The sequence below is a fragment of the Ursus arctos genome, unplaced genomic scaffold, assembly GCF_023065955.2.
Source record: "Ursus arctos isolate Adak ecotype North America unplaced genomic scaffold, UrsArc2.0 scaffold_28, whole genome shotgun sequence".
In the NCBI taxonomy this organism is placed as follows: Eukaryota; Metazoa; Chordata; class Mammalia; order Carnivora; family Ursidae; genus Ursus; species Ursus arctos.
In genome coordinates this window covers 12,570,338-12,714,516 of record NW_026622963.1, presented here as the reverse complement: position 1 = coordinate 12,714,516, position 144,179 = coordinate 12,570,338, and the positions used below count along the sequence as shown (strand labels likewise).

The 144,179-nt window shown below is 41.4% G+C and overlaps 1 protein-coding gene across 3 annotated transcripts; it reads right to left on the bottom strand.

Annotated features, from left to right (window-relative positions):
- Positions 1-46,460: 46,460 nt before the first annotated feature.
- Positions 46,461-127,393, bottom strand: TUBGCP5 (tubulin gamma complex associated protein 5). 3 transcript variants are annotated; one of them, XM_026489468.4, is made up of 23 exons: positions 127,193-127,393; positions 124,791-124,844; positions 124,559-124,667; positions 112,269-112,365; positions 111,808-111,887; positions 110,822-110,957; positions 86,192-86,309; positions 85,396-85,485; positions 78,383-78,476; positions 77,646-77,892; positions 70,343-70,545; positions 68,996-69,111; positions 67,153-67,421; positions 66,261-66,459; positions 65,445-65,633; positions 64,462-64,644; positions 59,361-59,445; positions 59,137-59,257; positions 58,478-58,656; positions 57,217-57,342; positions 56,535-56,623; positions 48,251-48,351; positions 46,461-46,723 (listed from the first exon to the last, which is right to left on the bottom strand). In XM_026489468.4, the coding sequence occupies exons 1-23, from the start codon at positions 127,336-127,338 to the stop codon at positions 46,677-46,679; spliced, it is 3,078 nt and encodes a 1,025-aa protein (XP_026345253.2). In that variant the 5' UTR covers positions 127,339-127,393; the 3' UTR covers positions 46,461-46,676. The 3 variants fall into 3 exon arrangements, with proteins under 3 accessions (XP_026345253.2, XP_026345252.2, XP_048077343.1); XM_026489467.4 differs by having other exon boundaries at positions 86,192-86,306; XM_048221386.1 differs by lacking the exons at positions 46,461-46,723; positions 56,535-56,623 and having other exon boundaries at positions 127,193-127,375.
- Positions 127,394-144,179: the final 16,786 nt, after the last annotated feature.

Sequence of the window (144,179 nt, the reverse complement as noted above, 5' to 3'; positions counted from 1 at the left end):
TATGTGCACTTGATCGCAATCACAAATAACTGAAGCAGAAGATGAAAGTGGAAAATCTTTGGCTTGTCCTAATTTTGAAATTGTGGTCTAGAGGCACTTCCAAAAGCTTGGGTGGTTGTCTATACAGCTGGCATACTTCGGAGCTTTGTCAAGGAAGGAATCAAACTGTGTTGGGTTTTGGTTTTGGGGGGTTTTGTTTTGTTTTGTTTTGTTTTTGGTTGCTATTTATTTGCTTTTTTCTCACTTAGCAAGTCCTCTGAAAAACTAATGAATAGGGTGGAACATTATGTTCACGACCCTCTCTATTCAGTTATGTTTTTGTGCACAAGAAAGTAATCTACACTCATACGATCTATAAAACATCTGAAAATGTAATAATAGTAATACATTTAAAATATGATACATCTTGAATACACAAAAAATGATTTAGAGAGAACATGATCTATGTTTCTTAAATAAAGAAACTTACGAATTACATTTTAAATTTATCCTCTCAAAATTCGTTGTGTTAAAACTTTACCTCCTGATCATGGTATGGGAACTTCAGGTGAGCTCCGAACAGTGTCTGTTTTTCACCCAGATTGTAAGCAATTCGGTATTTAAATTGATAATTCTATGTCCATGCATGTCCACAGATAATCAGTTTGATGGCATTTCCATGATGGAACTCCCTACACCCTCCCCTCTCATGCCTCGTCTTTCCAAGAGGAAAGGTTCAATCCCCCTCCCCCGACATAACCAAAGCATTAAACTATGGCAAAGAATGCAGCCACTCATGGGCTTGGGCTTAGCTACCAATTCAGGACAAATCAGTAACAACACAACTGTGTATGCACACTTGTGACTGTCTGAGACCCTGGACTTCAGAACCACATGGACCCAGAAGTCATCTTGGCCAGTGGGGAAGAATGTGGGGATTCTCACTGGCCATTTATATGGACCCGATTTTGTCAACTAAAAAACCATCCCACGTACAGTAAGTCCCAGCCACGAAGGAGTGGCAACGATGTAGTGAATTTCTGCCTTAAAAAGAATTGTATAAGAACTGCAGGGATGCTGAAAATCTCATTCATACAGAGCATAAATGTTTGTGGAAGGGGGCCCAGCTATAGATTTAAAACATGCATCACAATGTTTTTTTTAATAATTTTTTATTATGTTATGTTAGTCACCATACAGTATATCCTTAGTTTTTGATGTAGTGTTCCATGATTCTTTATTTGCGTTTAACACCCAGTGCACCATGCAATATGTGCCCTCCTTAATACCTATCACTGGCCTATCCCAATCCCCCACCACCCTACCCTCTGAAGCCCTCAGTTTGTTTCCCAGAGACCATAGTCTCTCATGGTTCATTCCCCCTTCTGTTTGCGGCCCCCCTTCATTCTTCCCTTCCTTCTCCTACCGATTGTCCTGCTATTTCTTATGTTCCATAAATGAGTGAAACCATATGATATTTCTCTTTCTCAGCTTGACTTATTTCACTTAGCATAATCTCCCCCAGTCCCTCCATGTTGCTGCAAATGTTGGGTAATCATTCTTTCTGATGGCTGAGTAATATGCCATTGTATATATGGACCACATCTTTATCCATTCGTCTCTTGATGGGCATCTTGGCTACAAACCCAAAAGACTCCACACCCAAATTACTAGAACTTATAAAGCAATTCAGTAATGTGCCGGGATACAAAATCAATGCTCAGAAATCAGTTGCATTTCCATACACGAACAATGAGACTGAAGAAAGAGAAATTAGGGAATCCATTCCATTTACAATAGCACCAAAAATCATACGTTATCTCAGAATTAACTTAACCAGAGACATAAAGGATCTGTAATCTAGAAACTACAAATCACTCTTGAAAGACACTGAAGAAGACACAAAAAGATGGAAAAATATTCCATGCTCATGGATCAGAAGAATAAACATAGTTAAAATGTCTATGCTAACCAGAGCAATCTATACTTTCAATGCTATCCCGATCAAAATACCAATGACATCTTTCAAAGACTGGAACAAACAGCCCTTAAATTTCTGTGGAACCAGAAAAGGCCCCGAATCGCCAAGGAAGTGTTGAAAAGGAAAAACAAAGCTGGGGGCATCATGTTGCCGGATTTCAAGCTATACTACAAAGCTGTGATCACAAAGACAGCATGGTACTGGCACAAAAACAGACACATAGACCAATGGAACAGAACAGAGAACCAAGAAATGCACCCTCGGCTCTTTGGGCAACTAATCCTTGACAAAGCAAGATAAAACATCCAGTGGAAAAAAGACAGTCTCTTCAATAAATGTTGTTGGGAAAATTGGACAACTACATGCAAAAGAATGAAACTGGACCACTCTCTCACACCATACACAAAGATAAACTCCAAGTGGATGAAAGACCTCGATGTGAGACAGGAATCCATCAAAATCCTAGAGGAGAAAATAGGCTGCAACCTCTTTGACATCGGTCACAGCAACTTTTTTCATGACACATCTCCAAAGGCAAGAAAAACAAAAGAAAAAATGAACTTCCTCAAGATAAAAAGCTTCTGCACAGCCAAGGAAACAGTCCAAAAAACTAAGAGGCAGCCCCCGGAATGGGAGAAGATAATTGCAGATGACACTACAGATAAAAGATTAGTACCAAGATCTACAAAGAGCTTCTCAAACTCAATACACGTGAACCAAATAATCAAATCAAAAAATGGGCAGAAGATACGAACAGACATTTTTCCAATGAAGATGTTCAAATGGCTAACAGACACAGGAAAATATGTTCAAAATCATTAGCCATCAGGGAAATTCAAATCAAAACCACACTGAGATACCACCTTATGCCAGTTAGAATGGCACAAATGGACAAGGCAGGAAACAACAAATGTTGGAGAGGATGTGGAGAAAGGGGATCCCTCCTGCATTGTTGGTGGGAATGCAAGTTGGTACAGCCACTTTGGAAAACAGTGTGGAGGTCCCTTCAAAAGTTAAAAATTGAGCTACCCTATGATCCAGCCATTGCACTACTGGGTATTTACCCCAAAGATACAGACGTAGTGAAGAGAAGGGCCATATGCACCCAATGTCCATAGCAGCATTGTCCACAATAGCTAAATCGTGGAAAGAGCCGAGATGTCCTTCAACAGATGACTGGATTAAGAAGTTGTGGTCCATATATACAATGGAATATTACTCAGCTATCAGAAAGAACTAGTTCTCAACATTTGCTGCAACATGGACGAGACTGGAGGAGATCATGCTAAGCGAAATAAGTCAAGCAGAGAAAGTCAATTATCATATGGTTTCACTCATTTATGGAACATAAGAAGTAGGAAGATCAGTAAGAGAAGAAAGGGAAGAAGAAAGGGGGGGGTAAACAGAAGGGGGAATGAAGCATGAGAGACTATGGACTCTGGGAAACAAACTGAGGGCTTCAGAGAGGAAGGTGGGTGAGGGAATGGGATAGGCTGGTGATGGGTAGTAAGGAGGGCACGTATTGCATGGTGCACTGGGTGTTATATGCAAGTAATGAATCATGGAACTTTACGTCAAAAACTAGGGATGTGCTATATAGTGACTAACATAATATAATAAATAAATATTATTTAAAAAAGATTTCTTTATTCATGAAGGAATGTGAACATCTGTCCATCATTTAAATTAGCATAGGAAGTAAAAGAATCAAATAACTCTCAGGCTGTAAAAGCAACAGGACTTTAATATAATGATATTTAAATCTAGCATTTACTAAATATTGCCCCTCCAAATAGGTATATATAGGCCTTGGAGAAGTCAGGGAGATGGGTGGGATCATTGCCTCTTCCCCTAGCCTTCAGGGGACCACAGGAAGAGCCTCCCAATGGTCTCCTTCCCCTCAGAGCAGGGGTCCTGGAACCCCCAAGCATCCCAGTTGTGTCCCCACAGCTGAGGAAGAGGTTGCATTGCCAGGCTGGACACTCACTTGCCCCTGAGCTTGATGGTGGCTGGCTCTTCCTGGCCTTGACAGTTCTGCTGGCTGACTAGGAGCGGGGCTCCAGCTGGCAGGACAGGATGTAGCTACAGGACAGAGTGACACCTATGAGCCTATCAGGAGCCACAGTTAAGATGTCCTTCCCAGTGTCTGACCAGCAGCTAAAGTCCAGTTGCTCCAGGGGTCACAGTGCAACAAGGTCTGGGGCTGTCCGGAGAGCCATGGACACAGGTTCTCTGGACTGGCCACCAGGGAGAGTCCACCACTGCCCTCCCCCACCTCCGGCCTGGCGCCATCTCACCTCTCTTTCTCACTGAGCCTCTCCATGTCTCGGAACCAGGCCCCAAATTGCTCCTCGGGGTTGAGGTGGTAATTCTTTGCAGCCACCTGTAGCAGCAGGATCTCCCTCATTATTTCATATTCCTGGGGCCGGAGAGGAGGACAGGATACAGACAAGACCTCATGGGGGATGCTGGAAGGCCTCATGGGGTACGAGGAATGGGCCAGGGGATAGGTCCTAGGTCTTTGCATACGTGGGAACCTGCCTTCCCTCAATTCCATGCAGACCATGTCTGTTCTGAGACGTAGGTATAAATAGCCCGTCCTCAAGGAAGTTTGCCTTGAATCTACCCCCAACCCCGACCCCCAAACGTCAGTTGGCCGGGTATTACACTTCTCTGCTATCAAACTTGCCCAATAAACATAAAACACGCGATGGAGCCAGGGAGCAATCTGTTGGGGGTGGGGGTGGGGGTCTCTGATTTCCACTCCCCAACTTCTCCTGCAGGAGGTGTCACAGCTGCTCACCTCATTCCTTTTCCGGAGATTGAGCTCTCCCCCCTGGAAGGCAGACAATCAAAATCCATCAGAAAGAGCCCAGTAGCCATTACTAGCCCCTCTATGCCCACTTCTTCTCATGTTGCACTACCGCCAGGTCCCGCAAGGGGGCCAGACACATACAGAAAACAGGACAAGGCTCCAGCCAGGTTCTGGGCCCAAAGAAGGGGGGACATGGGGACAGAGGCTCAGAGGCTCAGGGACTTTATAGCCCAGCCCTTTCTGGTGATGATACAAGGAAGCTGAGGCCTCAGGCAGGAAGGGACTGCTCATTCACTTATGTGCTTCCTGACGTGGAGGGGGCTAGACTTCGCTCTTCCGCAAGGGGCATCATATGAGGAAAAGGCTGATTCCAGCTCTGTCAGAACCTTGTGCACTTTGCAGTCAGGCATGTCTGCTGCTTGACCAGCCTGGGGAGCCCAGACCAATGTCTTATGCGGAGTCTCCCTTCACTCACCCTTAAGATGGGCATGATTTACCAGCTCACAGGAGTGGCTATGAGGTTCTCAGGAGAGGAGGTTTGCCAAGTTCTGACAGCTCAGGTCTCAGCACAGGGGCTGTCTACTCCCAAGCCTCAGTCATGGTTCCCTGCTCAGTCCCCAGGCTAACTCACCTCCAGATATTCCTCCATTGTCAGGTGCAGCATAAGCAGGTCATTGATGAATGTTTGAAGGTAGGCGACAACACCCTGTGCCATCATAGGTAGGGGTGGGATGAGCCCCTGCTCTCAGGAGCCCCCACAGCTTTCCACAGAAAACTCCTCACCCTCAGCCTCTTGGCCCACCCCAGGGTTCCCACATGGAGCAGGCTATGTCCCTCAGCAGCCTCCCCCCAATTCCTCCTCTCCTCACCCTCCAAGACCACCAGACTCCTAATTACTTCCCAGGACCTGACTTTGGCAAATCGCAGGGTTATGTGGTCCCAGGCCCCTCCCTACCCCCAAATCCATCCTGCACCCAGCTTTACACACCATCTTCCTGGTCACTTCTAAGGAAGGATTTCAGGCGCTGTGACAAGAGGAGTCAGGGCTGGAGTAAGAAGGCCCCTCCTCTCTTGATTTGGAGGCCTCCTGCTGGAGGGGGAGCCCCTGCTCTCACCCTGGATCCCCTGCCCCACGGGCACACTTACTTTCTGCTGCTGGCTCTCCTGGGTTTCCTGGGTGTTTATGTCCTGGGTGACAAACTTGGAGGGTGCCTCCTGCCAGGGTTGAGGATGGGGTCAGTGAGGCTACACTCCCCTCACTCAAATGGTTTGAGCACTACTGGTTTTGGCCACAGGACATCTGACCTGAGTTATCTGGTACCAGTGTTATTCTATCTTCCCAGTGTGTTCTGATTCTGGATCAATCCCAGCTCCCGCACTCACTCTGTGTGTGACCTAGGGACCACAGGCTTGGCCTCCCTGAGCCTGCTCCCTCATCTGAAAAGGGTGAGAACTCCACCCCCGTCACAGGGTCTCCTGAGGACCCAATGCCATATTTCTGTCATCACTTTTCTTGCCCTCGCACATCCAGGTGGACAGAAAGATCCACACATTCCTTTCCTCCCTTGAGCCTCATCACCACTTGCTGAGGCCTGCACCACAGAATCATCATCTCCCCACTTCCCAGATGAGGAGACAGAGGCCCGAGAGAGGCAATAAGTTTTTCGGGGTCTCACAGATTGAGAGGTCACTGTTCCCTTTTAGCCAGAGACCCTGTTCTCAGCAGCTCTCACTCAGTCGAAGACCACCACTGACCAGAAATCCTTTCCTCTGGGCTCTTGAGGAATGTCCAGGCCCCTAACTGGGTCAAGCCACAGATGGAGACGGATGGGGTGTTCTCAAAGTCCGGTTAAGCAGCTCCTGCCTGCCTTAGCCCATCTGGAGTCTCTGCACCCAGACCAGAACCAAGGCAAAGCCAAATATTTCACCTCTCCCAAGCACCAGCTCCTCAGGGCATTCCTCAGCGGAGCAGTCTTTCTTCATTCACTCAGGAAGGGAACCCTGAAAGTGCTACCTCTGGCTGACAGAGAAGAGGATGACAGGACACTTTGTTTCCCCACTAACATGAAGCTGCTGAGGCCCATTCAGGAAGGATCCACTGTGAATCTATCATTGCCCCCAGACGCTCCTCATTAGCCCCTGAGGGCATATGTCGTTGTCAACTGGACACTCAGGTGAGAAGTAGCAGGTGAGTGCACAGTGTGGTGTCACAGAATGCACACATATCTGTCTCTGGCCCAGCCATTTGGACCCAAGCCCGGGAAGCCTTTTTGTCCACCGGGTCCATGGGAATCCCCTGGGAGATGCCCTCCCCTTGGAGGTGTTGCGAAAACAGAAGAACAAGCAGAATCCAGGCTTTCTGAGAGCAGGCTGGGCTGGTTTAGGAAAGAGAGGAATCCCTAACCATCCCATCCACTCAATAGCCTAGAGGAAGATTCGTGCCAGCAAGATGGGCTCTCATGGAAGCAAGAGATTTGCTAATGTTGCCAGCTGGACAGCCCAGCCGACACCGCCATACACTATGACCAGAGACCCCTGTACCTCAAAGTGCCCCCCCCACTTGGCCATAGGCCACACGGGTCCCTCTTCTTGTTAGTCCAGAAAGTCTAAAACATTAAGTGGGAAACTAACAGAACCACATCCTGCACAGTCCCCCTTCCCTCTCAGTCCTCCTCTCTTTCCAGACCCCCAGCCTCCACTCTACCCTGGTCATCAGGTCCCTGCTCAGTGCCTTGTCTTGGGTTTGCAGCTTCTTATATTTTTGGTAGTTCTTCCTGAGAGGAGAGAAAAGAAAAAAGAAAAATTTAGGAATAATGTGAGGGATCTGAGGGCAAGTCCCTTTTATTTCAGAGCCAAAAGCTTCACCTGAATGAGTGTTTTCCCTGGGTTCCTCTGTGCGCTAAGGTCTCTGTGTGACTGGGGAGGGGACCTCCCATGGTGGTCACCTGAGGCCTCTATTCGCATTTCTGTTGAGCTTCTCTGTGTTGCCTAGTTTTGGTTTTCTCTGTTGCTGTAAACACTTGAATATCTCCAACTTAAACCAACCCAGTATCTGACATATAAAGAAACTGCCTCCCGAGGCAGAACTGGTGGACTGAGGACCCAGAGAGGCTAAAGACCCCAACATCAGCCCAGTCTCTGTCTCCAGGGTTTGCTGCCTCCCAGGAGCTCCCAGCTGACTGAGGGAGCAATGGCAGATGCATGAGAGACCCCTAATCCATCCTGGTCTGACCTGTGGAGAGAGGCCTATCTACCTGGAAACTTGCTGCCATGTGTTCTTCAGACCGCAAATGGAGGTGTTCTGCAGAGCAGAGAGGATTGCATGCAAAGAGGAGTAGTTCCTCAGAATTTGGCACTCCTGGGGAGGAAAGAGGATGAGCTGTGAGGTGGGGAGCTAGAGCCTTATTTGCTCTAGCTTCAGTCCCCTCATTTTAAATCTCTCCCCCTGCCTCCCCCGCACCCCCAGATGAGACAGATACTCAGGGAGCCCTGGAAGTGCACATTTAGGGCCAGAAGAGTAACACTCACAGGGAGGAGGATTTTGTTTAATTCAAAGAAGAAGCCAGGTAGGAAGCCCACCACTGGCACATGTGAGTCAAAGTCAGTGTGCCTCTTGCAGGAAAGGCCTAGGGACCGTGGAGGGGCTCAGACCACAGAACTGAGAAGGTGAAGAGGCAGTTCCCAAGAATCCAGAGTGGGACTCCACTGGAACTCCCCAGCATACCTGCGCCACCTGGATCCAGTACTCCACTACCCTGGCCCTGTCCTGGGCAGTCATGCTCAGGTCCCTGAGGCAGGTGGTGATGACACAACTGGTTACACTTTGGTAATGGGTGATGGCAGCACGGACTGTGGGTGCCAGGTGCTCATTGCCAGGCTTGTTCCTCTTGGACCAGATGGAGCCCAGGCAATGACTGGGTACCACCTTCTTGAATAGCTCCTGGGGACCAAGGAGAGAGTCACCTGGCACTGCCACACCCCAGCTCAGTGTTCACAGTCCCCCACAGTCCCAGGCAGGAGTGACTGGTCTAGACCTGGAGCTCAGGAAGCTGAGGAAATGTCTGAGCCTTGTGGGAGTGCCTAGGTTTTGTTCTCTGTCTACTGAGGGCATACAGCATGGGATGACTGGTGGGGAAGGAAGGAGTCATTTGCATCCAGCCCATCCTCATTAACTCTACGATTCCAGAAGGTGGTTCAAGTTGGTTCTTCCCAAGGGAGCATCTTTCACCCATGCTGATCACCCTCTGCTCTTTCTATTGAGATGCCCATTCTCCTGTGACAGCTACAGCCATGGCCTTGTTTGTCCTCCTTGTAATTAAGTACACACCAGGTGCCTAATAAGTGCTGAGGCTGCTGAGCCTCCTGGGCAAATGGGTGCCAACCCATGGGCCTGGCTGCTCTATCTGTTCTACCTCATTTAATCTGCACAGTCAACCTTTGCAGCAGGTGCTATTAGTGTCCATCTGTCCTGACCAAGGTGGATAGCAAAGGCACAGGGGCTAAGAAAGTTACCCACGTCACACAAATGGCAGGTGGTGGAACTGGGTTTTGAATCCAGATCGTAAGAGTCCAGATCAGGAAAAGGCAGGTCTGGGGCAGCTGATGGCAGAGGAAATCCCCGCCCCCCTCCCAACAAGAAACCAGCTGCTCACCGCATCTATTACTGTTAATTGTTCTGCCACCAGCTGGGGAGGGAAGGCCATGAGGTCAGGCTTCTCCTCAGTTGGACTGCTCTTACTGGCCACATGCCAGGGGCAGGAGGCCTCTGAGGCTGGAGCTGGCTCTGTGTCTACTTTCAGAGGTGGAGATGAGGTTCTGAATATAGCTGAAGGTCCAGCTGACTCCGGTTCAGGGCTCGGCATTTGTGCCAGAGCTGATGTTTGCTCTTGCTCCAATACTGGAGCCCTTGATGGTGGCTCCATCACTAAAGGTGGTGGTAAAAACAGAGCTGGAACAAGCTCTAAATCCAGAGTTGGCCCTTGTTCTGACTTGGCAGTGGGCTGGGGCACTGGAGCTGGCACCGCAGAGGATAAAGAGAAAAGTTCAACAATGTACCTGAGTTTCCATGCGTCTTTCCAAAAACAGGAAGGATCCTACTGCCTTTAAGGGAATACCCAGCACATGAACCCCACCCTAGATATTTTTCCCAAACTGAAGTCCCCCTTACCCTCTTTTTCTGCCTCAATAGGCACTAGATGTTCCAAATGGACCATGGAAAGTGGGTCACGGCACTTCAGGTCTAAGCCAGGCAAGTTGGTGTGCATGTACGCCACCTTTAGTTTTAACCAAAGATGGTAGAGGGTCTGCCAGTCCTCCTGTAAGTATTGATCTGGCCAGGTGTGCAAGATGGGAGAGAGGGCCCTGGGGGAAGTCGTGTATGGAACAGAGTCAGAGGCCCATCCTTTTGTTCCACACCATGCTTCCACATCCCCCTTCCTTGTGTCTGGGCACCAAAAGATGGCCCCACCCCACTCCCAACCACTCTGTGGCCATTTTTGGAATGGAAGGCATGGTCAAGGAGCACATCTAAAAGAGATCCTTGTGAGGCTCATCTTCCCACTGACACTTGTCTCCCAAAGGGCCTGGGCATAGCCTACCCCATCTTCCATGCTCATGATCGTCAGGATTGAGGTTTATGGCATATTTGTGAGCAGGCTGCTTACCACACCTACTATTCTGGGCCCCAGTGGTAGTGGTCAGAAGAGATGGATATGGACAGGGCAGGGAGTGTAAGATCGGAGTGGGGAAACGACGAGTCTCTCAGGGGCTGACTCAGCCCAGCCTCTCCTCTGCCTCCCAGGGGGCTTAGGACCCCATCCACAGCTCTCTGACTCATTTTCTCATGCAGTGGAAGCCCTCAGACCTCAGACCTCTATGGGAATCAAACATGTGTGAGATCAGGGGACTACCAGTCCTTCCCCAGGGGCTCCCTTACTATCCCATTCTGCTTCTAGGCCCAAAGACTACTTACATTTTCAGTTGTTCTTCTGTTCCTTCGTCCACGTCCAAACATGGGAGGGTGCATCTGTATCTACAGGAGGTCACGAGGTCATCACATCTAATGTACTGAGAACACGACTGCTTATGATATCTAGTGTGACGCTCTAATTCTCAGACTAGAATTGAGGCCCAAGGATTGAGTCTGCTTCAGTCATTGAATTATCTTAGTGTCTACAAAAGTTCCTGCATGTGTTTAATATATATTGTCGAATGAATGAACCCCAACCAGAACCTCCCCAGACATCTGAGTGGGACCAGGGCTCCTCTTCCTGCCCTCAGAGAGACCTAATCTGGCTACACCAAAGCACCAGGAATAGTGGGATGGAATCTCAAAACTTCTTTGCAATTGGGAAACCGGGTTGCTTTCCATGTGCTTTTCCAAACTCACAGAGGCCACAGGCCTGGGAGGGGCAAGACAGAGAACTCCTTCACTAGGGACAGAGAAATAACAAACATGAAGATGCCCGGCACGCCCAGCAGTCCTTTCTGCAGAGCCAGGCACCAGGTAAGCACCGACCATGGGCTTATCCCACGATTTCCTACAGTGACTCTGTCCTGTTTGTTCTCTTGCCACCCTACTTTTCAGAAGAGCAAGGTGAAGTTCAGAGAGGTGTGTTGACATTCCCCAGACACACAGTTAGTAGGCAGGAGACTCGCCATAATGCTATGGAGGGAGCAGGCACTCACCTTTTAAAAAAATAATCCAGGATCTTTTGGGAGCTGGTGAAGGCCTGGTAGGGGTCCAGGAATGTAGTGAGGTAGGAGATGTTTTCACATCTTGGGTATGCTGGTACCAGGGACTCTAACATTTGAATTGTGCCTTCCTGGAGTGTCTGCATTGTGCGGGCCTCATCCAGGCACAGTGTGGACTCCTTTTCACGCTGGTGGACAAGAGGAGCATATCACTATGAGCCACCAGGAAGATCAGGGTCTGGAGCTCAGACTGGAAATTCCCACCATCTCAAGAACTTGTGCAAGAAGAGGCACCTGAGTGCCTATACCATAAAATGTTCTAGGCTTTAAAAGTACATTTCCTGTATGGTCTCACTCATATGTGGAATTTAAGAATGAAAACAGATGAACATACGGGAAAGGGGGGGTGTAAGGAAAGAGGGAAACAAACCATAAGACACTCTTAATGATAGAGAACAAACTGAGGGTTGATGGAGGGAGGTGGGGGGGATGGGCTAGGTGGGTGATGGGTATTGAAGAGGGCACTTGTGATGAGCACTGGGTGTTGTATGTAAGTGATGAATCACTGACTTCCACTGTAGAAACCAATACTGCACTGTATGTTAACTAAGTAAAATTTAAATTAAAAAAGAGAAGTTTTTAAGTAAAATAAATAGAAGTACATTTTGATTTGGGGGGAATGATGAATAATTGATACCTTCAAGGCATTTTGTTAGCTGAAAACAATAGCACCTCTCTGTATTAATAGCCCATATTAAGAGGATTATCCCAGTGAGTCATCAACAAACTTCCCCACTGTAGATATTGGGAAAGAGAGGATTAGGGATTTCGTAGGGTTGCTCAAGATCATGCACATCAGAACTGAGAGCCATCTAAAGAGTAGGCTGCATGACATTCCCACTAAATTACCTGAGGCTTGGTCAGCTCCTGACAGAGATGGGAAGGATATGGAGTAACCACATTCCTGGGATGGTGCCAGGCAGTTGTCCGATTTGAGTCTGGGTTCTGGGCCCACCCCAGTCCCGGCTGTGGTAACCTGTAACCCCCTCTGTGCCTACACTTACCCGAGCCCAATGTCGGCTCTTCTTGTTGTCCTGGTGCATCTGCCCCTTGCTTAGGGAGAAGGAGTAGCTGAACCCATCAGTCAGCTCCTCGATGATCTCCTGGTTTGAGTTCTGCAAAGACAGTGCCTAATAGCTTGGCCAGGAGGAATAAAGGACATGTCTGGACATTGCCACCGGGGGATACTCTCAAGAGAAAATCTGTTCCACAGTTGGGGCAGAGTAGGGCATCTGCAAAGAACTCTACCCAGAGAGGAAACAAGATAAAACCTGTAGGGCTCGGGATTAACATATGGGTAGAGAAATTCACCTTCTCATGCACCAGCCATGACCCAAGGTATGAACATGAAAGAACCACCAGGCTTCCAACACCTACCAACCAGCTTCTGCCCAGGAAGGACCCAACCCTGGATCCCTGCCTCCTCCATCCCCAACACACAACACACACACACACACACACACACACACACACACACACACACGTGATGAGGGACAAGAGGTGCGGGGCTGCTCAGGGGGAATCACAATTTTGTCCCAGCCTGAATTGGCCTGCCTTGGGCTCTTCTGTGTTACCTTTCGGTGCCTTCTCCATAATGACCAGATTCGTCGGGACTGATGGCTGAGCCAATGTCTACAACGACAAAAAAGATTCTCAGTCTGAGCTTTCTTGGGCCCAGATCTTCTGCTACCGGAGAGACAACATCGGAACATCTTCCTCTCCTGACTGTCTCCAGTCAAGTGAGCTGGGTAGGGGGCTATCTCTAGAATGTAGGTACTTGGTTACCAGAGTTCTAAGTTCTGTTGAGGTCTCTGACCAAACAAGTAGGTCACTTTTTGAAGATTCTGTTACCAGGGCCCCTCCTTTCAACCAGACTTACCCCCTATGGACTGCTTACTGCTCCTCCTCCTCCCTCATGCCAACTCCTTAACTGTACAAAATTAGTCAAATCATCCCTCTTCACAGATCCCTGAAAATGTCATGAAGATCCTAACTTTGAGAAGACAGAGCTGATTTGGGGCCTCCTTTTTCTTACTATTCTTTGTCCTGGCAAAATCACTGTGCCTCTCAGGTGCTCCCCAGTCACCAAACCTGCACAAAAGGGATGAGGCTAGAACCTACTTTCTAGGGACCTCATCAGTTGTATCTGAGATTATATCTATTACACCTGTGGGATGGTGTCCTATGTATCTATGGCACAATTTAGTGATTGAAGAATTACAAGAAGGGGTTGGAACACCACTCAGAGCAGACCTGCGTTCCAGCAGTGTGGTATTGGAAAAGTCACTTCCAACTTTGCCTCATTTCTAGGTCAGACCCATGGGTGGATGAAATTAATGTTAATTCAGATATTGTCATCCTCTGGCATAAAATTGTCCATTGTCTCCTGTTATATTTAGAATGAGACCCATGTACGTCATCTCAGCTTATGGGGTGGACTGCCTCCACAATGGCTTTCAGTGATCCCCTCCCCTCCCCTGGTATACACATCCCCGTGTAACCACTAACTGTTTAGAAACTGGTTCATGACCAACAGAATATAGCTAATGTGATGGGATGTCTAAATTTTAGACAAAATGTCAAAAAGGCTCTCACTTTCCTCTCACTCCGTCTCTTGCGTTTCCTCTCTCTCTCTCTCTCCCTGGCTCTCTCTCTCCCTGGCTCTCTCTCTCCCTCTGGTTTGCTCTCTCTGTCACATCCCCAGGAAATCAGGCACTGATGCTTTGAGCTGCCCCGTTAGAGTCTCACATAGAAGAGAACCAAGGGAGTGCCCAAGCTGACACATGGGAAAGATCTCGGGCTCTCTGTTGAAACTGCATTTGTGAGCCCTGTGAGTGAACTTGGGAGCAAATCCTGCACAGTCGAGCCTTAGTTGGGGCTACAGCCCCAACCTTGTGATACATCTTAAGGCAGAGACACAGCAGAGACACAGGTGGTGTCATGCCTGGACAGCTGGTGCACACAAATGGTGAGATATTAAATATTTGTGGTTTTAAAATGCAAGGTATTGGGGCAATATAGTCAGAGAGGAAATGATAACTGACACAGCCCACGAGGCCCCAGAACTTGGCCATGCCACCATTGCCCACCCCCTTCGTCCAAGGCTCCCTCCAGCCACACTGGCCACTTCTCTAACCTTTGCTGATCAAATCCACTTTTGCCTGTGAGTCTCTGTACCAGTGGTGCCTTCTCCCTGACACCCTGCTCCAAGACTTGTGCAGAGTGGCTTCCTCTCGTCATTTTGCTAACAGCAATGTCACCCCAGTGAGGCCTTGCAGACCCTCCACAGTCCTCCCTCACAGCAACCCACTTCGTTTTCGCCACAACACTTGCTGTTTCTTTTTTCACATGTCTACGCTTTTGTGCTTTCGTCCATCCCCCCCCGCCCCACCCAGACTGTGAACTCCTGGCAGGCAGGGACCACTGGGTCATTTTCTTCCCTGTTCTTAGGCGCGAGAGTGCTCCTTAGCGAAGGGAGAGTGCTTGGTGCATAGTTGCTGAAGGAATAAATGGGAAGATCTTGTACCCCTCCTTGTGCTTTTGAGCACTCAGGTAGTGGAGATGAATGCTAGTAATAGGAGATGCAAGTTTCTGGGGCGGGGGGGGACAGCCAAAAAGACCTCTGCGTGACTCTGGATGCTCCCGTAGCTCAAGAAATGTTCAGCTGGTACCGTGTAAGTTTAAGGTGTACAGCATAATTACTTGTCATACGTGTATTGTGTAATGATTACCACACTAAGTTTAGTTAACATCCACCTCCACAAATAACATATATATATATATATTTTTTTTCCCTTGTCCTGAGAAGTTTTAGGATTTATTCTCTTAGCACCTTTCAAATATACCACACGGCAGTGTTAATTTATACAGTGCTTTATGTCAAATATCTCAATAAAACTGAACACAGAAAAAACAAAAACTCAGTGGGCACCACTGACACAGGAGGCTACCTTCTTCCTGGAGGCCAGCAGCTGTACTGCACCCCACGCAGGAACACCACCAAACAAAACAGGAACGTTTATTTGAGTTTCTGCACGATAGAGGCTCTCCAGAGTCCCAGGGGTAAAGGAGCGGGACCTGCAGGCTTCCAGGGCTGTAGGAGGGACTTTGAGAGACCCCCATGCTCCCTATTTCTACCGACCTCCCCCGCCACCCAACAAGTGTCCTCTTAACTCATGAGGCATCCTTTTTTACCCAATTTTTATTTAAATTCTACTCAGTTAACATATAGTGCAATATTGTTTTCAGGAGTAGAATTTAGTGAGTCAACACTTATATTTAACACAAGTGCCCTCCTTAATACCCATCACCCATCTAGCCCATCCCCCACCCACCTCCTTCCACCAAACCTCAGTTTGTTCTCTGTCGTAAAGAGTCTCAGAAGGGGGAATGAAACATGAGAGACAATGGACTATGAGAAACAAACTGAGTGCCTCAGAGGGGAGGGGGCTGGGGGAATGGGATAGACTGGTGACGGGTAGTAAGGAGGGCACGTATTGCATGGTGCACTGGGTGTTATACACAACTAATGAATCATCGAGCCTTACATCGGAAACCGGGGATGTACTGTATGGTGACTGACTAACATAATATAATAAAAAATCATTAAAAAAAAAAGAGTCTCCTATGGTTTGTTTCCTTCTCTCTCTCTCTTTTTTCCCCTTCGCATGTGTTCATCTGTTTTCTTTCTTAAACTCCACATATGAGTGAAATCATATGGTATTTGTCTTAGTCTCCCTGTCTTATTTCACTTAACATAATACATTCTAGCTCCATCCTCGTCATTGCAAATGGCAAGATTTCATTCCTTTGATAGGTGAGTAATATTCTATTGCATATATATACACCACATCTTCTCTGTCCATTCATCAGTTGATGTACATTTGGGCTCTTTCCATAGTTTGGCTATTGTTGATAGTGCTACTATAAACATTGGGGTTCATGTATGCCTTCAAACCTGTATTTTTGTATTCTTTGGGTAAATACCTAGTAGTGCCACTGCTGGATCATAGGGTAGTCTATTTTTAACTTTTTTATTATGTTCTGTTAGCAACAGATTGCTGAGGGTAGGATTTCCAGTACTATGGTGAACAACAGTAGTGAGTGTGGACATCCCTGTCATGTTTCTGACCTTCAGGGAAAGCTCTCAGTTTTTTCCCACCGAGCATGATGTTTGCTGTGGGTTTTTCATAAATGGCTTTATGATATTGAGGTATGTTCCTTCTATCCCCACACTGCAGAGAGTTTTAAGCAAGAAAGGATGCTGTATTTTGTCAAAAGCTTTTTCTGCATTTATTGAGAGGATCATATGGTTCTTGTGCTTTCTTTTTTTAATGTGGTGTATCAAATTCATGATTCATGGATGTTGAACCACCCTTGCAGCTCAGGAATAAATTCCACTTGGTCGTGGTGAATAATGATTTTTTTAAATGATTTTTTATTATATTATGTTAGTCACCATACAGTACATCCCCAGGTTCCGATGTAAGGCTCAATGATTCATTAATTGTGTATAACACCCAGTGCACCATGCAATATGTGCCCTCCTTACTACCCATCACCAGTCTATCCCATTCCCCCACCCCCCTCCCCTCTGAGGCCCTCAGTTTGTTTCTCATAGTCCATAGTCTCTCATGGTTCATTCCCCCTTCTCATTACCCCCCCCTTTCTTTATCCCTTTCTTCCCCTACCAATCATCCTAGTTCTTATGTACCATAGATGAGAGAAATCATATGATAGTTGTCTTTCTCTGCTTGACTTATTTCACTTAGCATTATCTCCTCCAGTGCCGTCCATGTTGTAGCAAATGTTGAGAACTCGTTCTTTCTGATGGCTGAGTAATATTCCATTGTATATATGGACCACAACTTCTTAATCCAGTCATCTGTTGAAGGGCATCTCGGCTCCTTCCACGATTTAGCTATTGTGGACATTGCTGCTATGAACATTGGGGTGCATATGGCCCTTCTCTTCACTACGTCTGTATCTTTGGGGTAAACACCCAGTAGTGCAATGGCTGGATCATAGGGTAGCTCAATTTTTAACTTTTTAAGGGAACTCCACACTGTTTTCCAGAGTGGCTGTACCAACTTGCATTCCCACCAACAATGTAGGAGGGATCCCCTTTCTCCACATCCTCTCCAACAATTGTTGTTTCTTGCCTTGTCCATTTGTGCCATTCTAACTGGCGTAAGGTGGTATCTCAGTGTGGTTTTGATTTGAATTTCCCTGATGGCTAATGATTTTGAACATTTTTTCATATGCCTGTTAGCCATTTGTATGTCTTCATTGGAAAAGTGTCTGTTCATATCTTCTGCCCATTTTTTGATTTGTTTATTTGTTTCTCGTGTATTGAGTTTGAGAAGTTCTTTGTAGACCTTGGATACCAGTCTTTTATCTGTAGTGTCATTTGCAAATATATTCTCCCATTCCGTGGGCTGCCTTTTAGTTTTTCTGTTTCCTTGGCTGTGCAGAAACTTTTAATCTTGATGAAGTCCCATAAATTCATTTTATCTTTTGTTTTTCTTGCCTTTGGGGATGTATCATGAAAAAGGTTGCTTTGGCTGATGTCATAGAGGTTGCTGCCTATGTTCTCCTCTAGAATTTTGATGGATTCCTTTCTCACATCGAGGTCTTTCATCCACTTGGAGTTTATTTTTGTGTATAGTGTGAGATAGTGGTCAAGTTTCATTCTTTTGCATGTAGCTGTCCAATTTTCCCAGCACCATTTATTGAAGAGACTGTCTTTTTCCCACCGGATGTTTTTTCCTGCTTTATCAAATATTAGTTGCCCAAAGAGCAGAGGGTCCATTTCTGGGCTCCCTATTCTGTTCCATAGGTCTATGTGTCTGTTTTTGTGCCAGTACCATGCTGACTTTGTGATCACAGCTTTGTAGTACAGGTCGAAATCCGGCATTGTGATGCCCCCAGCTTTGTTTTTCCTTTTCAACAGTTCCTTGGAGATTCGGGGCCTTTTCTGGTTCCATACAAATTTAAGGACTATTTGTTCCAGTTCTTTGAAAAATGTCCTCGGTATTTTGATCGGGATAGCATTGAAAGTGTAGATTGCTCTGGGTAGCATTGAGATTTTAACTATGTTAATTCTTCCGATCCATGAGCATGGAATATCTTTCCATCTTTTTATGTCTTCCTCAATGTCTTTCAAGAGTGATTTATAGTTTCTAGAATATAGGTCCTTTACGTCTCTGGTTAAGTTAATTCCAAGGTAACGTATGGTTTTTGGTGCTATTGTAAATGGATTGGATTCCCAAATTTCTCTTTCTTCGGTCTCGTTATTCATGTATAGAAATGCAACTGATTTCTTTTTTTTTTAATAATGATTTTTTATTATATTATGTTAGTCACCATACAGTACATCCCCGGTTTTCGATGTAAGGCTCGATGATTCATTAGTTGTGTATAACACCCAGTGCACCATGCAATATGTGCCCTCCTTACTACCCATCACCGGTCTATCCCATTCCCCCACCCCCCTCCCCTCTGTAGCCCTCAGTTTGTTTCTCATAGTCCATAGTCTCTCATGTTTCATTCCCCCTTCTGATTACCCCCCCTTTCTTTATCCCTTTCTTCCCCTACTGATCATTCTAGTTCTTATGTTCCATAGATGAGAGAAATCACATGATAGTTGTCTTTCTCTGCTTGACTTATTTCACTAAGCATTATCTCCTCCAGTGCCGTCCATGTTGTAGCAAATGTTGAGAACTCGTTCTTTCTGATGGCTGAGTAATATTCCATTGTATATATGGACCACAACTTCTTAATCTAGTCATCTGTTGAAGGGCATCTCGGCTCCTTCCACGATTTAGCTATTGTGGACATTGCTGCTATGAACATTGGGGTTAGAAATGCAACTGATTTCTGAGCATTGATTTTGTATCTCGCCACGTTACTGAATTGCTCTATAACTTCTAATAGTTTGGGAGTGGCTTCTTTTGGGTTTTCCATATAGAGTATCATGTCATCTGAGAAGAGAGACATTTTGACTTCTTCTTTGCCGATTTGAATACATTTTATTCCTTTTTCTCGTCTGAATGCTGTTGCAAGGACTTCTAGTACTATGTTGAATAATAGTGGCGAGAGTGGGCATCCTTGTCGAGTTCCTGATCTTAAGGGAAAGTCTTCCAGCTTTTCCCCATTGAGAATAATATTTGCAGTAGGCTTTTCATAGATGGCTTTTATGAGATTGAGAAATGTACCTTCTATTCCTACACTCTGAAGGGTTTTAATCAGGAAAGGATGCTGTATTTTGTCAAATGCTTTTTCGGCATCAATTGAGAGGATCATATGGTTCCTGAGTCTTTTCTTGTTGATATGATGTATCACGCTGATTGATTTGCGAATATCGAACCACGCTTGCATCCCAGGTATGAATCCCACTTGATCGTGATGGATAATCCTTTTAATGTACTGTTGGATTCTATTAGCAAGTATCTTGTTGAGGATTTTGGCATCCATATTCATTAGGGAAATCGGTCTGTAATTTTCCTTTTTGTGGGGGTCTTTGCCTGGTTTGTGGATCAAGGTAATATTGGCCTCATAGAATGAGTTTGGTAGCTTTCCTTCTGTTTCTATTTTTTGAAATAGCTTTAGGAGAATAGGTATTATTTCTTCTTTGAATGTTTGGTAGAATTCCCCAGGAAAACCATCCGGGCCGGGAGTTTTGTTATTTGGAAGGTTGTTTATCACTGACTCAATTTCTTCATAATTAATTGGCCTGTTTAAGAAATCAATTTCTTCCAGTTTCAATCTTGGTAGTTTATAGGTTTCCAGGAAGGATTCCATCTCTTCCAGATTGCTTAGTTTATTGGCATATAGCTGTTGATAAAAATTTCTAATAGTCCTTCCAATTTCAATGGTGTTCGTTGTGATCTCTCATTTTCAATCATAATTTTAATAAACCGGAGCCTCTCTTTTCTTTTGGATAAGTCTTGCCTGTGGTCTGTCAATTTTATTGATTCTCTCCAAGAACCAGCTTCTAGTCCTGTTGATCTGCTCTACTGTACTTCTGGTTTCTGCTTGATTGATTTCACCTCTAATTTTGGTCAACTGCTTCCTTGTGAGTGGATTAGGCCTGTCCCTCTGTTGCTGTTCCAGCTTCTTGAGGTGAGAATATAAAAACTGCATTTTAGATTTTTCTATTCTTTTGAGTGAGTCTTGGATGGCTATGCATTTTCCCCTTAGGACTGCCTTTGCAGTATCCCATAGGTTTTGGACTGTTGTATTTTCATTCTCATTGGTCTCCATAAATTGTTTAATTTGATTTTTGATTTCCTGGTTTATCGAGTCATTCCTGAGCAGGATGGTTCTTAGTCTCCAAGTGTTTGAGTTTCTTCCAAATTTTTCCTTGTGGTTGAGTTCCAGTTTTAGAGCGTTGTGATCTGAGAATATGTAGGGGATAATTTCAGTCTTTTGGTATCGGTTGAGACCTGTTTTGTGTCCCAGAACATGGTCTATTCTTGAGAATGTTCCATGGACATTAGAATAGAATGAGTATTCTTTGGTTCTGGGGTGTAGGGTTCTATATATATCTATGAGGTCCAAGTCGTCGAGTATGGCATTCAAAGCCTTTGATTCTTTGCTTAGTTTTTGCCAAGGTGTTCTGTCTATTTCTGATAGTGGAGTGTTGAGGTCCCCTACTATTAGTATTTTTATTTATATGTCTCTTTATTCTGGTTAGGGGTTGGCTTGTGTATCTTGCTGCTCCCCTGTTGGGGGCATATATATTTATAATTGTCATATCCACTTGTTGAATACTTCCTTTAAGAATAATATAGTGCTCTTCTGCGTCTCTAACTATAGTCTGTAGTTTAAAATCCAATTTATCTGATATGAGAATTGCTACCCTAGCTTTCTTTTGAGGTCCATTTGCGTGAAAGATGGTACTCCATCCCCTTACTCTCAGTCTGAATGCATCTTTGGGTTCGAAATGAGTCTCTTGTAGACAGCAAATGGATGGGTCATTTCTTTTTATCCAATCTGCAACCCTGTGGCGTATATGGGAGCATTTAAGCCACTCACATGAAGACTGAGTACTGAGAGATATGATTTTAATGATGCCATGTTGCCAGTAAAGTCTTTGTTTGTATTGGCTGTGACTTTCTGTTCTGTATCACTCTTGGGGCCTTTTTACTTTTTTAGAACCCCCCGTAATATCTCCTGTAGGGCTGGTTTCATGGTTACGAAATTGGTTAGTGACTGGCGATTCTGAAATGTCTTTATTTCTCCATCAATTCTGAATGACAGCCTTGATGGATAAAGGATCCTTGGCTGCATGTTTTTCTCTGAAAGAGCTTTAAATATGTTCCCCCAACCCTTTCTCTCATTCCAGGTCTGTGTAGACAGGTCTGACGTAATTCTGATGCATTTGCCTTGGTACATGAGAAATTTCTTTGCCCTGGCCCTTTCAATACTGTATCCTTGGATCTCATATTTGCGAATTGCACTATGACGTGACGTGGCGTAGGTTTGTCGTGGTTGAGCTTGGGAGGGGTCCTCTCTGCCTCTTGGACACGAATGTTTGTTTCCCTCGCTAGATTAGGGAAGTTTTCAGCTACAATTTGTTCAAATATCTCTTCTAGACCTCTGTTTTCCTCCACCCCCTCGGGGATGCCGATGATTCTGACATTGGATCGTTTCATTGAGTCAGTAATCTCCTGTAACCTACATTCGTGGGCGTGGATTTTTTTAAGACCATCTTCTATTTTTATTTTTTCCTCTATTAAGCCATCCTCCAATTCACTAACCCGTTCCTCTGCTTCTGCGACCCTGGCCGTCAGAGCCTCTAGTTTTGCCTGCATTTGGCTCATAGAATTTTTAATTTCTGTCAGATTCGCTCTCATTTCTGTCCTTAGGGATTCTATATTCTCAGTAACCTTTTCGTTAATAGTTTTTTCAATTCTACTCATCATTTTGACCATCGTTACTCTGAATTCCATTTCTGATAACTTGGTTACATCCATATCCATTATTTCTGTGGCAGAGGCCACAGACTCACTGTCTTTTCTTTGTTGGTGGGGGGTCTTCTCCTTCTTGTCATTCTGATGAGGAGAGGTTGCGGGGTTTCCAGAGCCCAAATTATTGACTGGGTCCCAGGCTGTGCCCCTTGTTTTATAGGGATCTTAGGGATGTGGGCTTCTTCTTTAAAGATTTTATTTATTTATGTGGCAGCCAACCAGCGAGAGAGGGAACAGAAGCAGGGGAGTGGGAGAGGAAGAAGCAGGCTCCCAGCGGAGGAGCCCGATGAGGGACTCCTTTCCCGAACGCTGGGATCACACCCTAAGCCGAAGACAGGCGCTCAATGACTGCACCACCCAGGCGCCCAGGTTGTGGGCTTCTTGATTTTTCAGCCTGCCTTCTGGGGGAGGGGCGTGCCGCGCCGATAGTCAGGCAACCCTGTTTGGGTAGAGTCTCCGTGTCCCCTGCGAGGGGGGATGGGGATGGGCACTCTCTGAGCCGGTATTTCCAGGCTTTTGTTCTCTGGCGGCTTTCCCTGGCGGTTTGCTGTGCCTCTTCTGAGAGTCAGAGCAGCAGTGGTCTAATCTCAGTCTGTGTCACAGAACAGAGGGATTGTGGCCCGTTCTCCACTGATGTTCTGGCCACTTTAACTCTGTTTCTGTTGGTGCTGCTCAACCCTGCAGCGTCCCGGGATGTGCGTACCAACCCGGCGTCCCAGCCCTCACTTCCAGGGCCGGCACGTCTCTGTCCTTTGTGTTTCTAACGCCGCCAGCCGCCCCGCGCCCGCTCCGGAGCTCCCGGTCTCAGTCTGGATCCAGTGAGCGCACCGGGATTCCGGTGTTCCGCGAGATGCCTGGTGGCGCGCGCACCCAGCTCACGGTCTCAGTCTGCTGTTTTGCGGGTGCCGTCCGCGAGGCCCACTCGTTCTCCTGTGCAGGTGGCTACTGCTTCCCGGCACCCGAACGCGGCGGCTCCCTCCCCCTTCTGCTTATCTTCCATATCTGTGCACAGTTTCATGGATCCCCGCTTCGTACCTCAATACTCAGCGCTGGAGATGTTCATTTGTAGAGATCCAGATGCATCTTCCTGCGTCTCAGGCTGGTTCCGTGGTTGTTTAGGCTGGTCTGGTACCTATCCAGCTCGACTCGGGGGACCGGCTGAAAAAGGGGTCTCCTACTCCTCCGCCATTTTAACTCCCCTCTGAGTAATGATTTTAATGTACTATTGGATCCTATTAGCCAGTATCTTGGTGAGATTTTCTGCATCCATGTTTATCAGGGATATTGTCTGTAATTCTCTTTTTTGATGGCGTCTTTGGTTTGGGGTCAAGTTAATGCTGACCTCATAGAATGAGTTTGGAAGTTTAGCTTCCGTTTCTGTTTTTTGGAACAGCTTTAGAAGACTAGGTAAAATAGGTAGAATGGCTAAAATTAATAACTCAGGAAACAAATGATGTTGGTGAGGATGCAGAAATGGGGAACCCTCTTACGCTCCTGGTGGGAATGCAAGCTGGTACAGACATTCTGGAAAACAGTATGGAGGTTCCTCAAAAAGTTAAAAATACAACTATCCTATGACCCAGCAATTGTACTACTAGGTATATATCCAAAGGATACAAACAGTGATTTGAAGGGGCACATGCACCCCAATGTTTATAGCAGCAGTGTCCACAATAACCAATAGATGGAAAGAGCCCAGATGTCCATCGACAGATGATGGATAAGGAAGATGGATAAGGAAGAATATATATATTATATATATTCACTCAGCCATCAAAAAGAATGAAATCTTACCATTGGCATTGACATGGATGGAACTAGAGGGTATTATGCTAAGCAAAATAAGTCAGTCAGAGAAAGAAAAATATCAGATGATTTCACTCATATGCGGAATTTAAGAAACAAAACAGATGAACATAAGAAAAGGGATGGAAAAATAAAATAAGATGAAATCAGATTGGGAGACAAACCATGAGAAACTATTAACTCCAGGAAAAAAAAACTGAGCGTTGCTGGAGGGGCAGTGGGTGGGGGGATGGGGTAACTGGGTGATGGGCATTAAGGAGGGTACTTGATATAATGAGCACTGGGTATTATATGCAACTGATGAATCACTAAATCCTACTTCTGAAATTAATAATACACTGTACATTAATTAATTGATTTTAAATAAAAAATAAAATAAAAATAAAACAAAACCTAGTTTGTCTGACATGAGGATTGCTACTTCAGCTTTCTTTCAGTATCCGTTAGCATAATAAATGGTTGTCTACCCCCTCACTTTCAATCTGGAGGCTTCTTTGTGTCTAAAACGAATCTCTTGTGGGCCCTCTTGTCCCAAGCTGCTTTCAGGATTTTTCTCTTTACCCCTGATATTCGGAAGATTTGCTCTTATATGTAGTGACGTTGACCTATTTTTATTGATTTTGAGGGGGGTTCTCTCTGCCTCCTGGAATTGAATGTCTGTTTCCCTCCCCAGATCAAGGAAGTTCTCCGTTATAATTAGTTCAAATAAACCTCCTTCCCCTTCCCCCACTCTTCTTCTTCTGGGACCTTTATTATTGGAATACTATTTCACTTTATGGCACCACTGATTTCTCTAAGTCTCCCTTCATGATCCAGTAGTTTTTCTCTCTTTTTCTCAGCTTCCTTATTCTCCATTACTTAGTCTTCTATATTACTGAATCTCTCTTCTGCCTCGTTTATCCAAGCAGTTAGAGCCTCCATTTTTTACTGCATGTCAGTAATAACATTTTTAATTTCAGCCTGATTAGACTTTAATTCTTTTATTTCTACAGTAAGAGATTCTCTACTCTGTTTGTTTTTTTTCAAGTCTAGTTAGTATCTTTACAATCATTGTTTTGAATTCTAGTTCTGGCATCTTGCTTATATCCATATTGATTAACTCCCTGGCACTGAGTACTGCCTCCTGTATTTTTCCTTTTTGGATGAGCTTCTCCATCTCAACATTATGTCCAGATAAGAATAGATGATAGAGAGGGAAAAAACAAAAACAACACCACCACCACCAAACACAAACAAAACAAACCAGAAGAAAATAGAAACAAACAAAGTAAAAAAAAAAAAAATTGAACAAAAAATAAAACAGAACAAAACAATAAACTAGACAATGGGTGTATTTTGGCTTGTTTGTTAAAAGAACCTAGATCCTGGGACATCTGGGTGGCTCGGTAGGTTAAGTGTCTGCCTTCAGCTCAGGTCATGATCCCGAGGTCTTGGGATTGAGTCCCACCTCGGGCTCCTGGTTCAGGATGCAGCCTGCTTCTCCCTCTGCCTGCTGCTCCCCCTGCTTGTGCTCTTTCTCTCTGACAAATATAAAAAATCTTTTAAAAAAATAAAATCTTTGAAGAAAAAGAATCTAAATCCCAAAATAGTAAAGAAAAAAAATATATATTATAAATATACAAAATTAAAATAAAGTACAATGCAAGGAAACAAAAAATAATACATATATATTATATATATATAAAGTATATATAAAAATAAAAATTAAAAACAATTTTTAGGGCACCTAGATGGCTCAGTTGTTAGGCTTCTCCCTTCGGCTCAGGACGTGATCCCAGAGTCCTGGGATCGAGCCCCGCGTCGGGCTCCCTCCTCCACTGGGAAGCTTGCTTCTTCCTCTCCCAATTCCCCTGCTTGTGTTCCCTTTCTCGCTGACTGTCTCTCTCTCAAATAAATAAATAAAATCTTTTTTAAAAACCCCAACTTTTAGAAGTATTGATAAAATAAGAAAATAGCTGAAAAAATAAAACAAAGACAAAAGAATAATTTTAAAAAATGCTATATACTGTTTTCCCCAACAGCTAAAGTTTTGCAGTTCTCTATGATCAGTAAATTTGGTGTTGGCCGGTTGTTCCTGCTGGTCCTTTGGAGGAGGGGCCTGTGGCTCTGATTCTCAAGTGTCTTTACCCTGGTGGAATTGTGCCCAGTTGCCAGGGGGCCAGTTTCATTGTAAGCAGCTCTAGGTTGCTTGCACTTAGTGTTATTTGCTCCCTGAAGGCTTTCAACACCAATGTGGGGGATGAAAATGTTGGCATCCTGATCTCCAACCCCGGAGATGAAAGATCATGTCCCCCACTCTTCACTGAGCCCTCACAGAAAAGCAGTAAATCACTCTTGTGTAGCTGGTTTCTGTTCCTAACTCTGTGTTGGCCCAACCTGTGACGGACTGTTTTTATCCCAGGCCCACAACCCAGTTTGCAGTCTCCAAACTTTATGCTTAGCTACTGAGCCACCCAGGCATCCCAGGATCTAGGTTCTCTACTACTTTACTTTAATACTACTAGGTATTTACCCAAAGAATACAAAAATACAGGTTTGAAGGCATACATGAACCCCAATGTTTATAGTAGCATTATCAACAATAGCCAAACTATGGAAAGAGCCCAAATGTACATCAACTGATGAATGGACAGAGAAGATGTGGTGTATATATATGCAATAGAATATTACTCACCTATCAAAGGAATGAAATCTTGCCATTTGCAATGACGAGGATGGAGCTAGAATGTATTATGTTAAGTGAAATAAGACAGGGAGACTAAGACAAATACCATATGATTTCACTCATATGTGGAGTTTAAGAAAGAAAACACATGCGAAGGGGAAAAAAGAGAGAGAGAGAAGGAAACAAACCATAGGAGACTCTTTTTTTTTTAATGATTTTTTATTATATTATGTTAGTCAGTCACCATACAGTACATCCCCGGTTTCCGATGTAAGGCTCGATGATTCATTAGTTGTGTATAACACCCAGTGCACCATGCAATACGTGCCCTCCTTACTACCCATCACCGGTCTATCCCATTCCCCCACCCCCCTCCCCTCTGAGGCACTCAGTTTGTTTCTCATAGTCCATTGTCTCTCATGTTTCATTCCCCCTTCTGAGACTCTTTACGACAGAGAACAAACTGAGGTTTGGTGGAAGGAGGTGGGTGGAGGATGGGCTAGATGGGTGATGGGTATTAAGGAGGGCACTTGTGTTAAATATAAGTGTTGACTCACTAAATTCTACTCCTGAAAACAATATTGCACTATATGTTAACTGAGTAGAATTTAAATAAAAATTGGGTAAAAAAGGATGCCTCATGAGTTAAGAGGACACTTGTTGGGTGGCGGGGGAGGTCGGTAGAAATAGGGAGCATGGGGGTCTCTCAAAGTCCCTCCTACAGCCCTGGAAGCCTGCAGGTCCTGCTCCTTTACCCCTGGGACTCTGGAGAGCCTCTATCGTGCAGAAACTCAAATAAATGTTCCTGTTTTGTTTGGTAGTGCTCCTGCGTGGGGTGCAGTACAGCTGCTGGCCTCCAGGAAGAAGGTAGCCTCCTGTGTCAGTGGTGCCCACTGAGTTTTTGTTTTTTCTGTGTTCAGTTTTATTGAGATATTTGACATAAAGCACTGTATAAATTAACACTGCCGTGTGGTATATTTGAAAGGTGCTAAGAGAATAAATCCTAAAACTTCTCAGGACAAGGGAAAAAAAAAAATATATATATGTTATTTGTGGAGGTGGATGTTAACTAAACTTAGTGTGGTAATCATTACACAATACACGTATGACAAGTAATTATGCTGTACACCTTAAACTTACACGGTACCAGCTGAACATTTCTTGAGCTACGGGAGCATCCAGAGTCACGCAGAGGTCTTTTTGGCTGTCCCCCCCCTCCCGCCCCAGAAACTTGCATCTCCTATTACTAGCATTCATCTCCACTACCTGAGTGCTCAAAAGCACAAGGAGGGGTACAAGATCTTCCCATTTATTCCTTCAGCAACTATGCACCAAGCACTCTCCCTTCGCTAAGGAGCACTCTCGCGCCTAAGAACAGGGAAGAAAATGACCCAGTGGTCCCTGCCTGCCAGGAGTTCACAGTCTGGGTGGGGCGGGGGGGATGGACGAAAGCACAAAAGCGTAGACATGTGAAAAAAGAAACAGCAAGTGTTGTGGCGAAAACGAAGTGGGTTGCTGTGAGGGAGGACTGTGGAGGGTCTGCAAGGCCTCACTGGGGTGACATTGCTGTTAGCAAAATGACGAGAGGAAGCCACTCTGCACAAGTCTTGGAGCAGGGTGTCAGGGAGAAGGCACCACTGGTACAGAGACTCACAGGCAAAAGTGGATTTGATCAGCAAAGTTTAGAGAAGGGCCAGTGTGGCTGGAGGGAGCCTTGGACGAAGGGGGTGGGCAATGGTGGCATGGCCAAGTTCTGGGGCCTCGTGGGCTGTGTCAGTTATCATTTCCTCTCTGACTATATTGCCCCAATACCTTGCATTTTAAAACCACAAATATTTAATATCTCACCATTTGTGTGCACCAGCTGTCCAGGCATGACACCACCTGTGTCTCTGCTGTGTCTCTGCCTTAAGATGTATCACAAGGTTGGGGCTGTAGCCCCAACTAAGGCTCGACTGTGCAGAATTTGCTCCCAAGTTCACTCACAGGGCTCACAAATGCAGTTTCAACAGAGAGCCTGAGATCTTCCCCATGTGTCAGCTTGGGCACTCCCTTGGTTCTCTTTTATGTGAGACTCTAACGGGGCAGCTCAAAGCATCAGTGCCTGATTTCCTGGGGATGTGACAGAGAGAGCAAACCAGAGGGAGAGAGAGAGCCAGGGAGAGAGAGAGCCAGGGAGAGAGAGAGAGAGGAAACGCAAGAGATGGAGTGAGAGGAAAGTGAGAGCCTTTTTGACATTTTGTCTAAAATTTAGACATCCCATCACATTAGCTATATTCTGTTGGTCATGAACCAGTTTCTAAACAGTTAGTGGTTACATGGGGATGTGTATACCAGGGGAGGGGAGGGGATCACTGAAAGCCATTGTGGAGGCAGTCCACCCCATAAGCTGAGATGACGTACATGGGTCTCATTCTAAATATAACAGGAGACAATGGACAATTTTATGCCAGAGGATGACAATATCTGAATTAACATTAATTTCATCCACCCATGGGTCTGACCTAGAAATGAGGCAAAGTTGGAAGTGACTTTTCCAATACCACACTGCTGGAACGCAGGTCTGCTCTGAGTGGTGTTCCAACCCCTTCTTGTAATTCTTCAATCACTAAATTGTGCCATAGATACATAGGACACCATCCCACAGGTGTAATAGATATAATCTCAGATACAACTGATGAGGTCCCTAGAAAGTAGGGTCTAGCCTCATCCCTTTTGTGCAGGTTTGGTGACTGGGGAGCACCTGAGAGGCACAGTGATTTTGCCAGGACAAAGAATAGTAAGAAAAAGGAGGCCCCAAATCAGCTCTGTCTTCTCAAAGTTAGGATCTTCATGACATTTTCAGGGATCTGTGAAGAGGGATGATTTGACTAATTTTGTACAGTTAAGGAGTTGGCATGGGGGAGGAGGAGGAGCAGTAAGCAGTCCATAGGGGGTAAGTCTGGTTGAAAGAAGGGGCCCTGGTAACAGAATCTTCAAAAAGTGACCTACTTGTTTGCTCAGAGACCTCAACAGAACTTAGAACTCTGGTAACCAAGTACCTACATTCTAGAGATAGCCCCCTACCTAGCTCACTTGACTGGAGACAGTCAGGAGAGGAAGATGTTCCGATGTTGTCTCTCCGGTAGCAGAAGATCTGGGCCCAAGAAAGCTCAGACTGAGAATCTTTTTTGTCGTTGTAGACATTGGCTCAGCCATCAGTCCCGACGAATCTGGTCATTATGGAGAAGGCACCGAAAGGTAACACAGAAGAGCCCAAGGCAGGCCAATTCAGGCTGGGACAAAATTGTGATTCCCCCTGAGCAGCCCCGTACCTCTTGTCCCTCATCACGTGTGTGTGTGTGTGTGTGTGTGTGTGTGTGTGTGTTGTGTGTTGGGGATGGAGGAGGCAGGGATCCAGGGTTGGGTCCTTCCTGGGCAGAAGCTGGTTGGTAGGTGTTGGAAGCCTGGTGGTTCTTTCATGTTCATACCTTGGGTCATGGCTGGTGCATGAGAAGGTGAATTTCTCTACCCATATGTTAATCCCGAGCCCTACAGGTTTTATCTTGTTTCCTCTCTGGGTAGAGTTCTTTGCAGATGCCCTACTCTGCCCCAACTGTGGAACAGATTTTCTCTTGAGAGTATCCCCCGGTGGCAATGTCCAGACATGTCCTTTATTCCTCCTGGCCAAGCTATTAGGCACTGTCTTTGCAGAACTCAAACCAGGAGATCATCGAGGAGCTGACTGATGGGTTCAGCTACTCCTTCTCCCTAAGCAAGGGGCAGATGCACCAGGACAACAAGAAGAGCCGACATTGGGCTCGGGTAAGTGTAGGCACAGAGGGGGTTACAGGTTACCACAGCCGGGACTGGGGTGGGCCCAGAACCCAGACTCAAATCGGACAACTGCCTGGCACCATCCCAGGAATGTGGTTACTCCATATCCTTCCCATCTCTGTCAGGAGCTGACCAAGCCTCAGGTAATTTAGTGGGAATGTCATGCAGCCTACTCTTTAGATGGCTCTCAGTTCTGATGTGCATGATCTTGAGCAACCCTACGAAATCCCTAATCCTCTCTTTCCCAATATCTACAGTGGGGAAGTTTGTTGATGACTCACTGGGATAATCCTCTTAATATGGGCTATTAATACAGAGAGGTGCTATTGTTTTCAGCTAACAAAATGCCTTGAAGGTATCAATTATTCATCATTCCCCCCAAATCAAAATGTACTTCTATTTATTTTACTTAAAAACTTCTCTTTTTTAATTTAAATTTTACTTAGTTAACATACAGTGCAGTATTGGTTTCTACAGTGGAAGTCAGTGATTCATCACTTACATACAACACCCAGTGCTCATCACAAGTGCCCTCTTCAATACCCATCACCCACCTAGCCCATCCCCCCCCACCTCCCTCCATCAACCCTCAGTTTGTTCTCTATCATTAAGAGTGTCTTATGGTTTGTTTCCCTCTCTCCTTTCACCCCCCCTTTCCCGTATGTTCATCTGTTTTCATTCTTAAATTCCACATATGAGTGAGACCATACAGGAAATGTACTTTTAAAGCCTAGAACATTTTATGGTATAGGCACTCAGGTGCCTCTTCTTGCACAAGTTCTTGAGGTGGTGGGAATTTCCAGTCTGAGCTCCAGACCCTGATCTTCCTGGTGGCTCATAGTGATACGCTCCTCTTGTCCACCAGCGTGAAAAGGAGTCCACACTGTGCCTGGATGAGGCCCGCACAATGCAGACACTCCAGGAAGGCACAATTCAAATGTTAGAGTCCCTGGTACCAGCATACCCAAGATGTGAAAACATCTCCTACCTCACTACATTCCTGGACCCCTACCAGGCCTTCACCAGCTCCCAAAAGATCCTGGATTATTTTTTTAAAAGGTGAGTGCCTGCTCCCTCCATAGCATTATGGCGAGTCTCCTGCCTACTAACTGTGTGTCTGGGGAATGTCAACACACCTCTCTGAACTTCACCTTGCTCTTCTGAAAAGTAGGGTGGCAAGAGAACAAACATGACAGAGTTACTGTAGGAAATCGTGGGATAAGCCCATGGTCGGTGCTTACCTGGTGCCTGGCTCTGCAGAAAGGACCGCTGGGCGTGCCGGGCATCTTCATGTTTGTTATTTCTCTGTCCCTAGTGAAGGAGTTCTCTGTCTTGCCCCTCCCAGGCCTGTGGCCTCTGTGAGTTTGGAAAAGCACATGGAAAGCAACCCGGTTTCCCAATTGCAAAGAAGTTTTGAGATTCCATCCCACTATGCCTGGTGCTTTGGTGTAGCCAGATTAGGTCTCTCTGAGGGCAGGAAGAGGAGCCCTGGTCCCACTCAGATGTCTGGGGAGGTTCTGGTTGGGGTTCATTCATTCGACAATATATATTAAACACATGCAGGAACTTTTGTAGACACTAAGATAATTCAATGACTGAAGCAGACTCAATCCTTGGGCCTCAATTCTAGTCTGAGAATTAGAGCGTCACACTAGATATCATAAGCAGTCGTGTTCTCAGTACATTAGATGTGATGACCTCGTGACCTCCTGTAGATACAGATGCACCCTCCCATGTTTGGACGTGGATGAAGGAACAGAAGAACAACTGAAAATGTAAGTAGTCTTTGGGCCTAGAAGCAGAATGGGATAGTAAGGGAGCCCCTGGGGAAGGACTGGTAGTCCCCTGATCTCACACATGTTTGATTCCCATAGAGGTCTGAGGTCTGAGGGCTTCCACTGCATGAGAAAATGAGTCAGAGAGCTGTGGATGGGGTCCTAAGCCCCCTGGGAGGCAGAGGAGAGGCTGGGCTGAGTCAGCCCCTGAGAGACTCGTCGTTTCCCCACTCCGATCTTACACTCCCTGCCCTGTCCATATCCATCTCTTCTGACCACTACCACTGGGGCCCAGAATAGTAGGTGTGGTAAGCAGCCTGCTCACAAATATGCCATAAACCTCAATCCTGACGATCATGAGCATGGAAGATGGGGTAGGCTATGCCCAGGCCCTTTGGGAGACAAGTGTCAGTGGGAAGATGAGCCTCACAAGGATCTCTTTTAGATGTGCTCCTTGACCATGCCTTCCATTGCAAAAATGGCCACAGAGTGGTTGGGAGTGGGGTGGGGCCATCTTTTGGTGCCCAGACACAAGGAAGGGGGATGTGGAAGCATGGTGTGGAACAAAAGGATGGGCCTCTGACTCTGTTCCATACACGACTTCCCCCAGGGCCCTCTCTCCCATCTTGCACACCTGGCCAGATCAATACTTACAGGAGGACTGGCAGACCCTCTACCATCTTTGGTTAAAACTAAAGGTGGCGTACATGCACACCAACTTGCCTGGCTTAGACCTGAAGTGCCGTGACCCACTTTCCATGGTCCATTTGGAACATCTAGTGCCTATTGAGGCAGAAAAAGAGGGTAAGGGGGACTTCAGTCTGGGAAAAATATCTAGGGTGGGGTTCATGTGCTGGGTATTCCCTTAAAGGCAGTAGGATCCTTCCTGTTTTTGGAAAGACGCATGGAAACTCAGGTACATTGTTGAACTTTTCTCTTTATCCTCTGCGGTGCCAGCTCCAGTGCCCCAGCCCACTGCCAAGTCAGAACAAGGGCCAACTCTGGATTTAGAGCTTGTTCCAGCTCTGTTTTTACCACCACCTTTAGTGATGGAGCCACCATCAAGGGCTCCAGTATTGGAGCAAGAGCAAACATCAGCTCTGGCACAAATGCCGAGCCCTGAACCGGAGTCAGCTGGACCTTCAGCTATATTCAGAACCTCATCTCCACCTCTGAAAGTAGACACAGAGCCAGCTCCAGCCTCAGAGGCCTCCTGCCCCTGGCATGTGGCCAGTAAGAGCAGTCCAACTGAGGAGAAGCCTGACCTCATGGCCTTCCCTCCCCAGCTGGTGGCAGAACAATTAACAGTAATAGATGCGGTGAGCAGCTGGTTTCTTGTTGGGAGGGGGGCGGGGATTTCCTCTGCCATCAGCTGCCCCAGACCTGCCTTTTCCTGATCTGGACTCTTACGATCTGGATTCAAAACCCAGTTCCACCACCTGCCATTTGTGTGACGTGGGTAACTTTCTTAGCCCCTGTGCCTTTGCTATCCACCTTGGTCAGGACAGATGGACACTAATAGCACCTGCTGCAAAGGTTGACTGTGCAGATTAAATGAGGTAGAACAGATAGAGCAGCCAGGCCCATGGGTTGGCACCCATTTGCCCAGGAGGCTCAGCAGCCTCAGCACTTATTAGGCACCTGGTGTGTATTTAATTACAAGGAGGACAAACAAGGCCATGGCTGTAGCTGTCACAGGAGAATGGGCATCTCAATAGAAAGAGCAGAGGGTGATCAGCATGGGTGAAAGATGCTCCCTTGGGAAGAACCAACTTGAACCACCTTCTGGAATCGTAGAGTTAATGAGGATGGGCTGGATGCAAATGACTCCTTCCTTCCCCACCAGTCATCCCATGCTGTATGCCCTCAGTAGACAGAGAACAAAACCTAGGCACTCCCACAAGGCTCAGACATTTCCTCAGCTTCCTGAGCTCCAGGTCTAGACCAGTCACTCCTGCCTGGGACTGTGGGGGACTGTGAACACTGAGCTGGGGTGTGGCAGTGCCAGGTGACTCTCTCCTTGGTCCCCAGGAGCTATTCAAGAAGGTGGTACCCAGTCATTGCCTGGGCTCCATCTGGTCCAAGAGGAACAAGCCTGGCAATGAGCACCTGGCACCCACAGTCCGTGCTGCCATCACCCATTACCAAAGTGTAACCAGTTGTGTCATCACCACCTGCCTCAGGGACCTGAGCATGACTGCCCAGGACAGGGCCAGGGTAGTGGAGTACTGGATCCAGGTGGCGCAGGTATGCTGGGGAGTTCCAGTGGAGTCCCACTCTGGATTCTTGGGAACTGCCTCTTCACCTTCTCAGTTCTGTGGTCTGAGCCCCTCCACGGTCCCTAGGCCTTTCCTGCAAGAGGCACACTGACTTTGACTCACATGTGCCAGTGGTGGGCTTCCTACCTGGCTTCTTCTTTGAATTAAACAAAATCCTCCTCCCTGTGAGTGTTACTCTTCTGGCCCTAAATGTGCACTTCCAGGGCTCCCTGAGTATCTGTCTCATCTGGGGGTGCGGGGGAGGCAGGGGGAGAGATTTAAAATGAGGGGACTGAAGCTAGAGCAAATAAGGCTCTAGCTCCCCACCTCACAGCTCATCCTCTTTCCTCCCCAGGAGTGCCAAATTCTGAGGAACTACTCCTCTTTGCATGCAATCCTCTCTGCTCTGCAGAACACCTCCATTTGCGGTCTGAAGAACACATGGCAGCAAGTTTCCAGGTAGATAGGCCTCTCTCCACAGGTCAGACCAGGATGGATTAGGGGTCTCTCATGCATCTGCCATTGCTCCCTCAGTCAGCTGGGAGCTCCTGGGAGGCAGCAAACCCTGGAGACAGAGACTGGGCTGATGTTGGGGTCTTTAGCCTCTCTGGGTCCTCAGTCCACCAGTTCTGCCTCGGGAGGCAGTTTCTTTATATGTCAGATACTGGGTTGGTTTAAGTTGGAGATATTCAAGTGTTTACAGCAACAGAGAAAACCAAAACTAGGCAACACAGAGAAGCTCAACAGAAATGCGAATAGAGGCCTCAGGTGACCACCATGGGAGGTCCCCTCCCCAGTCACACAGAGACCTTAGCGCACAGAGGAACCCAGGGAAAACACTCATTCAGGTGAAGCTTTTGGCTCTGAAATAAAAGGGACTTGCCCTCAGATCCCTCACATTATTCCTAAATTTTTCTTTTTTCTTTTCTCTCCTCTCAGGAAGAACTACCAAAAATATAAGAAGCTGCAAACCCAAGACAAGGCACTGAGCAGGGACCTGATGACCAGGGTAGAGTGGAGGCTGGGGGTCTGGAAAGAGAGGAGGACTGAGAGGGAAGGGGGACTGTGCAGGATGTGGTTCTGTTAGTTTCCCACTTAATGTTTTAGACTTTCTGGACTAACAAGAAGAGGGACCCGTGTGGCCTATGGCCAAGTGGGGGGGGGGCACTTTGAGGTACAGGGGTCTCTGGTCATAGTGTATGGCGGTGTCGGCTGGGCTGTCCAGCTGGCAACATTAGCAAATCTCTTGCTTCCGTGAGAGCCCATCTTGCTGGCACGAATCTTCCTCTAGGCTATTGAGTGGATGGGATGGTTAGGGATTCCTCTCTTTCCTAAACCAGCCCAGCCTGCTCTCAGAAAGCCTGGATTCTGCTTGTTCTTCTGTTTTCGCAACACCTCCAAGGGGAGGGCATCTCCCAGGGGATTCCCATGGACCCGGTGGACAAAAAGGCTTCCCGGGCTTGGGTCCAAATGGCTGGGCCAGAGACAGATATGTGTGCATTCTGTGACACCACACTGTGCACTCACCTGCTACTTCTCACCTGAGTGTCCAGTTGACAACGACATATGCCCTCAGGGGCTAATGAGGAGCGTCTGGGGGCAATGATAGATTCACAGTGGATCCTTCCTGAATGGGCCTCAGCAGCTTCATGTTAGTGGGGAAACAAAGTGTCCTGTCATCCTCTTCTCTGTCAGCCAGAGGTAGCACTTTCAGGGTTCCCTTCCTGAGTGAATGAAGAAAGACTGCTCCGCTGAGGAATGCCCTGAGGAGCTGGTGCTTGGGAGAGGTGAAATATTTGGCTTTGCCTTGGTTCTGGTCTGGGTGCAGAGACTCCAGATGGGCTAAGGCAGGCAGGAGCTGCTTAACCGGACTTTGAGAACACCCCATCCGTCTCCATCTGTGGCTTGACCCAGTTAGGGGCCTGGACATTCCTCAAGAGCCCAGAGGAAAGGATTTCTGGTCAGTGGTGGTCTTCGACTGAGTGAGAGCTGCTGAGAACAGGGTCTCTGGCTAAAAGGGAACAGTGACCTCTCAATCTGTGAGACCCCGAAAAACTTATTGCCTCTCTCGGGCCTCTGTCTCCTCATCTGGGAAGTGGGGAGATGATGATTCTGTGGTGCAGGCCTCAGCAAGTGGTGATGAGGCTCAAGGGAGGAAAGGAATGTGTGGATCTTTCTGTCCACCTGGATGTGCGAGGGCAAGAAAAGTGATGACAGAAATATGGCATTGGGTCCTCAGGAGACCCTGTGACGGGGGTGGAGTTCTCACCCTTTTCAGATGAGGGAGCAGGCTCAGGGAGGCCAAGCCTGTGGTCCCTAGGTCACACACAGAGTGAGTGCGGGAGCTGGGATTGATCCAGAATCAGAACACACTGGGAAGATAGAATAACACTGGTACCAGATAACTCAGGTCAGATGTCCTGTGGCCAAAACCAGTAGTGCTCAAACCATTTGAGTGAGGGGAGTGTAGCCTCACTGACCCCATCCTCAACCCTGGCAGGAGGCACCCTCCAAGTTTGTCACCCAGGACATAAACACCCAGGAAACCCAGGAGAGCCAGCAGCAGAAAGTAAGTGTGCCCGTGGGGCAGGGGATCCAGGGTGAGAGCAGGGGCTCCCCCTCCAGCAGGAGGCCTCCAAATCAAGAGAGGAGGGGCCTTCTTACTCCAGCCCTGACTCCTCTTGTCACAGCGCCTGAAATCCTTCCTTAGAAGTGACCAGGAAGATGGTGTGTAAAGCTGGGTGCAGGATGGATTTGGGGGTAGGGAGGGGCCTGGGACCACATAACCCTGCGATTTGCCAAAGTCAGGTCCTGGGAAGTAATTAGGCGTCTGGTGGTCTTGGAGGGTGAGGAGAGGAGGAATTGGGGGGAGGCTGCTGAGGGACATAGCCTGCTCCATGTGGGAACTCTGGGGTGGGCCAAGAGGCTGAGGGTGAGGAGTTTTCTGTGGAAAGCTGTGGGGGCTCCTGAGAGCAGGGGCTCATCCCACCCCTACCTATGATGGCACAGGGTGTTGTCGCCTACCTTCAAACATTCATCAATGACCTGCTTATGCTGCACCTGACAATGGAGGAATATCTGGAGGTGAGTTAGCCTGGGGACTGAGCAGGGAACCATGACTGAGGCTTGGGAGTAGACAGCCCCTGTGCTGAGACCTGAGCTGTGAGAACTTGGCAAACTTCCTCTCCTGAGAACCTCATAGCCACTCCTGTGAGCTGGTAAATCATGCCCATCTTAAGGGTGAGTGAAGGGAGACTCCGCATAAGACATTGGACTGGGCTCCCCAGGCTGGTCAAGCAGCAGACATGCCTGACTGCAAAGTGCACAAGGTTCTGACAGAGCTGGAATCAGCCTTTTCCTCATATGATGCCCCTTGCGGAAGAGCGAAGTCTAGCCCCCTCCACGTCAGGAAGCACATAAGTGAATGAGCAGTCCCTTCCTGCCTGAGGCCTCAGCTTCCTCGTATCATCACCAGAAAGGGCTGGGCTATAAAGTCCCTGAGCCTCTGTCCCCATGTCCCCCCTTCTTTGGGCCCAGAACCTGGCTGGAGCCTTGTCCTGTTTTCTGTATGTGTCTGGCCCCCTTGCGGGACCTGGCGGTAGTGCAACATGAGAAGAAGTGGGCATAGAGGGGCTAGTAATGGCTACTGGGCTCTTTCTGATGGATTTTGATTGTCTGCCTTCCAGGGGGGAGAGCTCAATCTCAGGAAGAGGAATGAGGTGAGCAGCTGTGACACCTCCTGCAGGAGAAGTTGGGGAGTGGAAATCAGAGACCCCCACCCCCACCCCCAACAGATTGCTCCCTGGCTCCATCGCGTGTTTTATGTTTATTGGGCAAGTTTGATAGCAGAGAAGTGTAATACCCGGCCAACCGACGTTTGGGGGTGGGGGTTGGGGGTAGATTCAAGGCAAACTTCCTTTAGGACGGGCTATTTATACCTACTTCTCAGAACAGACATGGTCTGGATGGAATTGAGGGAAGGCAGGTTCCCATGTATGCAAAGACCTAGGACCTATCCCCTGGCCCATTCCTCATACCCCATGAGGCCTTCCAGCATCCCCCATGAGGTCTTGTCTGTATCCTGTCCTCCTCTCCGGCCCCAGGAATATGAAATAATGAGGGAGATCCTGCTGCTCCAAGTGGCTGCAAATAATTACCACCTCAACCCCGAGGAGCAATTTGGGGCCTGGTTCCGAGACATGGAGAGGCTCAGTGAGAAAGAGAGGTGAGATGGCGCCAGGCCGGAGGTGGGGGAGGGCAGTGGTGGACTCTCCCTGGTGGCCAGTCCAGAGAACCTGTGTCCATGGATCCCCAGACAGCCCCAGACCTTGCTGCACCGTGACCCCTGATAGGCTCATAGGTGTCACTCTGTCCTGTAGCTACATCCTGTCCTGCCAGCTGGAGCCCCGCTCCTAGTCAGCCAGCAGAACTGTCAAGGCCAGGAAGAGCCAGCCACCATCAAGCTCAGGGGCAAGTGAGTGTCCAGCCTGGCAATGCAACCTCTTCCTCAGCTGTGGGGACACAACTGGGATGCTTGGGGGTTCCAGGACCCCTGCTCTGAGGGGAAGGAGACCATTGGGAGGCTCTTCCTGTGGTCCCCTGAAGGCCAGGGGAAGAGGCAATGATCCCACCCATCTCCCTGACTTCTCCAAGGCCTATATATACCTATTTGGAGGGGCGATATTTAGTAAATGCTAGATTTAAATATCATTATATTAAAGTCCTGTTGTTTTTACAGCCTGAGAGTTATTTGATTCTTTTACTTCCTATGCTAATTTAAATGATGGACAGATGTTCACATTCCTTCTTGAATAAAGAAATCTTTTTAAAATAATATTTATTTATTATAATTATTTATTATTTATTTATAATAAATAATATTATTTATTTATAATAAATAATATTATTTATTATATTATGTTAGTCACTATATAGCACATCCCTAGTTTTTGATGTAAAGTTCCATGATTCATTACTTGCGTATAACACCCAGTGCACCATGCAATATGTGCCCTCCTTACTACCCATCACCAGCCTATCCCATTCCCTCACCCCCCTCTCCTCTGAAGCCCTCCGTTTGTTTCCGAGAGTCCATAGTCTCGCATGGCTCATTCCCTTCAGTTTACCCCCCCCCTTTTTCTTCCCTTTCTTCTCCTACCGATCTTCCTACTTCTTATGTTCCATAAATGAGTGAAACCATATGATAATTGTCTTTCTCTACTTGACTTACTTCGCTTAGCATGATCTCCTCCAGTCTCGTCCATGTTGCAGCAAATGTTGAGAAATCGTTCTTTTCGACGGCTGAGTAATATTCCATTGTATTATGGACCACATCTTCTTAATCCAGTCATCTGTTGAAGGGCATCTCGGCTCTTTCCACGATTTAGCTATTGTGGACAATGCTGCTATGGACATTGGGTGCACATGGCCTTTCTCTTCACTACGTCTGTATCTTTGGGGTAAATACCCAGTAGTGCAATGGCTGGATCATAGGGTAGCTCAATTTTTAACTTTTGAAGGGACCTCCACACTGTTTTCCAGAGTGGCTGTACCAACTTGCATTCCCACCAACAATGCAGGAGGGATCCCTTTTCTCCACATCCTCTCCAACATTTGTTGTTTCCTGCCTTGTCCATTTGTGCCATTCTAACCGGCATAAGGTGGTATCTCAGTGTGGTTTTGATTTGAATTTCCCTGATGGCTAATGATTTTGAACATATTTTCCTGTGTCTGTTAGCCATTTGTACGTCTTCACTGGAAAAATGTCTGTTCGTATCTTCTGCCCATTTTTTGATTTGATTATTTGTTTCATATGTATTGAGTTTGAGAAGCTCTTTGTAGATCTTGGTACTAATCTTTTATCTGTAGTGTCATTTGCAATTATCTTCTCCCATTCCGTGGGCTGCCTCTTAGTTTTTTGGACTGTTTCCTTGGCTGTGCAGAAGCTTTTTATCTTGAGGAAGTCCCACAAGTTCATTTTTTCTTTTGTTTCTCTTGCCTTTGGGGATGTGTCATGAAAAAGGTTGCTGTGACCTATGTCAAAGAGGTTGCAGCCTATGTTCTCCTCTAGGATTTTGATGGATTCCTGTCTCACATCGAGGTCTTTCATCCACTTGGAGTTTATCTTTGTGTATGGTGTGAGAGAGTGGTCAAGTTTCATTCTTTGCATGCAGCTGTCCAATTTTCCCAGCACCCTTTATTGAAGAGACTGTCTTTTTTCCACTGGATGTTTTTTTTTGCTTTGTCAAGGATTAGTTGCCCAAAGAGCCGAGGGTGCATTTCTTGGTTCTCTGTTCTGTTCCATTGGTCTATGTGTCTGTTTTTGTGCCAGTACCATGCTGGCTTTGTGATCACAGCTTTGTAGTATAGCTTGAAATCCAGCGACATGATGCCCCCAGCTTTGTTTTTCCTTTTCAACACTTCCTTGGCGATTCGGGGCCTTTTCTGGTTCCACAGAAATTTAAGGGCTGTTTGTTCCAGTTCTTTGAAAGATGTCATTGGTATTTTGATCGGGGTGGCATTGAAAGTATAGATTGCTCTGGGTAGCACTGACATTTTAACTATGTTTATTCTTCTGATCCATGAGCATGGAATATTTTTCCATCTTTTTGTGTCTTCTTCAATGTCTTTTAAGAGTGATTTGTAGTTTCTAGAAATCCTTTAGAGATCCTTTACGTCTCTGGTTAAGTTAATTCCGAGATAACGTATGATTCTTGGTGCTATTGTAAATGGAATGGGTTCCCTAATTTCTCTTTCTTCATTCTCATTGTTCGTGTATAGAAATGCAACTGATTTCTGAGCATTGATTTTGTATCCCGGCACATTACTGAATTGCTCTATAAGTTGTAGTAATTTGGGGGTGGAGTCTTTGGGGTTTGGAGCCAAGATGCCCATCAATAGACGAATGGATAAAGAAGATGTGGTCCATACATACAATGGAATATTACTCAGCCATCAGGAAGAATGATTACCCAACATTTGCAGCAACATGGACGGGACTGGAGGAGAGTATGCTAAGTGAAATAAGTCAAGTCGAGATAGACAATTATCACATGATTTCACTCATTTATGGAACATAAGTAGGAAGATCGGTAGGAGAAGAAACGGAAGAAGGAAGGGAGGGTAAAAAGACGGGGGAATGAACCATGAGAGACTATGGACTCTGGGAAACAAACTGAGGGCTTTAGAGGGGAGTGCGGTGAGGGATCGGGATAGGCTGGTGATGGCTATTAAGGAGGGCACGTATTGCACGGTGCGCTAGGTGTTACACGCAAGTAATGAATCATGGAAGCTTACATCAAAAACTTGGGATGCACTGTATGGTGACTAACATAATAAAAAATTATTTTAAAAAAATAATATGTGGTTTCGTGTTTTATGATATTCTGGAAAAGACAACATCATCGGATAGAATACAGATTAAGTTGTTGCAAGGGGCTGGTGTTCAAGGGAGAGACTGACACAAAGGGGCATGTGAGAACTGGAGATGATAAAAGTGTTCTCTATTTTGACTGGACTAATGGGTACATCAGAATTCAAAGAGCTACAGATCTAAAAAGAGCAACTTTTACCCCAAGTTTTTCCTCAATAAACTTGACTTTAAAAATAGAAAGCAGAGATACCTGTCTGGCTCAGTTGGTAGGGCATGTGACTCTTGATCTTGTGGTTGTAAGTTTGAGCCCCATGTTGGGTGTAGAGATTACTTAAATATAAAAGTTTAAAAAATAAAAAAAAGAGAAAGTCAATTTACAAACTAGTAAATGGAAAACTTAATTCAAACTGAAGTTCAATACAGTGTCCTAATTCAATGCAAAGAATCTGACCTGATTTGTAAAAGCAAAGAAACAAAAAGAGCATAACTGCACTTCTTCTCATATGCTGGAATACAACATGTAGTGCATTTTATACACTGATTCTGTTTTATATGAGGACATACAGGTTCATGACACAGATAACCCATTTTTCATTGTGCGAGGTATTTACTCTTTAAACACACACTGAGCACCTCCTGTACACCTTGCCCCATGACAGATACTGACCATAACATGGTCAGATATAGGCCTGTGCCCAAGGATTTCACAGTGCAGTGAAGAGGACAAATGAGAAACAAATACATCATAAACAAGAGCATATTTATCTTCAATAAATTAATTATACCTTGTCATTTTCACCATCAGACATAGGAATGTCCATGTTCATTATAATACATCCTAAATGGTAATTTGATTATCTGAAAGCCATCCTTTGTATATTTCCTTTGTTTATTTTAGCCAGATGTCAAATTAAAATAAAAGTCAATTTAAAAATCCTTTTGCAGAGAGGAGTTAAGATGGTGGAGGAGTGGGGGGGGGGGCGCGGGCTAAGCTTGCCTCATCCCTCAAACACAACTAGATAAATGTCAAATAATTTTGAACACCCAAGAAATTGATCTGAGGATTGAGAGAGGAAAACTCCACAAGAGGAAGCAAAAAATGACATCATGGAAGGTAGGAACGTGGAGAGTTGATTTGGGGGGAGAAAAGAACTGAGGGTGCTGTAATGGGGAGGGAGCCCTGATCATGGAGAGTGGGGAGAGAGATCGAGAGAGATAGAGAGAGAGAGAGAGAGAGAAAGACAGGGAGAGACACACACACAGTGAATCAGCATCAGCATGCAGGGCATTGCACAAGAAAAACTTCTCCAAAACCACTGCCTGGGAAAAGGAAAGGGGCTGACTACGACAAGCACTGACAAGCAGCGGAGCACAAAGTCTGAAGTTTTGGAGGTCCGTGCCATCACCAGGGTTGTGCCTGCTGGGCTCGGCAGTGCTCTGGTGGGAAAGGAGGGTAGAACAGGCAGCGTGGTCTCAGGATCTCCTTGGTTGCACGGGGAGAAGCAATTCCCCTGCCTGGAGTACATTTGGGAGAAGGGGCACAACAGCTCCAGGGACAAAGGACCTCATGGGCACCACTGAGCTGCCCTGTTCCCTTGCATAGGAACAACGATACCAGCTGAGGGCAGCAAGCCATGGTGCTGTCTTTTTGCTGATCTTTACCATAAACTTCAAACTGCTGCGCTATCACACAACTGATTTCTAGGACAAACCGGCAAATGGCAAAAGCATGGGGAGACCCTCCCCCAGAGGATCAGCATGGGTCTGCGCCCCAGGGATCTCTAAAATTTGGAGTTTTGAAACCCAGCCCCACGCACGCCTGAGATAAAACACAGGAGTACTATACCACCCAGCAGGCGGATGCAAGCAGGGTGAAGGCAGGGATCTGAAGGAAGCTGGGGACACAAGAGGGGTGATTGTTTGATCTTTTGTGAGAGCTTCCTGAAGAGAGGTAGGTGTGAACTCACTGCTCAGGGGTCTAGAGAGCAGGGCAACACCATTCCCCCTACTGTCCCCCCTCCGTCCCCACCCATCAGCAATGAATTGGTATCTTTCAATCATCACTCCAAATGTAAAATGGACTAACTGCTCCAATCAAAAGACATAGGGTATCAGAATGAATAAAAAACAAGATCCATCTATATGCTGCCTAGAAGAGATTCATTTTAGACCTAAGACACCTCCAGATTGAAAGTGAGGGGGCAGAGAACCATTTATCCTGCTAATGGACATCAAAGAAAGTCAGAGTAGCCATACTTATAACAGACAGACTACATTTTAAACCAAAGACTGTAATAAGAGATGAAGAAGGGCACTATATTATAATTCAGGGTTCTATCCAACAAGAAGATCTAGTAATTGTAAATATTTATGCCCCCAACTTGGGAGCACCCAAATATATAAATCAATTAATAACAAACATAAAGAAACTCATTGATAATAATACAGTAATAGTAGAGGATTTTAACACCCTACTCACAGCAATAGACAGATCATCTAGGCAGAAAATCAACAAGGAAACAATGGCTTTGAGTGACACACTGGACCAGATGGACTTAATAGATATATTCAGAACATTTCACCCTAAAGCAAAGGAAAACACATTCTTTTCAAGTGCACAGGGAGCATTCTCCAGAATAGATCACATACTGGGTCACAAACCTGGACTTCGCAAGTATAAAAAGATCAAGATTATACCATGCAAATTTTCAGATCACAACACTATGAAACTTGAAGTCAACCACAAGAAAAAAATGTGGAAAGAGCACAAATACATGAAGATTAAAAAACATCTTACTAATAAATGAATGGGTAAACCAGGAAATTAAAGAAGAAATAAAAAAATACATGGAATCAAATGAGAATGAAAACATGACAGTCCAAAACCTTTGGAATGCAGCAAAAGTGGCCCTAAGAGGTAAGTATATTGTAATACAGGCCCACCCCAAGAAGCAAGAGCAGTCTCAAACACTACCTAACCTTACACCTTAAGAAGCTAGAAAAGGAACAGCAAATAAAGCCTAAAGCCAGGAGAAGGGAAATAATACAGAACAGAAATAAATGATACAGAAGAGCACCCAGGTGGCACAATCACTTAAGCATCCAACTCTTGGTTTAGGCTAAGGTCGTGATCTTGGAATCTTGAGACTGAGCCCTGCACTGGGCTCTGTGCTCAGTGTGGAGTCTGCTTAAGACTCTCTCTCCTTCTCTCTCTGCCCCTCCCCACAATGCTTTCTCTCTCAAATAAATACATAAATGTTAATATATATATATATATATATGTAGAAACAACAACAACAAAACCAGAACAGATCAATGAAATAAAGAGCTGGTCAGAATGGCTAAAATCACAACTCAGGAAAGAACAGATGTTGGCAAGGATGTGGAGAAGGGGGAATCCTCTTACCTTGTTGGTGGGATGCAAATTGGTACAGACACTCTGGAAAACAGTATGGAGACTCCTCAAAAAGTTAAAAACAGAGCTAGCCTATGACCCAGCAACTGCACCGCTATGTATTTATCCAAAGGATACTAACATAGTGATTCAAAGGGGCACGTGCACCCCAATGTTTATAGCTGCAATGTCCACAATACCCAAGCTATGGAAAGAGCCCAGATGTCCATCAACAGATGAATGAGTAAAGATGTGGTGTGTATATATACAGTGGTATATTACTCAGCCATCAAAAAGAATGCAGTCTTGCCATTTGCAATGACATGTGGATGGAACTAGAGGGTATCATGCTAAGCGAAGTAAATCAGAGAAAGACAAATACCATATGATTTCACTCATGTAGAATTTAAGAAACAAAACAGATGAACATAGGGGAAGGGAAGGAAAAATAAAATAGGAAAACAGGGAGGCAAACCATAAGAGACCCTTAACTATAGAGAACAAACTGAGGGTTGCTGAAGGGGAGGTGGGTTTAGGGATGGGGTAACTGGGTGATGGGCATTAAGGAAAGCACTTGAAGTAAAGAGCAGTGGATGTTATATGCAAATGATGAATCACTAAATTCTACTCCTGAAATTAGTAACACAGTGTATGTTAACCTACTTGAATTTAAGACCTAAAAAAAAAAAAAAAAAACAGAAACAAAGAAAAACTATATAAAAGTTTCTGTGACCAAGCAAAAGGAGAACAGAAGAATTTAAAATGCTTTCTTTTTAATGCCAATAACTGCATTTCCAAAAATGACATAATTCACCTTTAAAGGTATCAATACCATAAATGTATCTTAGAGTAGGAAATATAAGTACAGACAGCTTATATACATTTTTCTTTATTGATATAATTTTATGCACATAACCTTACATACTATCCAATAATCTCCAAAGAAAACACCTACAAATGTACTTGTCGAGACAGTAAACAACTGTTTTTAAACTGAACCAAAATAGAGATTCTGATTTCTCAGCTGCATGTGGTGGAATTATTTATATATAAAGATCAAATCTTAGGTATTTACTACATTAAAGATATTTAACTTTGTTCCATGCCAGCCATGAGTGACAGTGCGAGAGATTCCACTGTGGAAAGAATAAAAATAAGGTTAAAAAACAGGTTTAAATATTTGAAAATAAGGCCTCAACAATTTCAGAACTGAAAGTATTTAATGACTTTCCAATTTTTTTTTTTTTTTTAAAGATTTTATTTATTTATGTGACAGAGAGACAGCCAGCGAGAGAGGGAACACAGCAGACGAGTGAGAGAGGAAGAAGCAGGCTCCTAGCGGAGGAGCCCGATGTGGGACTCGATCCCGGAACCCCGGGATCACGCCCTGAGCCGAAGGCAGACGCTTTAACGACTGCGCCACCCAGGCGCCCCCATGACTTTCCAATTTTTAAGTATTGATTATTTTAAATGTAAATAAAGATGATAATGGCTTACTAAATACAAATTGAAAAAGTAGTGATTTATTTTGTATTTTAGATTAATGTTGAAAACAAAACATCTGGCATTTCACTGAACAAATCACAGTTGTTCCCTATGTCATAGAACCTAGAGTCAGTTCATAATAAAATGCTATGTTCTAACCTGTGAATGGATCCTATTCGCATAACAATCACCCAATGCAAAAATGGACAAATGAGTCAATGTTTTCTCTAACACATTTCTAACATAGTGTTTTTTAAAAATGTTCACCGTCTCTTAATTAGCATATCACAATTAGAATATGCAGAAAAAGGGAAGAGATTCTGCACGCTTCAAAAAAAAAAGCTGTGCATGATATCTTGGAAGGATGCTATTGGGACAGATACTTTGAATTTTAGTGAATAAAGGTTATTTCTGTGGTTGAATTATCCTTAAAAAAAAAAAAAAGCTGTGCAAAGAGATATTACTTAGTCCTCTGTTTCTACAGATGAAACAGCTCTCTTTTCCCTGTGACTCAATCCACAGACCTGTCTGCCTCATGTGGTATTTTGAACTGTTACACTTGTACTTTCCTCAAGTTTTTAAAATTGTGGGAAAAAGGGGTGCCTGGGTGGCACAGCGGTTAAGCGTCTGCCTTCGGCTCAGGGTGTGATCCCGGTGTTATGGGATCGAGCCCCACATCAGGCTCCTCCGCTAGGAGCCTGCTTCTTCCTCTCCCACTCCCCCTGCTTGTGTTCCCTCTCTCGCTGGCTGTCTCTATCTCTGTCAAATAAATAAATAAAATCTTTTAAAAAAAATTTAAAAAAAAATTAAAAAAATTGTGGGGAAAAAAAACAATGCTTATCTTTTGAAAAGGAATAATTACAAGAGCTACACATAATAATAAAGTATGACTGAAATCTATTCTGTCATCTGCTTTACTTAATAATAGTTATAGAAATCCACTGGTGTAACAAATCATATACTAAAAAGCATTATCCGCAGTCTCAGTGTTTTACGTTTGATATTCACTCATCACATTGTAATTCTGAAAAAACAAGTCAAAGCATGGCACAACTGCTGAGGGATGTTCCAGGTTTGAAATGGTGAAAAATTCTCATTCTTCATGAGATTAGTACTAAACAGTAGACTTAGCTACAAGAAAATATAAAAGCAGTAAGAATTTACTATGGTATACTCACGATGGGGAAAGGATCCTCTACAGACAGCTTTGTTTAAAATGGTTACAAGAAACATATGGCAGTTTTTAAAATCAGACTCCATTTTCTCGATAGATTCCATTCTAGGAAAGAAAGTAAATTTCAATTTAAGTAAGTAAATAAAGGGTTAATGGGTAGGCTACAAAACATCTTTGGAGTAATTTCAAATGTACTTCAGTTTAATTTCCTAAATCTAAAGATTACGAAGTAGAAAACTTCCCGCCCCACTTTAAAATATAAGCTTTCCAAATATTTGAAGGAAAAAGTCATCAGGACATAAAACTGTGCTCTTTTTGGGTGGTACTGTGTTCCGAAGCTGGGATGACTAGGGATGTTCCCTTTTCCATTACACATTTCTGTATTTTTCATTTGCATATCTTCTTTTTGAAACAAATTATAAAGATATAAAACCCTACATTTTAAAATTATTAAAAAATGGGAGGGAAAAATCAAATAAGACGAAATCAGAGAGGGAGACAAACCATAAGAGACTCTTAACTATAGGGAACAAACTGAGGTTTGCTGGGGGGGAAGTGGGTGGGGGATGGGGTAACTGGGTGATGGGCATTAAGGAGGGCACGTGATGTAATGAGCACTGGGTGTTCTAATGCAACTGATGAATTACTGAACTCTACATCTAAAACTAATGATACACTATATGTTAACTAATTGAATTTAAATAATAAGTTATAAAAAATAAAATCTCAAAAAAAAAAAAACTTTATCATGGGCAATATGGAACATACAAAACAGAGAGCGCAGAGGACACTCACACACCCACAACCAGCTTCTGCAGCCATCTACTGCCTAGAGGCTCTGTGCACAGCCCAGCCCCACCACATTTAGAAGCAAATCTGAGACATCATAGCCCTTCTGTCATAAATATTTCAGTGTGTATACATTAAAGATAAAGATTCATTTTAAAACATAGCCACAATACTAATTGCTTGAAAAAATTTAACAATGATTTTTTAATGTCATCAAGTAACCAGTGTTCAAAATTCACGTTGCTTTTGAAATTTTTCACTCTTCTGCTGTAAGTCTGAATCAGGATCAATTAATTTCCACGCACTATAATGGCTGATAATGCTTCTGAAGACCTCCTCACTCCTGGTTGTTTTTCCCCACAATTTACTTGTTGAAGAAACTGAAACAATTCAATTTTAGCCAAGCATATGCAGCAGTGTTATTTTCTCCTCTACCTCACAGTGATATGGAAAGAAAAATATGCTTTCCATACTTTGAGACTGCCTTAACAAAGCAAGTAAGACTTTTATTTTTATCCTGCAATTAAGAATTCTAAACTACACTTAGTTTCTTCATTCAGAGTATTCTGGTACAGCCATAGATTAAAATTTTAAATTTGATTAGCACTATCATGAACTCTCACCTCCTTACTGACAAGTACAAGCTATTATTCCAACACTCTGGTTGGCCAGACTTGTGCATTTATTTTAGGGAAGTAACAGAGGCATTACCATTACATTAATTTTATGAACAAGACAGGGACAAACTACTGAAGGTTTACAGGTTAACAGTAGAGAATGGTACTCTAGATATGAAGAGCAAGCTCCTGGCTGCACAACTGTCCTCTGATTTCATGGCATCTGTCTTTTTTTTTTTTTTTTTAAGATTTTATTTATTCATTTGACAGAGAGAGACAGCCAGCGAGAGAGGGAACACAAGCAGGGGGAGTGGGAGAGGAAGAAGCAGGCTCCCCGCGGAGGAGCCTGATGCAGGGCTCGATCCCAGGACCCTGGGATCACACCCTGGGCCGAAGGCAGATGCTTAACAACTGAGCCACCCAGGCGCCCCAGCACCTGTCTTTCTACATGATTTTGGACAATAGCCTACCAAGACATCCAATTTGCCTTAAAATAACTCAGCAAGTTATGAATGGGGGTAGACACCCAGAGTTTGTTATGCAGTTCTACTTGTGTGTATGTTTGAAAAGTGTTCATAATTAACAAAACCTATACAAGTAAACATGAATGCAATCTAAGAATATTTACTTGTTCCAATTATGTTTCAGACATTTCTTCTTGTTTTACAACTCATAAAAGAACTGCACACTTTTGATTCTGCCTAAAGTGAAAAACTTCAACTCTTCCCTTAATATAAGTGATGTGTAATACACTGCCAAGATGTAAAAAGACTCCCACAATGTACTTTACAAAAAAGGGTTTCTAAAATAAAGCCTGTTTAAAAAATTTTTAATTTAAATTCAATTTAATTAACATAACCTGTATTATTAGTTTCTGTGATAGAATTAGTGATTCCTCAATTCTATACAACATCCACTGCTCTTTACTTCAAGTGCTTTCCTTAATGCCCATCACCCAGTTACCCCATCCCTAAACCCACCTCCCCTTCAGCAACCCTCAGTTTGTTCTCTATAGTTAAGGGTCTCTTATGGTTTGCCTCCGTTTTCCTATTTCATTTTTCCTTCCCTTCCCCTATGTTCATCTGTTTTGTTTCTTAAATTCTACATGAGTGAAATCATATGGTATTTGTCTTTCTCTGACTTACTTCGCTTAGCATGATACCCTCTAGTTCCATCCACATGTCATTGCAAATGGCAAGACTGCATTCTTTTTGATGGCTGAGTAATATACCACTGTATATATACACACCACATCTTTACTCATTCATCTGTTGATGGACATCTGGGCTCTTTCCATAGCTTGAGTATTGTGGACATTGCTGCTATAAACATTGGGGTGCACGTGCCCCTTTGAATCACTATGTTTGTATCCTTTGGATAAATACATAGTGGTGCAGTTGCTGGGTCATAGGCTAGCTCTGTTTTTAACTTTTTGAGGAGTCTCCATACTGTTTTCCAGAGTGTCTGTACCAATTTGCATCCCACCAACAAGGTAAGAGGATTCCCCCTTCTCTACATCCTTGCCAACATCTGTTCTTTCTTGAGTTGTTAATTTTAGCCATTCTGCCTGGTGTGAGAGATGGTATCTCACAGTGGTTTTGATCTGTATTTCCCTGATGCTGAGTGATGTTGAGCATTTTTTCCTGTGTCTGTTGGCCATTTGTAGGTCTTCTCTGGAGAAATATCTGTTCATGTCTTCTGCCCATTTTTTGACTGGATTGTTTTTTAGGTGTTGAGTTTGGTGAGTTTTTTTTTTTTTTTTTTTTAAGATTTTATTTATTTTTCAGAGAGAGCAAGCAATAGAGCACAAGCCGGGCGGAGCAGCAGGCAGAGGGAGAAGCAGACTCCCCGCTGAGCAGGGAGCCTAATGTGGGCTCCATCCCAGGACCCAGGGATCATGACCTGAGCTGAAGATAGACGCTTAACCGACTGAGTCACCCAGGTGTCCCAATAAGTTCTTTATAGAGTTTGGGTACTAGCCTTTTATCTGATGTCATTTGTATCTTCTCCCATTCCATAGGCTGCCTTTAGTTTGTTGCCTGTTTCCTTTGTTTTGCAGAAGCTTTTTATCTTGATGAAGTCCCAATAGTTCATTTTTGCTTTTGTCTCCCTTTCCTTCGGAGACATGTGTAGCAAGAAGTGGCTGCGGCTGAGGGCAAAGAGGTTGCTGCCAGTGTTCTCCTCTAGGATTTTAATGGATTCCTGTCTCACATTGAGGTCTTTCATCCATTTTGAGTTTATTTTTGTGTATGGTGTAAGACAGTGGTTCAGTTTCATTCTTCTGCATGTGGCTGTCCAATTTTCCCTACACCATTTGCTGAAGCGACTGTCTTTTCTCCACTGGATATTTTTTCCTGCTTTGTTGATTAGTTGACCATAGAGTTAAGGGTCCATCTCTAGCTTCTCTGTTCTGTTCCATTGATCTATATGTCTGTTTTTATGCCAGTACCATACTGTCTTGATGATTACAGTCTGTATTACAGCGTGAAGTCTAGAATTGTGATGCCTCCAGCTTTGGCTCTTTTTCAATATTCCTTTGGCTACTCAGGGTCTTTTCTAGGTTCCATACGAATTTTAGGATTATTTGTTACAGCTCTGTGAAAAATGCAAGCTGTGTTTTGATAGGGACTGCACTGAACGTGTGGATTGTTCTGGGTAGCACAGAAATTTTTAACAACATTTGTTCTTCCAATCCATGAGCATGGAATGTTTTTCCATTTCTTTCAGAAGGGTGCTTATACTCTTCAGAGTACAGATCTTTTACCTCTTTGATTAGGTTTACTCCTAAGTATCTTATGGTTTTTGGTGCAATTGTGAATGGGATGGATTCCTTGCTTTCTCCTCCTTCTGTCTCATTGGTGGGTGTACAGAAATGCAACTGACTTCTGTACGTTGATTTTATATCCTGCCACTTTGCTGAATTTTTGTAGGAGTTCTAGTAATTTGTGGGTGGAGTCTTTTAGGTTTTCAACATAGATTATCATGTCATCTGTGATGGGTGAAAGTTGACTTTTTTTCCAATTTGGATGGCTTTTATTTCTTTTTGTTGTCTGGTTGCTGAGGCTAGGACTGCCAGTACTATGTGGAACAACAGTGGTGAGAATGGACATCCCTGTCGTGTTCCTTACCTTAGGGGAAAAGCTCTGTTTTTCCCCCTTGAGGATGATACTCACTGGGTTTTTTTGTATGTTGAGGAATGTTCCCTCTATCCCTACTTTTTGAGGGTTTTTATCAAGAAAGGATGCTGTATTTTGTCAAATGTTTTTTCTGCATTAAGAGGATCATATGGTTCTTGTCCTTTCTTTTCCTAATGTGGTGTATCACCTTGATTGGTTTGAGGATGTTGAACCACCCTTCCCAGGAATAAATCCCACTTGGCCCTGGTGAATAAGCCTTTTAATGTACTGCTGGATCCTATTAGCTAGTATCTTGGTGAGAATTTCTGCATCTATCTTCATCAGAGATTTGGTCTGTAATTCTCCTTTTTGGTGGGGTCTTTGGTTTTGGGATCAAGGTAATGCTGGCCTCACAGAGTGAGTCTGGAAGTTTTCCTGCCATTTCTATTTTTTCAAACAGCTTCAGAAGAATAGGTATTAATTCTTCTTTAAATGATTGGTAGATTCTGCTGGGAGGCCATCTGGCCCTGGACTCTTATTTGTTGGGAGATTTTTGATTACTTATTCAATTTCTTTGCTGGTTATGGGTCTGTTCAGGTTTTCTATTTCTTCCTGTTCTAGTTTTGCTAGTTTTTAAGTTTCTAGGAATGCATCCATTTCTTCCAGATGGCCCAATTTGTTGCCATGTAGTTTGTATTTTTTTGGTGTTGGTTCTGATTTCTCCTCTTTTCATTTATGATTTTATTGATTTGGGTCCTTTCTCTTTTCTTTTTGATAACCTGGCTAGGGGTTTATCGATCTTATTATTTCAAAGAACCAGCAATTAGTTTCATCGATCTGTTCTAGTCCCCCCTCCCCATGTCATTGATTTCTGCTCTAATCTTTATTATTTCTCATCTCCTCCTGGATTTAGGCTTTATTTCATGTTCTTTTCCCAGCTCCTTTAGGTGTAAGGTAAGGTTCTGTATTTGAGATTTTTCTTGCTTCTTGAGGAAGGCTTGTATTGCTATATACTTCCCTCTTATAATCAGGTTTGTTGTAGCCCAAGGGTTTGAACTGTCATGTTCTCATTTTCATTTTCTTCCACGCGTTTTTTAAATTCTTAATTTCCTGGCTGACCCATTCATTCCTTAGTAGGATGCTCTTTAACCTCCAAGTATTTGTGTTCCTTCCAAATTTTCTCTTGTGATTGAGTTCCAGTTTTAAAGCACTGTGGTCTGAAATAGGCATGTCATAATCTCAGTCTTTTGGTACAGCTGAGACCTGATTTGTGACCCAGTATGTGATCTATTCTGGAGAACGCTCCATGTGTAATTGAGAAGAATGTGTATTCTGTTGCTTTAGAATTAAATGCTCTGAATATGTCTGTGAAGTCCATCTGGTCCATTATAATGTCTTTCAAAGCCCTTGTTTCCTTGTTGATGTTCTTCTTAGATGATCTGTCCATTGCTGTGAGTGGGGTGTTAAAGTCCCCTACTATTATTATATTATTAACAATGTGTTTCTTTCAAAGTCTTTGTTTCCTTGTTGATCTTCTGCTTAAATCATCTGTCCATTGCTATGAGTGGGGTGTTAAAGTCCCCTACTATTAGTATATTATTATCAATGTGTTTCTTTAATTTTGTTTATATGCTTGGCTGCTCCATCAGGGGCATAAATATTTAGAACTGTTAGATCTTCTTGTTGGATAGACCCTTTAATTATGATATAGTGTCCTTCTTCATCTCTTATTACAGTCTTGGATTTAGAATCCAGTTTGTCTAAGGATGACTACTCTGGCTATCTTTTGATGCCCATTAGTATGACAAATGGTTCTCCACCCCCTCACTTTCAATCTGGAGGTGTTGTTGAATCTAAAATGAGTCTCTTGTAAGCAGCACATTGATAGGTCTTATTTTTTTATACATTCTGATACCCTATGTCTTTTGATTGGAGCACTTAGTCCATTTACATTCAGAGTAATTTACTGAAAGATATGAGTTTAGTGTAATTCTATTACTTGTAAAGTCACTGTTCCTGTAGATTGCCTCTGTTGCTTTTTAGTCTCTGTTATTTTTGGGCTCTCTCTTCGCTCAAAGTATTCCCTTTAATATTTCTTGCAGGGCTGGTTTAATGTTCACAAATTCCTTTGGTTTTTGTTTTCCTGGAAACTCTATCTCTCTTTCTATTCTGAATGACAGCCTTGCTGGATAAAGTATTCTTGGCAGCATATTTCCCCCATTTAGCCCATTGAATGTATCATGCCAGTCCTTTCTGGCCTGCCAGGTCTCTGTGGCCAGCTCTGTTGCCAGTCTATGTTTCTACTCTAGCAGGTTCCGGACCTACTGTCCCGAGTGGCTTTCAGGATTCTCTCTTTACTTCTGAAATTTGCAAGCTTCGCCATCATGTCGAGGGGTTGACCTGCTTTTACTGATTTTGAGGGTGCAGTTCTCTGTGCTTCCTGGATTTGAATGCTTGTTTCCCTCCCCAGATTAGGGAAGTTCTCAGCTATAATTTGTTCAAATGAACCTTTTGCCCCTCTCTCTCTTCATTTTCTGGGACCCCTATTATCTGGATATTATTTTGCTTTATGGAATCGCTAATTTCTTACAGCCTCCTTTTGTGATCCAGTAGTTGTCTCTTTTCTTTCCAGCTTCTTTATTTTCCATCATCTTGTCTTCTGTATCACTTACTTCTCCTCTGCCTCATTCATCCTCGCTGTTAGAGCCTCCATTTTTGACTGCATCTCAGTAATAGCATTTTAAATTTTGCCCTGATTAGATTTTAGCTTTTATTTCTCCAGTAAGGGATGTTGTAGTGTCTTCTACGGTTTTTTCAAGCCCAGCCAGTATCTTTATAATTGTTTTAAATTCTAGTTCAGACATCTTAGTTATATCCATATTTAAATCCCTGGCATTGAGTGCTACCCCCTTTTCTTTCTTTCATGTGAATTTCTCCATCTGGTCATTATGTCCAGAAAAGAAGAAAGAGAAAAGACAACAATACCAACAAGAACAACAGAAAAAAATAACAAAACAAATCAGAAGAAAACAAAAACAAGACAAAATAAGAAAAAGTCAAACCAAAAATGAACCGAACAAAACAAAATACTAGTCCTGGGTTTATTTTGGTCTGCCTGTTAAAAGAAACTAGATTCCAAAATAGGAAAGAAAACATACATACATATACATATACATATACATATACATATATATATGCATATGTATATATATATACACACACACAAAGTAAAATAAAATATACAATGAATAGAAAGCATATATATATATAACATATATATAAAAATAAAAAAAAAGAAAAAATAAGAAAACAGCAGAAGAAAAAATAAAACAGAAAGATTAAAGAATAATAAAACAACCACAAATGCTATATACTGCTTCCCCAAGAGCTGAAGTTTTACAGTTCTTTATGACTGGTAAATTTGGTGCTGGTTGGTTGCTCCTGCTGGTCTTCTGGGGGAGGGCCCTGTTACACTGATTCTCAGGTGCCCTTGCGGTGGTGAAACTGCGCCTCCCTTGCTGGGAGGCCAAGTTCAGTGTTAGTGGCTCTGGATTCTACTTTGTGGTGCTGTTTTGCTCCCTGAAGGCTTTCAGCATCAATGGGGGGCAGAGAAAATGGCAGCGCCCCACTCTCTAGTCCCAGAGCTGAAAGTTTGTGCCCACCACTCTTCAGTGAGCCCTCATAGAAAAGCAGTCATTCATAAAGCCAGTTTTAAAAGGAAGCTGAAATGGTCAAAATGCAGAGGTTCCACAAGCTACATACTTACTGCCATGCCCCCAGACCTGCTTGCCAACCATCTGCAAACATAAGAGCCAAATTCAGTACCTTCATGATGGCTTCTTTCACAAAACTGACCTGGAGATTAAAGCCACAGACAGAATACAGGCTCTGTAACTATGGACACTAACACCAACACTTTTATTTAATCCACATGAGTCACAGAAAAAGTTCATCAATGCAATGACAGCCTTCAACATAATATAAAAGGGTGCTAGGCTGTGAATAAGTGCACTTGGAATCAGGCCATGCACCTAATTCACTTGTGATACAGGGAGTATTAGCAACAGAGTCGACAAACAGAGCAAGTGGCGATTTCCTAGGATGGCCATTTAAATTCACTAACAAAAGGAACCAAGTAATCCAATGGCTGTAAATTGACTTAATCCCATATATTTTCACTAAGCTGGATGCACTTCCTGACCAGAGACACAATTTTCCAATTGAATCCAAGTGCAGTGCAGGGTGCAGATGATCATAATACAGTTTTCATCTGTTTCTCTTAGACATAATTTCTAGTAAAGGGCACAAATTTGTAACTTTATTTGATTTGGTCATTCCTTATAGAATATTCTGCTTTGTAAGTACAAAATTCCGAAGCAGAGACAACCTCCCTTGACCAGCTTCGTTCCTGCCTCAGTGGCCAAATCTGCAGATGACATCTCACATACCTTTTCTCTCAGCAAACATCGATCATGGATAGTTGACAAGTATCTATAGTGAATCTTAATCAACTGATCTAAATCCTTGGCTTCCTCAACTTGATGTTGAAACTCCAGCCCTGTGCTGTGAAGAATCTTGAAGAGAAAGATGAAAAGGTTTAATGAGCAGACTTCTCTGAGGACTTGTATGCTAGACACAAAACTTTTTACCAACCTCTTCTACTCCTCTCAAATTCTTTCTTCAATAATTACATCTGTAAACTTTACAAAGTACCTCCTTTAAAGGCTGACATTCTTATCCTAGAATAATGGTGGGGGCCAGTTCTTTAGGAAATCCATTCACATAGTAAATGAATGCCTTGCTTTGGACTAACAGTGTTCCTGGTGGGGAGCGGCAAGTACATCAAATCACATACAAATGCATTGATCTTTTTTTTTAAATTATCAGGAAATTGAACTTACATGTTTTTATAAGTTCCAATGTTTTTTATAATGATCTTTCTTTAAAAGTAGCATAGAAATACTTTAACTAGAAAACAAGAAAGAAGCAAAAACTTAAACTGCTACCGTTTACTCTCAATAATTGGTTTAAGGCTGCCTCTGAAAGCCAATGCATGGTAAGCAGAAAGCACCTCTGCCATATGCATCATGTCTATAACACAGGCTTCAAAGGCTCACTTCTTCCAAATAAAATGAGTTTCAGAATTTGTGTACAAATGAGTTTTTTTTTTTAAAGCAACCATTTTAAATCCCAAATGAATACTATCTTCCAAGAACACTGCTATTGTTCAAATATCTGAACTCCTCTTCCAGACTTCCTCTAGATCTGGTTTTAAGATGTATAAGAAAAGCAGTTTCATTTACTTCGTAATGAGTTGCTTCTTGTTTCTAAGAAAAAAGTTTGTAATCAGGCTGCATCTTCCTCCTTACACACCACACTAGTCTGACAAATTTTGGCTGTTATTAAGATTTGAAGCCATTTTACAGGGACAGACCTGTCATCACTGATAAAAGTTTAAAAAGCTATACTGCAAGTTCTGAAGGCAATTCCAGAAAAGGAGCTCTGGGTATGCCCATCCTAAGAGGCTGCTGGACAGGAGGGACAGGAGGAATCTCTGGATACACATGCTCTGGCAATTTTAAAAAAACATTTTCCCCCTCTGCATGTTATTTTATGATCAAATCTTTTATATGTGCTATTTTCACACTTATAGTCTACAACTATTTTGTGGGCTCTTATAAATATATCACAAGTAATCCAGACACAAACCCTGGTCATGATGTAGTTGTGTAAGCTGTTCACAAAGTGCATGAGCTTTACTCTCAAGAGGAACATACGATGAATCTGTTGTCTTATTGGTTCCTTTTGCGGTCCAAACTGAGCAGTTGTGTCTTGTTCACGTAAAAGTCCTTCTCTGAGCTGTGGTTTTCCAGCAGTACTAGCTAGTTCTGTACAAGATTGAAAGAGCAGAGTAGGTGGGAAGAACATCTACTCAAACCCCACCAGTGCCACTGCACAGGGGTGGGACTTCTGATGTGGTCATAAACCTGCAAAGGGCACTCTACAGGAGGCACATTAGGGACCCTGCCTTCGATGTCTCTGGAAGGTAAAGCAGTGAAAAGCTCCCCTTATCACCGTCATTAAAACGTAAATGCCAAGTCCCAATACTTTGTCATTAAAATTTTTTGCACAATTTAAGAATATTTACTCTGGCCAAATTCTTCAACAAGCTGTTACATTTCAGAATGACTGCAGTACAATTCCCTGGTATCTCATTCAGGGAAGTTAATTTTGACAACAGTAAAACTGTTGCTATAAATACCTGTCATTTGGGCACTTGTGTTACAAAAAAAATGACCAAAGATCACCACTTCTTTATTTCAGGGCTAAAATTCAATTATAATTTATCTGTTGAAAACAAATCTTACCACCAAATAGTAAAACATCCAGACTATATTTTGCCCACTTTATTTGCAATAAGAGAAGGAACACCTGATTATAAATTTTTTGACATTCCAAACTTATAACAATATCCACAGGCCATGGGATCTATGAAAACAAAAACAGAAAATTAGAATAGAAAGTAGCCTATTACTTGCATGTTGTAATTTTAATAGAAAACAATGTTCTTACAAAATGTATCAGCACATACCTTATAGCTCAGGGTCAGACCATCTAAGATATGAACAGGGAGTTTCTTCTTGGTTGTCTCAACATTTTCATAAGATATAGACAGACTAGATAAAGAAATTTCAGTTTTAGTTTGTGAAAGTACTATGCTCAAATAAAAATACTCTTTAAAAAACGATTAGCATTTTAACATTTACATCATATTTCAAAGAAGATATAGTTCATAAAAGGAATGCAAATATTTCAATAAAGGTTTTCTAGCATATACTCCAGAACAGGAATTTGGTTTTAGAAGTAAGAGGAGCAAAGTTTTTAAATAATGGGTTTAGCTATGAAACAGAAGAGACACTTCTACGTAGTTAAGTTAGGAAAAAAGATGGAAGTCAGGGAAGAAGATATAATGGTAATAGGCTGGGTGCGTAATTCTGATAAAATTCAGGCAACAGGCTCAGAAGAGAGACCTCTGCTGAAGGCAGTGGAGGGAGACTGCTTTCCTTGCCCTGGAGAGTGTGTGTGCAAGTCTGTTGACAGCAGTGGGGTTTGCTTCTAAAGCAAAGGTGTTTACACACTGCTTCACCCACTCTTTCCTAACATTGGTTTGAATTTGACTCTAAATAAAAGAATCAACAAATGTGCATGAGAACGTCCTTGCACCAGGCACCACATGGGCAGTTAACTGCCCTTACTCATTCATCCCCACAGTAGTCCTGTCAGTGGACTGGGAAACGATGCAACTCTCCCACAATTACAGGGGCATCAAGTGATGAAACCAGGATGCAGACCATGGAAGGTTTAAGTGTAACACAGAGGTGGGGAGGCAGCCTTACAATCAGAGACAGAAAGCATAGTGTGTAACTTATAAATTAGTCAATTTGTTCTATGTCACAGCACTAGTCAGAATTTTTTTAACTTGTAAGTTATGTGCACCCACTGAGTACTTAGGAGGCACTTACTGAATACCTTTGTCAGTCATCATGCCACACAGGTGAAAGAAAGTCAATCAATTCTCCCCTTCTAGGGACTCACAGCCCAGAGAAAATCCCAGAGCAGACACAGGGTGCTGCACCAATCCAAGCCAAGCAGAACTCTGCAGGAGAGCAGACCACTGCCGGGCCATACAAATGGAAGAGCACATAACTGGAGGAAGCTATGAAGCAGGGAGAGTACAGCTCTTCAGCAAACCAGAAATATTCCAAATTCCTGAAATGGAAAGTGTGGTAGGAGAAAGAACATGATGTGTCTGTATGTGTATACGTATTAGAATGAACAAGATAGTAAAAGCATGCCCTCTCATGAGAAGGAGCTCAGCCCATCTGTTAGGAGGAGCCAATGAGGAGCCTGAACACAACTGGTGGAGGGAGTTGCTGGTATCACTGTGGTCATTCTGGTGGCCCTGTCAGGGTCAAATGGAAGGGAATGAAGCTGAGACACAGAGACAGGAGGTGTCAAGAGAGGAGCTCTTGAGTCAGCACTGAGAGGTAAGGGGAAACGTTATCTAGGAGGCACAACAACCAGGGAGGGTGTAGGAGCTAGGACAGAGGGAGGAATCTAGGGCAAGCCACACTGCCTTCGGGCACCAGAATGAACAATGGTGCTCGACTAGAAGAGACAAAAGATTGTTTGGGATGAGACAATGATGAGCTCAGTTTCAGATACATGACATTTGAGTATAGTCACAAGCTGCTGGCTGTGCAGGCACCTGGGCTAAAGGTACTGATCTGCAGATCATAAGGGGTCACTGAAGCCATTAACAGGGACTGGAACTGTCCCAGGCAGGAGCGCTGAGGCAGTAGAGCGAGAAGCTGTGCCAAAGGTAGGTGGGAAGCAAGAGGTCCACAGGGAGATTACAGAAAGAGCAGCAGGGATGTGGGAGGGTTGTAAGGCAGCGGTACTGGGCAGGGCAGGAAAGCAGCATTGGCACTGATGCTGGAACTGAGAGGGAGACTCAAGGGCCAGACTCAACAAGCCTGAGGAGGCAGACAGCTACCCAGAACATATGGAAGCCAATGCAGAAGGGGTCCCTGGGGGTGGCTCATTTCTCCTGAATTAATCTATGAATAGAATGCAATCTCAATAAAAATACCATCAAAGTTTTTGTTTTGGTGAAGCTAGACAAGTTGGCAATAAAGTACATTTGGAAAAATAAACAAACAAGAATAGCCAGGAAAGCCCTATTATTAAAACAGGACGTTATTAGCACATGAATAAACAGAACAGGGAAACAGAATGGGGAATCTAGAAAGATACTCAAGTACATATGAAAATTTAATGACAAAGGGATATGTCAAATAAATGCAGGAAAGATGGATTTTTTTTTTTAAAGAAATAAGTGATGGGAACGAATTAGTCATTTGGAAAAAGATAAAACTAGATCTATTTCTCATGTTTTTAGCTGGATAAATTCCAAATGGATCAATATCTAAATGTAAAAAAAAAAAATAACCTACTCAAGTATTAGGAGAAAAGATGGGTGAATTTCTTTGTAACCTGAGAAAAAGTAAAACTTTCTTAACTCAAAATCCAAAAGTAGTAAAAGCCTGATAAATTATAAAACTAAAAAAATCTACATGACGGAACAACAAAAAATGATTATACCATAAGCAGAATGAAAAGACAAGTGTCAAATTGGGAAATGTATATAATATAAATAGCTTCTAAAAGAATAAGAGACTGATAACTAACAGAAATGGTGGCAAAAGATATGGATAGTTCACATTAAAAAATTCAAAACTAAACATATGGAAAGATGATAAAGCTCACTCATAGTTAGAAAAATGTAAATGAAAACTATACTAAAATACTGTTTCTCAGCAGACTGGCAAAATTCCAAAAGTGACAACATATTCTGTTGGTGAGGCTGTGGAGAAAGCCACTCAACACATTGCTGGTGGGAATCCGAAAAAATACAGCCCATATGAAGAGAAATTTGGAACAGCTGGCAGAATTTCACACACATGTACCCTTTTACCCAGCAATCCCATTCTAGGAATATACTCCAAAGTTACACTGGCAAAAATATGAAGTGAGATACACAAGATTAGTCAGTCACTGCAGATATGTACAGCAGAAGAACTGAAACCAAAATGCCCACCAACTGACTGAAAAAATACAGCGGAAAGCCGGTCAGCTGTAAAGGAGTAAGGACAAGGTCTCTAGCTTATAAATGGAGTGGGTGTGAGATACATTAGTAACATAAGAAAAATAAACCAGATGCCAGAGTGGGCAATGCATGCTACCTTTTGTACAACATGCAACAGTTGCCTAAAGGAAAGGGAGGAAAAGGGCAGGAACAGAAGACAGATCTCCCTAGAAGTACCACTGTTATCAATGATTTTAACTTAAGAAACATACAGCTGTTTACATAATTTAAGAAAAAAATTGAATCAAGAAAAAAAAAGCAGTTACTAAAAGTAGAAAATAAACTAAAACAAATGAACTTGACCCTATATTAAGCTGGTGGCATAATCACACAGAGAATTATTCCAAATGACCTCGAAATAGCGTATTCTGATGATTTGATAGTTTAGGAAGAGAAAACAATCACAAACAGTAATTTAAACTCAGGGTGGGCTTGTTGCTATTATTGTTATTTTGGAACTATTACCTATTATAGAATAAAAAAACCATTAGTTATGTTAGTGTGTTAATAAGCACTCAAGAGAAGAAATACAAAGGAAAATCAAAGAAAAACTAATCTTTAAATTGGAAATATCAATATGAAATTATGATTATTCTTCCTACACATTTCATTTCTCTGTCCACTGAGAAAGCCCAGAAGTATTGACAATCCAATACTGACGAATACTCTGGCACCCAGATAAAGGGCTTTTTAAGCCATCAAAGAGATGGGACCAGTGCTCCTGGGAGACGTATACAGGCCTAAGGCAGGGGATGCACAGGACAAGCCTGTATATCTGACTAGTCCTGAAAAGTATGGACACACTCTGAGATTACTAGGGTCATACGAAGGGGTTCCCTCTGGGTAAAAATGCAAGTCTGAGCAACAAAAAAAGAAAAGCCATAATAGACTGTGCCATTGAACATAACAAATTCCTGAGTTTCTGCTGGTAGTGAAAAACAACTTTCCCTGGCTCCCTCTGGGGGTTGCTGGGCACCAATTTCTTCTTATGAAAAGAACTCAGCTGTTACTCTGCTTTTACTAAATATGTAACTGATAAAAATTCTGCTTTTATGGAGGAATTAAAGGTAATAAAAAAGAATGACATAAAATAAGAGGAATTAAAATAATCTACTAAGTAGTAGCTTGGTAACCTGGCATGGCTGTGAGGAAAAGAATGCTTTGTCTGGCATATCATGTTAATTACTATTACTATTCTTGAAGGACCACTGAGGGAGCTGAGAAAGGAAGCCAAGTAACAGAGCCACACAGGGACATGGAACAGGAAAAAGGACTGCCAAGCAGTGTAGTAGATGAGTCTCTGCTTCACAAAGATTTGGTGGTACCAACCCACAGACCTGGGTGAGTTGAATGTTCAGCAGGCAGACTGAGAGGGAGACAGGATTGATTAGCTCCACAGCTGGGTATAAGCTGACGTAACAGGTTGAGAGAGACAAATCCTAATCACTAGACCACCAGGGATGACATAACTGTTTGAAAACATGCAACACTGTCCATGAAGTGGTGGAATCTACTTCCCACCCCTGAACTTGGCCTGACCTGTGACTCGGTTTGACCAACAGCATGTGGTGGAAGTGAAGGTCCTTGAAGCCTGGAGCTCAGGCCTCAGCAGGTACTGAGAGTTTTGTTCTGTCTTAGAACATCGCCTAAGACTTCTATGTAAGGAGGCCAGCACAACCGGCTGGAGAGCAAGGCCAGTGGAGCAGAGAGGTGCCACACCCAGTGGCTAGCACTGACTGTAGTCCTTGAGGGAGGCCGCGAAACCCTGACAGCCTACATGGCCCCATTTCATCACCTCCTCTTGCTTAGTGGGCAAGTCATTTAGCTATCTTCTGCCTCAGCTTTCTAATATGAAAAATAATATTAGTAAAATTTATAGGGTTAGTGTGAAGACTAAATAATATACGTAAAAATTCACAGAAAAGTTGTTGCACATGGATTATTTTGTATTATTTAAAATAAAAAGGTGCCTCCTGTATTTTACCGTGAACTGTCTTCAGGATAACGTTGTCCTACTGCTTCTTGAAGCTGGACATTAAGAAAAGACACATTCTGCCAGGTTTCCTTTTCTCTTATTTTATCAAAAATTGATGTATAGAAGTCGTACATGGTATCTCCACCTTCCATTAAGAAAAAATTTCTCATAGCCTGCAAGTATTCAACCAACCTAAATGGAGAGAAAATAAGCGACAGAAAGATCTTACAATCATGAGACAGAATTCTGGATCAGTACCAGTCTTTGTACACTACTAATTTTGAAACAGGTTTACATTCTACATTTACTAAAAACAGAAACATTAACACCTTTTAAAGACCTTTAAAATAACGAAAATAGTATATGGTTGCCTTCAGTAGACAGAAAGAAATAAATTACTTTTCTGTAACATTGTAGAAAGATGGGAAAAGTAAAAAAAGTGTAACAAAATAAAGTTAGTCCAAATCCTGCTATTCATAGTGAATTTCTACTGTCAATATTTGGGGTATTTCTTTCCCATCTTTTTTACTATGCATTAAAAAAATATAGTTCCCACCATATTATATATTCCACCTTTTAAGCTTTAAGAACACTTTATACTATTTAAAACTCTGTATAAACATAATTTGTTTAAACTTTATAAAGTTCATACATGACACTGATATGCCATTATCTAAAGAACTAGTCATCCACTACTAAGTAATTTCATGTTCTTCCCTCTGACAGCAAGTTTTCTGATGGGTTTTTTGTGCAACAAGCTTTTTCTGTATTTCCTTCAGGACAGAGTCTCAGATACAAAGGATTAAATTTACAATATAATGGTGTGAAACACTGATGGTTTGTTGATTCTCTCAAAAGAAAACAGTTTACTGAATACCCATTTCTTACTTTATTAAAAATTAACTTGAAATATAGGTTTTAAAATAATTTAAACTGTTCTTAAAGTACAATAAACTACTGACTACTTCTACAACTAAACTACTCCCTTATACCTGTAATCTTTTTTTAGAGTTCGCATGAGGTTTCCACAGCACTCTAGATATTGCTTATCAATATGAGGATAGAGGCAAGATCTCAGTGTTAACTCAAAAGTCTGGCACGTCACAGATTCTGATGATCTATCCACACATATATCTCCACCAGCAAACTTCTCATGAAAGTCACTCTGTTCCAAATACAACCTTCAAGATAAAAATATGAGTCTCTTTTTATGAGCTGCTGTCAACAGAATTCCCTTCATCAAAACTCCAGAGTCCCCTTTTTACATTTAGTCTTAAAATTACCAACTATTATAGAAACTCTCCCCCCCCCCCCCCGCCCCAAATATCCTTCAAGTGAAACAGTTTTTCAGCCACTTCTGCCTTAAGAATCAAGTACTGAGTAGGTCTTTTTGGCCACTGGGCCTCGGGCAATGAATAATGGCCATCAGACAATAGGGTGCTGTGTGGGTATTAATGACTTACTTCCTACAAGCACCTAAGGGCCAAGATGCATTTTAAGCAGGGTGTGTGTGTGTACGTGTGTGTCTGTCTGATGCCTGCAGATGACCCAGACTTTCGGAAACATCTTCTGTATGAGTAACGGCAACTCCCAATGGATACAGGGCACATGAAAGTCGGTGGACTTTAACAAAACAAGGAGGCCAAACTGAACGCAATGTCTTCTTGCATTCATTAGAAAGGATGAGCTACAAAGGTTTTTATTTTTAAGGGTGGAAAGCCCTACCTGGCAGAAATAAACGGTTATTAAATAGTAACTGCACAGATTCTGCTATTTCAATCATCCAAAATCTTCCAGGTATGTATCACCTTGCAAAGTTAATTGCCAGGAGTGGATCGTGAACATCATCCAGTTCAAGATGCCTTTCAGCAATGGACTGCATCTTAATTAGGTTCTCTTTGGTGGCCTGCTGCTCAGTGAGGACCTGTGCAGTGGAATCTTCTCCATGTCGAAGACGCGACTGTACAGATTCCAGAAACAGGGTATACAAGCTTTTTCTTTCTGCATCTGAAACATAAAGTTATCACCAAAGTGGATAGCACTATGATAATACTAATAGGAGTCATAATTTCACTGGGGAAAACACTTCTGACAGTGGCCCTGGAAGCTCATTACATTTTATTATTCAGTCAAAAAGGAAACATTCTGCAAAGTGAAAATATTATTTAAATACAATAATACAAAGTAATGTAACATTAAGGTGATTTACAAACAAATAATTAGGTCACATATATACCTTTCTTTTTGGTCAGCTGATAAAACTTGAAGTATATTACTTAAATTATATCAAAAAAGGCCAGAAATCGTATCAAGGTTTTCTCAAAACCTACGATCAAGTCTGAATTACTAAAATAACAAATTCCTATCTACCAGGGTTTATATTTATGGTCCTCAACAGCTAAATGCTGCACTGCATTAAGAAATGCCAGAAAATTATTTTTTAAAGGACCAGTTCTAAGGAATCAAGATTAAGGAAAAAGCATGTGGAACTGACTTTGAAACACAGTGCTACAAGCTTCCGGTGAGGATAATCTTTTCAATCAGGAGCAGTAGTTTGATCAAGGTGATAATTTCCACAAAAATAAAAAGCTTTGATAATTTTCCAACTACAAAATAATTACTATCTATCTCAGGATGACAGGAGTGAAGAGAGAACAGCTGCCTGACTGCTGAAGGGTACATGAAGAAGGAACCTGCTACCTCTGGCTGTGTCCTGGGATGTGGTGCTCTCCACACACTGCAGGTTCTTCAGCAGCTGCATTGACTTGCCAGCCATAATTATCTGCTTAAGGACAGGTTTGAGGAAGGACACCATGGTATGCTGCCTGCTGGAGGGGCCCTGGTCACTGCCAGAACTTGCACTGGCATTATCACTCATTTTTTCTTCATTTTCTGTCTTTTCCGATACACTGTATAGTGTATAAGTCGCATACCAAAAGTCTCTGTGATTTACTGGAACATTTTTGTTTCTATAGAGATTCAAAAGAATTTTAAATTTCAACTTTTCTGCCATAAAAACAACAATATATCTGTTCTAGCTTAGGCATGTCGTCCAGACATTCCAAAACACAATATCATCAATTATTAGTAAAATGAAGCAATCTTCAGGCAAAATGGGGCAGAGGTTTTATTTGACTTCAGTTTAACACAGAAAAGTGGATAAATACTCTGAATGGCACAGGTAAAATTTAACTAAGTAGAAAGTTTCTTGAATTGGAATTAAACAAAATATGATTACTTTGGTTCTCTTTAGAGGTAGAATAAAAATTTACCTATTTTGCCATTTCCTATAAAAGTAATCTCCAGATTTCTGCATCTTTTTTCTACATAGTTTTTTTTTTTTTTTTTTTTTAATGTAGGCTCCATACCCAGCATGGAGCCCAACATGGGGCTTGAACTTAAGATCCTGAGATCAAGACCTGAGCTGAAATCAAGAGCTGGACGCTTGACTGACTGGGCCACCCAGGCGGCCCTCAACACAGATTTTAAAAAATTATTTATTTATTTATTTATTTATTTATTTATTTGTCAGAGAGAGAGCGCGCATAAGCAGGGGGAGTGGCAGGCAGAAGGAGAAGTAGACTTGGGAGAAGCAGGGAGCCCGACTTGGGACTCGATCCCAGAACCCAGGGATCATGACCTGAGCCGAAGGCAGACACTTAAAAAGGAGCCACCCAGGCGTCCCTCCATGTAGATTCTTAACTGAATTGCTTTTAACAATGAAACAGTGGTCACTCATCACCCTTTAAGAACAACCAGAATCCCATTTTCACAAAAATTATCATGCAAGATCAATGAAAAACAATATAACAACAGATATGATTCAGTTAGAGAAGGCCTACTAATTTATATGAGCACTGCTAAACAGGGTTACATTTTCAGAGCTGTAAGGACTTAATACTTTCCTTCCTGATGAGTTAAATGGATAGCTATCCACAAGAACCATACATCTAAACAGAGTGCACAATTTAAAACCAAGTTAAGAGAGTTCTACATTGCAGTTTGTATGATTCTGTTCAGAAAAATCAATTAACTGAAGGGGAAATCATAATAAGTGAATTATGATTTTCCCTAATGTTTTATTAAATATTATACAAAGAAGGTTAACAACAACAACAAAAAAAACCCCTAATCTGGAGAAATAAATATATTAGAGGAATATCCTGTAATATTTTCATATCTTTTATCCTATTGATAATTTGTAATGGGAATTAGTTGAAGCCATTTGATACCACCTAAATTAATTTTGTGGGAAGCAATGTGCCTTTTATAGTACCAGCCAACCATCAACACACTACCATTTAAAAAAATGAATTTGCTAAGAAAAGCTATAAACTGACATAAAACTTGGAAACATATTTTTTTGGTACCTGACATTTCCTATAAAAATGCAAAAGAACTTGTTTATGGTAAAAACACAGCTCTGTCACTCACACTGTTATCCCTCAGTATCACCTAACTAACAAAAGCGCATAATTTTCCTGTGAGAGAAAAGAGGTACAAGCAGCGCCCCACATCTCCCAAGCTGTGTGTGGGACCCGACCTCTGGATGATGAACTCCCTAGCGCAGTCACATAGGTGCCCATGCACGATCCACTCATCCACAATCTGCAGGTAGGGTCGCACTGTTTCCACCCAGAGAGAGAACAGCAGCGAGACCTGAGGACAGAGTGTGCATAGTCAATTCTCGGAACTCCCTTGTCTCTGGATAAAATGAAGTTTAAACATTTCTGATACACTGTTTTTTTCTTTTAAGAGAGGGAGAGAAAGAGACAGAGCATGTGCATGGCGGGGGGGGGGGGGAGGGGGGGGGAGAATGCAGAGAGGGAAAGAATGGAGCCTGACAGGGGGGCTTGATCTCACAAACCTGAGATTATGACCTGAGCCAAAATCAAGTCAGATGCTTAACCAGCCGAGCCACCCAGGCACCCCTCTGCAACACCTTTTAAAAAGTGATCAGATTTCTGTTTTTTGACACAAAGAAGTTAAAATTCCAAAACATACTCTATAAAATCCTTATGAAAACTCACCTAAATATGAGATGACCCCACTGTCTGTAGTCCATACCAGGACTCTCTTGAAAGTTAAAGAGGGACAACAGTTCTAAGCTCGACAGTCCAAACTGAGGTACAGCTATCCTATCTAAAGCATGCTATTAGCAAAACGTCCACTAAGAATGAGGAAATGATTTCATTCTTAAAAAAAAAATGCATAGCTGACAGAAATCAACCTGTTTTATACTGAAATGCAGTACCAAAATGGTGAGAAAACAAAGTTACCTCAACTAAGAAACACACCTAATATGTGTATCTAAACAAACATGCAGTTTTCTAGATTATAGTCTCTAGATTATAGTCTCTTGTATTTTTTTAAATTGTGGCAAAAAAATGTAACACTTTTAAGTGTACAATTCAGTAGTGTTAAGTATATTTATATTGTTGTGGAAACAGATCTCTGGCATCATGTTGCAAAACTGAAACCCTGTACCTATTAAACACCTTCCCTTTTCTCCTCTCCCCATTGTGGCAGAACCATTCTACTTTCTGTTTCTATGAATTTGACTACTCTAGATACCTTATATAATAGATTTGTATTTTTACTGAAAAAAAGTTATTGTAAGTATCTATATAATTCAGCTAGGTATTTTTCACATTTTGCTTTTGTTTTGCTCTGTCCTTGCTGCATCCTCCCCATGATCTCTGTGATTAAAGCCAAGAAGCTGGTTTCCTGTAGCCTTGAATTTAGAAGCTAATTTAAAAACTCTGAATAGCTGTCTGACACAGCGTGACTTAAGCATTTTTATTTTTACAAAGAGCTATAACAAGTTATCCACCACTCCTTTGGTTGAACAGAAGGGAGTCATACAACTTAGGACGGAGGTCTTACATACCGTTTGCTCAGAGGCTTCTCCAACATTGTCGTATTCAAGAATGGCCTTGTACAGTGTGTTGAGCAGGTGAGATGCCCGAACAACATTTCGAGTGTCAGGTGGAACTTCTGCTACTCCAGTACTAAATACTTTATGCAGAACTTTGAGCTGAGCCAGTCGAGGTGACAACTTGTCCACCACTATTGCAAGAGTTATCGTAGTATCTGCAAAATATTCAGAAATCAAACTCATTCGCAAGGAAGAATATCTGCATTGAGAATGTGACATAAATGCTAAGTCACTTATGGAAAGACATGGCAAACTGGAGGCTGGTGGGTTTTAATCTCATATCATAAGGAGCTAATCTCCCTAAAGAAAGAAAAAACAGCTCAGAAAAAAAAATAATGTATAAAGGACCTGAGAGTTAAGGGGAAAGGAAATAAAAGATATTCTTAAACATACAGAGATACTCGACCACAATTATAACAAAAGAAAACAAACTAAAACTACATTCAGCAAATAAAAAACAGACTTCCGTGGGCTACAGTATTAGTGAGGGAATGGTTACTACAAAGGGGAATAAGAACCAGTTTTTTCATGGGGATGGCAGAGCTCTGTATCCTGAAGATGGAAGTGGATATACAAATACATACATGTAATACAGTGTCAGAGAACTATACACAAAGATATTACTCTCCTCCCCACGAAGAGCAAGTACCTGCAAAACCAGTGACACTCATGTCAGGTCTACAGACCAATTAATGTGCCAATGTCAACTTCCTAGTTTGGGTAACATAATATAATTATGTTAAGGTGGGGATTATTGGGGGAAGTTGGGTGATGGGAACGCAGGACTTCTGGGTACTATTTTTTATAGTAGTTGAAAATGAAAGCAGAGGGCACAGGGAAGCTAACACTGGTAACCATTTTATTCCTCTTTGATAACACATTGTTGATAATATACCACTGACAAGAGTGTGAGGGAACAGGTATTCATATACATTGCTGGCAACTATTTCTATGGAGAACCATGTGGCAGTATGTATCAAAATCACACATGCCATCACATAATCTTTAACCTAGGAATTCCATTAAGAATATATGCTACAGGGATGGGAAAAGATGGCAGAGGAGTAGGGGACCCAATTTCAACTGCTCCCCTGAATTTAGCTGGATATCCACCAAACCATTCTGAATACCCATGAAATCAGCCTAAGATGTAAGAATACATAGCTAGAGCTCTACAAACAGAATACCTCCAACCGTGTCGAAGTATGATGCAGGGAGCCATGATTCTGCACACAGATAAAGGAAGATAAACAGAAGTTGGAGGGAGCCGCCATAAGCTGGCACCGAGAAGGTGATGTAACGCCGGAGCGCAAAAGCATCCTGCTCTGGGGACTGGGCACGGACTCGAACACCAGTAGCGGCGGGGAAAGGACTTCAGTTCAGCCCCCAGACAGGATCCAGAAGCTGCAGGTGCATGCACGAACCAGGGGGTACGGGGGCCTGTGGTTTTAGAAGCAGAAAGGGTAGAGACAGGCCAGTCCTGGGTTCCACCGCTGGGAGCGTTACTGTGGGGCGCACAACTGGAGAGGCTGTGGTTTTTAGTAGCGCAGACAGAAACAGAGACTGTATGGCCCGGTAAGCTCAGTGAAGACCAGACTGAGATCTCTCTGTTCTGAGACAGAGGTTTGGATGCGGTCACGTCTGCTCTGACTCTCAGAAGACAGATGGAAAGCTGCCAGGGAAAGCTGCCAGAGAACTAAAGCCCCCCAAAACTCATTTTCACTGAGTCCATCCCGGCCCCACAGGGGGCAGGACAACTCTGCCCAAGCAGGGTTGCCTGAGTAACAGTGCGGCAGGCCCTTCCCCCAGAAGATAAGCTGGAAGAACAAGAGGCCCACAACCCTAAGGTCCCTATAAAACAGGTGCATCTTGCTTGGGTCGTGGTTAATAATTTGGACTCTGTACATTACCTCTACCACACCCCCCAACAGAGTGACTAAGAGGAGGAACCCCCAACAAAGAAAAGAATCAGAGACTAAGAGAGATTAATGACGCTATGAAATATTCCAATGTCAGAATTATTGGGATCCCTGAGGGGGTTGAGAGAGAGAGGTCTAGAAGATATATTTGAGCAAATCATAACTGAGAACTTCCCTAATATGGGAAGGAAACAAGCATTCATGTCCAAGAGGCAGAGAGCAGCCCTCCCAAGATCAATGAGAACAGACCGACACCCCGACATATAACTGTAAATTTGCAAATCTTAGATCCAAGGAAACAATCTTGAAAGTGATGAGGGGGAAGAGATTTCTTACGTACAGAGGGAGTAACATCAGAATAACGTCAGACCTGTCCACAGAGACATGACAAGCAAGAAAGGGCTGGCAAAACATATTCAGGGTACTAAATGAGAAGAACATGCAGCCAAGGATACTTTATCCAGCAAGGCTGTCATTCAGAATGGATGGAGAGACAAGAGCTTCCAAGACCAGCAGAAACTGAAAGAATATGTAACCACCAAGCTGGCCCTACAAGAAATATTAAGGGGGGGTTCTATAAAATAAGAAAGACCCCAAGAGTGATATAGAACAGAAATTTACAGAGACAATCTATGGAAAAAAGGACTTCACAGGCAATATGATGGCACTGAAATCATATCTTCCAATAATCACTCTCAATGTGAATGGCCTAAATGCTCCCATGAAACGGCACAGGGTTGTAGGTTGGATAAAAAGACATGACCCATACATATGCTCTCTACAACAGACTCATTTGGAACCCAAAGACACCTCCACATTGCAAGTGAGGAGATTGAGAACCATTTTTCATGCTAACGGACCTAAAAAGAAAGCTGGGGAAGCAATTCTCATATCACACAAATTAGATTTTAAGCTGAAAACTGTAGTAAGAGATACAGGACATTATATCATTCTTAAAGGGTCTATCCAACAAGAAGATCTAATAATTGTAACTACCTATGCCCCCAAAATGGGAGCATCCAACTACATAAGCCAACTGTTAACCAAAATAAAGAACCGTAATGATAATGATACATTAAGAGTTGGAGACCTCAACACTCCACTATCACCAACAGACAGATCACTAAGCAGATCAACAAAGAAACAAGAGCTCTGAATGACACACTGGACCAGATGGACCTCATAGATATACACAGAACATTCCACCCTAAAACAACAGAATACTCATTCTTTTCCAGTGCATATGGAACTTTCTCCAGAACAGACCACATATCAGGTCTCAACCAATATCATAAGACTGAGATGATTCCCTACATATTCTCAGACCACAGTGCTTTGAAACTGGAACTCAATCACAAGAAAAAAATTGGAAGGAATTCAAACACTGGGAACCTAAAAACCATCCTGCTTAAGAATGTTTGGGTCAACCAGGAAACTAAAGAAGAAGTTAAACAATTCATGGAAACCAATAAGAATGAAAACACATTGGTCCAACACCTATGGGATACTGCAAAGGCGGTCCTAAGGGGGAAATACATAGCCATCTGAGCTTCACTCAAAAAAAAAAAGAAAGAAAGAAAAGAAAAAAAGAAAAGAAAAATTCTGAATATGGAAGCAAACTTCACACTTTAAATAAGTGGAGAAAGAACAACAAATAAAGCCTAGCCAAGCAGGAGAAGAGATAATAAATATTAGAGCAGAGATCTATAAATTAGAAACCAGAAATACAGTAGAGCACATGAACGAAACTAGAAGCTTGTTCTTTGAGAGAATTAATAAGATCGATAAAACACTGGCCAGACTTTATCCAAAAGACAAGAGAAAGGACCCAAATTAATAAAATTCTGAATGAAAGGGGAGAGATCATGACTAAAACCAAGGAAAAAGAAACAATTATTAGAAATTATTATCAACAACTATATGCCAAAAAATTAAGCAATCTGGAAGAAATGGATGCCTTCCTGGAAGCCTATAAAGTACCAAGACTGAAACAGGAAGAAACAGACAATCTGAGTAGACCAATAACCAGTAATGAGGTTGAAGTAGTGATCAAAAACCTTCCAAACACAAGAGACCAGGGCCTGACAGACTCCCAGGGGAATTCTATCAACATTTAAGAAGAAATAATACCTATTCTCCTAAAGCTGTTTCAAAAAATAGAAAGGAGTTTGGAAAACTTCCAATCTCATTCTATGAATCCATTACCTTGATCCCAAAACCAGGCAAAGACCCCATCAAAAAGGAGAATTACAGACCAATATCCTCGATGCATATGGATGCCAAAATTCTCAAGAAGATCCTAGCCGATAGGATCCAACAGTACACTGAAAGGATTCTCCAACACAACCAGGTGGGATTTAGTCCTGGGATGCAAGGGTGGTTCAACATTCGCAAATCAATCAACACGATACAGCATGTTAACAAAAGAAGAGACAAGAACCATATGATCCTCTCAATTGATTCAGAAAAGGTATCTGACAAAATATAGCATCCTTTCCCGATTACAACTCTTCAGAGTGTAGGGACAGACGGTACATTCCTCAATTTCATAAAAACCACCTACGAAAAGCCCACAGTGAATATCATTCTCAGTGGGGAAAAGCTGAGAGCCTTTCCCTTAAGATCAGGGACACGACAAGGATGACCACTCTCGCCACTATGGTTCAACATAATACTAGAAATCCTAGCAACAGCAATCAGACAACAAAAAGAAATAAAAGGTATTCAAATTGGCAGAGAAGTCAAATTCTTTCTCTTTGCAGATGAAATGATACTTTATGTGGAAAACCCAAAAGACTCCACCCCCAAATTACTAGAACTCATACAGCAATTCAGTAATGGGGCAGGATAAAAAAAAAAAATCAATGCACAGAAATCAGTTGTTTTCCTATGCACTAACAATGTAACTGTAGAAAAAGAAATTAGGGAATCAGTTACATTTACAACAGCACCAAAAATCATAAAATACTTTGGAATAAACGTACCAAGGAGGTAAAGGGTCTATACTCTAGAAACTACAGAACACTGATGAAAGAAATTGAAGAAGACACAAGAAGATGGAAAAACATTCCATGCTCACGGATTGGAAGAATAAACATTGTTAAAATGTCTATGCTGTAAAGATCAATCTATACTTTCAACACCATCCCATGCAAAGTACCAATGCCATTTTTCAAAGTGCTGGAATAAACAATCCTAAAATTCGAATGGAACCAGAAAATACCCCAAATCACCAAGGGAATGTTGAAAAAGAAAAACAAAGCTAGGGGCATCACGTTAACCTGATTTCAAGCTATACTACAAAGCTGTGATCACCAAGACAGCATGGTACTGGCACAAAAACAGACACACAGATCAAAGGAACAGAACAGAGAACCCAGAAATGGACTCTCAACTCTATGGTCAACTAATCTTCGACAAAGCAAGAAAAAACATCCAATGGAAAAAAGACAGTCTCTTCATTAAATGGTGCTGGGAAATTGGATAGCTACATACAGAAGAACGAAACTGGACCATTCTCTTACAGCATACACAAAGATAAACTCAAAATGGATGAAAGACTTCGATGTGAGACAGGAATCCATCAAAATCCTACAGGAGAACATAGGCAGTAACCTCTTCGACATCGGCCAAGGCAACTTCTTTCATGACACATCTCCAAAGGAAGGGAAACAAAAGCAAAAATGAACTTTTGGGATGTCATCAAGATAAAAAGCTTCTACACAGCAAAGGAAACAGTCAATAAAACAAAGAGGCAACCCACAGAATGGGAGAAGATATTTGCAAATGGCATTACAGATAAAGGGCTGGTATAGAAGATCTATAAAGAACTTCTTAAACTCAAAGATAAATAATCAAGTCAAAAAATGGGCAGAAGACATGAACAGACACTTCTCCAATGAAGACATGCAAATGGCTAAGAGACACATGAAAAAATATTCAACATCATTAGCCATCAGGGAAATTCAAATCAAAACCACACTGAGATACCATCTTATACCAGTTAGAATGGCGAAAATTGACAAGGCAAGAAACAACAAATGTTGGAGAGGATGTGGAGAAGGGGGATCCCTCCTACATTGTTGGTGGGAATCCAAGTTGGTACAGCCACGCTGGAAAACAGTGTGGAGATTCCTCAAAAAATTAAAAATAGAGCTATCCTGTTACCCAGCAATTGAACTACTGGGTACTTACCCCAAAGATACAGATGTAGTGATAACAAGGGGCACATGTACCCCAATGTTCACCGCACAGCAATGTCCACAATAGCCAAACTATGGAAGGAGCCAAGTGGCTCTTCGAGACACGAATGGATAAAGAAGATGTGGTCCATATACACAGTGGAATATCACTCAGCCATCAGAAGGGATGAATACCTATCATTTGTATCGACTTGGATGGAACTGGAGGTGATTATGCTAAGTGAAGTATGTCAAGCAGAGAAAGACAATTATGTTCCACACATAAGGGATAGCATAGAGGAAATTAGGAGAAGGAAGGGAAAAATGAAGCGGGTGAGACGAACCACGAGAGATTATGGACTCCAGGAAACAATCTGAGGGTTTCAGAGGGGAGGTTGGTGGGAGGATGGGTTGCCCGGTGATGGGTATTGCATGTATTGCAATGAGCACTGGGTGGTAAAGCAAATAATGAATCGTGGAACACTACATCAAAAACTAAGGAAGTACTGTACGGCAACTAGCATAAGAAAAAAAAAATGAAATGAAAAAATATATTGCCCAAAAAAAAGAGTTTATGCTATAACTTGCTGCACATGTGTACAATATACTTACATGTAAGTGGTTATCACTATAGCACTGTTGGCAACTGAAGATCAGAAACAACTTAAATTCATCAAAAGAGGACTGGTCTATGATATATTTGCATAATTAAATACTCAATTTGTAAAAAAGAATGAGGAGAGGTTTTACATTTTTGAATGGTATATTCCCCAAAATTTAAATTGGAGAATAATTTGAAGACAGAAGTTAATAGACTAATAGGTAGGTATATATGAATATGCCTTGTTTTATATATTTAAATTATTTCTAGAAGAATGCAAAAGAAACTTATGACTTATCTCCTCTGGGGAGAGGAACTGAGTACTTGGCTGGAGAATTAGCATAGGAAGAATAATTTTCACTGTAAACTTTCTGTACTAATTGGATTTTTAGAGAACGAATGGCTTAAAACACAAATTTAAAATGATTTAAAATGATCACGAGTATTACTTATTTGTCATGTTATTTACAAACACTGTATCAATTAATAACCTAGATGGCACTGAAAATATGACTTATGTGTCTTATGAGTAAAAGGGAAGGACATTTAAATACCATTATTAATGATGTACTTCTCAATGTCAGTAAGTTCCTTTTTGAAACTAATGAAGTATTTGTATAGGGCCCACATGAAAGCCTGGTATGTCCTAAAAGGAGCTTCAGTCAACTTCTTAGGAAGAGAACCATTTCCAGGTAAGATGCCTTCGGAGCTGTGCCCCATAACTTCATCGATGAACTCCTGGAGTCGAAACACAACCTGGCCGTATGCTGCTATTTGTTCTAGCACTGATCGTAAACAGCTCTATAACAGAAGCAAACCGCACACATTTGAAGTCTTCTATAAACATTCAAATACATACTCGCTCACTAAAATATTTTGTGACTTTTAAATAGTATGCTTAGTATAAGAAAAATAAAACAAATAGTTTTATACTCAAAGTAAATAATGTAAGCATTAATTTCCACAGAGTATAGAATTGTGGCTTATACTTTTTAAAAACACATATAAGGTAAATAAATGTACTACAAGCAAAAAATTTATAGTACACAGCTTCCCAATACAGAATTGACAGAATTAAGCAGAAAACACAAACTGAAACTAAATGTAAATATAACAAAAATATTAAAGAATTCTCTAGCACTGTAAAGATGGACAATTTAATTTTGTCTTTTGGATCTTAAGTATATTTAATAATTAATTTTAATACTGCAAAATGTTTTAGAGTTACAGAACTACGGTTTACATAAATCCTATTATTTAATATTAATTAAAATAAATACAAACAACTTACATGAGTCAAATGAGTTACTATAATACTGTTTCTCACAGTTACCTTCCCATCTATCAACTGAAATATAAAGAGCTTTTTTACTCCCGAAAGTAACCTGAAATGGAATAAAAAAGATTAATGTACTTTAAGTCTACAAAAATATTCACTACAGTAATACCTAAGAAATTATTTCCTTACAAATTTTTATTTAAATTCTAGTTAGTTAACATATAGTGTAATATTGGTTTCAGGAGTAGGATTTAGTGATTCATTACTTACATATAATACCCAGTGTGCATCATAACAACTGTCTTCCTTATTAGCTCACAATCCACCCACCTCCCTTCATCAACTCTGTTGAATCAGTTATGGTTTGCCTCCCTCCTCTCCTTTTCTTTTTTTCTCCCTTCTCACACATTCAACTGTTGTTTCCCAAATTCCACATATGAATGAAATCATATGATATTTGTCCTTCTGTGACTGACTTATTCACTTAGCATAATACACTCTTAGCTCCATCCTTGCCATTGCAAGCCATGCTTAAGAAATTTTAATAAAAGATTCAGAATTGGGGGTTGGGGCAAAGAGGTCGGATAATTAGAAAATAGAAGGCATTCATCTTTTTATCTGATTACCTTAAGACTCAAGATATTTCAAGAGAGAAGTCAAAATAGTGTTGTCAAAGCATTTCTTCAACTGTGTGATGGCCCAAACAGACCTTCCCATTTTTTTAAAAATGTCAATATTAGGAGAGGCAAAATGGTGGAAGAGCAGGGGACCTCATTTTATCTGGTCCCCTGAATTAAGCTAGATAACCATCAAATCATTTTAAACACCTGTGAATTCAATCTGAGATCGAAGAAAAGAATTGTTGGAATTCTACAAATAGAAAAGCGACCACTTTTTGCAAGTAGGAGTGTGGAGAAGTGAAACTGAGGGGATATATCGGAGGATACACAGCAGGGAAGGGAGCCTCCAAAAGCCAGCTACTGGAAAGTGATCTAGCCCCGGAGCACAAAAAAAAGCACAACTTTTAGAAATCTGCTCCAGTCAGACACGTCCCTGCCTGAAAGGTGCTGTAGTGAAATGGGGCAGAATCCAAGGTGGGACAGTGTGGGCTCAATATCCTCAGGGTGACAGAAAGAACGGGGGTACCTGAGCTGGTAGAGTTCCCAAGCACTGGAGCTGGGAAACCGGTCATGGTCAGCGAGCCTGAGAGGGGGGTCTCATCTCACTTGGCAATAAACTGAGAACCGCTGCCTGATCTGGTGACTGCTCTCCATGTAGGGGCCCAGCAAAGGACAGTGACCTGGCAATCCTCCGCCTTTCCCCAGGGAGGATAAGTGTCGGCACGCACAGTAGGAGTCTGCAGAGTTTGGCACACAGTGAAATCTTTCAGCTCCGGGGCTAGAGAGGCAGGTGCGGTCACTTTTATTTTCACCCTCTAAAGAGGCATGGAAAGTCTTCCGGGAACAAAAGCCACACAGAGAACCAGCTTACACTGAGCCAGGCTCCCTGGCAAGGGGCAGTGCAACTTTGCCTGGGCAAAGACACCTGACAATCAGCGTAGCAGGCCCCTCCCTCAGAGGACCAGCTGGAAGAACAGGTGAACAGCAAGTTTATGGATGAAACAGAACTGCAAAACTCCAGTGGTAGGGGAAAACAGTATACAGAATTTGAGTTTTTTTTCTCATGATTCGATTATCTTTCAGTTTAAAATTTTCCATTTCTTTTTTTCCTTTTCCCTTTTCAACTAGTTTCTTATTTTATCAACTCTTTGTTTTTAAGCCTTTTTTTAACTTTCATTTTTTACATTTGCATTTTTTAGATATAGTCTCACTGTATCCATTTCTATTTTTATATGTATCCAAGTTCTCTCTCACAAAGAGAACTGTACAATTCTCTTTACAATTTTGGGATCTAGTGTCTTCTAACACACAGACCAAAATACATTCAGGATCAAGTGGATCACCCTGTCTTGTCCACCCTGGGTGATTATATTCTCTCTTCCCCTGCCTTTTTTCTCTTTCCTTCTTTTTCTTTTCTGTTTTGGTTTCTGACCTCCTGGGATTTCTCTACTGTGTATTTCGCTTGGGTCATTGTTGACAGTTTTAGTTTACTCATTCATTCATCCATTCTTCTCTGGGCAAAATGACTAGAAGGAGGCATTCACAATAAAAGAAAGAACCACAGGTAATATTCTCGGCTACAGATCTAATCAATATGGATATAAGTAAGATATCAGAGCTGGAATTCAGGATAACAATTATAAAATTACTAGCTAGGCTTCAAAATAGCATAAAAGACACTAGAGAATCTCTTAGTGTAGAAATGAAATCTAATCAGGCCAAAATTAAAAATGCAGTCTAAACTGGATGCTAACAGCTACGGTAAATGAGGCAGAAGAAAGAGTAAGTGACATAGAAGACAAGTTGACAGAAAGGAAGGAAGCCAAGGAAAAGAGAGGAAAAACAACTAATGGACCATGAGCGGAGGCATCAAGAAATCAGCAATGCCACCAAACAAAAAAAATATTAGAATTATGGAGTCCCCATATGTGGAACATAAAGAATAGCATGGAGGACATTAGGAGAAGGAAGGGAAAAATGAAGGTGGGGAAATCAGAGGGGAGACGAACATTGAGAGACTATGGACTCTGGGAAACAATCTGAGGGTTTCAGAGGGGAGGGAGGTGGGGGATTGGGATAGGCCGGTAATGGGTATTAAGGAGGGCACGAATTGCATGGAGCACTGGGTGTTACACGCAAACAATGAATCATGGAACACTACATCAAAAACTAATGAAGTACTGTATGGTGACTAACAATAAAAAAACGTAAAATAAGTGTTTTACTTTATTTGTTTCCAAGACATTTATAAAGCATGTAAAGCTCTTAGCTAATACTATGTCAGCAATTTGTACTCAATAAATGATATTTTAGGGGAAAACAACAACAACAACAACAACAACAACAAAAAAAGAATTATTGGAGTCCCTGAGGGAAAAGAAAGAAAGAGAGGGACAGAAGGTATAATTGAACAAATCACAGCTGAGAACTTCCCTACTCTGGGGAAGGAAACAGGCATTCAAGTCCACGAGGTAGAGAGGACCCCAACCAAAATCAATAAAAACAGATTAACACCCTAACATGTAATAGGGAAGCTTGCAAATTTCAGAGATAAAGAGAAAATCCTGAAAGCAGCTCAAGACAAGAGGTTCTTAACGTACAATGGTAGAAACGGAAGGCTGGCAATAGAGCTATCCAGAAACCCAGCAGGCCAAAAATGAATGGCATGATATATTCAGTGTGCTAAATGAGAAAAATATGCAGCCGAGAATACTTTATGCAGGAAGGCTGTCAATCAGAATGGAAGGAGATAAAAAAGAGCTTCCAGGACAGACAGAAACTGGAAGAATATGTAACCACTAAGCCAGCCCTGCAAGAAATATTAAGGGACATCCTGTAAGCAAAGAGAGAGCCCAAAAGTAACAAAGACCAGCAAAAACAGAGACAATCTAAAGAAACAGGGACTTTATAGGTAATACAATGGCAATTACTTTCAACATCATATCTTTCGACAATTACTCTGAATGTAAACGTGCTAATTGCTTCAATTAAAAAGACACAGGGTATCAGATTGGATAAAAAAGCAAGACCCGTCCATCCATATGCCGTCAAGAAGAGACTCATTTTAGACGTAAAGAGACCTCCAAATTGAGAGTGAAGGGGCGGAGAACCATTTACCATGCTAATGAGCATCAAAAGAAAACTGGGGTAGCAATCCTCATTTCAGGCAAATTAGACTTTATTTTTTATTTATTTATTTATTTATTAGACAGAGATAGAGACAGCCAGTGAGAGAGGGAACACAAGCAGGGGGAGTGGGAGAGGAAGAAGCAGGCTCACAGCGGAGGAGCCTGACGTGGGGCTCGATCCCATAACGCCAGGATCACGCCCTGAGCCAAAGGCAGACGCTTAACCGCTGTGCCACCCAGGCGCCCCCAGGCAAATTAGACTTTAAACCAAAGACTGTAGTACAGGATAAAGAGGGATACTATATCATACTTAGAGAGTCTTTTAAACAAGAAGATCCAACAATTATAAATATTTATGCTCTTAACTTGGGAGTGGCCAATAATATAAACCAATTAATAACCAAATTAAAGGAACACATGGAAAATAATACAATAATAGCAGGGGACTCTAAAACCCCACTCACAGCAATGGACACATCATCTAAGCAGAAGATCAACAAAGAAACAAGAGCTTTGAATGACACATTGGACCAGATAGGACTTCACACACATATATAGAACATTCCATCCTAAAACAACAGAATATACATTCCTCTAAAGTGCTCATGGAACTTTCTCAAGAACTGACCACATACTGGGTCACAAATCAGGTCTCAACTGATACCAAAAGACTGAGATCATTCCCTGCATATTTTCAGACCACATGCTTTGAAACTGGAACTCAATCACAAGAAGAAATTTAGAGGGAACTCGAACACCTGGAGGCTAAAGAGCAGCCTGCTGAAGAATGAACAGGTCAACCAGGAAATTAAAGAACAATGTAAAAAATTCATAAAAACAAATCAAAATAAAAACAACAGTTCAAAACTTTGGGATACAGCAAAGGTGGTCCTAAGAGGACACTGCAATACAAACCTTTCTCAAAAAATTGGAAATATCTCAAATGTACAAGCTAACCTTAAACATAAAGAAGCTGGAGAAAGAACAACAAATCAAGCCCACAATAAGCAGGAGAAGAGAAATAATAAAGATAAGAGCAGAAATCAAGGAAATAGAAACCAGAAGAACAGTAAAACAGATCAAAGAAACTAGAAGCCGGTTCTTTGAAAGAATTAATAAGATTGATAAACCCATGCCAGACTTATCAAAAGGAAGAGAAAGGACCCAAAACAATAAAGTCATGAATGAAAGGGGTGAGATCAGGACCAACCCAAGGAAATACAAACAATTTTAAGAACATATTATGAGCAACGACATCCCATTAGGCAATTTGGAAGAAATGAATGCATTCCTGGAAATTTATAAACTACCAAAACTGAAACAGGAAGAAATAGACAATCTGAATAGACCAATAACCAGTAATGAGATTGAAGCAGTGATAAAAAACCTCCAAAAACAAGAGTTCAGGGCCAGATGGCTTCCCAGGGGAATTCTACCAAATGTTTAAAGAAGAAACAATACCTATTCTTCTGATGCTCTTTCAAAAAACAGAAACCGAAGGAAAACTTCCAAACTCGTTCTATGAGGCCAGCATTTGCTTGATCCCAGAAGCAAGCAAAGACCCCACCAAAAAGAATTACAGACCAATATCCCTGATAGACATGGATGCCAAAATACTCATCAAGAGAGTAGCCAACAGGATCCAACAGTACACTAAAAGGATTATTTACCACGACCTAGTGAATGTAAGGGTGGTTCAACATCCGGAAATCAATCAACGTGATATATCACATTAATAAGAGAAAGGACAAGAACCATATGATACTCTCAATTGATCAGAGAAACCATTTGACAAAATACAGCATCCTTTCTTGAATAAAACTCTCCACAGTGTAGGGATAGAAGCAAAATACCTCAATATCATAAAAGCCATCTACGAAACGTCCACAGTGAACATCATTCTCAATGGAGAAAAACTGAGACCTTTTGCCCTAAAGTCAGGAACACAACAGGGATGTCCATTCTCACCACTTTTGTTCAACACAGTACTAGAAGTCCTAGCCTCAGCAATCAGACAACAAAAAGAAATAAAAAGCATTCAAACTGGCAAAGAAGTCAAACTCTCTCTTCACTGATGACAGGATACTTTATCTCCTCAGGACATTAAAAATAGAGCTACCCTATGACCCAGCCATTGTACTACTGGGTATGTACCCCAAAGTTACAGATGGAGCGAAAAGAAGGGGCATCCGCACCCCAATGTTCTGGCAGCAATGTCCAAAAAAGCCCAGCTCTGGAAAGAAACGAAATGTCTATCGACACTTGAATGGATAAAGGAGATGTGGTATATATATATACAATGGAATATTACTCAGCCATCAGAAAGGATGAATACCTGCCATTTACATCAACGTGGATGAACCAGAGGGTATTATGCCAGTGAAATGAGTCAATCAGAGACAGACAGTTATCATGTGGTTTCACTCACATGTGGAGTTATGGGAAATAGCATAGAGAATCATGGGGTAGGGGAGGGAAAACTGAATGGGAAGTCATAAGAGAGGGAAAAGAACCATGAGAGACTCTTGACTACAGGAAACAAACTAAGGGCTGCTGGAAGGAAGGTGGATGGGGGATGGGGTGATTGGGTGATGGGCATTAATGAGGGCATGTGATGTGATGAGCACTGGGTGTTATATGCAGGTGATGAACTGCTGAACACTACATTTGAAATTATGTTGGCTAATTGAATTTAAATAAAATGAAGTTGTAGAAGTGTCAAAAAAAACCACAAAAAAACAGGAAAAAAAGAAAAGATGTCAATATTATCCTGTGCGGCAGAGAGAACCAGAACCTGGAACTCTTAGTAGTACCAGGCCTACATGTTGCATTTCTCATTTTCATTTTTATGTGAACACAATCTAAATTCTTTTTTTTTTTTTCCCCACAACCTAAATTCATAGATTCCTGGTTTCCAGGTATAGGACACAGGTTCTCACTGACATACTCTGCCTAGCAAACTAGGAGCCTTTCTTTGAACTCAGTAATTAAGAAAATAATGGTGTAATCTAATTAAATAGCATACTACATGATTTAAAATGGAAAAGAAGTAAACATATCACATTCTCACAATCTCCACAATCGACTTTGAAGTTTGGGTTTTCTGAGTTCCCCAATTTACATTTAGGTGCCCATTAGAAAGGTTTTAGGTTAAACCTACTGGCCCATTTTTAGTATGCATGTGAAGAAACCATGAATACTTTTCCTTAAAATATCAAAATTCTGCTTCTCAGTAACAAAGTCTTCTACACTATTAATTAAGCTTAATAGGTCTTACCATAAGGTTTCCCGAATAACCTGTGTCTCAGTAACAAAAACTCTGTCATCTGGAACATATAACGGGTCACTGCTATACAAGTGTTGGTCCCTATTAGACAGCAAACATCAAATGTCAATGAAAAGGTTTCTCATGAAGTAAAATTACATGCGTTAAAGAATATATGCATTTAGTGTTAATTTAAGCAGTAACCAATAAGCGAATAAATATAATAATATGTTTTAAATGCCCTCCCATACTCATTTCTACATATCAACTCTAATACTCTCAGATAAGTACTTTCAGAACAATTCCAATTTTTTAAAAAAAGATTTTATTTATTTATTTGAGAGAAATAGGGAAAGAAGGCACGAGTGTGGGGGGTTGCTGAGGTGAGGGGAGAGGGAGAAGGAGGCTCCCCGCTGAGCAGGGAGCCCGATGTGGGGCTCAATCCCAGGACCCTGGGACCACGACCTGAGCTGAAGACAGACACTTAACCAACTGAACCACATAGGCACCCCAGAGCAATTCCAATTATTATACTCACTGCTGATATAACCAAGTGCTTAAAACTATGTATCATGGCCTAATTCATACCACTCCATTAGCTTTGAAAGTAACAAATCAAAAAACAGGCTATAATTAAATAATAATCTAATTTTTAAAATAATTAAATAACTGAAAAATGTGTTAAATCAGAATCACTAAAATTTTTCTTTAAATTTCAGGGAAGTATTTAAATCATAAATCAAAAGCAAATACTAAAACATCGAAGTTTCTCCTATTTACACATTAAATGAAAAACTTAGCTTCTTACCAGACAGAGGCTAAATTGGAGTGCAGATGTAAACTATGAGGAAACCTTGAGGATCTGGCTGTCCAGTACTGATGAACCACATGCTGTTCCAGCCAGCTTCGGCCATCTGTCTCATCTACTGGAAGGATATTTAAAACGTTTAAATTATGAGAGTTAACAAAAAAAAACCCAAAACACTTGAGCAACTATGCCACAATTCCGGATTTATGACTCCATTCAAATAGTCAATAAAAAAGCTCTTTAGGGGAGCCTGGGTGGCTCAGTTAAGCGTCTGCCTTCGGCTCAGGGCATGATCCCAGGGTCCTGGGATCGAGCCCCGCATCGGGCTCCCTGCTCTGCTGGGAGCCTGCTTCTTCCTCTCCCACTCTCCCTGCTTGTGTTCCCTCTCTCACTGGCTGTCTCTCTGTCAAATAAATAAATAAAAATCTTTAAAGAAAAAAAAACAAAAGAAAAGAAAAGGCTCTTTAACTTACCAAACTCAAAACCCATAAAACAAATAATACAGTTAAGAAATGGGCAGAAGACATGAATAGACACGTTTCCAAACAAGACACCCAGATGGCTAACAGACACATGAAAAGATACTCAACATCATCATCATCATGGAAATACAAATCAAAACCACAATGAGATACCACCTTACACCTCTCAGAAAGGGGTAAAATTAACAACACAAGAAGAAACAACAGTTACTGGCAAGGATGCAGAGAAAGGGGAACCCTTGCACTGTTGGTGGGAATGCAAACTGGTGCAGCCACTCTGGAGAAGTTTGGAGGTTCCTCAAAAAGCTAAAAATAGAACTACCCTACAATCCAGTAATTGCACTACTAGGTATTTACCAAAGGATACAAAAATACAGATTCAAAGGGGTATACGACGCACCCTGATGCTTATAGTAGCATTATCAACAACAGCCAAACTATGGAGAGAAACCAAATGTTGATCAACAGATGGATAAAGAAGATATGGTATATATACACAATGGAATATTATTCAACCATCAAAAAGAATGAAATCTTGCCATTAGCAACAGGTGGATGGAGCTAGAGTGTATTATGCTAAGTGAAATGAGTCTGTCAGAAAAAGACAAATACCACATGATCTCACTCACATGTGGAATTTAAGAAAGAACACAGATGAACATATGGGAAGGGGTTAAAGGAAAAAAAAAGGAGAAAGGGAAACAAGCCATAAGAGACTCTTAACAACAGAGAACAAACTGAGGGTTTATGGAGGGAGGTGGGGGGTGTGTGTGCTAGATGGAGGACGGGTATTAAAGACAGCACTTGTGATGAGCACTGGGTGTTGTATAAAAGTGATAAATCACTGAATTCTACTCCAGAAACCTATATTGCACGGTATGTTAACTAACAAAATTTAAATTAAAAAAATTTAAAAAGAAAAGGCTCTTTAAAATATATATAGAGAAATGTACATACAAAATTTAGTTAAATATCATTGTCTGTAAAAAAAAAAATTACTCAATTTTAAATGACCCCATGAATAAGACGACACAAACCGTATATTCAGATAGTTCAATAATCATTAAAGTAATCAAAATAGTAAGTAAAGATGTTCTCAAGAACCCCCAAACCCTCAGGACTGGTACTAAGCTTTCAAGAATTAGAATGTCTTATTCAGATTATAAGGCTAATATAACCTTGCTTCTAAAACCAGATAAAGACATAAAAAAGTTCATCGAAGAATAAAAATGAAAAATCCTAAATTAAAAAATTGCTAACTCAGGGGCACCTGGGTGGCTCAGCTGGTGGATCATGTGACTCCTGATCTCAGGGTCTTGAGTATGATTGAGCCCCACGTTAGGTGTAGAGCTTATTTAAAAAAATGTAGTAAAAAATAACAGAATCATTATGGGAATTTAGCTCAGGAATTCAAGGATGATTCACTATCACAAAATCAATGTAGGAATAGAACAAAAGAGAAAAATTAGGATTATCTCACAGTTAAAGAAGAACTTTTTTTGTGTGTGTGTAAGATTTTATTTATTTATTTGACAGAGAGAGACACAGCCAGCGAGAGAGTAAACACAAGCAGGGGGAGTGGGAGAGGAAGAAGCAGGCTCCCACAGGAGCAAGTAGCCCAATGTGGGCCTGGGCCGAAGGCAGACGCTTAACGACTGAGCCACCCAGGCGCCCTAAAGAAGAACATTTGATAAAGTTCAATATTTATGATTAAAGACTTCTAGAAAAACAGGAATAGAAGGAAATTGTCTTAATTTGATAAAGGCTACATACCCAGAACCTATACCAAAACTCATCACACTCAATGGAGGAATTTCAGATGCAACCCTTTAGACTGAGACCCACTCCAGGAAAACTGCTCTCACTGCTGATGCTTCCTCTGCAGACTAGAGGCCTGGCCAGAACAGACACCATTAACGTAGTCACAAAAGAAAATACAAGAATTGATAGGAGACAAAACTGTTTGTAGACAATAATGATCATCTACATTAAAAAACAGGGAGAGGGGTCCAAGATGGCAGTATAGGAAGACTCTGAACTCTTCTCCTCCCACAAACACACCAAATGTATACCTATATATAGAGCAATTCCTCCTGAAGAACAGGGCTGACTGAACAGCTTCTGCACAACAAAATATAGAGGGACCATAGAGAGAGGGGTAGGAGAAGCAGAAACATAGTAATGACAGGAATCTGATCCCCAATGCTGTGAAATGCAGCGGGAAGAGATAGTACTGAGGGACCAGTAGAAGATTTACCCAAGCTAGGTCAAAGAAAAAAGCTGCAGATTAAAGGGCAACTAGACTAGAGGTGATGGAAATCCTTTTACTACCCCAGAGTGTCCACCAAACAGCAGAGGAATAGCTAAGAACTCTCTGCAGATCAGACGTGCTGGTGAACATCATTGTTTATGTTCCTTCTCCACCTTGATATACAGAGGGGAGCAGAGTCTGGGTGCTCCAGGTGGCCGTGTTGCCTTGGTGAGTCCTGGGCGCCTAGCCCATACCAGCTCCAGCTGCATACCCAACGTAGTACCTCTGCCTGTACTCATCCCAGCTCCTGTCTCCCAATAAGGCTATCCCAGTGTGGTAGATAATGGAACAACCCTAGCCTGCACTGACTACAGCTCCAGCACTCTTGCCAAAACGGCCCTGATGTGGAGCACACTGGGGACACCCTGGCCCATGCCTGCTCCAGCACCAGCTTTTCTGACACAGCACCCCCTACATGGAGCAGCCAGGTTTGTGGCTGTTCCACCTGTCCATCAGGGTGCCCCTGATGCAGAGTGCCCCCATACCTCCAGCCTGTACCTGCTACAGCTCCAGCCAGCCAGCCTAAGTTGCCAGGTATACATAGTCTATGCAGGGGATATTCCTACACATGGCTATACCTTCAAGACTGGGAGATGTAGCTACTCCATCTAATTCATAGAAACAAACAGAGAGTGTAAAACAGAACGAGGAGACAGAGAAATATGCTCTAAATGAAAGAACAAGGGCCCCCCTGAGTGGCCCAGTCAGTTAAGCGTCCAACTCTTGATTTTGGCTCAGGTCATGAGATCGAACCCTGTGTCAGGCTCCGTGCTCAGTGGGGAGTCTGCTTCTCTCCCTCTCCCTCTCCCCCCATCCTCTCTCTCAAAACAATAAATCTTTAAAAATATAAATGAGAGAACAAGACTAAAGAACTAAGTGAAACAGAGATATGGAATCTAGCTGATAAAGAGTTGAAAGTAATAATCATAAAGATCCTCACTGCACCTGATAGAAGAGTGGAGGAACTCAGAACTTCAACAAAGAGACAGAAAATATAAAAAAGAGCCAATCAGAGCTGATATGAAATACACAGTAGAAGGAATCAGCAGCAGATTAGAGGATGTATAAGAATAGAGCAGCTACCTAGAATACAGAATACTGGAAAGTATTCAAGCCGAACTGCAAAAAGAAAAAAAAAGAATTAAGAAAAAAAGCCCACCAGGGATAGGTTAAGGTACTTCCGAGACAATAAGCATACTAACATTTACATTATAGTAATTCGAGAAGGAGAAGAGAGTTTAGGGAAAGAGGCAAAAAAACTTGAAAAAAAAAAATAGCTGAAAACTTTCCTAACCTGGGGAAGGAAATGGACATCCAGGTCCAGGAAGCACAGAGAATCCAAAAAAAGATGAACCCAAAGACGTCCACACCAAGCCACATAACACGTAAAACGTCACAAATTAAAGATAAAGAGAGGCTCTTAAAAGCAACAAGAGAAAAACAACTAGTTTTGTACAAGAAAAACCTGGCTAAGAGTATCAGCTAACTTTTCAGCAGAAACTCTGCAGGTAAGAAGAGAGTGGCATGATATATATGTTCAAAGTGCTGAAAGAAAACCTACAACCAACAACCTACACAGCAAGATTATCATTCAGAATTGATGGAGAGATATTTTCCAAAGCAAAAGTTAAAGTAGTTCACCATCACTAAACTGGCCTATATCATGAAATTAAGGGACTTCTTTAAGCAGAAATGAAATGGCTAAGAGTAGAAGAAAGAAAATTATGAAAGAAAAACAATTTCATTGGTAAACACATAATAAAGTTGGTAGATCAATCACTTATAAAGCTAGTATGAAAGTTGAAAAGACAAAAGTAGTAACTTGTATCTAAAAAATTAGTTAAGGACTCATAAAATAAAAAGATGTAAAACAGGAAAAAATATACATTAAAACATTGGGGAATAAAAATGTGCCTTTCAAATGTATTCAAACTTAAACAACCACCAACTTAAGTACAGAATGCTATATACCTAGGATGTTAAATATGAACCTCATGGTAACTAAAAACCAAAACCAAAAACAAAACAAAATAAAAAATAAAAGATATACACACAAAAAAGAAAAAAGAATCCAATTTTCATAAAACTAAAGAAAGTCCTCAGTCATGAGGGAAGACAGCAACAGAGGAAAGGAACAGGAAAGAGCCACAAGAACAAACAAAACAATTAACAAAATGGCAATACCATTTTGTATATACCTGCCAATAATTACTTCGATTGCAAACGGAGTCAAGACTCCAATCAAAAGACACAGGATGACTGGGTGGACAAAAAAAGAAGACCCATCTACATGCTGCTACAAGAGATTCACTTCAGATCCTAAGACACATACAGACTACTGAAAATGAGAGGATGAAAAAGATATTCCATGCAAATGTAAGACAAAGGACAAAAGACAGGAAACAAAAAAAAGCTGGCGCAGCAATACGTACATGAGAGAAAACAGACTTTTAAAATTCTGTAATAAGAGACAAAGGGCATGATGTAATGATAAAGGGATCAATCCAACAAGAGGATTTAACAATTACACATATTTATACACCTAAATATATAAAGCAAATATTAACAGACATAAAGGGAGAAACTGACAATGATACAATAATAGTAGGAGACTTTAACACCACATACATCAATGGATAGATCATTCAGACAGAAAATCAATATGGAAAACAGTGGCTTTGAACCACACAACAGATCAGATGAACTTAGTAGATACATACAGAACATTTCATCCCAAATCAGCAGAATATACTTTCTTCTTCAGGGTACATGGAACATTCTCCAGGGTAGATTACATGTTAGGCCACAAAACAAGTCTCAATAAATTTAAGATGGAAGTCACATCAAGTATCTTTTCTGAGCACAATGGTATGAAACCAGAAATTAATTATGAAAAACCAATTGGAAAAAACCCACAAACATGTGCAGGCTAAACAACCTGTAATTAAACAACCAATGGGTCAACGAAGAAATCAAGGAGAAAATTAAAAAATACATGCAGACAAGGAAAATGGAAACATAAGAGTCCAAATTCTTTGGGATGTCATAAAAGTAGTTCTATGAGGGAAGTTTATAATGGTAACAAGCTTTCCTAAAGAAAAAAGAGAAATCTCAAATAAGCAATCTAACCTTATACTTAAAGGAACTAAAAAAAACCAAAAACAAACAAAACCCAAAGTTAGTAGAACCAATAACAATTACAACAGAAATAAGTGAAATAGAGACTAAAAAACAACAGAGAAGATCAATGAAATTAGGACCTGGCTTTTGAAAAGATAAAAAAAATTGATAAACCTTTATCCAGAATCATCAAAAAAAAAAAAAAAAAAAAGCTGGGGGGAGAGGATTCAAATTAATGAAATCGGAAATGAAAGAGAAGTTACAACCCAAACCACAGAAACACAAAGGACTGTAAGAGACTATTACGAAAAACTATATGCCAACCAACTGGACAACCTAGAAGAAATGAATAAATTCCTAGAAACATACAATTTTCCAACAGTGAATAAGGAAGAAATAGAAAATCTGAATGGACTAACTACTAGTAACAAAATTGAATCAGTAATACAAAAACTCCCAATAAACACAGGTCTAGTACAGATAGCTTCCTGGGTAAATCTCACATTTAAAGAACAGTGAATAACTATTCTTCTCAAACTATTTCAAAATAGAAAAAAAAAAAAAAGATTCCAAATTCATTCCATGAAGTCAATATTACCCTGACACCAAAACCAGATAAAGACACTACAAAGAAAGATTACAGGCCAACATCCCCAATGATGCAGACGCAAAAATCCTCAACAAAATATTAACAAGCTAAATTCAACATACATTAAGAGGATCATCCACCATGATTCATCAAGTAGATTTTTTTCCCAGAAATGCAAGGATGGATACATATTTGCAAATCAATCAACATGATACACCACATTAACAAAATGAAGGATAAAAATCATATGATCATCTCAGTAGAAGCAGAAAAATCATTTCACAAAATTCAACATCCATTCACAAAAAAAATTTTCAATAAAGTGGGTTTAGAGGAAACATACCTCAACATAATAAAGGCTGGATATAAAAAACCCACAAGTAACATCATACTCAAAGGTGAAAAGCTGAGGATCAGGAACAGGACCTACCACTTTTACTCAACATAACACTGGAAGTCCAAGACATAGCAACCAGAAGAGAAAGAACTAAAAGGCATCCAAATTGGTGAGGAAGAAGTAACACTGTTATTATTTGCAGATGATATGATATAATATATTGAAAACCCCAAAGGCTCCACCAGAAAAAAACTATTAGAACTAATAAATGGAGGGACAAGATGGCAGCAGAGTAGGGGACTCTGTTTTATCTGGTCCCCAAATTTAGATGGATATCTATCAAACCATTCTGAACACATATGAATTCAACCTGAGATGTAAGTAAATTTATCTGGATTTCTACAAACGGAAAAACCACTTTTTGCAAGGTAGGAGATGCAGAATCTTGAATCTTCGCGGGGAAATATGAGAACATAAATGGAGGGGGCAGGGAGCCTCCATAAGCTAGCCACCGGAAAGTGATATAATACCAGAGAACAAAATCGGGACCCTCAGAAATCTGCTCCAGTGACATCCCATTCTGAAAAGGGCACAGGGGATGAACAGGACAGAATTCTAGGTGGATCACTGTGGTCTCAGGATCCCAGGAGACTCAGAAAGAATGGGGGAGCCTGAACCAATACAGTGCCCAAGCAGTGGAGCAGTGAGACTGGTTATGGTCAGCGAGCCCAGAAGGGACTCTCAGCTCCAGTCACCATAAACTGCGAGCCGGGCCGGTAGGGAGACTGCTCTCTGCCTGAGCGCCCTGAAAAGCACTAGAGGATGTGGGCTGTTTAATATCCCAGGGGAAATACGAAATGGCTTGCGCCCACAACAGGGCAACAGCTCTCAGGGTGGTGTGACCCCCGAAAGGACACTGGGGCAGCACCCAGCCATGACCTGGGAGCTGCGGAAGAGGGTGCATGCACAAGCCCACAACTGCTTGCCAATGCAAAGGCACAAAGCACACAGATGCTCATGATTCCCTGGAACTACCCCGGGAGAGTTGCAGCAGGTGTGAATAGCACGAGTCTGTGGAGTCTGGTGCACACAGAAGTGGAGACGGTCTGACCTGGAGAGCTTATTGAAGAAAGGGGACCGTGACCTTGTAGCACTGGGCCAGAGATTCGTGCATGGCCATATTTGCTCTGACTCTCTAAAGAGGCACAGAAAGCCACCAGGGAAAAAAACTACACAGACAACCAGCTCACATTAAGCCCATCTCCTTGACAAGGGGGGGAGCAACCCCACCCAGGCAACGACTCGGAGAAGCCGAGCAGCAGGCCCCTCTCCCGGAAGACAGACTGGAAGAACAGGTGAATGACAAGCTTATTTCCCACAGGACTGTAAAACTCCAGCACCAGGGGAAAATAATATATTGAGCTCCAAGTGTTCCCTCATGACTCATTTATACTTGAGGCCAAAATTTTACATTTCTTTTTAGTTTCTATTCTTTCTTCTTCTCCTTAGTTTCTATTCTTTCTTCTTCTCCTTTTTCTTTTTTTTAACTCTCTTCCCATTTCAAATAGATTATTTCCCAACCTATGTTTTTAAGCCGCTTTTTAATTTTTCCCACATTTATGTTTATATTTATGCCCCATACCAGACCATTTTTCACTCTACTCAATTATATCTTGATATATATATAAATTCTGATTTCTTTGCAATTTTGGGATATGGTATCTTCTAACATACAGACCAAAAATCAATCAAGAACAGGCAGATCACCCTGCTTTGTCCACCCTGAGAGATTATGGTCTCTCTTACTCCTTTTTTTTTTATTCTTTTGGATCATCTTGGCTTTGTTTGTATACTGTGGTAGCTTCTGGCAACTTCAAATTTTTTCTAGGGTGCATTTTGTTTGGGTCGTGGTTGATATTTTGGGCCCTGTTCATTCACTGAACCATCCCTTGACAGAATTACTAAGAAGAGGAACTCTCGGGGCGCCTGGGTGGCACAGCGGTTAAGCGCCTGCCTTCGGCTCAGGGCGTGATCCCGGCGTTCCGGGATCGAGTCCCACATCAGGCTCCTCCGCTATGAGCCTGCTTCTTCCTCTCCCACTCCCCCTGCTTGTGTTCCCTCTCTCACTGGCTGTCTCTCTCTCTGTCAAATAAATAAATAAAATCTTAAAAAAAAAAAAAAAAAAGAGGAACTCTCAACAAAGAAAAGAACCAGAGACAATGTCCTCTGCCATAGAACTAATGGATATGGAAATAAGCAAGATATCAGAGACAGAATTCAGGAGAGCAATTATAAAGCTATTAGCTAGGCTTGAAAAAAGCACAAATAACAATACAGACTCTCTAAGGGCAGAAATGAAATCCAAACAGGCCAAAGTTAAAAATCCTATGAATGAGATGCAATCTAAATTGGATGCTCTAATGGAGAGGGTAAGCGAGGCAGAAGAGAGAATAAGTGATCTAGAAGACAGGCTGATGGAAAGGAAGGAAACTGAAGAAAAGAGAGTAAAACAACTCATAGCACATGAAGAGAGACTTAGAGAATTTAATGATACATTGAAAAGAACCAATATCAAGATCATTGGGATCCAAGAGGGGGTGGGGACAGAGGGCTAGAAGGTATACTTGAGCAGATCATGGTTGAGAACTTCTCTAATCTGGGGAAGGAAACAAGCATTCATGTCCAAGAGGCAGAAACGACTCCTCCCAAAATCAGTAAAAACAGATCAATGCCCCTACATATATTAGTGAAATTTGCAAACCTTAGAGCTGGGGAAGCTATCCTGAGAGCAGCTCGGGGGAAGATATTTCTTACTTATGGAGGGAGGAACATCAGAATAACATCAGACCTATCCAGAGAAACATGGCAGGCCAGAAAGGGCTGGCAAGATATATTCAGGGTACTAAATGAGAAGAAATAGCAGCCAAAAAACTTAATCCAACAAGGCTATCACTCAGAATGCAAGGAGAGATAAAGAGTTGTGGCCACTAGAAATATTAAGGGGGATACTGTAAGCAAAGAGAGACCCAAAAAGTAGCATAGACCAGAAAGCATCAGAGACAATCTACAGAAACGGGGATTTTACAGGCAATACAATGGCACTAAATACATATCATTCAATAGTTAGTCTAAATGTAAATGGACTGAATGTGCCAATAAAAAGACAAAGAGTATCAGATTGGATAAAAAGCAGGACCCACCCATATGTGTATACAAGAGACTACATTTTGAACCTAAAGACACCTACAGATTGAAAGTGAAAGGATGCAGAACCATCTACCATGCTAATGGGCATCAAAAGAAAGCTGGGGTAGCAATCCTCATATCAGACAAATTAGACTTTATACCAAAGACTGTAATATGGGATAAAGAGGGAAACTATATCATACTTAAAGGGTCTTCTCAACAAGAAGTCTTAACAATTATAAACATTTATGCTCCTACCTTGGGAATAGCCAATAATATAAACCAATTAATAACCATATTGAAAATAACACACAGATAATAATAGAATAATAGCAGGGGACTTTAACACTCCACTCACAGCAATGGACACATCATCTAAGCAGAAGATCAACAAAGAAACAAGAGCTTTGAATGACACACTGGACCAGATGGAACTTCACACACCAGAACATTCCATCCTAGAACAACAGAATACACAATCTCAAAGCACATGCTAACCTTAAACCTAAAGAAGCTGGAGAAAGAACAACAAATCAAGCCCACAACAAGCAGAGGAAATAATAAAGATCAGAGCAGAAATCAATGAAATAGAAACCAGAAGAACAGAACAGATCAAAGAAACTAGAAGCTGGTTCCTTTTCTTTTCTTTTTTTAAAGATTTTATTTATTTATTCAACAGAGACAGAGGCAGCGAGAGAGGGAACACAAGCAGGGGCAGTGGGAGAGGGAGAAGCAGGCTTCCCGCTGAGCAGGGAGCCCAATGCAGGGCTTGATCCCAGAACACTGGGATTATGACCTGAGCCAAAGGCAGACACTTAACGACTGAGCCACCCAGGTGCCCCTAGAAGTTGGTTCCTTGAAAGAATTAATAAGATCGATAAAACCCTAGCCAGACTTATCAAAAAGAAGAGAGAAAGGACCCATATCAATAAAATCATGAATGAAAGGGGTGAGATCATGACCAACACCAAGGAAATACAAACAATTTTAAAAACATTATGAGCAACGACATGCCAACACATTAGGCAATTTGGAAGAAATGAATGCATTCCTGGAAATTTATAAACTACCAAAACTGAAACAGGAAGAAATAGACAATCTGAATAGACCACTAACCAGCAATGAGTTTGAAGCAGTAATCAAAAACCTCCAAAAACAAGAGTCCAGGGCTTGATCCCAGAACACTGGGATTACGGCTTCCCAGGGGAATTCTACCAAATGTTTAAAGAAGAAATAATACCTATTCTTCTGACACTCTTTCAAAAACCGGAAAAAGGAAAACTTCCAAACTCGTTCTATGAGGCCAGCATTACCTTTATCACCAAAGCAGGCAAAGACCCCATCAAAAAGGAGAATTACAGACCAACATCCCTGATGAATATGGATGCCAAAACTCTCAACAAGATCCTAGCTAATAGGATCCAACAGTACATTAAAAGGATTATCCATCATGACCAGGTGGGATTTATCCCTGGGATGCAAGGGTGGTTCAACATTCGCAAATCAGTCAGTGTGACAGAAGACATTAATAATAGAAGAGACGAAAATCATATAGTCCTCTCAATCGATGCAGAAAAAGCATCTGACAAAATACAGCACCCTTTACTGATTAAAATGCTTCAGAGTGTAGGGACAGACGGTACATTCCTCAAGCTCATAAAAACCATCTATGAAAAGCCTACAGCGAATATCATTCTCAATGGGGAAAAGCTGAGAGCCTTTCCCTTAAGATCGGGAACAAACAAGGATGACCTCTCTCACCACTATGGTTCAACATAGTACTAGAAGTCCTAGCAACAGCAATCAGACAACAAAAAGAAATACAAGGTATGCAAATTGTCAAAGAAGAAGTCAAACTCTCTCTTTGCAGATGACATGATACTTTATTTGGAAACCCCAAAAGACTCCACCCCCAAATTACTAGAACTCATACAGCAATTCAGTAATGGGGCAGGACACAAAACCAATGCACAGAAATCAGTTGCTTTCCTATACACTAACAATGTAAATGCAGAAAGAGAAATTAGGGAATTGATTCCATTTACAACAGCGCCAAAAACCGTAAGATATCTTGGAATAAATCTAACCAAAGAGGTAAAGATTCTATGCTCTAGAAACTACAGAACACTGTTGAAAAACATTGAAGACGACACAAGAAATGGAAAAACATTCCATGCTCATGGATCGGAAGAATAAACGTTGTTAAAATGTCTATGCTACCCAGAACAATCTACACTTTCAAAGCCATCCTGATCAAAATACGAATGCCATTTTTTCGAAGTGCTGGAACAAATAATACTAAAATTTGTATGGAACCAGAAAAGACCCTGAATTGCCAAGGAGTAGTGCAAAAGAAAAACAAAGCTGGGGGCATCACATTGCCTGATTTCAAGCTATACTACAAAGCTGTGATCACCAAGACAACCCGGTACTGGCACAAAAACAGACACATAGATCATTGGAATGGACAGAGACTCCAGAAATGGACCTTCAAATCTATGGTCAACTAATCTTCCACAAAATAGGAAAAAATATCCAATGGAGAAAAGACAGTCTCTTCAATAAATGGTGCTGTGAAAATGGGACAGCTACATACAGAAGAATGAAACTGGACCATTCTCTTACAGCATACACAAAGATAAACTCCAAATGGATGAAGGACCTCAATGTGAGACAGGAATCTATCAAAATCACAGAGGGGAACATAGACAGTAACCTCTCTGGCATCGGCCACAGCAACTTCTTTCAAGACATGGCTCCACAGGCAAGGGAAACAAAAGCAAAAATAAACTTTTGGGACTTCATCAAGATAAAAAGCTTTTGCGCAGCAAAGGAAAAAGTCAACAAAACTAAGACGCACCCCATGGAATGGGAGAAGGTATTTGCAAATGGCATTACAGATAAAGGGCTGGTATCTAAGATCTATAAAGAACTTCTCAAATTCACATGCAAGGAACAAGTCAAAAAATGGGCAGAAGATATGAATAGACACTTCTCCAATGAAGACATGCAAATGGCTAAGACACATGAAAAAATGCACAACACCATTAGCCATCAGGGAAATTCAAATCAAAACCACACTAAGATACCACCTTACACCAGTTAGAATGGTGAAAATTGACAAGGCAAGAAACAACAAATGTTGGAGAGGATGTGGAGAAGGGGGAGCCCTCTTACACTGTTGGTGGGAATCCAAGTTGGTATAGCCATTCTGGAAAACAGCGTGAAGGTTCCTCAAAAAATTAAAAATAGAGCTACCCTGTAACCCAACAATTGGAACTACTGGGTATTTATCCCAAAGATACAGATGTAGTGATAACAAGGGGCACATGCACTCCAATGGTCATCAGAGCAATGTCCACAATAGCCAAAATGTGGAAGGAGCCGAGATGCCATTCAACAGAGGACTGGATTAAGAGTATGTGGTCCATATATACAAAGGAATATTTCTCAGCTATCAAGATGATTACCCAACATCTGCATCAACATGGACGGAACTGGAGGGGATTACGCTAAGTGAAGTATGTCAAGCAGAGAAAGACAATTATATGGTTTCACTTATTTGTGGAATATAAGGAATAGCAGGGAGGACATTAGGAGAAGGAAGGGAAAATGAATGGGGGGAACAGTGGGGGAGACAAACCATGAACGACTATGGAGTCTGGGAAACAAACTGAGGGTTTTGGGGAGGGGCATGGGCTAGCCCAGTGATGGGTATTAAGGAGGGCACATATTACATGGAGCACCGGGTGTTATAGGCAAACAATAAATCACGGAACACTACATCAAAAACTAATGATGTACTGTATGGTGACTAACATACCATAATAATTAAAAAACTAAATAAAAATAAAATGAATTGAATAACATACAGCATATTTAGTTTCAGAGGCAGAATTTAGTGATTCATCACTTGCATATAACACCCAATGCTCATTACATCAAGTGCCCTCCTTAATGTCCATTACCCAGTTACACCATCCCCCCCCCGCCTCCCCTCCAGCAACCCTGTTTCCTATAGTTAAAGAGTCTCTTATGGTTTATCTCCATGATTTCGTCTTATTTTTTGTTCCCTTCACCTGTGTTCGTCTGAAAAACCAGTAACTTTTAAGATACTTCTGCAAATATTAAATTCTAAATGAGTCCAAAATTTAATATACAGGCATTAAATGTGAATCAGTTTTAAGAACAGAGTTCAGCCAAAAATAGTAAAAAGCTATTAATATATCAAAATACTCTTTTGAGAACCATACCTCTTTCAAATATATCTAAAATCATTTAGTTAAATGATCTAATAGTTCTGGGATCTCAAGTAGGATTCTAAATCATAAACATCTATCTCGATGTTTTCTGAAGTGTAATCCATGACCCATTTCAGAATCACCTGGAATGCTAGTTTAACATACAGATGCCTTATAATGAACCTACCAAAAATCAGACTCCCTGAGTTAAGTACCCTGTAATCGGTATTCTTAAACAGTTTCTCCGGGTGGCTTCTTATGATACTAAAATTTTATAAATAATTACTTTCAAGACCACAAATGTAAATTCTTCTAAGTTGTTCTGACTCTAGTCAACCTTTCCTGCCTCTCTCAGATAAAGCTGTTCCATCCTTTAGGTTCTCTTAAGCATTACACCTTATAGCACTTACCACACTGAATCACAATTTATCTGTTAACAAAATAGTTTCCCACACTAGACTGTGAGTTCTTCATAGGAAGTAATAATGCTTTTTGTTTTTTTATCTATTTGTTTTATCTTGGTGATGAACACCAAGAGCTCAATGAATTTGGTTAAATGAACAGATGAATACATGAAACATCACAGTTCTAAAAAGAGCATGTGACTTTTACTTGTCCCCAGGATAAAAAAACTTACCTATTTCCAATTCCAAATAGCATAAAATTAGCATCTGTCCAATAATCAGTTAAAATTGGGGGTGGGGTGGGGAAAATAGAATTCTTTAAAATTCTAGATATACCTTTAAAACTTCAGCTTCCCTAAATTCTTCAGTATCAAAAAAGGAAAAAAAAAAAAAAAGAGAGAGAAAAGCCCCCTGGAATCAACAAACTATTATAATTAATATGTAAGTTTAGCAAGAATGCTGGATGTAAGAGCAATTTATAAAAACCAAGTGTTCTTGTACACCAGCAATAAAACAAAAGAGATATCACCCACAGCAAAAACTATAAGCATGTATCAAAATTAACAAATACTTATGATCTTTCTAAAGAGAATTTCCAAATCTAGTAAAATGAAAAATTAGAATGAATGTAGATACTTTCATAGTAAAAATGTCTAATCTCCCCAGGCTAACTATATAAATTCAATGCAATCCCAATAAATTTCAGATGGATTTTTAAAAAGAACTTATACTGCTTCTAAAAAGTCTATGGAAGAATAAGAGTTCACAAGTAGCTAAGTCAAAGTTTTGTTTCAATATGTTGAAATTATATAAATATAGGTGATTATCATATTTAACTGTATACAAAATTTTTTCCTTTAATTTAAATTTTGATAGTTAACATATAGTGCAATATTGGTTTCTGGATCAGAATTCAGTGATTCATCACCTAAAAGAAATACCCAGTGCTCATCATAAGAAGCACCCTCCTTAATACCCATCACCCATCTAGTTCATTCCCTGCCCACCTCCGTCCATCAAACTTCACGTTGTTCTCTGTCGTTAAGAGTCTCTTATGGGTGTTATATGCAACTCATAAATCGTTGAATACTACATCAAAAAGTAATGATGTACTATATGTTGGCTAACTGAACATTAAAAAAAAGTCTCTTATGGCTTGCTCCCCTCTTTCCTTTTTTTCTTTTCCCCCTTCCCATATGCTCATCTGTTTTCTTTCTTAAGATCCACATATGAATGAGATCATATGGTATTTGTCCTTCTCTGATTTAACTTAGCATAATACACTCTAGCTCCATCCATGTTATTGCAAATGGTAAGATTTCATTCTTTTTGATGGTTAAATAATACTCCATTGTGTGTGTGTGTGTGTGTGTGTGTGTATGCACACATACGTATGTGTATATATATATGCCACCTACGTATGTGTGTGTATATATGCCATATCTTCTTAAATTTTTTTAAATTCAATTAATTAAAATACAGTGATTAGTTTCAGAGGTAGAATTTAGTGATTCCCTCATCTGCATATAACACCCAGGTTTATTACCTCACATGCCCTCTTTAATACTCATCACCCAGTTACCATATTCCCCCACCCACTTCACCTCCAGCAATCCTTAATTTGCTTCCTATAGTTAAGAGTCTCTTATGGTTTGTTTCCCTCTAGGATTTCATCTTATTTTATTTTTCCCTCCCTTTCCCTATAATCCTCTGTTTTGAATCTTAAATTCCATACGAGTGAAAGCATGTAATTGTCTTTCTCTGATTGACTTATTTCCCTTAGTATAACATCCTCTAGTTAAATCCATGTCATTACATATGGTAAGATTTCATTTTTTTGATGGCTGAGTAGCATTCCATTCCATTCACATCTTCTTTATATATTCATTTGTCGTGGACATCTGGGCTCTTTCCATTTAGCTATCGTGGACGTTGTTGCTATAAACACTGGGGTGCAAGTGCCCCTTCAAATCACTACATTTGTATCCTTTGGATAAATACTCAGTAGTGCAGTTGCTAGGTCCTAGGGTACCTCTATTTTTAACTTTTTGAGGAACCTCCATACTGTGTTCGAGTGGCTGTACCAGCTTGCATTCCCACAAGCAGTATAAGAGGGTTCCCCTTTCTCTGCATCCTCGCCAACGTCTGCTGTTTGCTGACTTGCTCATTTTGGTCATTCTGACTATGTGAGGTGGTATTTCCTTGTGGTTTTGATTTGTATTTCCCTGATGCCAAGTGATGTGGAGCATTTTCTCATATGTCTGTTGGCCATTTGTATGTGTTCCTTGGAGAATGTCTGTTATGTCTTCTTCCCATTTCTTGATTGGATTATTTGTTTCTTGGGTGATGAGTTTCAGAAGTTCTTTACAGATATTGGATACCAGCCCTTTATCTGATAAAACATTTGCAAATATTTTCTCCCATTTTGTAGGTTGTCTTTGGTTTGGTCGACTGTTTCCTTTGCTGTGCAGAAGCTTCTTCTCTTGTCCCAATAGTTCATTTTTGCTTTCGTTTCCTTTGCCTTTGAAGACGTGTCTAGCAAAAAGTTGCTGTGACAAAGGCCAAGAGCTACCTGTGTTCTCCTCTATGATTTTGATGGATTCCTGTCTCACATTTAGGTCTTTCATCCATTTTGAATTTATTTTTGTGTGTGCTATAAGACAGTGCTCAGTTTCATTCTTCTACACGTGTCCCTCCAGTTTTCCCAGTACCATTTGTGGAAGAGACTGTCCTTTTTCCACCGGATATTCTTTCCTGCTTTGTGGAAGATTAGTTGATCACAGAGTTGAGGGTCCATTTCTGGGTTCTGTATTCTGTTCCACTCTATGTGTCTGCTTTTGGGCCAGTACTATACTGTCTTGATGATTACATCTTTGTAATATAGCTTGAGGTCTGAAACTGTGATGCCACCAGCTTTGGTTTGCTTTTACAACTTTCCTCTGGCTAGTCGGGGTCTTTTCTGGGTCTATTTTAGGGTTGTCTGTTCCAGTTCTGAGAAAAATGTTGATGGTATTTCCATAGGGACTGCACTGCATGTGTAGATTGTTCTGGGTAGCATAGACATTTCAACAACGTTTGTTCTTCCAATCCATGAGCATGGAAAGTTTTTCCATTTCTTTGTGTCTTCCTTTATTTCTTTCGTAAGTGTTCTGTAGTTTTCAGAGTACAGATCCTTTACCTCTTTGGTTAGGTTTATTCCTAGGTATCTTATGGTTTTTGGTGCAATTGTATATGGGACTGATTCCTCAATATCTCTTTCTGTTGCTTCATTGTTGGTGTACAGAAATGTAACTGATTTCTGTGTATTGATTTTATATCATTCCACGTGGCTGAAATCCTGTATGAGAGCTAGCCATTTCTGGGTGGAGTCTCTTGGGTTTCAAACATAGAGTGTCATGTCATCTCCAAAGTTGAGACTTTGACATCTTTTTTGCTGATTTGGATGGCTTTTATTTCTTTTTGTTGTCTGACTGCCAAGGCTAGGACTTCCAGTACTATGTTAAACAACAGTGGTGGGAGTGGACATCCCTGTCGTATTCCTGACCTTAGGGGAAAAAGCTCTCTTTTTCCCCCTTGAGGATGATATTCACTGTGGGCTTTTTGCAGATGGCTTTTATGATATTGATGTATGTTCCCTCTATCCCTACACTGCACAGAGTGTTTATCAAGAACAGATGCTATATTCTGTCAAATGCTTTTTCAGCATCAACCGAGAGGATCATATGGTTCTTATCCTTTCTTTTATTAATGTGATGTACCACACTGCTTAATTTGCAGATGTTGAACCACCCTTGCAGCCCAGGGATAAATCCTACTTGTCCTGGTGGATAATCCTTTTACTGTATTTTTGGATCCCATTAGCTAGTATCTTGGTGAGAATTTTTGCATCCATCTTCATCAGAGATTTGGTCTGTAATTCTCCTTTTTGGTGGGGTCTTTGGTTGTAGGATCAAGGTAATGCTGGGGCACCTGGGAGGCTCAGTTGGTTAAGCATCTGCCTTTGGCTCAGGTTCTGATCCCAAAGTCCTGGTATCAAGCCCCGCATTGGGCTCCCTGCTCAGTGGGGAGTCTGCTTCTCCCTCTCCCTCTGCTCCTCCCCCTACTCATGCTCTCTCTCTTGCTTGCTCTCCGAAATAAATAAATAAAATCTTTTTTTTTTTTTTTAAAGGTAATTCTGGACTCATAGAGTGAGTCTGGAAATTTTCCTTCCATTTCTATTTTTTTCAAACAGCTCCAGAGGAACAGGTATTAATCCTTCTTTAAATGATTGGTAGAATTCCGCTGGGAGGCCCCCTGGACCTGGACTCTTGTTTGTTGGGAGATGTTTATTACTGCTTCAATTTCTTTGCTGGTTATGTGTCTGTTCAGGATTTCTATTTCTTCCTGTTTCAGTTTTGGCAGTTTATGTGTTTCTAGGAATTTATCCATTTCTTCTAGATTGCCTAATTTGTTGTCATATAGTTGCTCATAATATTCTAATTGTATTTTTTTCAGTTTGTATTTTCAGTGTTGGTTCTGATCTCTCCTCTTTCATTTATGATTTATTTGGGTCCTTTCTTTTTTGATAAGTATGGCTAGGGGTTTATCGATCTTATTAATTCCTTCAAAGAACCAGCTCCTAGTTTTGTTGATCTACTCTATTGTGTTTTTTTGTTTCTATATCATTGATTTCTATTCTAATTCTTATTTATTTCTCTTCTCCTGCTGGATATGTTGTTCTTTCTCCAGCTCTTTTAGGTGTACGTTTAGGTTAAGTGTTTGAGACTTCTTGTTTCGTGAGAAAAGCTTGCATTGCTATATACTTTCCTCTTAGGACCACCTTTGCTGCATCCCAAGGGTTCTGAAATATCGTGTTTTCACTTTCATTTGCTTCCACGAGTTTTTAAATTCTTCTTTTATTTCGTGGTTGACCCATAGTAGGATGCTCTTTAACCTCCATGTATTTGTGTTCCTTCCAAATTTTCCCTTGTGATTCAATTCAAGTTGCAAAGCATAGTGGTTTGAAAATATGCAGGGAATAATCCCAATATTCTGGTACTGGTTGAGACCTGATTTGTGATCCTGTATGTTAATTATTCTGGAGAATGTCACATATGCACTCAAGGAGAATATGTATTCTGTTGCTTTAGGATGAAAGGTTCTGAATATATCTCTGAAGTCCATCTGGTCCAGTATGTCAGTCAAAGCCCTTGTTTCCTTGTTGATCTCTGCTTAGATGATCTGTCCATTGCTGTGAGTGGAGTGGTAAAGTCCCCTACTATTACTGTATTCTTTTCCATGAGTTTTTTAGTTTTGTTATTAATTGGTTTATATAATTGGCTGTTCCCATGTTAGGGGCATAAATATTTACAACTGTCAGATCTTCTTATTGGATAGACCCTTTAATTATGATACACTGTCCCTCTTCAGCTCTTATTACAGTCTTTGGTTTAAAATCTAATTTGATATAAGGATTGCTACTCCAGTTTCCTTTGATGTCCATTAGCATGATAAATGGTTCTCTACCCCCTCATTTTCAATCTGGAGGTGTCACTGGGTCTAAAAGGAGTCTCTTGTAGATAGCATATCGATGGGTCGTCGTCTTTTTTTTTTTTTTAAATCCACTCTGCTACCCTGTGTCTTTTCATTGGAGCATTTAGCCCATTTACATTCAGAGTAATTATTGAAAGATATGAATTTAGTGCCATTGTATTATCCGTAATGTCAGTGTTTCTGTATAGTGTCTTTGTTCCTTTCCGGTCTTTGTTACATTTGGGCGCTCTCTTTGTTTATAGGATCCCTTTTAATATTTCTTGCAGGGCTGGTTTAGTGATCACAAATTCTTTGTTTCTGCTTGTTCTAGAAGCTTTTTATCTCTCCTCCTATTCTGAATGACAGCTTTGCTGGATCAAGTATTTTGGCTGCGTATTTTTCTCGTTTAGCATGTTGAATGTATCATGCCAGTCCTTTCTGGCCTGTCATGTCTTTGCGGCCAGGTCTGCTGCCTTGCAGGTTAAGGACCTCTTGTCCTGAGTTGCTTTCAGGATTTTCTCTTTATTGCTGAAACTTGTAAGGTTCAGTACTCTATGTCAAGGTTATTGGTTTTGAGGGTGGTTCTCTGTGCTTCCCTGTTTTGAAAGCTTATTTCCTTCCCCAGATTAGGGAATTTCTCAGCTATAATTTATTCAAATAAACCTTCTGTCTCTCCCACTCCTCTTCCTCTGGGACCCCAATTATTCTAATATTGTTCTGCTTTATGGTATTGCTGATCTCTTGAATCTTCCCCTTGTGATCCAGTAGTTGTTTATCTCTCTTTCTCAGCTTCCTTATTCTCCATCATTTTCTCTTCCATATCACTGACTTCCTCTTCTGCCTCGTTTATCCTAGCAGTTAGAGCCTCCATTTTTTATTGCAACTCAGTAATAACGTTTTTTATTTCGACCTTATTAGATTTCAGTTCTTTTATTTCTCTAGTAAGGGATTCGTTACCGTCCTCTATGTTTTTTTCAAACCCAGGTATAATTCATTGTTTTGAATTCTAGTTCTGACATCTTACTTATATCCATATTGATTAAATAACTCGAGTGAGTACTGCCTCTTGCCCTTTTTTTTGGAATGAGTTCTTCTGTATTATCATTATGTCCAGAGAATAACAGATGAAAGAGAGAGAAAATACAAAAACAACAAGGATACCAGAAAAATACACACTATACAAATCAGTAGAGAACAGAAACAAAAAGGAAAGAAAAAAAATGAGAATAAAATCAGACAAGAAGTTGAACAGAACATTAAACTAGATCCTGGGTGTATTATGGTCTGTTTGTTAGAAGAAACTGGTTCCCAAAATAGGTAAGAAAAACTCTATGTATATACGTATGTATGCATATATACACAAAAATTTAGTTGAATACAATGAAAGGAAGCCAAAGATGAAAAATAACAGATATAAACCGTAAGTATAAAAATAAAAAGCAAAAATGACTTAAGAAAAGAACTGATAAAATACGAAAACAGCTGAAAAGGAAAATAAAATATAAAACTGAAAGACTAAAGAATAATAAGAATAAACCATGAATGCTATATAAACTAGAGTTTTACAGTTCTGTATTATCAGTAAACTTGGTACTCACCGGAAGTTCCTGCTGGTCTTTTGGGGGAGGGGCCTGCTACAGATTCCCTGATGTCTTTGCCTGGGTGGAATTGCACCGCCCTTGCCAGGGGGCTGGGCTCAATGTATACAGATCAGGATGCACTGTGTAGCGCTGTTTTGCTCCCTGAAGGCATTCTGCACTGATGTAGGGGATAAGAATGGTAGTGTCCCAATCTCTAGACTGAGAGCTGAAAGTTTATGTCTCCCACTCTGCAGTGAGCCCTCAAAGAAAAGTAGTCAACCACTCTTGTCTCCCTGGTTTCCGTCCAAACTCTGTGTTCACCCAGCCTATGACCAACATTTTTATCTCAGGCACACACGAGTTTCTAAACTTATGGACTCTTGTGGCATGCACCCATACCACTCCTCTTGGGGGAGGGAGGAAGGTCTCCCCGTTGTTCTGCCTCTTGCTGGGCCCCTACTGGGAAAGTGGTTGCATGACTGCACAGCAGTTTGCGGTTTATGCCAACACCAAGCAGAAAGCTATTGCCTGGACTCACTGTTTGTAACTGGCTTCCTTGCTCCAATGCCTGGGAACTGTGCCACACTCAGGCACCCCTGTTCTTTTTGTGCCCGTAGGATCCTGAGACCATGCTGTCTCACCTGGGATTCCACCCTGCTTTGCCTCCTAAGCACCTGTCAGGCAAACTTCTAAAAGTTCCAATTTTGTGCTCTGCTGCTTATAAGACTTTCCAGTACCTGGCTTATGGAGGGTCTCTCCCACCATGGTTTATCTTGGGTTATATCACCTCAGATTCATGTCTCCACACCTCCTACCTTTGAAAAAGTGGTCGCCTTTCTATTTGCAGAATTGTAGCAATTCTTTTCTCAGATATCTGGTTGATTTTGCAGGTTTTCAGAATGATTTGATAACCCTCTATCTGATTTTAAGGGACCAGGATCCCCTAAAGGAAACTAGGATCTCCTACTCCTCCGCCATCTTACCTCTCTCGCTTACCACATCTTTATTGGACATTTGGGCTCTCTCCATAGTTTGGCTATTGTTGATAATGCTGCTAAGCCAATTTTGAAAAAGTGTAAAGGAGGTGATGGGGAAACTAGCATTCTGTGTGTTGAGATATATTATAAAACCATATAAACAAAAACATTCTGTTCCTCAGCGATGCACACTGAAGGAAGAAAACACAATGTTCAGAAATAAATACATGTATATATGAAAACTTGATACATAATAATGGTAGAATCCAGGGCAATGTTGATAGAATGGGTTATTTACTAGATGCTTCTGGGAAAACTGGCTCCTAACATCGGAGAAAGGTAAGTTAGACCCTTTAAACTCAGTTCATATACAAAAGTGGACCTGGTGGTCACTAAAGACCTAAACATAAGGTATAAAAAAAAGCCAACAGACGGAAAATACAACGGAATGTTATTGCACAGAAAAGTATCAAGACCCAAATGCTAACCATATCATGAAAAATGTATAGGTCTGAGTACAACAAAACACTGAAAAAAAAAAAAATCACAGATTCTGTTCAAAGTATCTCATGAAAAATGTTAATAGTAAGGTGACTAGATGATAACTGCAATGTCTAAAACCTAGGAATTAATATCTAGACATACAAGGAACTCTGAAGGATGGGGTTGGGAAGGAAATCATGAATACCAAAAGAAAACAAGCAGAGTGTTATCAATGGGTACTTCACAGAAGGGGTAAAACTGAAGGACCTGAGGAACCACAAGTACTTATCCCAAACAGACACATGTAAATTAAAACAAAAGCAGCCAAAATCAGAGGGGTGGATCTTATCAAGTAGGGAGGAGACTGTGGGCCAGGTCCATAATGGGCATGGCACTAGGTAGGGGGGGGCAAAAACTTCCCTGTGGAAGTGATAATTTAAATGTGGTACTGCAAACTGCAAAAAATCTATACGGCAGTTAGGAGTAACAGAAGAAATCTTCACAGAGTTGACAGAGACAGATTTAAAACGGAGATAAATGAAAGAGAAATAGACCAAAGTCTGCACATAGAATAATACCAGCACATAATTTTAAAGCAGAACACACCAACCAACAGAATGTATAAGAACTTGACTTGTGTGAGAACACAGGTATCAAATACTCTACAACAGGTGCCTAGAACTGGGCTGGCAGAGAAAGGGAATAGGTAGTGAGAATCAGAAATAGCAGAATAGAGGATATAACCTAAACTAAAAGTTCCTGCATGGATTAGTAATGACCACACTCTGCCCTCAAGGTCCAATACAAAAATTAAAAAGAAATAGAAAATCATTAGGATGCTAAATCAGCTTTAAATACTTTGTCCATTTAGCAAGGTTCGAGTACAGTAAACAGGGTCTGGTTACATAGCCCAGCTTCTGGGGTGAGTTTCACAGCTACGTGACCATAGAAAAATCAACGTAACCAGGACTTTGTTTCCTTACCCACAAAATGAGGAGTAGAATTAGATAATCTAATCTCTGAGGTTGCTTCTAGTTCTTTCTAGAGTCTACCTATTCAAAGTTCTTCACTAAAACTCAAACATTCCAATTTAAAATTAAATTGTACAGATCCTTTTTCCTTTTATTTGCTTTCTAACTTTAGCAAAGTCAACCCTTCTCCAATAAGAAACAAACTGAAATATTTAGGACTAGTAAAGGTCTCAGAACTATAAAAAAAAGAACTGAATTTTACTCTAAATCTCCTTTCAACATTAATTTTGTGGTACCACTTCTTAGACACTATAGATCTACTAATGGTTTAAAAAGATTTGTGAGGATGGCAGAGCTTACCAGTATCTTCAATCATATAGATTGATTCCCATGCCTGTCCTACTACAAGACAATGATGCATCTGAGAACACACAGTACCTTTCCAGCTGACACGAGGCCCCAGTTTTCTGTTTTGATCTTGTTCTTCTAACGGTGTCCTGTCCACTTGAATCCCAGAATCTTCTCTACTTAAGGGCTGTTGATCATTTTCATCTTCACTGTCTTCAGACCAATTCTGATTAAAAAGGGAAATACATCAAGGGAAGAAGAAAGGGCGGGGGGTAAACAGAAGGGGGAATGAACCATGAGAGACTATGGACTCTGGGAAACAAACTGAGGGCTTCAGAGGGGAGCGGGGTGGGGGAATGGGATAGGCTGGTGATGGGTAGTAAGGAGGGCACATATTGCATAGTGCACTGGGTGTTATATGCAAGTAATGAATCATGGAACTTTACATCAAAAACCAGGGATGTACTGTATGGTGACTAACATAATATAATAAAAAAGTATTATTAAAAAAATAAAATAAAACTATTTTCATACACATCTTCTAAAAACCTATTTTATCTAAATAGTCAATGTTTAAAATTGAAAGGGAAAATATAAATTATATAATTAGGGATATATTCAGATGCTAATTGTATTATAATACAAACAATAAGTATATTAAATTATGTAAAAAAAAAAAAAGGAAAATACATCTTACCCTTAAGAGTATATGGTGACTGAAGCTATTTAGATGAAAAGAACAAGAAAATTTCAAAAAAAAAAAGCAAAAACTACACCTAATGACACTTTTTTCTAAACGTCTTGAAAGTTACTATGATAGCCTGGAATTATTTTTGGTGGCAAAACCCCCAGGATTAAAGGATACTCCTTACACGATACTTACATTCATTCCATTCAACTTCCTCATACTATTGGTTCAGTGCAAAATCTTAATAAATCTTTGATAATAAACTATACTAATTTAGTGAAGAATGTTCTTGTTTTAGTTAAGTTGCTCTAGAGTGAAAGGAACCATAAAAATAATGTATCACTTGGCATATATTTATATTTTCAATAGCGAAACTATTGCCACTTACTGGTGTGTCCACATTTGGACCAAGGTCAATTTCTTCACCTTCCATCAAGTATTTTCCCCAGTCAAAATCATCTTTCTTTTCTAAAACATAACAGAAGAATTTCATCAGCTTTATAAAAAATATGTGGGAAAAAACCCCAAAACTATAGGAAAAAAGTCTATCAAAACTTAAAACGCACTCTGGAGATGACAAAGCTCAAAATTACTGAAACACTCAATAAATTGATATTCTACTACATTTTAAAATTTAACTTAACTTCAAAAGTGATTTTTCTCTTTATATAGTTGAAAGTAGTTTAACTTAAAGTCAGAACTTAAACTTTAAATGATTTGTCATTGCAATTATATCCAAAGCAACAGAAATATTTTAGTTTCATAGATTTTTACAACTTTTTATAAAATGTCTGGTAATTAATAAAACCAATTTCACTTTTGTTATATATTAAACATTTGGCTACGTACCCACTTCTTTATCTCTTGGTGTTTCCACATAATTGCTGTTTGAAGGAGAATCAGATAGACACAGAAGAAGTGACAATATAGAATAATGTGCATCTGTCTTTAAAAAAAAAAATGAAGATATGAATCACTGAGGTTGGTGAGAGCTTTCAAAACTAGTTTAAGAAAAGATAACCCCATGTCAATTATGTCCCCAATATTTTTTCTAGTTTGAGAAAACATGAATTATATCTAAATAAATCCAAAGCCCTAGCCTTTTTTAGAGTTCAAATGTGTACGTACAAAGAACATGTCAAAAATGCATTACCTTAATTATAATGAGGAATCATCAAGAAATACCAAAACTGAGGCTGTGCTCTCAAAAAATGTCAAGGTCAAGAAAAAGAAAGCCTGAGGAACTATTCCAGATTCAAAAAACACTGATTAGTGAACCTGAGCAAAGAATACACTGGAGTTCACTTAATATTCTTCAACTCTTCTTTAAGTTAAAAAAAAAAAAACTATATTTAAAAAAAACCATATCTGGGGTGCCTGGGTGGCTTAGTTGGTTAAGCATCAACTCTTGATTTCGGCTCAGGTCATGATCTCAGGGTCTTGGGATCGGGACCCACGTCCGGCTCCGCACTCTCTGCAGAGTCTGCTTGTCCCTCTTGCTCTGCTCCTCCCACTACTTGTGCTATCTCTAAAATAAATAAATAAAAATAAAATCTTAAAAAACCAAATCATGTTTAAAAGTTACCAAAAATAAAAATACCCCAAATGGGCTAAAAGTCATAAACTATACTGGAAAGAAGAGATGGGTTAAATTCAAGGAAGGTAAGTCTCCAATGCCTAAAGACCCCGTGAGCTCTTCCTATTGTATGTTCTAAACAAGTCTTCCACAACTTACGATGGGGTTATATCCCAAGAAAGCCATTGTAAGTTGGAAATATTGTAACTCAAAAATGCATTTGATATACCTAACCTACTGAACATCATAGCTTGGCCTACCCTACCTTTTTTTTTTTTTTTTTTAAAGTAATCTCTACACCCAACATAAGGACTCGGGACCACAGATCAAGAGTCCCACGCTCTACTGACTGAGCCAGCCAGGCATCCCTGCCCTACCTTATGTGAAACATGCTCAGAAGACCTATATTAGCCTATAGTTGGGCAAAATCATCTAAGGCAAAACCTATATAATTATTAAGTGCTGAATATCTCATGCAATTTATTGAATACTGTATCAAAGGTGAAAAACAGAATGGTTGTACAGGTATAACATGGCTGTAAGTGTATTGGTTGTTTACCCTCATGAACACCTAGCTGACTGGGAGCTGTGGCTTGCTGCTGCTGTCCAGCATCACCCAGACAGTGTCATACTGCTTATCACTAACCTGAGAAAAGATCAAAGTTCAAAATCTGAATTTCCCCTGAACATGAATTGCTTTTGTACCACTCTAAGTCAGGGACCATCTGTAGTACCTTGCATATGTCTTCATAATGTTTATCATAATTACAATTAAATACTATTAAAAATCCGGGCAATGATGATCATGTCTTGTTTATTCTGTATTCCTACCACCTAGTATGATGCCAGGGGCACAGTAAACACTTACTAAACTTTCCTAGGAATGTTTAGGAAATATATCACTAATAAAACTGCAAGGAACTGCCCTTTCTCTGATAATTTCTCACCCGCTTGGTAATGCCTGAAATTCCTTTAACAAAGAAAAGAATTTTTATTCCACAAAGAAAAGTGGAATAAAAAGTCTAAAATATAAATCCTTAAAGAAAACACCTCTCACTATAGAAATCTATTATTTAGTAGGAATTGCGAGCATCAGATATTTTTTTATTTTGGATTTTGTGCACCTGAATGAGGTGAGAATTACCAATGACAGAGGAAGGAAGTAGGTACAGTAAAAGGGCACATACTGCACCCTTGCAGACCTCCCTACTTTGCCAAGGATTAGAACTATTGCTGTGTAGCAGTGTAGGGATGCACAAAAAGCAGCTCTTGGTCATGGGAGGAGAACCTGAATGATGCCATTTCCCCACTTCTATATATTGTTCATTTTTGAGTAACATCTATAAAGGAGCTTGACCCTGATGGGACTCACTAATTGGGTTATCACTGAACTACAAATTAGCACTAATGGTCAAAACATAGCCTATCAACCAGCTATATATCATGCTTTGACCAAAATTACTAATTGTAATAAAGAAAAAGAAGACTGCTTAGACTTAGGACTCTAGGACTTACATTTAGAAGATATGAACTATTTTATTTAACTTCAAAAATATAAGTTAACTTGTTTTTTATACCATCTCTTTACATAAGAGATAAAGGTAAAGAGTTGGAACTCTATCTACACATCAGCCACATGACCCTAGTCTCTGTCTTCTGAGTAGTAGTCCCTGCTACTCTGTAAAAAGTCAATGAACACACACATGAACACACACACACACACACACACACACACACACACGATGAAAGAAGCAATCCCATGTGTTGTACATTGTATCAGAGGTGGTCTTGAATCTCAAAGGATATTTAAGGATAACTTACACTCCACTTTCACATTCTTTGAAACTCAAAGCTACAAAGAAGTAGAATTCATAGTTCCACTGGGGTTTTATAAATATGTCGAAGTCTTTGCTTATTTTTTCCAGAATAACAAATAACCCCAAATTCTCTTTTGCCAAATATCATTCAGAGCCTGGAAATAGTGAACTGTCATTTACTGAATAACCCCCATGGATAATATAAATCCCTAACTATTTATAATAGATAGTGTGGTTAGAGATATACTTCTGGCATGATGAAAGGAAGTGGTCTTCAAAACTTTTCCCCTAAAAGTAACTAAAAGCTGGACAAAACTGCCAGAGAACCATTTCAGTGCTCTCAGTAGAGCATGGGCATACAAACGGTGAGAAGCATTTATTCATGAAAATGGTCTCAGGGAGGAACTGTGTGAGTTTGTGGCATATTTGCCCAGAGCTATTTTCCTCCTCCTTCTAGCTTTATCACAGTTGTAGTTCAACCAGACTAGACAAGGACTGAAAACTAGCAGCTTTGCTTCTGTTGATGGAAGAGTCTCACTGGACTCAAATAGCTGTCAGTTAAAGTGGCAAACGCAGTGGCAAGGGAAGTGGGGTGTCAGTGATTGCAGTCCTGTGTGGGGTGAGTAGCAGGATACCAGAATAGCTGAGGGTTTATCAGGGAATTCCTGGAGGCACAACAGCCACACAGGGCTTGCTTCAGCTCTCCATATGTCTTGGGTGACTACAGGCTGTGCTGTACACAGCAGAGCCTTGGCTGATGGAATATGAGTTCATGCAAAGAGAAGAGGAGAGACAACCAACACAAAATATAAGCCAGGAAAGTCTTGAAAATGGCCTTAAGTATGAATGTACTTCTCAGTCCACACACACAAATCAGATTAACACCCTAAGTTCATTTAATATAATACATCATATATTATGAACTAAAAGTGTGTGTCCCTCTCAAATTCCTGTGCTGAAACTTTTTTTTTTTTTTTTAATTTATTTATTTATTAGAGAGAGACAGCCAGCAAGAGAGGGAACACAAGCAGGGGGAGCAGGAGAGTAAGAAGCAGGCTCATAGCGGAGGAGCCTGATGTGGGGCTTGATCCCAGAACGCTGGATCACGCCCTGAGCCGAAGGCAGACGCCTAACCGCTGTGCCACCCAGGCGCCCCTTGTGCTGAAACTCTTAACTGCCAGTGTGATGGTATTTGCAGATGGGGCTTTCAGAGGTTATTAGTTCATAAGGGTGAAGCCCAGGTCCAATGCGATAAGAAGAGATACCAGAGAGCTCTGCCATTGAAGATGGCCACCTATGAGTCAGACAGAATCATAACCAGCAACTGAATCAGCCAGCATCTTAATCTTAGTCCTCCCAGACTCCACTACCATGAGAAAATAAATTTGTGTCTTTAAGCCATCCAGTCTATGGTATTTTGTTACAGCAGGCGGTCTAACACCTCATATTAACAGAATACAAAACAAAAAACCTATGATTATCTCAAAGGTACCTAAAGAGATTTGACAATATCCAACACTTAATCATGATAAAAACTCTCAACAGACTAGGAGTAAAAGAGAACATCTTCAAACTGATAAAGGGCATCTATGAAAAATCTGTGATTAATATCATAATTAAGGGTTAAAACTGAAGCTATTCCTCTAAGACTAGGAACAAGGAAAAAAAATGTCCACTCTCCTGTTCAGCATTGTATTGTAGCTTCTGGCCAGTGCAAAAAGCCCCAAAACACTTTGCATTGGAAAGGAAGAAGTCAAACTACTTTTGGAGATAACATGACCCTCAGGGTAGAAAATACTAAGGAATCCAGAAGAAAATTACTAAAATAAACGACTTTAACAAGGCTAACTACATAAAAAATCAATATAAAAGTGAATTTTATTTTTATATGCTAGCAATAAGCAACCTGCGAATAAAATTAAGAAGAAAATTCCATTCAGAGTAGCACCAAATAGAATAAAACATTTAGGAGTAAACATTAGAAATGAAAGATTTGTACCTGGAAAAATAAAATTGCTGAGAAAAATGAAAGATGATCCAAATAAATGGAGAGTTCATACTCACAGATTAGAAGATTTAATATTGGTAAGACTGTGTAGTAGTTTCCTTGGGCTGCCATAACAAAATTCTACAAACTGCGTGGCTTAAAAGCAATTTATTCTTCCTCAGTTCTTGGGGCTAGAAATCTGAGATCAAGCTGTCAGCAAGGCCACACTCAATCTGAAAGCTTGAGGGAAGAATCCCTCCTTGCCTCTTCCAGCTTCTGGTGGTTACCACAAATCCTTAGGGCTCCTTGATTTGCAGCTGCATGGCTCTAATCTTTGCCTCCATTATTGCATGTCTGCCCTGTGTGTATCTGTGTTCAAATTTCTATTGTCTTACAAGGATATCAATCATGGATCAGAGACTACCCTAATCCAGTCTGACTTCATTTCAATTTGCTTACATTGTCAAACATCCCATAGGAAGGTCACATTCACAGACATCAAGGGATACATATGATCCTCTCAATTGATGCAGAAAAAGCATTTGACAAAATACAGCATCCTTTCCTGATTAAAACACTTCAGAGTGTAGGGATAGAGGGTACATTGCTCAATCTCATAAAAACCATCTAGGAAAAGCCTACAGCAAATATCATTCTCAATGGGCAAAAGCTGGAAGCCTTTCCCTTAAGATCAGGAACACGACAAGGATGCCCACTCTCCCCACTACTATTCAACTTAGTACTAGAAGTCCTTGCAACAGCAATCAGACAACAAAAAGGGATAAAAGGTATCCAAATCAGCAAAGAAGTCAAACTGTCTCTCTTCGCAGATGACATGATACTCTATATGGAAAACCCAAAAGACTCTACCCCCAAACTATTAGAAGTTATAGGGCAATTCAGTAATGTGGCGGGATACAAAATCAATGCTCAGAAATCAGTTGCATTTCTATACATGAACAATGAGACTGAGGAAAGAGAAATTAGGGAATCCATTCCATTTACAATAGCACCAAAAATCATACGTTACCTTGGAATTAACTTAACCAGAGACATAAAGGACCTATATTCTAGAAACTACAAATCACTCTTGAAAGACATTGAAGAAGACACAAAGAGATGGAAAAATATTCCATGCTCATGGATCAGAAGAATAAACATAGTTAAAATGTCTATGCTACCCAGAGCAATCTACACTTTCAATGCCATCCCGATCAAAATACCCGTGACATTTTTCAAAGAACTGGAACAAACAGCCCTTAAATTTGTGTGGAACCAGAAAAGGCCCCGAATCGCCAAGGAACTGTTGAAAAGGAAAAACAAAGCTGGGGGCATCACGTTGCCGGATTTCAAGTTGTACTACACAGCTGTGACCACAAAGACAGCATGGTACTGGCACAAAAACAGACACATAGACCAATGGAACAGAATAGAGAACTCAGAAATGGACCCTCAGCTCTTTGGGAAACTAATCTTCAACAAAGCAGGAAAAAACATCCAGTGGAAAAAAGACAGTCTCTTCAGTAAATGGTGCTGGGAAAATTGGACAGCTACATGCAAAAGAATGAAACTTGACCACTCTCTCACACCACACACAAAGATAAACTCCAAATGGATGAAAGACCTCGATGTGAGACAGGAATCCATCAAAATCCTAGAGGAGAACATAGGCAGCAACCTCTTTGACATCAGCCACAGCAACTTTCTTCATGACACATCTCCAAAGACAAGAGAAACAAAAGATAAATGAACTTGTGGGACTTCATCAAGATAAAAAGCTTCTGCACAGCCAAGGAAACAGTCCAAAACACTAAGAGGCAGCCCATGGAATGGGAGAAGATATTTGCAAATGACACTACAGATAAAAGACTGGTATCCAAGATCTACAAAGAATTTCTCAAACTCAATACACAAGAAACAAATAAATCAAAAAATGGGCAGAAGATATAAACAGACACTTTTCCAACGAAGACATACAAATGGCTAAGACACATGAAAAAATGTTCAAAATCATTAGCCATCAGGGAAATTCAAATCAAAACCACACTGAGATACCACCTTATGCCAGTCAGAATGGCACAAATGGACAAGGCAGGAAACAACAAATGTTGGAGAGGATGTGGAGAAAGGGGATCCCTCCTACATTGTTGGTGGGAATGCAAGTTGGTACAGCCACTTTGGAAAACAGTGTGGAGATCCCTTCAAAAGTTAAAAATTGAGCTACCCTATGATCCAGCCATTGCACTACTGGGTATTTACCCCAAAGATACAGATGTAGTGAAGAGAAGGTCTATATGCACCCCAATATTCATAGCAGCATTGTCCACAATAGCTAAATCATGGAAGGAGCCGAGATGCCCTTCAAAAGATGACTGGATTAAGAAGTTGTGGTCCATATATACAATGGAATATTACTCAGCTATCAGAAAGAACTATTTCTCAACACATGCTGTAACATGGACGGGACTGGAGGAGATAATGTTAATCGAAATAAGTCAAGCAGAGAAAGATAATTATCATATGGTTTCACTCATTTATGGAACATAAGAAGTAGGAAGATCGGTAGGAGAAGAAAGGGAAGAAGAAAGCGGGGGTAAACAGAAGGGGGAATGAACCATGAGAGACTATGGACTCTGGGATACAAACTGAGGGCTTCGGGCGGGGGGGGGGGGGGGGGGGAATGGGATAGGCCGGTGATGCGTATTAAGGAGGGCACGTATTGCATGGTGCAGTGGGTGTTATATGCAAGTAATGATCATGGAACTTTACATCAAAAACTAGGGATGTACTGTATGGTGACTAATATAATAAAAAAATATTATTATTAAAAAAAAAAACATAGACCTCAAGGGATAGGACTTGAGAACAAATCTTTTCTGGGTTCACAATTCAACCAATGAGAGCAATACTGCCCAAATGATCTAATGATTCAACGCAATCCCTGACAAAATTTCTGAAGGCTTATTGTAGAAATTTAGCTGATCCTAAAATGTGCATAGAAATTCAAAGGGTCTCGAATAGAGAAAATGGTTTTAAAAAAATAAAAAAGTTGCAGTACTTATATTACCTGATTCCAAAACTCACTGTAAAGCTACAATAATAAACACAGTGTGGTATTTGTGTAAGGATAGGCATATAAATTAGTGACACAATTCAGAGTCCAGAAATAAATCCTTGTATTTATGTCCAATTTGTTTTTGACGACGTTGCCAAGACAATTCGATAGGTAAAAAATAGTCTTTTCTACAACTAAATATCTGAAGGTAAAAAAAATTTAATTAAGATCCTTTCCTTACAACATTTAACTCATAATAAAACATAAATTGAAATGCAAGTGCTTAAACTGCTAGAAGACAAGACAGGAGAAAAGCCTTTTAGCTTTGGATTAGGCAGAGTTCTTAGATATGACCCCAAAATCACAATTCATGAAAGAAAGAAATAGATAAATTGAACTTCATTAAAATGAAAAACTTATGAACTTCAAAAAAACACCACTTAGAAAATGAAAAGACAAGCTAGAGACTGGAAGAAAATACTTGTAAATCATTTTTCTGATGAAGAACTTGTGTGAGGAATAAACAACTCTGATGACTCAGTAAGAAGACAAGCAATCCAATTTCAAAATGGGAAAGGACTTTAACAGACATTACAGAAGAGATACAAATGGCTAAAAAGCACATGAAAAAATGCTCAATATCTTTAGTCATTAGGGAAATGTAAATCAAAACCACAATGATGTATCATCACATTTTCTCTAGGATGTCTATAATATAAAAGATTAAAAACAAGTGTTGGCAAGGATGTGGAGAAACTGGAACTCTTGCATATTGCTTGGGGGAATATAAAATGATATAGCCACTCTGGGAAATAACTTGGCAGTTTTTCAAAAGGTTCAACCTAAGCTTACCATATAAAGGAACAATTACACTCCTAGTAATCTGTCCAAAAAGCGTGAAGACTTAAATTCACACAAAGCTTCTACGAGAATGTTAACAGCAGTTCATTATTCATGCTAACCAAAAACTGGCAACAATCTAAGTGTCATCTACTGGTGCATCAGCAAGATGTGGCTTAGCTATACAATGAATACCATTCAGCAATTAAAATAAATAGAAAACCGAAACATACTACAACATGAATAAATCTCAAAAATATCATGAAAGAGACACAAAAATTGCATATTGTGTGAACTCATTTATATGAAACGCCCAGAAAAGAAAACTTTATAGATAGAGCAAACAGATTAGCAGCTGTCTGGGGTTGGGGTAGGAGCAGGCACTGACTGGAAATGAGCTTAAGGGAAACTTCTGGGGCGATGGAAATGTTCTAAAACTAGGTTGTGGTTATATAACTACATGTTTACTAAAACTGGTGGAATGTACATTCACAATGGATGGATTTTATGGTATGTGAAGTTATATACTGATAAAGCTAAAAAAAAGTATAAAGTATTGCTACACTATAACAGATGTGTGGAAGATGCCTCAGCAGGGGGGAAAATGGTAACCAATTCTGCATGTAAGTAGGGCAAGAACTGAGGACAGACAGGGACAGAATGGAAGACAGGATTGTACAGATTTCATTCTGCAACACGTATTTATTGTCTACTCTGGTCTAGGTACCTGAGAACAAATCAGATGAAGAACCCTGAACTTGTAAAACTAGCATGTTAAACCAGGAGACAGGAAATAAATAATAACAAACATAATAAATAACTGAAATACATAGTATCTATATAGACAACACTTGAATTTAATATTAAAAGATGAGATTCCTCAGGCAGGAGAGAAGGGGAAGAGCAGTGCGAGTATAGCACATAGGATGTGCCACAGCAGAGCAAGGGAATGTGGTTCCCCTGTGTTCAGGGAAATGTACAGAAAAATGACCAGAGATGGCAATGAAAAGGTCAAAGTAGGAATAAGAAGTGACACTCATGGTTTCTTTCATTTAATTATTCTGTATAACACAAGTATTTTCATTGGTACAAATGAGACTGCAATTAAGGCATCTGCCTTGCCAAAATGAGTATAGTAATACTACTGAGTAGTATAGTAATACCTACTGAGTATGGTCTTTATGGGACTAAGAGAGCCTGGCATGCATCAAGTGCTCTAAAAATGCTTGCCATTATTATTATTACTTATTTATTTTTATTTACTTAACATTTTTATTTAAATTCAATTAAGTTGATATATAGTGTACTATTAGTTTCAAGGATCAAATTTAGTGAATCATCGGTTGCATATAACACCCAGTGCTCATTACATCAAGTGCCCTCCTTAACACCCATCACCCAATTACCCCACTCCCCATCCACCTCCCCTCCAGCAACCCTCAATTTTCTCCCTATAATTAAGTTTCTTATGGTTTCTCTCCCTGTTTTCATCTTACTTTATTTTTCCTTCCCTTCCCCTATGTTCATCTGTCTTGTTTCTTAAATTCCACATGAGTGAAATCATATGGTATTTGTCTTTCACTGACTTACTCTGTTTAGCATAGCACCCTCTAGTTCCATCCACGTTGTTACAAATGGCAAGCTTTCATTCTTTTTGATGACTGAGTAATATTCCATTATGCACATATACCACATCTTCTTTATCCATTCATCTATCAATGGACATCTAGGCTCTTTCCATAGTTTGGGTATTGTGGACACTGCTGCTATAAACATTGGGGCTCATGTGCCCCTTCAAATCACTATGTTTGTATCTTTTGGATAAATACATAGTAGTGCAATTGCTGGGTCATAGAGTAGTTCTATTTCTAACTTTTTTTTAGGAACCTCCACACTGTTTTCCAGGGTAGCTGCACCAGTTTGTTTTGTTTTGTTTTTAAAGTAGGCTCCACGCCCAGAGGTGCCTGGATGGCTCAGTCAGTTAAGCATTTGACTTCAGCTCAGGTCATGATCCCATGGTCCTTGATCATGGTCCCATGATCCCTACTTAGCAGGGAGTCTGCTTGTACCTCTCCCTCTCCCCCTACCCCTGCTCATGCTCTCTCTCTCTCTCAAATAAATAAAATCTTAAAAAAAAAAAACAAAAACGTAGGCTCCACGCCCAGTGAGGAGCCCAATGCGGGGCTTGAACCGATGACCCTGAGATCAAAACCTGAGCTGAAATCATGAGTTGAATGCTTAATCAACTGAGCCACCCAGGTGCCCTGCCATTTTTTAAAAATTAATATTATGTTGTTATAGGATCTAAATTATTAAATTCTAAAGTCTAAAGTCTATCTAAGAAGCTATATAAAATAAACTAAGAAAAGATCTAAAAAAGATTTTCCTATTTCTCTTTTAAAATGGTCCTTACAGGAATAATACACAGAAGTGTGTTTCTAATCCTCAGGGCATGGATTCAGAGCTCTATGTAGCTTTCTTTTCCAGAAATATTTTTATAGCCTTTCCTTAAATTAATAGACAGTTTTAAAGAATTATCTAAAGCTCTCTTCCTTACGAAGAAGGAAGCTCTCTTCCTTACCACTTCCCACAGTATAGACAAAGGGAAAGCCTAACAATTACAGAATACCTCAGTGTTTACTGTGAGGACGAGTTAATATATGTGCACAATAAAGGGTTTACTCAGGAAGCCTGAGTTGCCCAAACTCTGAACATCTCAAAGGTCTTTAGGACTGGCCCTTGACTAGCTCCTGAGAGAGAACCTCTGAGCCCCGGGAATATCCTGCAGAGAAGAGTGTTTCTGTATACCAGAGGCTTTGGGCCATGAGGTATCAGTTTGACTAGTTAGTTTATGTTAACAATGTGACTTACAGTGAATGTCTGAGGTCCTTGGTTTGACCTCTGAGGGGTTGGCGACTAAAGGGCTATGGTCAGCCACATGTGCACTGCACATCCATGTGACTGACCACCAATCAAAATGTTAGACACCAAGGCTCAGGTGAACTTCCTTGGTTTGCAACACTTTGCACATGTTGTCACACATTATCATTGGGAGAATTAAGTGCATCCTCATACAACTCCACTGGGAAGGCACACCTAGAAGCTTATACCTGGTTTCTTCTGAACTTTATCCTATGTATCTTTTCCCTTTGTTCATTTTAAATCCATATCTTTTTACTATAATAAACCTAACAGGATAGCAGCATTTTTAAAGTTCTGTGAATCCTTCCAGTAAATCAAGTCTAAGGGTGATCTTACAGACCCACAACTGAATATGAATGTGGTTAGGATAGTACATGGCATTTGGTTAGCATTACATAAGTAGTTATTATTACCAAGTGCTGAAAAGCCATTTAAAAGTTTTAAGATAGCCAGGGGCTCCTGGGTGGCACAGCGGTTAAGCATCTGCCTTCGGCTTAGGGCGTGATCCCGGGGTTATGGGATCGAGCCCCACATCAGGCTCTTCCGCTATGAGCCTGCTTCTTCCTCTCCCACTCCCCCTGCTTGTGTTCCCTCTCTCGCTGGCTGTCTCTATCTCTGTCGAATAAATAAATAAAATCTTTAAAAAAAAAAAAAAGTTTTAAGATAGCCAGACAGTGCTATTATTTGTGCCAATCTCTGATCTCAATTTCCACAGTCGGTTCAGCTAAGAAGACAATTACACAAGAACACGCTTGTTCATGGATCATAAGCCTGAGGCACACTGGGTTTGATGACAATGCTTAAGTCAATTTCCAGAAGGTTCTGCTCCAATTAGCAGATAATTATAAAATAGAATGAATGTTTAAATAGTAACAGAAACAAGCTGACGATAATAGACTGGAAACAGTAAAATACAAGGAGATGTCACAATATAATGCATACCTTTATTTCCTTTATGCTCAGAAGTGATGCATTTAGAAATTCTTCAGTTAGTCTCTTCCAACTAGCAGCTTTGCTGAGATCAGAATGAATGATGAATTTTTCATAAATTCTAAAATATATTTAAAAAAATAAACTGATAGTTATAAACTTACATTAATAAAAAGATCTACAAGTAATTATGTACTATTTCTGAATATATACATATATATACATACATATGAAACTAACTTACCCTGCTATTGTCTTTTCTACTTTGTGGCTGTTAACATCCAAGAAACGATGAAATCTAAAAGATAAAATGCAATTCTTATATGAATCTTGTCATATAGCTAAGTGGACTAGTCGAGAGCCCTCCATATCCCTACAGATACCCTATATTCAGCAATATTATTTCTAGGAGTGCACCTCTCTCCTCTCATCACTTCTACCCAGGCAAACAGCCACTCAGTGGTCTTGGAGACTGCTCAAGCACAGGTCATCCTTAGCCTCCTCTGTCCTCTGATTTCTTCACCTTCCCATAATGCCCTACATCTAAGTCCAGCATAGCACATTCTATAGCAGGGGTTCCTAATCTCTTTATGCCATAGTGAAGCCCAGTGAAGTTTAGGGCTCCCTTCTCAGAATAATGTTTTTAGATCATAAAATGAGCTACAAAGAAAACCAAGTATACTAAAATATAGTGGTGAAATATTTTTTAAAGTTTGCTGATATAGTAAGAGACATATTTATTAAAGCATTAAATAACAAGATCTAGCAGTGGATCCTTAACTATCATTAAAGTAACAGTAAAAAATATTTAGAAATATATGCCACAACTTTATGATGTGAACTGTGTGATTTCTACCTTTGACAGAGTCATAGGTAAACCAGTATTGCTTGCTGCTTTCATTCATAATTTAAGAAAATGCTACTTTTTAGTTAGAGGTTAGTGTAATTTTTTTTCTTGTCCAAATTCATAACACCTGAATTCTATCTTCAGGCTCTCAGGTTAAAAACACCTATTCTACATCATATGTAATTAACTTTTGTCTCTGTCTTCCTTTAGGATAGAAGCTATATCTCACTTACCTGATTTTCTAGGGCCTAGAACATGGCCACAATTTAAAAAAAAAACAAACATGAGTAGTTCATTTTCCTGATGGACTAAAACATTATAAAATTGTCGTACAGCTCAATCAACTCGTTTTCCATTTTTTAGTATCAAAGACAACAATCTGTATTTAAAAGAAGTAATTCACACTACTAAATAATATAGCTAATGCTATCCCAGTAAATGGCTGAGTAGAACACCACTTTAACCTATTATTTAGTTTCTCTTTTTTTATCAGTTTCTCAATGTGTAAAAGAAGATAGTAAATTCTAATGTCTCTCCCAAGTCTAAAATGATATCCATCTACTTAATGCCATTGAGAAATTAATTAAAAGAGAAATTACTTGGGATACAGCACTTAAATTTCCATCTTGTATGACCTATTCAGACAGTTATATTTAAGTGACACTTAAGAAATGAGCTTATTATTTCAGAAACTTGGTGAGCTTTTAGACTCATTGTTCTCATTATAAACCAAGTAGGTACTGTATGTATGATTGTTAGGGCTGATATTCAAAATTACAGATACTGAAAAACATTACTATTCAAGATTTCTACTGAAGTGACGCCTGGGTGGCTCAGTCGGTTAAGCGTCTGCCTTCATTCAGCTCAGGTTGGGATGAAGTCCTGCACTGTGCTCCATTCTCAGGAGGGAGCCTGCTTCTCCCTCTGCATGCTACTCTGCCTGCTTGTGCTCTCTCTCCGACAAAGACATAAATAAAATCTTTATTTAAAAAAAGATTTCTACTGAAATTAAATAGGCAGAATATTAACACTGATGAACATTTTTTAGTAATAATTCCATTACAGATAATGATAACAGTATTGTCTAATTTACATCCTCCATAAATAAAAATAAGAGCTCTGACTTCACCTAAGTATCTAAACCAGACAAATCTTGAAAAATTACATGAGAAACTGTATTAGAAGTTGTATTATTTGGTGGCTTAGGACTATGTGCCAGGAACTGTTCTAGGTGTTGGGATAATAAATGAACAAAACAGACCAAGATCCCTAACCTGGTGGAACTTAGATTCTAGCTGGAGGTAGGGGTGGAGGAGACAAACGGTATAAGTTATTCAGTGTATTATGCTGTGTGTTTGGGAAAAAGAAAAAAAAAAGACCAAAGTAAGAGAAATCTGGAATGGACCAAGAAGAAATAGGGAATCAGTAAGAACACAGTGTTAAGCAGGGTGTGACCATTATTCTGCTCTAAAACTTCACTTATCTATCCATTCAAAAAACAATGGGCAGTGTACCGCGCTAAGGGCAGTGGGTGGAACAAGAAATAACAGACACAGACCAGTTCTCCAGAAGCGCGCTTCTAAAGGATAAGGCCGACCCTCAACAACCCACAACCCACTATTTCAGTATGCGTGTGTCACACGCGACAGAGATTTAGGGAGCATTAGGGCACCAAGCTACTGCAGGAGCAGCAGGGCGCGCGAGAGCTTTGCTGGGGGTGGGGAAACCCGGCCGCGCGCTCCAGATACTGCTTGACCCCTTCCTGTCCCTAGCCTCGGCCCGGGAGCCGCGCCGCACACCTGAAGTTGGACCACGCAAAGTGCAGGGCGAGCTGGAAGTTGGGGTCCGCCTCGTCCTGAAGGCCCGCCACATGGCGAACGAGCTCCCGAACGTCGCGCTCCTGCTGCTGGTCCAGTTCGCCCCAATGTAAAGGCGGCCGAGACATACTGCTGGAACTTCTACCGCAACGAGCCTCCGCGGGGTTGTGGTCGCTCTCGCGAGAGTTCAAGCTCCCGCTTCTTTGCGCCTCCGAGAGCCTCAGGACGCTGTCGCGAGAGTTCGCCCTAACGCTGCGTTGCTTCCACGCCGGTGCTTGCCTGCGGTTCCGGGCTGCCTTTGCCAGTCTCACCTCGGTACGTTTAGGAGTGTCCTCAAAGAATTAGCCGTTAGATTAATGATAGTAATAATAATGATAATAATGCAATTAACAATAGTAATCTCTGGCTAACCTTGGCTGGTGGTTTACCTTACGATATTTCCAGAGCCGCCTGTTAGTTTTCATTCAATGTACCTATTTGCACCCGCCTTTTCAGGTACCGTGACCAGTTGTCCATTCTTATCCCAGCTTTAGTTTCTCTTTCTAGTGGTGATCTCTAATCTCTCAGTTTCACTCTGTCTACTCAGGTCACACTGCATGGTCCACACTACAGCAGGTATCAGCAAAGAGGCTTGTCTGGCCGAGACAGGCTGAGCGTTGCTCCACTGTGATTAGGAGCACCGAAAGGCAATTTTATCATCCTTGTTGACCAGAGATGGGGTATTGTCTTTGTTGTTCATAATTAAAACTACCTTTGAACTGACTTTCTGTCTCAATATTGTATATAACCATTCCAGAAACCTGTTATATACACCTCTGTTTTTTATTTTAGTGATCTGCTGGATTTTCATGTGATTTATTACATTGCATTACTGTAGTAATAGCTGATATACCACTGTCAGTCCATTTGGGCTTTGGAAACAAAATACCACAGACTATGTGGCTTATAAACAACAGAAATTTATTTCTCACAGTTCTGGAGGCTGGAATTCAAGATGAGTGTGCCAGGATGGGATTGGTGAGAGCCCTCTTCCTGGAGCAGACTTATGGTTGTGTCCTCAACATGGTGAAAGGGGCAAAGGAGCTCACTGGGGCCTCTTTTATAAGGGCACTAATCCCATTCATGAGGGCTCCATCCTTATGACCTAATCACCTCTAGGAGGACCAACCTGCTAATACATTGGTCATTAAGATTTCAACATATAAATTTGGGGGGGACCGTTCAGACACCATAGCAACCACCTAAAACATAGACTGCAGGTGATTGCACAAATCTCACAAAGAGAGAATCTTAGTATTAGAAATGGTTCTGTGGAAGGGGATTTTTACTCTTTTCCTGGGGAAATTTTGTACTCCAGTTTCACCTATCATCTCTAAATTTATAACTCTCACATCTGTGTAAGTTCACAATTTTCTTAGCACCCCAAATCTATAATCTAACTGCTTACTGTACATCTCTAAAAATCAAAGTATGGGGGCGCCTGGGTGGCACAGTTGTTAAGCGTCTGCCTTCGGCTCAGGGCGTGATCCCAGCGTTCTGGGATCGAGCCCCACATCAGGCTCCTCCGCTAGGAGCCTGCTTCTTCCTCTCCCACTCCCCCTGCTTGTGTTCCCTCTCTTGCTGGCTGTCTCTGTCAAATAAATAAATAAAAATCTTAAAAAAAAATCAAAGTACGCACACACACACTCACATGTGTCTCCCATTTCCTTGTCCAGACAGTTGGTTTTGGCTTTTGGAGGGAGCCTTAGAAAACTTTCCACGGGTTGCTCCCAGTGACTTGGACCTCTTAAAGACTGAGCCACTCTCCTGGCCTTCTCTGGTTGGCCTGGGCCAATGTCTCCTTTCTGGAAAGGGAATTGGAAAATTTTTTCAGAGGTGCCCTGGATGACTGAGCCCCATTCAAAATACCATAGGGTTCTAGATACCTTCTGTAGACCTCTAAAGCTTACCCTTGCTGGTCACCCCTTCTGTAGTGGACATGGAGAAATTTGGGGGAAGTACATATGAAGATGGGACAGCAAACAAGCCAGGCACACTGCCACCAGTCCTTTGCAGACCTGGATCAGTGCTGTTCTCCAGAATGGCACTTAGATAAATTTTCTGGAAGTGCACGCAAAGGCTGGGCTCCATGCATGACTGCAGCCTGGCCAAAAGCACCATCCTCACCCTACTTGTCCATCTTGTCCCAACGCTCCCCCCACATGCTCGCTTGAGGGGGTCTTAGAAATATTTAAAGGGTGTCTCTGTCAAATGTGCCACCCATGGGACTATGTCAGTCTGGGGATACATATCACAGACCCGCATGCCCCGCCCCAAGTCTGTACTGGTTTCTGAAGGGGACTTACAAAATTTGGAGGATGTGCAATGCCCTTCTCTTCATCCATGGCCAGCCTGAGGCAGTGCCTAACTCTGAAAGAGAAATTGGAAATGTTTTGGGAGCCAAGTCAACGGCCAGGACGCGTGTGGGACTTGTGGCCAGCAGAGTGCACTCCCCAGGCCTGTCTGTACTAAGCAGGCTGGTCCTGGTCTTTGGAGGGGTAATTAGAAACTTTTTGGGTGGAGCTCCCAATTCCAAGACTCATCAAAGCTCCTTCTCAAGGACTTGGTGGCATGCCCAGGCTTTTCCATGCCAGAGAGAAACTTAGAAATGTTTTGGGGGTGCCTCCAAAGAACAGTTCCCAGGCAGGGCAATAGCCAGATCCATGGTACCCTTCTAGGACCCCCAGACCTGCCCTGGTAATTGCCCTCTTTGGAGGGAGGCATAAACATTTTCTGAATGTGCATTCAGCTTCTAGTCTCCAAAGTGCGATCACATTAGAACTGGGGTGACCTCTTGGGCCTCCCTGTTAACCTGTAAAACTGATTAAGCTGGTGCCTATAAAGTAAAGAGTGCCTCCCAAAAATGTTTCTTTTTTTTTTTTTTTTTTAATTTTTTTTTTTTTTAAAGATTTTATTTATTTATGTGACAGAGAGACAGCCAGCGAGAGAGGGAACACAGCAGGCGAGTGAGAGAGGAAGAAGCAGGCTCCTAGTGGAGGAGCCCGATGTGGGACTCGATCCCAGAACGCCGGGATCACGCCCTGAGCCGAAGGCAGACGCTTTAACGACTGCGCTACCCAGGCGCCCCCCAAAAATGTTTCTTGACCCACCTCCAGTGGCTGAGACGGAAACAGCCTGCCAGGGAGGCCTGAGAGGGCGCTAAGGGTCATGCCCTGGTCCTGTGTGGTCATTAGATGGCCTCCGAATATCCCTCTCTGGAGGATGTGGCACTGGCTGGGCCAATAGGGGCTGCCCAGGGAGGGGGTCTCATGAGGTCTAGGTTGTGCCCCCAGAAACTTTTTCTATGTCCCTCTCTCGAGGTGGACATCAGCCTGTGACTGACATGGAGGCCACAGCAGGGCATCTTGGTCCTGGCCATGGTTGCCAGATGCCTCTTGGAAACAGGGATTGATCCAAGCTGGCCAGAGAGGCCTTAAGTGGGTGCCTATGGCCCAGCTGTGGCCCCACATGGGACCTAGTCATATGAGGCACTCCCAAAACATTCCTACTCCAAAGATGGGGAGCTGGTGAGAACCAAAAAGGGGATGCCCAGGTCTGGCGGTTTCCCATGTGGGGCTGCTTACCATATGCAGCCCCCCACATATTTTCTATGTCCCTCACCAGAGAAGGGAGCACTATAGGCAGGTCAGATACACTCTGAGATTGCACTCCAGGCTCATTGAGGTCTTGTGTAGGGCCAGTCATTGGAAATACCACCTGACAAGTTTCTTAAGCTCTCTTTGGTGACGGAGCCTGGCTTGGGTGGGTAGAGAGCCTTGTGAAAGTGTCCTGACCATAGTCAAGTGTGGGTACTCATCACCTGATGTGCCTGTGGAAAACGTTTCTGAGTCCTGTCTGTGGCACTGGGTAGGGATGCCATGGGATGGTGACGTGACCCAAACGCAGTCCCATTTGGAAGTAGAGATCAGCCTGGGATGGACAAGGAGGCCCAGTGACAGCATGGTCTTGGCCACAGTCCTGGGTGTGATTAGGTGGTCTGATGTGCCTTTTAAATATTTTTCAGATCTCTGGAGTGGCCAGCCAGAGACATCTGTGGAGCAATCAGTGGTCTGACCATAGTCCTGCATGGACTCCTGTCATCACATGTCCCTCTAGAAAATGTTTCCAGGTCCATTTCTGGACCAGACAGGTAGGCCTGGAAGGGTGCCTGGAACCGGCTTCCCACTTCCAGGGTTGGCACACCTCCAAAAACATTTCCTAGAGGGCTGGAACAATCTGACTAGAGGGGTGACCATGGAATTTGTCCAAGCTCCCCCCACACCACTGCATGGATCCCACCCACCCCTGTGTTGGTAGAAACAAAGTATTCCGGGAGGCCCTGGGGGTGAGGACTGCAGAACTCTCAGCATATAACAATTCCCTCTAAACCCCTGCATTAGGAGACTTGACCAAACTCTAGCATGGCTTTTTGCAGCATTAGGCTATGTTCCTAGGATGACTCCCCAACCCCCGCACCCTAAAACCCACCTGCTGGAGCCCCCTCTGTAGAATTCACCTTGCACCTGTTGCACAACCAGGCTGTCTTCTCCATTTCTGTACTTTGCATATACACTGTGCCGTTCAATTATAATTTATAGAGAAATAACAACTCCTTGCTCACCCATTCTACATCATCCTAACTTGACTCCTTGAACATCTAGATGTTCCATGCACCTAATAATTTGCACACCAATTGTGTTATCCAGTTTATATGCCTTATACCCATTGTGAGCCGTCACTTATCCAAACATTGTACACTGTCTTTTAGCTGTTTGAAGATCTACTTCCACTTCTTGGACATCAAGTTTCACTTTCAGCACCTGTGCTATATTGATTCAAAACCACTATCTGAATACCAGTTGTGCAGCAACCAATGTCTGCATCTTGACACCTGCTGCCTTTCAGATATCAGTCTTGCATTCCCACTGTGTGTGATTCAGTAGCCACTTCTTGTTCATTCATCTGCACCATCCAACATATACTTCATGCACACCCATGCTGGTGCCATTCAACCTTCTTTTCCTTGTGCACCCATTATACTCACTGCAACTTCCCTTTGATGCCCACCTCTGTGCTATTCAACTTATACCCAGCCAGGCTGTGCCATTGACTTCCAATTTTTTGTTCATCAGCAATTTCGCAACTAAATACCATGCCCCTCAAACTTGTTTGTGATTCAACCACTCTATGCAGAACCACTCTGTATCATTCAGCCATCACTCCTTGCATGCCCAACATGTACTAGTCAATTTGACTCCTTGCACATCCAGTGGGTTCTATTTTCTCTAATGCTATTCAACTTAGAGCAAAACTATACTATAAAATTATACTATACTATACTATAGTATACTATAAAATTATGCCGATAGCATACCCTCGAACAATTTGGAGATTCGGGGTTCCTGGCTCCCACACAGTTGAAAATCCCAATATAACTTTTGATTCCCCAACAACTGCTAATAGCTGACTATTGATCAGAAGCCTTACCAAATAACAAAAATAGTTGATTAACACATATTTTGTATGTTCTATGTATTATATACTGTATTCTACAATAAGGTAAGTTAGAGAAAAGAAAATATTATTAAAATCATAATAGCTTCCAAGCTCATGGCTCAACTCCACCATGGCTTCCAAAGGCGGTTCCAAGCAGCAGTCCAAAGATGACCTGCTCCTGCAGGATTTGGCCAAGTCCGCCGTGCTCTTCTTTGGGATTACCTTCATCATGTCCGCCATCCCTGGCCAGTTATCTAGGCGAATATGGCATATGGATTTTTAAAAATATTTTTTATTATATTATGTTGGTCACCATACAGTACATCCCTGGTTTTTGATGTAAAGTGTGATGATTCATTAGTTGCGTATAACACCCAGTGCACCATGCAATACGTGCCCTCCTTACTACCCATCACCAGCCTATCCCATCCCTCTACCCCCCTCCCCTCTGAAGCCCTCAGTTTGTTTCTCAGAGTCCATAGTCTCTCATGCTTCATTCCCCCCTCTGATTACCCCCCTTTCTTTATCCCTTTCTTCTCCTACCGATCTTTCTACTTCTTATGTTCCATAGATGAGAGAAACCATATAATTGTCTTTCTCTGCTTGACTTACTTCACTGAGCATTATCTCCTCCAGTGCCGTCCATGTTGCAGCAAATGTTGAGAACTCGTTCTTTCTGATAGCTGAGTAATATTCCATTGTATATATGGACCACAACTTCTTAATTCAGTCATCTGTTGAAGGGCATCTCGGTTCCTTCCATGATTTACCTATTGTGGACAATGCTGCTATGAACATTGGGGTGCATATGGCCCTTCTCTTCACTACGTCTGTATCTTTGGGGTAAATACCCACTATTGCAATGGCTGGGTCATAGGGTAGCTCAATTTTTAACTTTGTAAGGGACCTCCACACTGTTTTCCAGAGTGGCTGCACCCACCTGTATTCCCACCAACAATGTAGGAGGGATCCCCTTTCTCCACATCCTCTCCAGCAATTGCTGTTTCCTGCCTTGTTGATTTTTGCCATTCTAACTGGCATTAAGGTGGTATCATAGTCTGGTTTTGATTTGAATTTCTCTGATAGCTAATGATTTTGAACATTTTTTCATGTGTCTGTTAGCCATTTGTATGTCCTCATTGGAAAAGTGTTCATATCTCCTGCCCATTTCATGATTTTTTAATTTGTTTCTCACGTATGAAGTTTGAGAAGTTCTTAGCAGAACTTGGATACCAGTCTTTTATCTGTAGCATCATTTGCAAATATATTCTCCCATTCCGTGGGCGGTCTCTTAGTTTTTTTTATTGTTTCCTTGACTGTGCAGAAGATTTTTATCTTGATGAAGTCCCACAAGTTCATTTTATCTTTTGTTTCTCTTGCCTTTGGAGATCTGTCATGAAAAAGGTTGCTGTACCCGATGTTGTAAGAGGTTGTTGCCTATATTGTCCTCCAGGATTCTGATGGATTCCTGTCTCACATCGAGGTCTTTCATCCACTTGGAGTTTATCTTTGTGTATAGTGTGAGAGAGTGGTCAAGTTTCATTCTTTTGCATGTAGCTGTCCAATTTTCCCAGCACCATTTATTGAAGAGACTGTCTTTTTTCCACTGGATGATTTTTCCTGCTTTATCAAAGATTAGTTGCCCAAAGAGCCTAGGGTCCATTTCTGGGTTCTCTATTCTATTGTATTGAGATATGTGCCTGTTTTTCTGCCAATACCGGGCTGTCTTTGTGATCACAGCTTTGTAGTACAGCTCAAAATCCGGCATTGTGATGCCCCCAGCTTTGTTTTTCCTTTTCAACAGTTCTTTGGCGATTCGGGGCCTTTTCCAGTTCCATACAAATTTAAGGACTATTTGTTCCAGTTCCTTGAAAAATGTCCTCGGTATTTTGATCGGGATAGCATTGAAAGTGTAGATTGCTCTGGGTAGCAGGGACATTTTAACTATGTTAATTCTTCCGATCCAGGAGCATGGAATATTTTTCCATCTTTTTGTGTCTTCCTCAATGTCTTTCAAGAGTGATGTATAGTTTCTAGAATATAGGTCCTTTACGTCTCTGGTTATGTTAATTCCAAGGAAACGTATGGTTTTTGGTGCTATTGTAAATGGGATGGATTCCCTAATTTCTCTTTCTTCAGTCTCATTATTCGTGTATAGAAATGCAACTGATTTCTGAGCATTGATTTTGTATCCTGCCACATTACTGAATTGCTCTATCACTTCTAATAGTTTGGGAGTGGATTCTTTTTGGTTTTCCATATAGAGTATCATGTCATCGGTGAAGAGAGACATTTTGACTTCTTTGCCGTTTTGGATACCTTTTTGTTGTCTGATTGCTGTTGCAAGGACTTCTAGTACTATGTTGAATAATAGTGGCGAGAGTGGGCATCCGTGTCGTGTTCCTGATCTTAAGGGAAAGGCTTCCAGATTTTCCCCATTGAGAATAATATTTGCTGTACGCTTTTCATAGATGGCTTTTATGAGCTGGAGAAATGAACCCTCTATTCCTAAACTCTGAAGGGTTTTAATTGGAAACAGATGCTGTATTTTGACAAATGCTTTTTCTGCATCTATTGAGAGAATCATATGATTTCTGAATTTTTGTTTCTGAATAAAATCTAAGACACTGATAGATTTGTGAATGTTTACCACCCTTGCATCCCAGGGATGAATCCCACTTGGTCATGATGGATAATCCTTTTAATGTACTGTTGGATCCTATTTGTCAGGATCTTGTTGAGGATTTTGGCGTCCATATTCATTAGGGAAATTGGTCTGTAATTCTCCTTTTTGTTGGGGTGTTTGCCTGGTTTGGGGATCAAGGTAATATCGGCCTCATAGAATGAGTTTGGTACCTTTCCTTCTGTTTCTATTTTTTGAAATAGCTTTAGGAGAACAGGTATTATTTCTTCTTTGAATGTTTGGTAGAATTCCCCAGGAAAACCATCTGGGCCTGAAGTTTTATTTCTTGGAAGATTGTTTATCACTGACTCAATCTCTCCATAATTAATTGGCCTGTTTAAAAAATCAATTTCTTCCTCTTTCAGTCTTGGTAGTTTAAGGGTTTCCAGGAAGGCCCCCATCTCTTCCAGATTGCTTAATTTATTGGCATAAAGGTGTTGATAAAAGTTTCTAATAATCCTGCGAATTTCATTCTTGTTGGTTGTGACCTCTCCTTTTTCTTTCAGAATTTTTTAAATTTGCGTCCTTTCTCTATTGTTTTGGATAAGGCTTGCCAGTGGTCTGTCAATTTTATTCATTCTTTCAAAACACCAGCTTCCAGTTCGGTTGATCTGCTATACTGTGCTCCTAGTTTCTAATTCGTTGATTTCTGCTCTAATCTTGGTCAGCTGCTTCCTCATGCATGGATTAGGCCTGTCCCTCTGTTGCTGTTCCAGCTTCTTGAGGTGAGAATATAAAAACTGCATTTTTGATTTTTCTATTCTTTTGAGTGAGGCTTGGATGGCTATGTATTTCCCCCTTAGGACTGCCTTTGCAGTATCCCATAGGTTTTGGACCATTGTGTTTTCATTCTTGTTTGTCACCATAAATTGTTTAAATTGATTTTTGATTTCCTGATTTATCGACTCATTCCTGAGCAGAATGGTTCTTAGTCTCCAGGTGTTTGAGTTTCCTCCAAATTTTTCCTTGAGATTGAATTCTGATTTCAAAGCATTGTGGTCTGAGAATATGCAGGGAATAATTTCAGTCCTTTCCTATCAGTTGACAGCTGTTTTGTGACCAAGAGCATGATCTATTCTTGAGAATGTTCCATATGCATTAGAGTAGAATGAGTATTCTTTGGTTCTGGGGTGTAGTGTTCTATATATATCTACGAGGTCCAACTTGTCTAGTATGGCATTCAAACCTCTTCTTTCTTTGTTGATTTTCTGCTTAGGTGATCTATCTGTTGCTGATAGTGGCGTGTTGAGGTCCCCTACTATTAACGTATTTTTATCTATATGTCTCTTTATTCTGGTTAAGAGTTGGCTTGTGTATCTTGCTGCTCCCCTGCTGGGGGCATATATATTTATAATTGTCATATCCATTTGTTGGATACATCCTTTAAGAATAATATAGTGCCCTTCTGTGTCTCTAACTATAGTCTTTAGTTTAAAATCCAATCTGTCTGATATGAGAATTGCTACCCCAGCTTTCTTTGAGGTCCATTGGCGTGAAAGATAGTATTCCATCCCTTTACATTCAGTCTGAATGTATCTTGAGGTTCAAAATGAGTCTCTTGTAGACAGCAAATGGATGTGTCATGTCTTTTTATCCAATCTGCAAACCTGTTGTGTTTTATGTGAGCATTTAGGCCATTTACATTGAGACTGATTATTGAGAGATATGAATTTAATGATGCCATGTTGCCAGTAAAGTCTTTGTTTCTATAGATTGTGACTTTCTGTTCTGTATCACTCTTGGGGCCTTTTTACTCTTATAGAGCCCCCCCCCCCAATATCTCCTGTAGGGCTTGTTTCGTGGTTACAAAATTGGTCAATGCCTGGCGATTCTGGAAGGTCTTTGTCTCTCCATCAATTCTGAATGACAACGTTGCTGGATAAAGGATCCTTGGCTGCATGTTTTTCTCTGAAAGAGCTTTAAAAATGCCCTCCCCCCAACCCTTTCTCTCATTCCAGGTCTGTGTAGACAGGTCAGATGTAATTCTGATACCTTTGCCTTGGTACGTGAGAAATTTCTTTGCCCTGGCCGCTTTCAATACTGTATCCTTGTATCTAATATTTGTGAATTGCACTATGACATGACGTGGTGTAGGTTTGTAGTGGTTTAGGTTGGGAGGGGTTCTCTCTGCCTCTTGGACACGAATGTTTGCTTCTTTTGCTCAATTAGGGAAGTTTTCAGCTACATTTGTTCTAATATCTCTTCTAGACCTCTGTTTTTCTCCACCCCCCTCAGGGATGCTGATGATTCTGACATTGGAACATTTTATTGAGTCAGTAATCTCCCGTAACCTACATTCCTGAGAATGGATTTTTTTGAGCCCAGATTCTATTTTAGCTCTGTCTTCTACTAACCCATCCTCCAATTCACTGATACGTTCTTCTGCCTCATTCAGCCTGGCCGTCAGAGCCTCTAGTTTTGACTGCATTTGGCTCATAGAATTTTTAATTTCTGCCAGATTCGCTCTCATTTCCGCCCTTAGAGATTCTATATTCTCATTAACATTTTCGTTAATACTTTTTTCAAGTCTACACATCATCTTACCGTTGTTACTCTGAATTCCATTTCTGATAATTTGCTTATATCCATATCCATTAGTTCTGTGGCAGATGCCACAGACTCATCGTCTTTTCTTGGCTGGGGGGGGGTGGTTTCTCGTTCTCGTCATTCTGATGAGGAGAGGTTGCGCGGTTGTCCAGAGCCCAAATTATTGACCAGGACCCAGGCAGTGTGCACTTGTTTTATAGGGATCTTAGGGATGTGGGCTTCTTGATTTTTCAGCCTGCCTTCTGGGGGAGGGGCCTGCCGTGCTGATACTCAGGCAACCCTGTTTGGATAGAGACTCTCTGTCCCCTGCGAGGGGGGATGTGATGAGCACACTGTGAGCTGGTTTTTCCAGGCTTTTGTTCTCTGGTGGCTTTCCCTGGAGGTTTGCTGTGCCTCTTCTGAGAGTCAGAGCAGCAGTAGCTGAATCTCAGCCTCTGTCTCAGAACAGAAGGATCATAGTCCACTCTCCACCGAGCTCTTCTGGCCTCTTTAACTCTGTTTATGTTGGTGCTGCTAAACCCTATAGCGTCCCGGGATGTGCGCCCCACAGCCGGCATCCCAAACCTCACTTCCTAGGCCGGCACGTCTCTGCCTTTGTGTTTCTAACACCGCCAGCTGCCATTCACCCCTGTATGCACTCCGGAGCTCTGTTTCAGTGTGGTTCACATGCACTCAGGAGCTCTGGTTTTTAGTCTGGCCGTGCGCTTTCCCCAGCTCATGGTCTCACTCTGCTCTCTCGTGGGTGCCGGTCCTCAAGTCTGGCCGCTCCCCAGTGCGGGTGGCTACAGCTTCCTGGGCCCGAACACGGTGGCTCCCTCCCCCTTCCGTTTATCTTCTGATATCTGTGCGAGGATTCACGGCTCCCTGCTTCGAACCTCAATACTCAGTGCTGGAGATGTTCATTTGTAGAGATCCAGATGTATCATCCTGCATCTCAAGCTGATCCCACGGGTGTTCAGGAAGGTCTGGTACCTATCCAGCTCGACTCAGGGGACCAGCTGAAAAAGGGGACTCCTACTCCTCCACCATCTTAACTCCTATCTTCTGTAATCGTTCTTTCTGATGGCTGAGTAATATTCCACTGTATATTTGGACCACATCTTCTTAATCCAGTCATCCTTTGAAGGGCATCTCAGCTCCTCCCACATGTTAGCAATGGTGGACAGTGCTGCTATGAACACTGGGGTGCATCTGGCCCTTCTCTTCTGTAGCTTTCGGGTAAATACCCAGTAGTGCATTGCTGGATCATAGGGTAGCTCAGTTTTTTTACTTTTTAAGGGAAGCTCCTTACTGTTTTCCAAAGTGGCTGTGCCAACTTGCATTATTCCCACCAACAGCGTAATAGGGATCCCCTTTCCACACATCCTCTCTAACTTTTGTTGTTTCCTGCCTTGTCATTTTTTGCCACTGTAGCTGGCGTAAGGTGGTTTCTCAATGTGGTTTTGATTGGAATTTCCCTGATGGCTAATGATTTTGAACTTTTTTCCATGTGTCTATCAGCCATTTGTATGTCTTCATTAGAAGAGTGTCTGTTCATATTTTCTGCCCATTGTTTTGATTTGATGATTTGTTTCCTGTGTATTGAGTTTGAGAAGTTCTTTGTAAAGCTTGGATTCTAGGCTTTCGTCTGTAGTGACATTTGCAGATATCTTCTCCCATTGCATGGGCTGTTTCCTTGGCTGTGCGGAAGCTTTTTATCTTGATGACGTCCCACAAGTTCATTGTTTCTTTTGTTTCTCTTGCCTTTGGAGATGTGTCATGAAAGAAAGTTGCCATGGCTGATGTCAAAGTGGTTGCAGCCTATGTTCTTCTCTATGATTTTGATGGATTCTGGCCTCACATCGAGGTCTTTCCTCCATTTGGGGTTTATCTTTGTGTATGGTGTGAGAGAGAGTGGTCAAGTTTCATTCTTTTGCCTATAGCTGTCCAATTTTCCCAGCACAATCTATTGAAGAGACTGTCTTTTGTCCCACTGGATGTAGAAGCATTCTTAAATGTCTGTGTGCAGAGGAGAAGGAAACATCCACATAGCGAATGCATTGAAATTGAAGGGGGCAGGGGTAAGGCACCCTTCATGCACATCTTCTTTCACCGATGTCTGTGTGGATGCATGGGGCAAGTGTCAAACGACGATCTCCTTGAAATAGCCCTGTGGGCAATGCATCCCTCAACTAACATCTTCTCTCAGGAAGTTAGAAGTGTTTTCAAACGTATGAGTGGAAGTGTAAGGAAACTGCTATAGACTGGACCCCCTTCGAACAACAGTGTGTGGGAAGCATCTTTCAACAGATATGAGGGTTCATGCAGGGAGAAGTATTTTCACATATATCTGTGGAAGGCGGAGGAAAGTGCAAAGTACTCAACCTTGCAAATGCCATCTTCCTTCATGAAGAGAATAGCGTTTGCAAATATACAGGTTGAGGCATAAGGCACATGCTACACACTTGACTCGCTGAAAGACACTGTGTAGAAGAAAGCATCGTTCAGCTAACATCTTCTCTCATGAAGCTAGCAGGGCTTTCAAAGGTATGTGTGGAAACAGAAGGAAAGTGCCACATACTTAAGTCAATGAAACAGCACCCTGGGTACTATATCTTGGCTAACTGAATTTAGGCTTAAAAAAAGGAAAAGAAAAGAGTGAGGAAGAGGACTCTTTCAAAAGCATCTTTCAGATACCATCCTTGCTTGCAATGGTGGGGAAACTTAAGGAAGGTGCCATTATTTCCCTCATCCAAACTTCACTGTGTAGAAAAGCATCTTAAAACGAACTGCTATCGTGAAGATAGATCTCAGCATATATTGTGAGATATCTAACGATACCTCATAAGATCTCATTCTAAATCTTATGACATCTTGTTCAAATGTCGTGAGATTGTTCTCCAAATTTTCTGAGAATCTAGGCTTAATCTCTTTAGTACTCAGGCCAAATCTAGTGCAATCGCAGCATATCTGTCAAGATATCCACCAAAATCTGGTGAGATTTCATCCAAATCTCCTCAGATCTCATCTTAATCTCGTGAGATCTTAGTTCAAATCTCCTGAGATCTGTATTTCTCTTTACATATGTAGCCTAATCTCATGAGATCTCATTCGAATTCTCCTGACTTCTCATCTAAATCTCTTGAGGTCTTCATTCAAATCTTGTGAGAACTCAGGGCAAACCTGGAGAGATCTCAGGCTAAATTTCATGAGTGGCATACAAATCTCATGGGATTGTAGGCCAAGTCTCCTGAGATCATAGTATATCTCATGAGATATGCATTGAAATCTAGCAAGATCTCATTCTAATCTCCTGATTTCTTAGTCCAAATCAAGTAAAGAAATGACACCAAATCTCATGAGAACTCAGGCTATATCTCATGAAATCTCCACATATCTTGTGAGACACCTACCCAAATCTCGTGAGATCTCTGTTGGAATCTTATGAGATATCATCCAAATCTCATGAGATCTCATCCAACTCTCATGAGATCTCATCTAAATCTATTGGCATCTTAGTCCAAATCTTGTGAGATATCAGCATATCTCACAAAATATCCATCGAAGTCTCAGGAGATCTCAGTGGAAATCTCATGAGTTCTCATCCAAATCTCTGAGATCTTAGTCCAAATCACATGAGATCTCAGCATATCTCATGAGATATCTAGCCTAATATCATTAGATCTCAGTATATCTTGCAAGACATCTAGTGAAATCTAGTGAGATCTCAGTCAATATTACGTGCGAAATCATCCAAATCTTGTTAGATCTTAGTCCAAATCTCATGAGATCTGACCATATCTCATGAGATATTCAGCAAAATCTCATGAGATATCATCCAAATATCACGAGACCTCAACTAAATTTTGTTCATAGTCCAATCTCTTAAGATCTCAATACATCTCACACATTATCCATCAAAATGTCATGTGATCTCATCCAAATCTTGTGAGATGACATGTAAATCTGATGAGGTCTTAGTCCAAAACTTGTGAAATCTCAGCATATTTCAAGAGATATCCATTGAAATCTCATGATGATCTCATCTAAATCTCATGAGATTTTGGTACAAATCTCATGAGCTCTCAGCATATCTCACGAGATATCCCTCAAAATCTAGTGAGATCTCACCTAAGTCTCATAAGATCTTAGTCCAATTCTTGTGAGATCTCTGCATATCTTGCGGGATATCCATCGAAATCTTGTGAGATCTCCTCCAAATCTCGTGAGATCTCATATAAATCTCGTGACATCTTAGTCTAAATCTCATGTGATATCAGCATATCCCACAAGATATTTACCAGATCTCATAAGACCTCAGTAGAACTCTCATGCGATCTCATTCAAATCTCATGAGATCTTAGCCCAAATCTTGTGAGATTTCCACATATCTCATGAGACACCCATTGAAATCTCAAGAATTCTCATCCAAATCTTCTGGAATCTTAGTCCAAATCTCATGAGAACTCAGGCCAGATCTCCTGAGAACTCAAGCTAAATCTCATGAGATCTCAGAATATCTCATGATATATCCATTGAAATCTTGTGAGATCTCATCCAAAACCGTGAGAACTCATCTAAATCTTGTGAGTTATTAGTCCAAATCATGTCAGCTCTCTGCATATCTCATGACTTATCTATCCAATCACGTGACATCTCAGTCGAAATCTCATGACAACTCATCCAAATCTTGTGAGAAGTCAGGCAAAATCTCCTTGGTACTCAGGCCAAACCTCAAGAGATCTCATCCAAATCTTGTGAGCTCTTAGGCCAAATCTCCTGAGATCACAGTATATCTCGTGAGATTTCCATTGAAATCTCATAAGATCTCATCTAACCAACATGATATCTTAGTAAAAATCTCATATGTCAACATATCTTGTTAGATATCTATCAAAATCTCGTGACATCTCTATCAAAATCTCGTGACATCTCATCCAAATCTCATGAGATCTTTGTCCAAATCTCATAAGATCTCAGGCCAAATCTTGTGAGGCCTTAACATTTCTCAAAGGACATCCAACAAAATCTCGTGAAATCTCAGCCAAATCTTGTGAGACCTCATCTAAATCTCGTGACATTTTACTCCAAATCTCAAGAGATATCTGTCTATCTCACCAGACATCTAGCCAAATCTTGTGAGATCACAGCAGAAAACTCGTGAGGGAGTTAAGATGGTGGAGGAGTATCGGACCCGTTTTTCAGTCGGTCCCCCGAGTCGAGCTGGATAGGTACCAGACCATTCTGAACATACACAGAATCAGCATGAGATGCAGGAAGATACATCTGGATCTCTACAAATGAACATTTCCAGCGCTGAGTATTGAGGTACGAAGCGGGGAGCCTTGAAACCACGGACAGATATCGGAAGATAAATGGAAGGGGGAGGGAGCCGCCACATTAGGGCACCAGGAAGCAGTAGCCACCTGCATGGGGGAGCGGTCGGACTCGCGGACCGGCACCTGCGAGAGACCAGACTGAGACAGTGAGCCAGGGAAAGCGCGCGACAAGAGTGAAACAGAGCTCCGGTGTGCTCACTGGAACCAGACTGAGACCGGGACCACAGGAGCGTGCAGGGGTGGCTGGCGGCTGGCGGTGTTAGAAACACAAAGGACAGAGATGCACTGGCCCTGGAAGTAAGGGCTGGGACGCCGGTTGTGGGGCGCGCATCCCGGGACACTGCAGGGTTGAGCAGCACCAACAGAAACAGAGTTAAAGTGGCAGAACATCAGAGAAGAACAGTCCGCGATTCCTCTGTTCTGAGACAGAGGCTGAGATTTGGCTACTGCTGCTCTGACTCTCAGAAGAGGCACAGCAAACCTCCAGGGAAAGCCTCCAGAGAACAAAAGCCTGGAAATACCGGCTCACACTGTGCCCATCCCCATCCCCCCTCGCAGGGAACACGGAGTCTCTACCCAAATAGGGTTGCCTGAGTATCAGCACGGCAGGCCCCTCCCCCAGAAGGCAGGCTGAAAAATCAAGAAGCCCACATCCCTAAGATCCCTATAAAACAAGAGTGAACTGCCGGGGTTCCGATCACTAATTTGGGCTCTGGACAACCCCGCAACCTCTCCTCATCAGAATGATGAGAAGGAGAAACCCCCCCACCCCAGCCAAGAAAAGACAATGAGTCTGTGGCCTCTGCCACAGAACTAATGGATATGGATGTAACCAAATTATCGGAAATGGAATTCAGAGTAACAATGGTCAAGATGATGTGTAGAC

Coding starts and splice junctions, on each gene's coding strand:
- TUBGCP5 (XM_026489468.4), bottom strand. CDS start 127,338: ATGTCTCGGCCGCCTTTACATTGGGGCGAACTGGACCAGCAGCAGGAG. Junction 59,446..64,461: donor TATCCTGAAGACAGTTCACG/GTAAAATACAGG, acceptor TTCTTTATCTAG/TCTGTCTATATCTTATGAAA. Junction 57,343..58,477: donor ACAACTACATCATGACCAGG/GTTTGTGTCTGG, acceptor TTTCTCTTCAAG/ATTCTTCACAGCACAGGGCT.